Source organism: Odocoileus virginianus, chromosome 8, assembly GCF_023699985.2.
Source record: "Odocoileus virginianus isolate 20LAN1187 ecotype Illinois chromosome 8, Ovbor_1.2, whole genome shotgun sequence".
Classification (NCBI taxonomy): Eukaryota; Metazoa; Chordata; class Mammalia; order Artiodactyla; family Cervidae; genus Odocoileus; species Odocoileus virginianus.
Genome location: NC_069681.1, coordinates 23734132 through 23875287, shown reverse-complemented (window position 1 = coordinate 23875287; position 141156 = coordinate 23734132). Strand labels below are relative to the sequence as shown.

At 45.5% G+C, this 141156-nt stretch overlaps 5 protein-coding genes, 2 long non-coding RNA genes and 1 pseudogene across 16 annotated transcripts; 6 read left to right on the top strand and 2 right to left on the bottom strand.

The window, feature by feature from the left end:
- Positions 1 to 873: 873 nt before the first annotated feature.
- On the top strand, positions 874 to 13148 carry CFAP97D2 (CFAP97 domain containing 2). Of its 2 annotated transcripts, XM_070471340.1 has the most exons (5): positions 874 to 997; positions 2989 to 3069; positions 3997 to 4115; positions 4448 to 4580; positions 7620 to 10231. In XM_070471340.1, exons 1-5 carry the CDS (start codon positions 908 to 910, stop codon positions 7746 to 7748), a joined length of 552 nt encoding a protein of 183 aa, XP_070327441.1. In that variant the 5' UTR covers positions 874 to 907; the 3' UTR covers positions 7749 to 10231. The 2 variants fall into 2 exon arrangements, with proteins under 2 accessions (XP_070327441.1, XP_070327440.1); XM_070471339.1 differs by lacking the exons at positions 3997 to 4115; positions 7620 to 10231 and adding an exon at positions 12648 to 13148.
- Positions 9668 to 10311, top strand: LOC110137653 (large ribosomal subunit protein eL22 pseudogene; annotated as a pseudogene).
- A 12698-nt stretch (positions 13149 to 25846) lies between the features above and the next one.
- On the top strand, positions 25847 to 52785 carry CDC16 (cell division cycle 16). The gene is made up of 18 exons (XM_020894203.2): positions 25847 to 26312; positions 27471 to 27525; positions 27621 to 27718; positions 29014 to 29052; positions 29305 to 29445; positions 31394 to 31553; positions 32496 to 32587; positions 33076 to 33209; positions 33994 to 34073; positions 35041 to 35090; positions 35931 to 36004; positions 37354 to 37479; positions 42571 to 42723; positions 43972 to 44035; positions 46371 to 46432; positions 47356 to 47491; positions 48853 to 48943; positions 52307 to 52785. The coding sequence occupies exons 1-18, from the start codon at positions 26265 to 26267 to the stop codon at positions 52564 to 52566; spliced, it is 1863 nt and encodes a 620-aa protein (XP_020749862.1). The 5' UTR covers positions 25847 to 26264; the 3' UTR covers positions 52567 to 52785.
- Positions 52786 to 59587: 6802 nt separating this feature from the next.
- On the top strand, positions 59588 to 82812 carry UPF3A (UPF3A regulator of nonsense mediated mRNA decay). 7 transcript variants are annotated; one of them, XM_020894204.2, is made up of 10 exons: positions 59761 to 60024; positions 61234 to 61340; positions 63209 to 63315; positions 64506 to 64604; positions 64725 to 64835; positions 68274 to 68329; positions 68419 to 68580; positions 77636 to 77796; positions 78752 to 79046; positions 81817 to 82812. In XM_020894204.2, exons 1-10 carry the CDS (start codon positions 59821 to 59823, stop codon positions 82060 to 82062), a joined length of 1548 nt encoding a protein of 515 aa, XP_020749863.2. In that variant the 5' UTR covers positions 59761 to 59820; the 3' UTR covers positions 82063 to 82812. The 7 variants fall into 7 exon arrangements, with proteins under 7 accessions (XP_070327439.1, XP_070327438.1, XP_020749863.2 ...); XM_070471335.1 differs by lacking the exon at positions 59761 to 60024 and adding an exon at positions 60652 to 60790; XM_020894205.2 differs by lacking the exon at positions 59761 to 60024 and adding an exon at positions 60851 to 60930.
- On the bottom strand, positions 77479 to 87228 carry LOC139036299 (uncharacterized). The gene is made up of 2 exons (XR_011489021.1): positions 86803 to 87228; positions 77479 to 78443 (listed from the first exon to the last, which is right to left on the bottom strand). It is a non-coding gene; the product is annotated as an uncharacterized lncRNA (long non-coding RNA).
- Positions 87229 to 87398: 170 nt separating this feature from the next.
- On the top strand, positions 87399 to 97062 carry CHAMP1 (chromosome alignment maintaining phosphoprotein 1). 3 transcript variants are annotated; one of them, XM_020894207.2, is made up of 3 exons: positions 87399 to 87527; positions 91082 to 91202; positions 93567 to 97062. In XM_020894207.2, exon 3 carries the CDS (start codon positions 93605 to 93607, stop codon positions 96044 to 96046), a length of 2442 nt encoding a protein of 813 aa, XP_020749866.2. In that variant the 5' UTR covers positions 87399 to 87527; positions 91082 to 91202; positions 93567 to 93604; the 3' UTR covers positions 96047 to 97062. The 3 variants fall into 3 exon arrangements, with proteins under 3 accessions (XP_020749866.2, XP_020749868.2, XP_020749867.2); XM_020894209.2 differs by lacking the exon at positions 87399 to 87527 and adding an exon at positions 87658 to 88209; XM_020894208.2 differs by lacking the exon at positions 87399 to 87527 and adding an exon at positions 88220 to 88799.
- A 7897-nt stretch (positions 97063 to 104959) lies between these two features.
- LOC139036224 (uncharacterized) lies at positions 104960 to 119245 on the top strand. Its single transcript, XR_011488928.1, has 2 exons — positions 104960 to 105481; positions 118535 to 119245. It is a non-coding gene; the product is annotated as an uncharacterized lncRNA (long non-coding RNA).
- An 11774-nt stretch (positions 119246 to 131019) lies between these two features.
- On the bottom strand, positions 131020 to 140674 carry LOC139036198 (histone-lysine N-methyltransferase PRDM9-like). Its single transcript, XM_070471116.1, is given in 11 exon segments — positions 131020 to 131497; positions 131500 to 131571; positions 131574 to 131918; positions 131921 to 132012; positions 132014 to 132237; positions 132240 to 132979; positions 135411 to 135604; positions 136674 to 136741; positions 137170 to 137441; positions 137655 to 137739; positions 140639 to 140674. Coding segments are annotated over 11 exon segments (2175 nt in total). The 3' UTR covers positions 131020 to 131450.
- Between the last annotated feature and the right edge of the window lie 482 nt (positions 140675 to 141156).

Here is a 141156-nt window from a genome sequence, read left to right as displayed (position 1 = left end):
CATGTCCGACTTTTTGTGACTCCATGAACCGCAGAACGCCGGGCCTCCCTGTCCATCACCAACTCCCAGAGTCCACCCAAACCCATGTCCATCGAGTCGGTGATATCATCCAACCATCTCATCCTCTGTCGTCCCCTTCTCCTCCTGCCCTCAATCTTTCCCAGCATCAGGGTCTTTTCAAGTGAGTCAGCTCTTTGCATCAGGTGGCCAAAGTATTGGAGTTTCAGCTTCAACATCAGTCCTTCCAATGAACACCCAGGACTGATCTCCTTTAGGTTGGATCTCCTTGTAGTCCAAGGGACTCTCAAGGGTCTTCTCCAACACCACAGTTCAAAAGCATCAATTCTTCAGCACTCAGCTTTCTTCACAGTCCAACTCTCACATCCATACATGACCACTGGAAAAACCATAGCCTTGACTAGACAGACCTTTGTTGGCAAAGTAATGTCTCTACTTTTTAATATGTTGTCTAGGTTGGTCATAACTTTCCTTCCAAGGAGTTAAACGTTTTTTAATTTCATGGCTGCAATCACCATCTGCAGTGATTTTGGAGCCCAGAAAAATAAAGTCAGCCACTGTTTCCACTGTTTCCCCATCTATTTCCCATGAGGTAATGGGACCAGATGCCGTGATCTTAGTTTTCTAAGATCTTGAAGATTTTTGAGAAGAGAATGTCTTCACCTTATTCCTGAACATGGGGTGCTGAGGTGCGCTCCTCCGAGTGGCATCACTGAGAGGATACCCCCTGCAAGGGAGGGACATTCAGTTCCTTCTGCCAAGTGCAGAGGCCACTCTCTGGTCTCTTCTCTTCCTGGAGCTTGGGTGCCATGGAGACTGTCATGTGACCCAGCAAACACAGTTGTCCAGGGCTGCACCGGAGAGGCCTCCACTCTCTGTCCTCTCCGAGATGCTTGGAGTCCCTCGGCTGACCCTTTCCCATGGCAGGGGGTACCTGCAGGGCACGTGGGAGAAAGCCTACCAGGATCACAGGAGAAAGGTAGGGGCAAATGTGCAGAGCAGCACATCGAAGCCACAGATTCCCTGAAAGCCAAAGGCGAATTTTCTTTTTGGAGATGGAATAGGTGAAATGGCATATCCTTAAAAGGCTGGTCATGCCATACAATGAAAATTGCATTAAATAGACTATGGCTTCCAAGTGCCATGTTTTAGGACTATCCTTTCTCAATCATGGCATATTTCCCCTATCGAAACGACAAACTCCAGTGGGGACTAGGAATGGACTTTCGTTTCTGTTAAGAGATACACTATTATTTCCACATATCTGATGCAAATGTGGGTCTCATTTGAGGAGGCGGCCCTGTGGTCCCGAGAGGCCGGGCAGTCTTCTGCCCTCGAGGCCTCTCAGAACCATCCAGGTGCAGGGCGCTGGCTGACCATCAAAGCTGAGAAACAAAGAAGCGGCTGTGTGGGAATCGGGGTGCCATGGGGTGATCTAAAGGAGTGAACCTAAGGTTCCTGCTCCTCCCGGGGTGCCACCCGCCTGGGTGCAAGGTTTGCACACTGCCTCCTCACCTGGCCTTGCACCTGCATCCCTGCGGGAGCCCCTAGGAGCCTCTAGGCTTCGCTCCAGTTCACCTCCCTTCCTGCGACCCCCGGTTCTGGAGCCCCCCCTGCTCTCTGAGAACAAGGACTGCACGCAGCCTCCCCGTCCCCGTCCTCCCCTCCCCAGTCTGGGGGGTGGCCAGTCTGGTTGCTCAAGCATGTTGGAGGGTGGGAAGGACTCACCCCGGTATCCCTGTGGTTCTTCTTCTGTACTCGAGTGGGGTCAGCTCTTTAGAGGAGCTCCTCACTGCTTGGGCTGAGAACCCCTGAGGGTAGGAAGGGACTCGGTGCAGCTTTAGGATGACTGGAACCCCTCCCCCAGCCCACAGCACCCCCAGAGTGAGGCCCCTCCCCATGTCTGGGCAGGGCCTCGTCTCAGAACCTCAACACCCATTCATGCTAAGAAAATTACCTTATTAAAACAGAAATTGCTGCTGATATTTCCTTAACAAAACCCCATAGCACCTCCACCCTCCTCTGACCCCACCCTAACAGACTCACACTGCGGCAAGAGGGCCGGAGTCTGGCTCACTTCTGCCTGTTCCCACAGCCCTGGGTGATGGGGCAGCACAGACTGTCCAGTCTCATCCACCATGTCCTCCTCCACACGCAGTGAAGAGGACCTCTCTCTTGCCTGTCCTTCTGGGGTCCCCTTACTTCAGGGCACAAGTGCTGCTTCCCGAGCCTGTTTTCCAAGACCCCTGGCCGGCTCTTGGCTCTCTGAGAAGACGCCTGCTCCGTCACCACACGGCTCCACGGGTTCGCATCCCAGATGCCTAGAGCTCGGGTCCTCACACTGGAAAGACGCAGTCGTGGAGCTGCCACTTCCAGATGATCAGATCAGAGGTCTCAGCAGCTGGGGATATGTGAGCAAGTGGCTAGAATACGGGGGTTCCTTCTTATTGCAAGTGTGATACTTACGGCCCTCGTGCATTTCGTCCATCACATTTTAAAATACAAATTCTTCCCTTGTTTGTACAATTTCTGATAGGAAACTCTGCATGGATCATTTTGCACTTAATCAATGGCTAAGACGCTAATGCTGAAAATACTGCTGGAAGTTCAGAAACTAGAGTCCGGTGGACTCGGGGATGTAATTCACTGTCTCAAAGCCAGGCAGTGCAGAGTGGAGATGTCAGCGGGCAGCTCCATTTAATATCTCATCCCACACACACTTGATTCTCTGCTTGAAAATGACCATGTCGAGCCATGTCTGAGGGCTGCCTGTTCCCCTCCAGGGGATGCTCAGGTTCCGAATCAAGTCCAGAGCCTCTTTCAGAACTTTCTGCCCAGACCAACTTGGTATCTCCGACGCTGTAACAACCTGCACGTGTTCCCAGGGCCCACAGACCAGAAGCTGCCCAGTGAAAACTCAGGGTAATTGACTGGTGAGGGTGTGTGGGTCACACTGCCTGCTCTGCGCAGGTGCAGGAGGCCCGGCCGGTGGTGGACAGCCGCGCCCCGCCAACCCTCAGTCACCTCTGCCTGAAACTCGGCAAACTCAAGGTAAGTTTCAGTTCTATTCCAGTTACTGTTACAGCCAACACAACACAAAAAATATCAGCTTAAAAACCCAGGAAAATGAAAAAAACAGGCTCATAGGGAAGAAGCAAGTCATGTATCAAAAATAAAATGCCTCTCAGTTCAGTTCAGTCGCTCAGTCGTGTCCAACTCTTTGAGACCCCATGAATCGCATCCCGCCAGCTAAGCCTGTCTCACCCAGAATGGACCTGGGACAGCTGAGCCAGGGATCTTCCTCTGATCTCCCTGCTGACCGGGCAGGGATCCGGAAGTGGGGAGGGGGCAGAGGGGATCCACCGCAGCAATTTATTCAGCACAGATCTAGAGTAATTAATTAGCATTGTTCCTTTAAACCAGACCCTTCCGTGGCCACCTCGAAATTTTTATTTCTTGGAGTTGAAGCCATCTGGTGAGAGTCAGCATCGCACACCTCCCAGAGCAAAATGCTGCGAGCTTTCCAGGCCCCCAGTGTCAGCCTAACCAGGCAAAACAGAGGAGCAAATAGGCAGATCCGTCGGTTCAAAACCCTAAATAAAGTAGGAGGGTTTTCGTTTCCTCTGGCCTCAAACCTTCTTTTCTTCTGAGCAGTATAAAATCTCCCTCTTAAAATATAAAGTGATTTCCTTTGTATTTCACTGACACAGCTCAGAGGTTTTGAGGAATGACCTAATTTCGCAAAGAATCGGTTCTCCCTCCCTGTTACTTCCACTCCAAGTCTGTGAAATTTGGCCCCGCCCTCGGGTATCCCAGTTAGGACACAGGAGCCCGCCTGCTGCCCAGGGAGCGGCCGCAGCAGCGCAGGCAGGTGCGAGGGGGCCCTGAGGCCCAGGGGCAGGGCTGCAGGCCCCCTGGACAGGGCTGTGCGCGGGGCGGCCCTGGCACGGCCCTGGTATGGCCGGTGTGTCTAAGCAGCTGGAGGAGGGCCGGCTGTCCGCCATCGACAGGGATAACCGTCTGCTGCTGGAGAAGGTGTCCTGCATCATGAGGACTGGGGGGTGGACCCTCAGTGGTGTCACCTGTGCACACAGGAGGTAAGGGGGCCCCATCCGTGGGTGGGACCACACTGGGCGAGCCAGGCGCCTCCGCCCCCTGCAGAAAGAGAGCCAGCACCTCCAAAGTCAGGCCAGTTCCCACCCTCAGCGACACCTGGACATGAGCAGCAGCTCTCACGGTTGTAGGCCCCTGTCCACACTGGCCCTCCCAAGCCTGTTCACTTCATTGTGAACAAGAGGGGACACTCCTGCTCAGGAAACCTTCCTGCCCAGAAGGCACCCAGCTCCTTCTCTTGAAATGAGGATAAGAGTTGATGCCACCATAGGCTTCAACTCTCTCCATGTTTCAACATCTATGCTGTTTTTTGGAGTCTAAACAGGGAGAAAAGAGAGCAGGAGCTTTGCAGCCTGAGAGAGAAAAACCCGTTCTGCAGAAGGTCACAAACTCAGCGCAGGATCCGTTCGCCACACACCCTGTGGGAGGCAGACCCACCGCCGGAGGAGGTACCTCGCTTTTCTATTCCTTCCAACCCAGAGCTGTCTGAATTTTCCATTCCTTTCATCAGATTCATCACAGGTATGGACACACAGACTCTTTGCTACTTTAGGGCATTTTACTCTATTGTCAGCAAATGTGCCGAATGGTCGTACCTTAATAATGGAAGACATAGAACAATGACTCAACTGAGGAATTCGCCCAATGTTTCCTCACTTAGAAATTATGTGCATGTCAGTTGCTCACTCATGTCTGACTCTTTGCAACCCTATGGACCGTAGCCTGCCAGGCTCCTCTGTCCATGGAATTCTCCAGGCAAGAATACTGGAATGGGTTGTTGAATACTGGAGTGGGTTGCCTTCTCCAAGGGATCTTCCCGACCCAGGGATTGAACGTGGGTCTCCCACATTGCAGGAAGATTCTTTACCATCTGAGCCACCAAAGAAACCTCCTTGAAAAATTGTAAGGAGATAAAAATGAGCTCAGTTGATCAATTATAGGTTGTAGGAGAAAGATTTGATGAAAAGCCTCCCTCAGTGGGAAGTTTTGTGACAATCCTGAAATAGCGGTCCCATGCTGCACCCAGAGAGGCGAAGGAAACTAATCTGAACATGTTTGCCAGATACTTTGAACCGTAAGCTCTCCCTTTTCATCTCATCCTTGTTGCTGGCAAAACCATAATTCTGAATGAAAAAAATTATTTTAATTTTGTCCTTAATTATCCTGTTTATGAATGTCCCAATGAATCCGATTAAAGGGCTGTAAAACCTCCACTTGCCTCATTTGTATGCATGGCTCTGGTATTTCGGGGACTTGCTTTCCCTTGAAATGCAGCCCATCAAGGGGAACAATGCTAGATGTCAAAGTTTAAGGAAACACTCGGTGCCCAATCCCCTCTTCCCCCGACCCTGCAGCCTGACGCAGACCCCCGAGGGGGCCCGGCTCTGTTGGGTGGTTTACCGAGCCTGCAGGCGTGTGAGCGGACCTGGCTCTGCTAATGCCTCTCTCCTCACTTGGGGGAGTGTTGAGAAGGCCCCACCTTCCTGCCTGCTTGCCTTGGACGCTTCTTGCAGAGTCCGGAGGCACCGGAAGAACACATACATTTCACAAAGATACGTAACTTACAAGTAATTACTAATAAGAGGCACACCTGCTCGGCCTGGTTCCAGAACACCACAACAAAGTGAAGGTCACAGGAAAGGGAGTCAGGAGTGTTCTGGCTTCCCAGCACGTGTGAAAGCTGTGTTTACACTATAATGTCATCTATTAAGTGTGCAGTAGCATCGTATCTTTAAAAAGTACATTCCTTATTAAAAAACAATACTCTACTGCTAGAAAATGCCAGCCATCATCTGAGCCTTCAGTGAGTCATAGTAATGACATAGCAGATCACTTAAAAATGTAATAACAATGAAAAACTTTAAAATATTGTGATAATTACCAAAATGTGACACAAATACACAAGGTGAGCAAATGCTGTGGGAAAAATGATGTCAGTGGACTTACTGGACATAGGGTTGCCCCAAACCTTCCATTTGTATAAAAAGGCAGTGTCTGTGGAGTGCAGTAAAACAAGGTGCTAAAGCATTCAGAAAATCTAGCTTGCAATTTATATTGAAAACATGAACTGTTCGTTACAAATCTTTATTTTTAATTGTAAAACTAATACTTGTTTACTGTAAAAAATAAAGTATAAACCAGTACCGAGTGGGTGCGTAAGGGGGGGGCTCTCGGTCTGAACTGTCCAGAAGTGACCACTGCCAACATCTTGCTTGTGGACTCTGCCTTTGCTCCTCTGTAGAGCTGCCTGTTTAAGCAAAAATGGCACCACATCCTACATAGTTTTCTATCAGTTGCTCATTTCATTCAACAACATATCATGAAGGCAGTTTCATGTCAGTATAAAAAGATCTTCTCCATTCCTTTTTAGCAGTTACAAAGTATTTTTGCACGGATGTGCCCTAATTTATTTAATCAGCCCCCTAACTATAGAAATTTAGGTTGTTTCCAGTTTTTCACTATTCCACGTGAAACTATGATAATCATCCTAGCCCGTGTTATTTCTGCAACGTACATTCCTAGAGGTGAAATCATTCAATCTGAAGGTGCACACTCACTTTTCCGGTGCTAGCAAACTGCCCTTGAGAAGCGCCCAGCAGTGTGCGTGTCTCCCTGTGATAGCTGCACCCTCACACTCTGGCTTCCGGATTTCTTCTGCAGAGTAACTGTCTGCGCCTACCTTTGGTCAACTTCCTACTGCTGTGTCTCCTTTAGTTTTTAACCTGCATTATCAATATTTACTTTTTCTATTATCAGTGTCACAAATATTTTCCCATTATTGTTTATCATTTCACCTAGTTTATTTCTAGGTCATCAAATCTGTGACTCTTTTACCTCATGGCATCTTGTTCTTCTACTGTATGTAGAAAGGGCTCTCTCAAGCTAAGATTGGAAAAATATTCTATGTTATCCTTAATTTTTCATAGTTTTCCTGATTCACTTTAAATCTTTAATTAATATAGACTTTAATCAATGTGGAATTTTTGTTCATAGTGTGAGAAAAATTTCCCCCAAATTTATTGCTTAAAAAATCCCAGCGTGTCATATCAGAAGCTTTTCATGCTTGACACAGACTACTTTCCAGAGGGTTACACAGAGCCTGTGTAGCGGGGTTACAGGCTCACACCCCAGGGCATGAAAGGCTCCCGGGTCCTCCCAGATGGAGAAGGGGTCACCCTGCATGCCTTTCACATGGGTCTTGGGCCTTTTTCATTGGGATGTCATGTATTTACTCCTCTGGTTTACATGACTAATTTTTTTTTTTGGACATCATTTAATTTGTAATGTTTCTGTGTCATTTTATTTCAGATTTGTATCTTCCAAGTGGAACACTATAATTTTGTTTTATCATCTAGTCCAAGTGGCTTTCCCCCCAGTTTTAACCATTTATATTTATTGACTTAAGTATCGTATCGTGTTTGCTCTCATTTCTGGTTTTTTGTTTGTTTATGTTTCCTTACTTTTTCCCCATTTGTCATTTTGTTTAGCAAATGTCAAGAAAATGCTTGGATCCTGTGCTTCAGATTCATTCTTCATTTATTTACTTTGACTCCCTTGAAACCCTCCTTTTACAAAACAGGAAACAGATAAAGGCCACGAGCAATGGGAGATGTTAAAGCCAAACCAAGAAAGGGAAAACAGAAGCCCCTCGCAGCAGGGCTTCCTGCACTTTATTTGAAGTGTCACCAGCTGCGCTGAGTGTTTAAGTGTGGGGCCAAGGAGCTGCCAGGACGGGACAGGAACCAAAGCGGGGAAACGCTCCCAGTTTTGACAAAGACCAGACCCCAGGGAGCCGGCGGGCAGGCGTCCCAGTGCTGGGCTCCCGGCGAGGTCATCGCTGCTCTGTGCTTCCCTTTGTGAAAAGACAACCGTGGAAAGCACGAGGAAGCAACTGCCAGCTCACTGCCTCTGGTCCCAAGTCAGAACTGTGACCTGAGTGTCACAATCCAGACCCAAAGGCAGCTCCCTCCCAGCGGCTCTCAGGCCCAGCGTGGAGTTTCCAGCCTCAGCTTCTGTGCAGGACGAGGGTGGGGACAGACGCAGGACAGAGGGACAGACGGCCTGCTGTAGATCTCCCCTGCCGAGGGTCCCCTTCCCTGCCTCGAACCAGCAGGACTTTTCCTTGACAAGCCCCTGCTCTCTATCCTTGGAAACACAGGGACTTGGTCAGTATCCGGGTGGGAGGAGGGGTTGCAACAAAAACCAGGCCATTTGAAACCTGCAAGTTTACGGAGGAGAGGACTCTGTTACAGGACCAGAGGGCTGGAAGACGGTCCAAAGAAGGCCCAGTGGCTACCCTTGACCAGCTGGCTGAAGACTGATATCCCTACCCAACGTCCGGTCAGCTGAGCCTGGGGCCTTTGCTGGTCAGGCACAGACAGGATATGCTGTAGTTTACGTTTAAAATTCCAGAAAATATGCTCATTGACTTGGCAGAAAAAAACAGCCCTTCCTCTGGAGCCCTGATTCCTTCGCCAGAGCAGCATCTCCTCAATCTTTCTGTAGTTTTTGCTAGTTTAGATATTAACTTGCAAAGTATCTCAAATATTTTGAAGGAAAGGTTTCAACCTTTCGTCTTCCTTACGCTTTCAAATCATCTTCACTTATCCCTAACTCCAAACTGAGAAATTACTGAACTGATTTGATAACTTTTTATTGAGGGAGGATAAGATTTCTAAAAGATCAACCGATAAAACCCACTAGGCACCCTGGATTTGCTGGAGCCTACAGTTCCTAGAAGTGTGTATTATTCTAATCTAGTGCCCCAGCCCCAAATGACCCCCACACGTGAGAAGGAAACAAAAACAGGACAAACACCAGTGATCTTGCAGCCAGTCCAGAGGACCTGGTGGAGACGCAGAGGGCATGAGGCTGACCCCGAGCTCACTCGGCCCCCGTGAGCTTCCATCGCCCCTTTGTGAAGAGAACCCTCTCCAGAACTCATGTCAGGGTCAAATGTTTGCAAAAACGACTACCACCATTTCTGGCATTTACTTGGCAAGCATGAAACCATGAAATATTATTTTATTCCTTCTTTACTGTATGCATTTGCCACACAGGATAAAAACACTAACCAAAAAAAGCGCTAACTTGAAAGGTGTTCATGGCCCCCCCCCCCAACGTTCATAGCAGCACTGTTTACAACAGCCAAAATATGGAAGCAGCCCAAGTGCCCATCAACCGAAGAGTGGATAAAGAAATCACAAGATATATAGTTATGCATATAGACATTATTCAGTCACCAAAGGAATGAAATCTTGTATTTGAGAAAACATGAATGGACCTCTTGGGCATTATGCTGAGAAAAATAAGTCAGTCTGAAAAAAACAAACTCTGTACAATCTCTCTTTTATGTAAAATATAGTAATAATAACAAGCTCATAGATCAGAGAACAGATTGGTGGTTGCCAGAGGTTGGGGTGGGTGGTGGGAGCTACGGGTCAAGAGGGTCCAAAAGCTTAACAAAGTAGGGCAGAGCCTTTGACATTATGCACACCCCAAATTCTGTTTATCTAAAATCCTTAATTAAGAGCACATGGAGAGAGGCTTCTTTGGCAGTTCAAGGGTAAAGAATCTGCCTGCCAGTGCAGGAGACAGAGGTTTGATTCCTGGCCCAGGAAGATCCCACTTGCCCTGAAGCCACAACTACTGAGGCTGTGCTCCGCCAGAGAGGCCACCGCAGTGAGCAGCCCATGTGCCTGAGAGCGGCCCCTGCTCGCTGCAGCTGGAGAAAAAGCCCACACAGCGATGAAGACCCAGTGCAGCCGTAAATATGCAAAAATTTCACCCTTTCTGCCTCTGCTGCCACCAAGGCGCCGGTGAAAAAGCTTGTGACAAAAAAAGAAGCCGGTCCTGCAGTGCGCTCCAGACCAGGCCCATCCTGCAGAAGATGCCAGTCACGGATGCCACCAAAACTGAGCCATTTCTTCAGGAGAGGATCAAGGTGAATGGAAACGGCTGCAATCTGGGCAGCGGTGTCACAACAGTCAGAAAGAAGCCAAAGCAAGATCACTGTAACTTCTGGGGTCCTTTTCCAAAAGATATTTGAAATATCTTACAAAAAGTATCTGAAAAATATAATCTATGTGATTACGCATAGTTGCTAACAGCAAAGAAGCTCATAAACTGCATTACTTCCAGATTAATCAAGATAAAGAAGAGGAGGAAAATGAGAATTAAAACTCAATCTAGAATATTTGTATAAGTTCTTAAATAAAATTTATCAACCCCCAAAAAAATTTTTTAAAAGAACACATGATGGGCAAGTGGTACTTTAAGATATTTCCCCACTTCAAGGACTTTATAATCTTGGGGTGTGTGTGTGTGTGTGCTGGAAATAAATGAATGATGAAACATTATGGGATGCTCTTGTTAATATTATTTCAATTCTTACATGAGAATATTGAACTAGGAACAGGGTGACATTTTTACATAGCTGACTGAATTTAATTATGAAATATTCTTGTATTATCATTCAATGTGTTATATGAGAGCCTACTACTTACCAAGCATTCAGCATCCAACAGGGATTTATTTTTTTAGGCTTATAATTAAAGGTGAAAGAGAACACAATAGGTTCTATTTAAAGGTTTTAGCCATTTAAGACAATGGGAAAAAATTCAGCATGGCTTTTTAAAAATTTATTTTTAATTGAAGGATTTTTACAATAGTGTGTTGGTTTCTCCCATACATCAACATGGATAAGTCATAGGTCTACATACGTCCCCTCCCTCTTGAGCTTCCCTCCCACCTTCCACCCCATCCCCCTCTGCTTATTTTAAGCCACAGGATTCCATCAACGTGTTGACTGAGGTGGCTCTTCTGCCTGCCAATAAGTTTCAGGAATATCTTCTGATCATGCGGGCTATCCCTTGAGGGGTTGTGTGCCTGATTACTCCTTAACTATATCATGCAAATAAAAACTGTAAGAATTCAACTCCTAGTATTTCACATGAGACTTTGCTTTGCACTGTGTAGTCCCCCTGACACACGCAGTGTGCAAGGTCAGGGTAAGCAGACACGCTCCAGGGCAGGACATGACAGAGAGCCTTCATTCTCTCCTCTTCCGGGTCCTAATGCGTCCACAGCAGAGAAAGCAGCCCTGGTCTACCCTTTCCCTGAGAGACCTGGACGACTAGGTCCCATTGCCGCAGTCTCTATCCAAGGGCAGTTCCCAGCACAGACTTTCAGGGAGGGATGAGGGAAATAATAGGAAAAAGAAAACTTCTGGGATGTGGCTGACTTCCTAAAGGCCCAGCATCTTCCAACACCAAAAAGCCAGAAGGTTCAAAGTGCAATCGTGGAAGTACCAATCTAGTATAAAAGTACTTTGACCCATTTTAGAAAGATTTTTAACAATACAATTGACATAGCAAAAGATCATCTGATTATTTAGATATTTCTCCAAAGAATATGGACAAATGGCTAAGAAACCCATGAAAAGATGGTCAATACTATTAGGGGAATGCAAGTCAAAACCACAATGAGAACTCACTCCACACCCACTGGGAGACTAAAATCAAAACACAGAAGACGAGAGTTGAGGCGGGCTGTGGTAATGGGACGCGAACTTGTGCAGCCAACCTGGGAAACGGTCTGGCCTCTAAAGCTAAGTACATACTTACCAAAGCACCTAATAATTCCACTCTGTGGTGCATACCCAAGAGAATTAAGGACACATGTCCACACAAAAAGTTGTACAAGAACGTTCCATCAACTGATGAACAAATGAACAGAATAGGATACGACCGTACTACAGAATATTATGCAGCCACGAAAAGGAACAAGGGACTTCCCCGGTGGCTCAGACAATGAAGAATTTGCCTGCAATGCAGGAGACCTGGGAGTAAAGTTCTATACACACTGCTTTGCAGATAAACATTGAGACATTCTGCTTGGTGAAAGAGGCCCGATACAAATGGCCACATAGTGCATGATTCCATTTCTATGAAATGCCCAGAATAGCCAGTCCGCAGAGACATGAAGTAGGCTAGTGGGTGCCAAGGGCTGGGGAGCAGAACTGGGAGCCATAGCTGCTTGTGGCCTTCTGGGTGGGAATGATGAAAGTTCCCTAAGCTTGGGTTTGGGGACAACTGCACAATGTAGAATATACCAAAACCACTGAAAATACACCTTGAAACGCTGAGTTTTATGTTATACAATTATGTCTCAATAACGCTGCTATTGTTTTAAAGAGGGCCAGGAGGATCCCCTGGAGGAAGGCATGGCAACCGACTCCAATATTCTTTTCTTGCCTGGAGAATCCCCATGGACAGAAGAGCCTGGCTGGCTGCAGTCCATATAGTCACACAGAGTCAGACATGACTGAAGCGACTTAGCATGCACACAAGGCTGTTATTTTTTAAGGTTATATAATTAATTCTAAATAAAGTAGAACTGTCAACGAATTTAAATACTTCATTCCCCACGTGTTCTAGAAAACTGATATTTTACCATCTTTACCTAAGAAAAGTGTTTGTTTCCAACATGTATTTTTGATCCCATGGGAACTGAAGCTGAAGTTCAGCAAGGCCACCGCCTGGACCCAAAAGATGAAGTAGAGGGGAGGACTCAGAACACAGAGGAGGAGAAGATGCGTCAGAAGCAGTGGTGGACAGACGGCAAGGCTGTCACGGCCTCCTGGGGCAGCCCCCTGTCCTCAGGGACGCGGCTTCCCACCCCGGCCAGGCCTCCTCACCTTATCACGCACGGACAGCTACACGCGTGTGAGTCAGCATCCAAACTGCGTGTGTTCACAGGATGTCTGAGCAGATGATGCAGCAAAACTATTTTCTGTGCTTCTAGGGCTGATAGCTGAAAACAAATTATGCAGAGTAATACTGGGAGCTAAAGCCTTTTGAATTGGATTTTTCTCTCTAGTTAGGAACACATACTCTGTTACCATATTTTGTGTTGCTGTGGATTTGTTTATAATTCTCAGATATAGTTGTATAATTTGCCTTAAAAGTCTGTGATTATTACTTTAACAAATATCTAAATAAATCAGATTAAAACTCCTCAATGGGACAAAATTACACCCTGATTCCAAGATACAGAACCTAAGAAGTAAGAGGAATCAGTAGGTCTTGCTTAGGGACCAGAGCATGTGTGTACGTGCCAGGCCCTGAGACAGGCCTGGGGCTCCAGAGGAGAAGATGGACGTGGTCCCACTTCACAGAGCTGGACCCTTGCGCGCATCATGGTGTGCAATGCTTGGCTGTATCTAGCTCACACTGCAGGTTTGAGTTGAATTCTCCGCTGAAATAAAAGAGGAGAACCAGGAGCTCACATCACCCCTTCCTGCACAAACCCTTGAAGATCCATGGTCCGTCTCCTCTCAGGTTTCCATGTCCACGTGGAATCACCCAGGTTCTTCCCTGCTCCCAGCACGCAGGCCCTTCAATGACGGTGTTTAAAATCATAGGCCTGGAGTCAGACAGACCTGGATGTGAGTTTTGACCCTTCAGAGGATTCTCTGAGTGACTGTGAGAAGATTACTCAGCCTCTCTGAACCCCCATTGGCAGAGAGAGCTGGTTCTAGAACCTGGCTCAAGGCTGAATTTGGCCTTCATTATGTTAGGGGGAAACCTCAGAACCACTGTAAGCTGTCCACACACCTTCCCTGTCCAGAAGCCTCAAACTGGGCATAGTACTGTGTCAAGAATCTTGAGCTCGATGCCAAATTGCTAGAAAAAGCCCTCCAGTAGCGATTGAATTGGAGAAGGCAATGGCATCCCACTCCAGTACTCTTGCCTGGAAAACCCCATGGATGGAGGAGCCTGGTAGGCTGCGGTCCATGGGGTCGCTAAGAGTCAGACAGGACTGAGCGACTTCACTTTCACTTTTCACTTTCACGCATTGGAGAAGGAAATGGCAGCCCACTGCAGTGTTTTTACCTGGAGAATCCCAGGGGCGGGGGAGTCTGGTAGGCTGCCGTCTATGGGGTTGCACAGAGTTGGACACGACTGAAGCGACTTAGCAGCAGCAGCGATCGAATGCTTGGTTTATGAGCCCTCATACCTGTGCCTCCTTTATAACTGTGGCTACTTAGGGTCGACTTAGGGCAGGACGTCCTTCCCAACCACAGCCAGTGTTCTTCTTGCCTTTGTCCCCGCCCCAGTGACCACTTACCCCCAGAGGTGAGTTTTAGTAGCTGGTCTCTGCAGCTTCACCCTGAAAAGTCCCAATGCAGTGAACTTACTCAATATGTTTCTGATGTTTGCGGCTCCTTAGTGCTCAACTCCAAAATTCAAAAGAAGCTTGGTTGCACACAGGGGGAAAAAGATTTGTTATACATGATAAAGTTGTCCGAAAATGTCTTATTTCTAGCAAACAAAACAAAAAACAAAAACCTTGTTATCTGGAGCTTTTGAAACAATTACTCAACTACCTGTATTCACTAATGTACTGTGTGCTCAGCTGTGTCCGGCTCTTTGCAACCCCATGGACAGTCGCCCACCAGGCTCCTCTGTCCATGGAACTCCCCAGGCAAGAATACCGAGTGGGTTGCCATGCCCTCCTCCAGGGGATCTTCCCGACCCAGGGATCCACCCAGTGTCTCCTGCATTAACCCGGGAGCAAGTTGGGGAAACCACAAAACAAACTGACCCTCAAAACAATAGCCGAAACCGACAAGGCCTCCGTGATCCTCACGGTCCGGCCTCCCGAGGCCCTTCGCCTGACCTGGCCCGGTCCGGTTCAAGGCGTCCGCAGAACTGGCAGGCCGGCAGCCTCTGCAGGGCCTGGAGGAGCGGCGGAGGCGCTCCCTCTGGTGTTGGCCCCTGGGACCGCAGCCTAGCTCAGAGGCTGCCGTGCGGGTGGGACCACAGAGCCCTCAGCTGCCCGGACAGGAGGCTTCTGTCCCTTCCTGCCATTTGATGAGAAAGGTCAGACGCCCACAACTCCAGCTCGCCTAATTAGCACTCTTTCTCTCAGGTTGTTTGCAATATCTTCATCAAATTGTAAATTGTAGCAAAGTAATCAATTGTTCTCAACAAATATGTACTAAGTCACCCAAAATACTCAGGCCTGATCAAGAAGAATGAGTGAATCCAATCACCCCAGGTGCTTCCCTGGTGGCTCAGGGAAGAATCTGCCTGCAATTCAAGAGACCTGGGTTTGATCCCTGGGTCAGGAAGATCCCCTGGAGAAGGAAATGGCTACTCATGCCAGTATTCTTGCTAGGGAATCCCATGCACACAGGAGTCTGGCTGGCTACAGTCCGTGGGGTCACAAGAGTCGGAAACGACCGAGCAGCTAAACCACCACCATGACCACCTGCTCAGTTCTTCAGCATGGTTCTATGGGCTGTTTTATAACAAGTCTCCAAGTCATGAAATCCAGTTCAGGAACATAACAGATTCCCCCAGAATTTTAACAGAGTCGTGTGTGGAAGCAGCAGAGGTAAGACCTGCGCTTCAAGGATCTGTGTCCGCCAGGGCAGTAACCTGTGGGGCTGTGGCTGGGGGATGAGCCAGGGACACAAGCGCTGGTTTCCAAGAGGGTGTTTGCTGCAGCCCTTGGAACCTGTCTAGTGAACACAGCGGGGCACAGAGAAGGCTCTGGGAGACAGGTCTTATGTTTGCATAAGGTTAGTCCCAAATTTGTAGAACTGTCATTGCAAAATGACAACACAATGTCTGAAAATCACCGTCTTCTTGAGAATCACCTGTATCCTTTCAACTTTAGCCAATTAGAGTCTTTTATTGTTGTTGCTCTGTCACCCAGTCATGTCCAACTCTTTGCGACTCCATGGACAGCAACATGCCTGGCTTCCCTGTCCTTCACCAACTCCCAGAGCTTGCTCAAACTCATGTCCGTTGAGTCAATGATGCCATCCAACCATCTCATCCTCTGTTGTCCCCTTCTCCTCCCACCTTCAATCTTTCCCAGCATCAGGGTCTTTCCCAATGAGTCAGTTCTTTGCATCAGGTGGCCAAGATATCGGAGCTTCAGCTTCAGCATCCGTCCTTCCAATGAATATTCAGGACTGATTTCCTTTAGGATGGATTGGTTGGATCTCCTTGCTGCCCCAGGGGACTCTCAAGAGTCTTCTCCAACACCACAGTTCAAAAGCATCAAAAGCACAGTTCTTCAGCACTCAACTTTCTTTATAGTCCACCTCTCACATCTATACATGATTGCTGGAAAAACCATAGCTTTGACTAGGCAGAACTTTGTTGGCGAAGTAATGTCTCTGCTTTTTAATATGCTGTCTAGGTTGGTCATAGCTTTTCTTCCAAGGAGCAAACATCTTTTCACTTTATGGCTGCAGTCACCATCTGCAGTGATTGTGGAGTCCAAGAAAATAAAGTCTGTCACTGTTTCCATTCTTTCCCCATCTATTTGCCATGAAGTGATGGGACCCGATGCCATGATCTTAGTTTTCTGAATGGTGGGCTTTAAGCCAGCCTTTTCACTCTCCTCTTTCACTTTCATCAAGAGGCTCTTTAGTTCCTCTTTGCTTTCTGCCATAAGGGTGGAGTTATCTGCATATCTGAGGTTATTGATGTTTCTCCTGGCAATCTTGATCCCAACTTGTGCTTCATCCAGCCTGGTATTTTGCATGATGTACTCTTCATAGAAGTTAAATAAATAGGGTGACAATATACAGCCTTGATGTACTCCTCTCCCAAATTGGAACCAGTCCAGCGCTTCTTAAATGACTCTCCTGCCATGGCCTGGTCACAGCAGTCCTCACTCCAGTGAGCAGGATGGCTCTCTCTTTGTTTCTGAGTAATTTAATTTCTTAAGAAACCCCTTGGGATGGTTAATATTCTGGTCAGACTGAAAATCCGTGCCTTGTTTTCCTGACTGTGTTTCATGGACTATTTTAGGAGGGACTCATCAGAGAGACAGTAAAACAGAGACTTGCATGTGTGCAATTTCACAAAACTTAGTAGTGCATAAGAATATCAGTGAGCAGCTGTTCCCTAGTATCTTGCTGACTTCAGACAAGTTCACATGCCAGGAAAGTCCTGGACTAGGGGTTTAGAACCCCTTGGATGAAGTTGTATTTTTGTCTAATGTAATTCATGACTTGATTGATGGTATCAGGGTCCTATTCTCTTTCCATGTGTGGTTCTTCATTGTCCCACTTCGAAGGCAGTGGAAGTGAGTCCTTCAGAAAAAGTAGGCAGTTTGAGGGACCACCCCTCAGATACCTGAGCTGTTGCCTCTGACTGGAGCTTTTATGTCGAAGGTGTGAGGGGCGAGTTGGGGGACAGTCATGCGCACCTAGCTGTGGTAAAGTTGCTGCTGCTGGAAGTGACATGACCACTGGCTGTGGTTTCCCTTCACACCCCTGGTTAGACCCTGAGGACGAGGCCGTGGTCCCAAGGTCTGTGGAGACATGACAGGCAGGGAAAGCAAATCCAAGTCCAGACGAAGCTGCTACCCCAGAAAGAAAAGAGCGCTGCTCTCTCCAAGGTAGGAGCCCAGGGCAGTCAGCCTGGCCTGCAGTAGCTGGCTGGGCCTTGGTACCAAGGACCCTTACAGGCACAGGGCTGGCCACCTGGCTACTGAACAATGGCTCCCTCATCTGAGGTGAGGGAGGCCATGCCACCTGCTCGAGGCCACCATGGCCAAGGAAGGAAGGGGAGGGAGAGGGAGGAGGAGGAGAAGGGGGAGGGGAGAGGAGGGGGATGGTGCTGGCTGACTGGGGAGTTTGCCCCTTGGCCAGGCTGAGACTGGCCTGGAGCTGGTGGGTAAACATAGTTCTGAGGGAGCTGTGTTAAAAGTGTCAGTCGCCCGTGGGAGCTCAGACCCCTGATCTGAGAGGAGGTGCCCTGAGTCAGTCGCCCCGTGGGAGCTCAGACCCCTGATCTGAGAGGGGGTGCCCTGAGTCAGTCGCCCCGTGGGAGCTCAGACCCCTGATCTGAGAGGGGGTGCCCTGAGTCAGTCGCCCCGTGGGAGCTCAGACCCCTGATCTGAGAGGGGGTGCCCTGAGTCAGTCGCCCCGTGGGAGCTCAGACCCCTGATCTGAGAGGGGGTGCCCTGAGTCAGTCGCCCCGTGGGAGCTCAGACCCTGGTCTGAGAGGAGGTGACCCTGAGTCAGCCGCCCCGTGAGAGCTCAGACCCTGGTCTGAGAGGGGGTGCCCTGAGTCAGTCGCCCCGTGGGAGCTCAGACCCCTGATCTGAGAGGGGGTGCCCTGAGTCAGTCGCCCCATGGGAGCTCAGACCCCTGATCTGAGAGGGGGTGACCTGAGTCAGTCGCCCTGTGGCAGCTCAGACCCCTGATCTGAGAGGAGGTGACCCTGCCACAGCCCAGGAGGCGGTGAGGTGCGTGACTGTACACAGGCATGCATGTGTGCTCAGGCATGTGACCCCAGGGACTGCACCCTGCCAGGCTCCTCTGTCCATGGAATTTTCTAGGCAAGACTACTGGAGTGGGTTGCCATTTCCTCCTCCAGGGAAGCTTCCTGACCCAGGGATCAAACCCATGTCTCCTGCATTGGCAGGCGAATTCTTTACCACTGAGCCACCAGAGGAGGGTGCTTTGAAAGTTGAGAAATCTCATTTGGATGTTGGTTATCGCTTCAGGATTCTTGTGACTTTGAAATTAAACTTTCTCAAGGTTTAGATTCATAACGTAGTCAAACACCACTGCGATTATCTTGGTCATGTGCAATGGAGACGGTTCTGGAGCTGCCATCAAGACCAAGAAAGAGTGAACTGGAAAAAAGTGATAGATAGTGCTTTCAAGATTATGTGTTCACTTTATTAAATCCTTTTGCAGTGAAACTTTTAATGCCTGAAGACGTTTGGAGAATCTGGCCTCATGGAATGAAATAAAAGATGTGTAATCTTCAAACTACTGCACAATTGTCCTCATCTCACACACTAGCAAAGTAATGCTCAAAATTCTCCAAGCTAGGTTTCAACACGACATGAAGCAAGAACTTCCAGATGTTCAAGTTGGATTTAGAACAGGCAGAGGAACCAGAGATCAAATTGCTAACATCCGTTGGATCATAGAAAAAGCAAGAGAATCCCAGGAAAACATCTACTTCTGCTTCATTGACTATGCGAAAGCCTTTGATTATGTAAACCACACCAAACTGTGGAAAATTCTTCAAGAGATGGAAATACCAGACCACCTGATCTGCCTCCTGATAAATCTGTATACAGGTCAGAAGCAACAGTTAGAACTGGACGTGGGACAATGCACTGGTTCCATATTGGGAAAGGAGTACATCAAGGCTGTATAGTCACCCTGCTTATTTAACTTATTTACAGACTACATCATGAGAAACGCCAAGCTGGATGAAGCACAAGTTGGGATCAAGATTGCCAGGAGAAACATCAATAACCTCAGATATGCAGATAACTCCACCCTTATGGCAGAAAGCAAAGAGGAACTAAAGAGCCTCTTGATGAAAGTGAAAGAGGAGAGTGAAAAAGCTGGCTTAAAGCCCAACATTCAGAAAACTAAGATCATGGATCAGGTCCCATCACTTCATGGCAAATAGATGGGGAAAGAATGGAAACAGTGACAGACTTTATTTTCTTGGACTCCACAATCACTGCAGATGGTGACTGCAGCCATAAAATGAAAAGACGTTTGCTCCTTGGAAGAAAAGCTATGACCAACCTAGACAGCATATTAAAAAGCAGAGACATTACTTCGCGAACAAAGTTCTGCCTAGTCAAAGCTATGGTTTTTCCAGCAATCATGTATAGATGTGAGAGGTGGACTATAAAGAAAGTTGAGTGCTGAAGAACTGTGCTTTTGATGCTTTTGAACTGTGGTGTTGGAGAAGACTCTTGAGAGTCCCCTGGGGCAGCAAGGAGATCCAACCAATCCATCCTAAAGGAAATCAGTCCTGAATATTCATTGGAAGGACGGATGCTGAAGCTGAAGCTCCGATATCTTGGCCACCTGATGCAAAGAACTGACTCATTGGGAAAGACCCTGATGCTGGGAAAGATTGAAGGTGGTAGGAGAAGGGGACAAAAGAGGATGAGATGGTTGGATGGCATCACCAACTCGATGGACTTGAGTTTGAGCAAGCTGTGGGAGTTGGTGAAGGACAGGGAAGACTGGCATGCTGCAATCCATGGGGTCTCAAAGAGTCAGACACAACTGAGTGACTGATCTGAACTGAATCTTTGAACACATCTAGGAAATGTCAGAATGATTCAGTTACTGAGGTCTTTAATCCAAACTGAATTCACTCTTTTATTTTGTCATTCTAAAAATGTGTTTGAAGGAAGGAAAATTTTAGATTATATTTATGATTTTACTAAATATTCTTCTCAAATGTATGACTTTAACACTAATATATGTTAATTTAGAAATGTCTGACTGTAAACATGAAATAGGGTATGGCAAGTCACCTGACCAGCCCGGGCTCAGCAGAGAAGGTCCGGGCCAGTGCGAGGCTCCAGGAGCCGTCCGGCCCGCCGGTTAGCTACGCCGTGCAGCTGAGCTGGTCAGAGGGAAGCTAGCGCTGTCTTGGTGCAGAGACCCCAAGCGGAGTAGAGCAAACCCTCTGGCCTTGAGATGGGCTCAGAAACGGCTGCTTTTCACCTTGCTGGTTTGTGTCTCTCAGGCCTCTTAGCAAGACTTCCACTACAACTATTGCCTCTAGTAATAAATGGCATTAATAACGTAATCTAATGTGAGGCAATGTATCTTGATATTCATGTTAATATAATTATGCTCCTTTCAGAAGACATTGCAAATGTCCTAATCTGTCCTCCCATGGAGAGTTTAAAGATCTTTCTACCCATTGTTCAGTTAGTTTTCTTTCCTACCCAAATGGTCACATATCATAAGCACTTCTGTATCCCTTGCTTCTTCCCCCTTAATATATCTTGGAGGTTGTTCCATATCACACATAGAACTGCTTGTTCCTGTAAATAGCTGCATGGTATTTCACTATGTGAGAATGCTGTGACTTTTTAAATCCATTTCCAACTTGATGGATTGTTAAACTGTCCCTAACTTTTTGCTTTTACAGACAATATTGTGATGACTCTCCCCAGGCAACAGGTCACTCTGCACACATGCAAAATGCGTCTCTAGAAGATGTTTCCCAGAATTGGAAGCTTTAGGGCTGAGTATGTACATTCTTAGTTTCGGAAGACATGCCAGCTTGTTCCCAATAGAGCATGCATCAACATCACTCACAAAAACAGTGTATGAAGAGGTCTGTTTCCCCTACTTTTGCCAACAAAGTGTCACCAAACCTTTGGATCTTTGCTAATGTATGAAAAGTGATATCCCACTATTTTAGTTTTCTTATTATGAGTGGAGTTTTCTTTCATATGTTTAGAATCCACTTGCATTTCTTATCCTATGAACTGCATTTTCATGTCATTTACCCATTTTTCCCCCATCTTGAGCCATTGGTCCCTTTATAGATGTATGAAAGGAAATTAGCATCTTATGGTAGATTTAAAATTTCTCCCTAGCTTGTCTTTTGACTTCGTGTGCTGTTTGTCTACAATTTTTTTTAGTATGGTAATGGGAATGCATTGCCTTTATTTTAAAAGTTGAACTTCTTTATGGGGAAGAAAGGTTCAGCTTACATCACCTCCATTCCAATGGCTTACATGTCACTTGATTTCTGACTTTGTTAGCACCAACCATTCCCTATTAGTCCCTCTACTCCTTCCTGAGTCTTGCGTCTTTGCGCTTTGCACTTGTATATTTACTCATCTGTCTCCCTCTACTAGAGGGAGCTTTTACACGTGCAGAGATTGCTCTCAAGCAAGCACAGGACTTTCTCATCTTTGCACAGCTAACTGCTGGCACAAGGTTATGCACAGTATCGGAAGTGTATTTGTCAAATAGTTTCTTTTTGCATTCAAATTGTCAAAGATGAGCTTTTAAAGGCAATTTTATTGAAATATCTTTCACATACCATAAAGTTGAAAGTGTAGAGGTTGTGGCTTTCAGTTTATTCACGGAGCTATATAGCAACCACTACAATCCTTTTTTTTTTTTTTTTTTTTTGCTTTGGCTCCATCCCTTCATTCTTTCTGGAGTTATTTCTCCAGTGATCTCCAGTAGCATATTGGGCACCCACTGACCTGGGGAGTTTCTCTTCCAGTAGCCTATCATTTTGCCTTCTCATACTGTTCATCGGGTTCTCAAGGCAAGAATACTGAAGTGGTTTGCCATTTCCTTCTCCAGTGGACCACATTCTGTCAGACCTCTCCACCATGACCCGGCCATCTTGGGTGGTCCCATACGGTGTGGCTTAGTTTCACTGTGTTAGACATGACTGTGGTCCTGTGATCAGATTGGCTAGTTTTCTGTGATTATGGTTTTAGCGTGTCTGCCCTCTGATGCCCTCTTGCAACACCTACCGTCTTACTTGGGTTTCTCTTACCTTGGACGTGGGGCATCTCTTCACAGCTGCTCCAGCAAAGTGCAGCTGCTGCTCCTTACCTTGACGGAGGGGTATCTTCTCACGACAGCCTCTCCTGACCTTGCACGTGGAGTAGCTCCTCTAGGCCCTCCTGCACCTGTGCAGCAGCCGCTCCTTGGAGGAGCAAGGTCCGATGCTATAAAGAGCAATATTGCATAGGAGCCTGGAATGTTAGGTCCATGAATCTAGGCAAATTGGAAGTGGTCAAACAGGAGATGGGAAGGGTCAATGTCGACATTCTAGGAATCAGCGAACTAAAATGGACTGGAATGGGTGAATTTAACTCAGATGACCATTACATCTACTACTGTGGGCAGGAATCCCTTAGAAGAAATGGAGTAGCCATCACAGTCAACAAAAGAGTCCGAAATGCAGTACTTGGATGCAATCTCAAAAATGACAGAATGATCTCTGTTTGTTTCCAAGGCAAACCATTCAATATCACGGTAATCCAAGCCTATGCCCCAACCAATAACGCTGAAGAAGCTGAAGTTGAACGGTTCTATGAAGACCTACAAGACCTTTTAGAACTAACACCCAAAAAAGATGACCTTTTCATTATAGGGGACTGGAATGCAAAAGTAGGAAGTCAAGAAACACCTGGAGTAACAGGCAAATTTGGCCTTGGAGTACGGAATGAAGCAGGGCAAAGGCTAATAGAGTTCTGCCAAGAGAACACACTGGTCATAGCAAACACCCTCTTCCAACAACACAAAAGAAAACTCTACACATGGACATCACCAGATGGCCAACACCGAAATCTGATTGTATTTTTTGCAGCCAAAGATGGAGAAGCTCTATACAGTCAGCAAAAACAAGACTGGGAGCTGACTGTGGCTCAGATTATGAACTCCTTATTGCCAAATTCAGACTTAACTGAAGAGAGTAGGGATAACCACTAGACCATTCAGGTATGACCTAAATCAAATCCCTTATGAATATACAGTGGAAGTGAGAAATAGATTTAAGGGACTAGATCTGATAGACAGAGAGCCTGATAAACTATGGATGGAGGTTCGTGACATTGTCTAGGAGACAGGGATCAAGACCATCCCCATGGAAAAGAAATGCAAAAAGGCAAAATGGTTGTCTGAGGAGGGCTTACAAATAGCTGTGAAAAGAAGAGAAGCAAAAAGCAAAGGAGGAAAGGAAAGATATTCCCATTTGAATGCAGAGTTCCAAAGAATAGCCAGGAGAGATAAGAAAGACTTCCTCAGCAATCAATGCAAAGAAATAGAGGAAAACAACAGAATGGGAAAGACTAGAGATCTCTTCAAGAAAATTAGAGATACCAAGGGAACATTTCATGCAAAAATGGGCTCAATAAAGGACAGAAATAGCATGGACCTAACAGAAGCAGAAGATATTAAGAAGAGGTGGCAAGAATACACAGAAGAACTGTACAAAAAAGATCTTCATGACCCAGATAATCACAATGGTGTGATTACTCATCTAGAGCCAGACATCCTGGAATGTGAAGTCAAGTGGGCCTTAGAAAGCATCACTATGAACAAAGCTAGTGGATATGATGGAATTCCAGTTGAGCTATTTCAAATCCTGAAAGATGATGCTGTGAAAGTGCTGCACTCAATATGCCAGCAAATTTGGAGAACTCAGCAGTGGCCACAGGACTGGAAAAGGTCCGTTTTCATTCCAATCCCTAAGAAAGGCAATCCCAAAGAATGCTCAAACTACCGCACAATTACACTCATCTCACACTCTAGTAAAGTAATGCTCAAAATTCTCCAAGTCAGGCTTCAGCAATACGTGAACTGAGAACTTCCAGATGTTCAAACTGGTTTTAGAAAAGGCAGAGGAACCAGAGATGAAATTGCCAATATCTGCTGGATCATCGAAAAAGCAAGAGAGTTCCAGAAAAACATCTATTTCTGCTTTATTGACTACACCAAAGCCTTCGACTGTGTGGATCACAGCAAACTGTGGAAAATTCTGAAGGAGATGTGAGTACCAGACCACCTGACCTGCCTCTTGAGAAACCTGTATGCAGGTCAGGAAGCAACAGTTAGAACTGGACGTGGACCAACAGACTGGTTCCAAATAGGAAAAGGAGTACGTCAAGGCTGTATATTGTCACCCTGCTTATTTAACTTATATGAAGAGTACATCATGAGAAATGCTGGGCTGGAAGAAGCACAGGCTTGAATCAAGATTGCCAGGAGAAATAGCAATAACCTCAGATATGCAGATGACACCACCCTTATGGCAGGAAGTGAAGAGGAATTAAAAAGCCTCTTGATGAAAGTGAAAAAGGAGAGTGAAAAGGCTCACTTAAAGCTCAACATTCAGAAAACTAAGATCATGGCATCTGGTCCCGTCACCTCACGGGAAATAGATGGGGAGACAGTGGAAATCGTGTCAGACTTTATTTTTTTGGCCTCCAAAATCACTGCAGATGGTGACTGCAGCCATGAAATTAAAAGACGCTTACTCCTTGGAAGGAAAGTTATGACCAACCTAGATAGCACATTAAAAAGCAGAGACATTACTTTGTCAACAAAGGTCCGTCTGGTCAAGGCTATGGTTTTTCCAGTGGTCATGTATGGATGTGAGAGTTGGACTGTGAAGAAAGCTGAGCACCGAAAAAGTGATGCTTTTGAACTGTGGTGTTGGAGAAGACTCTTGAGAGTCCCTTGGACTGCAAGGAGATCCAACCAGTCCATCCTAAAGGCGATCAGTCCTGGGTGTTCATTGGAAGGACTGATGCTGAAGCTGAAACTCCAATACTTTGGCCACCTCATGCAGAGTTGACTCATTGGAAAAGACCCTGATGCTGGGAGGGATCGGCGGCAGGAGGAGAAGGGGACGACAGAGGATGAGATGGCTGGATGGCATCACTGACTCGATGGACATGGGTTTGGGTGTACTCCGGGCGCTGGTGATGGACAGGGAGGCCTGGTGTGCTGCGATTCATGGGGTTGCAAAGAGTCAGACACGACTCAGCAACTGAACTGAACTGAACAATCCATTTTAGATCATTATCATCACTCTGAAAGAAATCCCATACCGTTTAGAGGTCACTTGTCATCTGCCCAACCCCACCCCTCACTCCAGCCCCTGACAACTACTGTCAATTCTCTATCTCTATTGATTGGCCTCTTTTGGATATTTCATTTGAATGATGTTAAAGAAAAAAAATATTCAAATGACATTTCTTAAGGCACCGTAAGATTTTATTCAAACGTGGGAAGCGGTCAACACGGGTACAAGGACCTCTGCGATGGAAATTTGCAGCGAGGGAGCAACGGGTTAACTCAGGACGCAGCACACGTGAGTGGGAAGGCGCAGCCAAGGAGCTCGTGTGGGTCCACCGGAGGAAAAGGACTGGGAGCTGACTCCGGACCTCACGGGGCTCTCTGTGAAAACAGGCCAAGGCGATCAGACGTCACCTGGGAGATTGCAGTGGATAAGGAGGGTAAAGAGTGGGGGGTTCCGGCTAAACGGACATCAGAATTCTTGCAAAAACTGGAAGATACAGAAAACAACGTAGCAGTCCGAAAGAGCCCTGGCCACCGAAAGGGAAAGAGAGCATCTCGGAACCCACGGTGCGACTCCCGTTTCCGGCGCCAGAAGGGACGCGTTTGCACAGGGCTTCCGGGGCGGGGCCAGCCTGGAGCGGAAGTTCCCGTGCTCTGCGCGCGGTCCAGTGGGGTCGGCGCGGGCGCCGGGCGCGGGCACGGCTCTGCCGGGTGGGCAGCGGGACGCGGCCAGTGCGCCGGGCCCGGCCCCGCAGCCATGAACTTGGAGCGACTGCGGAAGCGCGTCCGGCAGTATCTGGACCAGGTGGGGCCGTCCGGGGACGCGGGCGGGGCTCTGGAGACGCGGGTCCTGGCGGCGCGCGGTCCTCCGGCCCTGGGCTTTGGTGCGGGCCGGAGCCCTGGAGGAGGCGTCGAGTGCCGGCCTCTGTTGCAGGCCGGCCGCGGAGCGCTGGGCCTCGGGCGTCTCCGCGCGCCGCGAACCGGGCATGTGTCGGCGCCTGCCAGTCCGGCCCGAGGTGTTCAGCACACGCTTCGTACTGAACGCAAGTCGAGGGGTGGCCTGTGAACTTCGATAGTAAATAGAAAACGTTTAAAGCTTAGTTGTCCTTCTTATTTGGGCAAGTTTAAGTGAATAGTGATAAAGACAAACTTGTAGTGTCAAAATCAGTACTTTAAAAAGTACACGTTAACTACACCTCTTCTCCCTGCCCTTTGATTGAATGAGCATCAGTGTTTAAGGGAAGGTGTATTTCCAGAATCAGCAGTATCACTTTAGTCTACGATGTCACCTAGTTTTTGTAAAATGTATGTGGTCCCAATAAATTGGAAACCAAGAAGGGGAGAGAAAAGCGTGTTCACTGTGAACTGTTAGGTGTTGGATGTGAAATATTGTTGCTGGTTGTTTGCAACATTCAGAACGCTGTATTTTGGTTTGCTGTAAGTCAGATGAGTTAACCAAATGCTTCCGGAGCACTTTTCCTCTGTTTCTGGGGATATGGTGAGGAAGGGGACAGGCCTGTTTTCAGCGTCTTGGCACTAAGGTTGGGCAGATCTGTAACCCTCCCAGAGCATCCCTCTTCCCACATTGATTGGCAGCAGAGTTCCTGGTTTGCATCTAGAAGGCCTGAGGGAAAGACTGAGAACCTTGCTAGTGATCACTTGAATTAACCAGTTCCTTAGATACCTTCTGATGTACTTTTGCAGAGTATAAATTTTTTAAAAATCTGCCTTCTTCAACTTGTATGTCAACAGTCTTCCAATGATATTTTTATTTTTTTGTACCACTGAACTAAAACTCACCTGGGATAGAAGATTAGAGATATGATTGATACATGTTAAAAAAAAATACTGTATTGAGATGTTGGTTTGTTATATAGTATTAAAGCTTTCTAGTAATGCTAGCTATCTGTGTAAAATTATTGAAATAACAGGGCAATTACCACTTTTTCTTTTCATGATGCAGCAACAGTATCAGAGTGCTCTATTTTGGGCAGATAAAGTAGCTTCACTCTCTCATGGTAAGTGACAAATTCTATTTTTTCTCATTTCTCTACCATTAAAAGAACTTTCTACTTTACCTTGCACCTCTGACCCTTTATGTTTTTCCCTTCAGAGGACCCCCAGGACATTTACTGGTTGGCTCAGTGTCTTTACCTGACAGCCCAGTATCACAGGGCAGCTCATGCACTTCGGTCTCGGAAACTGGACAAAGTGAGTGAGTCCAAAGGTGTTAAAAATGTCGTTAGATTAGTATTTTAGGTATATGTTCTTTTTTTACATGAAAATACTTTAAAGAATATTTTAAAGGATTCAGTTTCTCTTATGAAATGTAAAGAGAAATTTCTTGCGTATGTTTCTTTTTGGTCTCAGCATGAGGCATGCGGAAGTTTAGTTCCCTGAATAGGGATGGAACCCATGTCCCTTGCATTGGAATTGCCAGGGAAGTCAAAGAGAAATGTTCTTATTCCTAATCTAGATCACTTTGTTTTTCCCTCCTGCCACTGCCGCCCCCCGCCCCTCCCGCCCTGCTCCCACTACCATCTGGTCACTAAGTTTTGACAATGCTGTTTTCTAAATAGTTCTGAAAGTATGGGCTGTTCCTTTCTGTCTGATATCCACTCTGCACATCAGGCCTGTAATTTGTTTTGTTGTTTTAGCTTCTCTCTTTTTTTCAGTAACATCTTTCCCACACCCTTTCCTCGTCTCCAGTTCATCCTTTAAACTCTCATAGGGTGGTCTTCTAAAACAGATGTGATTACATCGCTCACAGTACCACTCAGCGATTTCCCAGTACCTACAGGATTCCCTTGTGGCTCAGCTGGTAAAGAATATGTCTGCAGTGCAGGAGACCTGGGTTTGATCCCTGGGTTGGGAAGATCCCCTGGAGAAGGGAAAGACTACCCATTCCAGTATTCTGGCCTAGAGGATTCCATGGACCAGTCCATGGGGTTGCAGAGTCGGACATGACTCAGCGACTTTAACTCACAGGATAAAGTCAGATGCATTCATGGACACCCCCTGCCCCCCCACCAGGCGCTTTGTGACTTCTCTCCAGTTGTCACATAGCCACCACACCGTCAGTGCATGGAGTGTGTATCCAGTCATGCTCACCGACTGCAGCTCCTGAGATGTGTGACAGCTACTCAGACTCAGTGCTGGGATGCTGACCAACTCCCGAGTTACCTTCTCCCCCTGGAGGTGTTTCCTTATTCAACTGGCTAGTATTTTTTTATGTGATTCTCTCATAGCTTGTAAAAGAAACGGTGTGCTGTGTTTATGTCTCCCCTGTTACAACCTCCTTGAGGCAGGTCCTTATTCCTTTTTGAATCCTTGGTGCTTGGCAAACAGTAGGTTCATGACGAATATGAGTTAAAAAGACTTCTTCCTCTGTGAGTAAAAGAGGAGTTATGAAAATAACTTTCATCTCTTTTTTGTTATAGTTTTCTTTTTGATTGAAGATGTGTGTTTTCTTGATCACTTTTTTGATAGATTAATTTCTTTTCTAGTTGTATGAAGCATGTCGCTACCTTGCAGCTAGATGCCATGTAAGTATGCTCTCGTTATTTGGTAAAGGTTTAGTGCTGTGAATCTTTGCATCCCTCACATGAGTGTGAGAATTCAGTATACCGATTCTCCATTTACTAAAAGCTGATGTGCATGAAGAAAATTCTACTTTAAATATTTTAAATTTAAGTAATGAGTGGGTACAATATTCATTACCTTTTAAAATCTACAGTGACTGTGTGTATCTAGTATCAGAAGTCATAAGTGATGAAGGCTGTTTTTGTTTTCTACAGTTTGCTGCGAAAGAACATCAGCAGGCTCTTGATATTCTTGACATGGAGGAGCCGATAAACAAACGGCTGTTTGAGAAATGTTTGAAGGATGAAAGTGGCTTGAAAGACCCCTCCAGTGACTGGGAAATGTCACAGTCCTCAGTAAGTAATACAGTAAGAAGCTTCAGTGACATCAGTAAGAATTGCCCACAGGAGAGGGCAAATGTAAATAACCTTCTTTTACTTCAGTATAATTGTCTTAAAATAGTTGGGTTGCCAACTTAGTTCATTTTCTCAGCCCCAAAAGATTTTAAGACATTTCTGAGCCATCAGTTAGAAGTTGTAATTGTGTCCTCAGATGCTTGAATCTCAAATAGGCAGACTTAAGCTCTTTCTTCTCACCATTGACGTTTTAAATTCCTTTCCACTTTTCCCTTCTTAACTGTATTTTGACAGTGTTTTGTAGGTACCCCCAAGAAACCTTGCTTACCTTAGATTGGTTCTTTCCAGGAAGTGGTTTGATGTTACTATTTGTGTTATTTTCTGTATTTCAGTTTATGTACTTCATACCTGCCTGAAATTGCAAATTCCTGCTGGCAGAGATTATATAATGTAGTGTAATAGATAACATTCATAGTCAGAGTGCTAATCTGGACTGTTATTCTTTTCTTAAACAACTTTGAAATGGTAATTCATATAACATGTAGTTCATTCTTCAGAAGTGTATAGTACATTGGTTTTTAGTATATTTACTGAGCTGTATAATCCTTACCATAATTATTTTGAGAACTTTTTCTCTTTTAATTTCAGCAAGAGACCCTATATCACTTAGCTGTTAGCCACCAATTCCTTCATATCCCAGTTACTCTTTGTAACATATCTATGCAGGAACTTGGTTACTCTGCTCTTCACTATATAATGGTAGGAATACTAAACATTCTTAGGTTTTTTCTTTTGAAGAGACACTTTGTTTTTTGTGTGAGGAAATACATTTATGAGCGAGTTGAGGATCATTACTTTTGGACCTCTTATACATTAACTGCTGAGAAATGCATGATTTGTTTTTAATGCAGTATTTATTGAGTTTTTTATTTTAATGACTCACAGATACTGCATAGGTCTAAGATTCTCCCATAACGTTCTCTGCTATTTTTGAATTGTGATTCTATGATGAATCTCCTTCATCTCGTCACCAGTGAGCGGCATCTCTGCACGCATGTGCGCTCAGGCGTGTCCTGCTTGTTTGCTACCCCTCGGACTGCAGCCTGTGAGGCTTCTCTGTCCAGGGAACTTTCCAGGCAAGATTACTGGAGTGGGTTGCTGTTTGCTTCTCCAGGGGATCTTCCCCACCCAGGAATAGAGCCCCTGTCTCCTGCATTGACAGGCAGATTCTTTAAGCCACCTGAGAAGCCTAATGGCATCTCTGGACAACCTGTAAGCTCACTTATTTGTTTTTTGAGGTTCAGAGTCTGAAACATAAATCTTGTTTCTGCATCCTTTTGTTATTGGTAGTGGTGAGGTGGCTGCTGTGTGAGCCGCTTACGATGTGCTGGCTCCGGAGGGTACCACCTCCGACCCTTACAGCGCCTGTGAGTTAGATGAGGAGGGGGACTGGGGTGTGAGCAGCTGGAGCATGGTCCAGGGTCACTTGGGAGCATCACAGCTGGGACTGGAGCTCGCCTGTCTCTGGTTCCCGAAGGCCAGGCTCCCAGCCCTGTGCTGCATTGCTGCCAGTGTTCTGGTACTTGCTAAGGTTCGGTCCCGCGATACACCTGTCAGACTGTCTTCATGTTTACTTAATATGTGTGTGTGCTCTGTATGCTCTCTCTCAGCTGTTGCCCTCTCTGAGTCAGAACAAGTGTGAACAAAGTGGCAGTGATGCATAACCTAGTTATAAAGCTTTGTTGACCTGAGGGAGCCTAGGGAAGATAGATGACAGAAGTTTTACTTTGTTTTTATGATTTCATTAATGTATATTGTGTGTGACACTGAGATGGAGTGAATCCTTTTAGATGTTAAAAAACAGTCTTCCATCTTTGGACAGTATATGATTTTTGATCAAAATTGCTTTGAGTAGTATTGACTTGTATGTGACTTATTTTTCCAACAGATAAAGAGTTCCATTTGTCTTTTACGAGGAAAAATCTATGATGCTCTAGACAACCGAACCCTCGCTACCTACAGCTATAAAGAAGCTTTGAAGCTTGACGTGTATTGCTTTGAAGCATTTGATCTCTTAACATCCCACCATATGTTGACAGCCCAAGAAGGTTTGGAAACCCAGGTGTTTTTATGTTTAGCACAATTAATATTGTTTGTATTTTTTTTTTTCCTGAGATTTATAGACTCCGTAGCAGGCTATGTACAGGTTTTAAAGAAACCCATTCACTTCCTTCGCGTCTTCAAGCATGAAACACGTCGCAGAACACAGTACTGTGAGGTGCTTCTTGCAGTCGGTCTCCGGGCGACCTGAGGTTGTGTAAGAATTCAGGGTCTGATCCTGTGATAACCAGCATGGCTGCACTTTAAACCCCGAGGAGTTTGACAGATAATCAGTGCCAAGGTCCCAACCCCTGACCAGTCAAGTCAGGGTCTGTGGTGGGACCCTGGCATCAGAGGGTGTAAAGCCCCCAGACGGTGCTGAGGTGGCGCACAGCCTGAGAGCCGCTGGCCGAGTGTGTGGCTGTGTGCGAGGCGCCTGCACGCGAGAAGCAGAGAAGCTGGAGATGTGTTACCGGGACTCAGCCACGTCTTGGCCCAAAGCGTCGTTCCCGGCCTGTGGCTTTGTCCCCTGGAGGACGTTTGGCGGTGTCTGGGGAGAGTCTGGCCGTCTCAGCGTGGGGGCGGGTGGGGGCGGGACGGAGGCTGCCTGTGGAATCTAGTGGGCAGAGGGCAGAGGACGGCTGGCACGGCAGATTGTCCCCCCAGAGTCCCTCGTGCCGAGGCTGGGAAAGTGGCCTGGAGGCTCTCAGGACTGGGGGTGACAAGTTGCCAGAAGGTTCGTGCACAGCTGTTGTGCGGTTCTCGTCACCTGGGTCTTAGTTTTCTGTAGTACATTTGATCTTGTTATTTCCTCTTTTGAGTTCTGTACGCTTAGACCAAGAATAAGCATGTAGAAGATACATGCTTAGAATATAGAAGAATAATTTTTGTTGCTGATTTTTTTCACCATAATTACTGAGAACATTCTTTTTTTTGTTAATATTTTTTAGAAAAAGAACTTCTTGAATCACTACCTCTTAGCAAGCTCTGCACTGAAGAACAGGAATTGCTACGTTTTCTGTTTGAGAACAAGTTGAAAAAGGTAAGTTAAAACACCAAGTTAGTATTTGCTTTATATAAGTATAGTATTTCTTTCTTTAAATTTGGCCTCTATTCTTTCATGGGTTAAGAATTTAAACATTAATTTTTATTAGTTTAGCACATTTTCAGGAATACACATAGGTTATTTTAAATAATATGATTCCTAACAAAGCTTTCAAAAATATGTCTTTCTCCCAGGAACAACTCTTACTTTTAAATGATGAAGCTGTCAGATAATGGGACGATGATGTGTGAAAATGAGGGTTTTTCTTACGCTTCCTGTACTTCTGCTTTGTAAAATACTTCCTACCATGGGACTCTGTGATAAGAGTGAGACCAGACTCAGCCTTGTGAAAGGAGTACTGGGAGCGCTCGAAGCTGGAAGTTTCGAGAGCGTCATACCTGTTGTGTGAGACGCTGAAGCGCTCGGGTCGGGTTGAGTGCGCCTTCAGTGCTTCCCACTGAGTCATTTTCGCTCCTCTTTTTCAGTATAATAAGCCTAGTGAAACTGTCATCCCCGAGTCTGTAGATGGCTTGCAGGAGAATCTGGACGTGGTCGTGTCTTTAGCTGAAAGACATTATTATAACTGTGATTTTAAAATGTGCTACAAGCTGACTTCTGTGTAAGTACGTCCACTTACTCTTGTGCAGGAACATAGAGTATATAGTCTGCTTCACATGAGCATGTGTGGGACGTGCTTTCTAAACAATGTCAGCTGACGGGTGAGCCTCTGCAGAGTGCAGAGCGGGTGCTGGCTCAGAAGAGCCGTCTGCAGACAGAGGCGTGCACACATCTGTCGCTTCGTGTGATTAGCTCGGGAGTGTCTTTGTCACTCCTCAGTGATAATTCTCAAGTTTGGGAATCCCATCCCGGCCCATGTTTTATAAAGCCCATTCTTTGTTGAAGTAGAGACGATAAAATCCCTACAGGGATTTTACTTTTTTCTATTTTATCCTACAAGTGAGTCAGGCTCACTTGCCAAGCCTCCTCCCCCACTGTCAGTTCTTCTATGTACATAGTTCACATTTGTCTTTGGGGTTGCTTAAAGTCCTTTGAGTTCACAAAGATTTTAATTGACAAGTAGGATTCATTTAATATTTCATATTGTTTTTGATCCTTCTAAATAATTAGACCACTTAAATTATAGCTGTTAATTTAAAGTAAACGTTTATAGTGATGTTTATATTTATTGCTTCTGAATAAATCTGGATTTTCACTTTCATTTATAACCTAATCATTACCTTAACTAAGAAAGTCTGAGGATAATGGAGTTAAGAAACCAAAAATGTATTATAACTCACAGTATTGTGTGTAATGTGGAAATGACTATCTCAATAAACATAGCTAATTGTAATGAGTGCTGTTACATTGTACCTACATACATGATGTGCTGCTTTAACTTTCAGAGTGATGGAAAAAGATCCTTTCCATGCGAATTGTTTACCTGTACATATAGGAACACTTGTAGAGCTGAATAAAGCAAATGGTAAGAATATTTTAAAACTAAGAATTTTGATAAAAATACTCTGTATCTGGAAATTTTCTCTCTCGAGTCCTGGGTAATTGCAAATGCAGGTGACAACTGGGGGAAGAAGCACTTGTCAGACTGACCAGTGGTCTGTCTTGTCACTGCAGCAGGACATACTTCCTTTATCCCTACTTTCTGCTTCCTTTTTTAAATGTAACTTGTGCTCCAAGATGTCATAACTTTAGAGTGTTGGCTGGCAGTTTGCCTTTTTATGTTTCTTGTAAAATCCATAAGAAAGCTGATAGGGCAAGAGTCAGTAACTTTAGAAATTGTAAGGGGGTAGAGTTTTTGTTAACGTTTTCCATATTTTAGCATTTCAGAAACATTTAGAGTTTGGACTATATTTGCCCTTAAATCTTTTAAGCTGAATAATCAGCTCTGTCAAGAAGGGTAGCCAGGCACTCCAGCTCTGGGCTTGCTGCTCCGAGTACCATCCGTGGACCTGCAGCATCACGTCTCCTGCAAGTTTGCTGGGGGTGCAGGCTCTCTAGCTGCCCTGGTCTTTGTGTCACTCAGGAGGAATTCACCTTGCTGATGTGACAAACTGGAGAGTTTGGTCAGCCACGCTGGTTGTGGGTGGTTGAGATGGTCTGTGATAGGCCCCTGCAGTAAGAGACGTGGGCTTTAAGACAGGCGAGGCCGTTGGGAGTAGCCCAAGCGCGTGAAGCGCTCTGTCTGTGCTGCCTGCCCACTCACTGCCGGGGTGGGGCGGGGAGTCCATGAAGCCACAGCGACTGCTTGTGGAGTTTCTGTGTTGCATCCGATAAATGAATTTGGTGTCTAGGAAGAAAGAAAAGTATAAAATTATTGCTACGAGAACACAGTTTATATGATTATAAAGAGTTGTAACTGGGGGAAACTCCTATCTTAAAATTCACTTGCTATGAATAATTTTATTCTTTTTTTTTCTTTTTCTCTAATGTAGAACTTTTCTATCTTTCTCATAAATTGGTGGATTTATATCCTAGTAATCCTGTAAGTAAATATAAACTTGTTTTCCTTATAGTATTTTTTTCTTACCTAAACTTTAAGAAAATACTTAACTAGTGTTTAGACAGAGGCTAAATTTAAGTTGATACAGATGTTTTATTTTAAGTTGTTGGAGCAGAATCTTCTAATGGTTATGATAATTAGAAGCAGTGTTCACTTTTTCAAATCACAAAAGTATTTTTTTAGTATATAACTTAAAAATCTTTTATTTTTTATGATTATAGGAATAATATATGTTTATCATTTAAAAATACTTAACATACAGAAAAATTGCATACTAAAAGTGAAAGTCATATATCTTTTATAAGCAATGTTAATACGTGCTTGGTATTTCTCCTGTTGCATGTATGACAACTTACTGAATTATGCACTGAGTGAATCATTGGGTCTTCCAAACTGCAATAGATCAGAACAAAACATAGAAATTGAAAATGGAATCAGGAACTATGTGCTTAAAGACAAAAGTCAGGAGTCAGGGTTTAAGTCTGAGAATAATCTGCACCCCATAGTGGAAGCCATTTGTAAAGTGGAAAAATCAGTGCAGGAGAAGTTAGCTGACAAGTGTGGAGTCTGTGGACCCAAGCTGGGGCCCGGAAGACGGGGCGAGCCCGGGGCCTCGTGCATCAGATGCTGCAGGAGCATGGTGGGAGGCGCCTGGAGCAGCAGCTGTCGAGAGTCTGGCCTCTCTTCCCCCCGGACCCTTTGTAGACAGCCTGTGCAGAGAAGGTTCTGTCATGAGCTGTGTGTGATGGGATATCTGATTTGTTGCCGATTCCCAGTGCAAGGTTACGTGCCTTTGGTCATGGTGCATTTTAAACTTTTTAGGTGTCTTGGTTTGCAGTGGGATGCTATTATCTCATGGTTGGTCATAAAAATGAACATGCCAGAAGATATCTCAGGTAGGAACTTATTGTCTTCCTCCCTTTGTTGTAAACCTACAGGAAGTAATTTCTTCGTTATCTGCTTTAATACAGTAATTTGACTCTGCTTCCACTACAGGGGGCACAGGTTCGATGCGTGGTGTGGGAACTAAGATCGCACATGCCACGCCGTGCAGCCTAAATAAATAAATAAAATAAAAAATACTTAAAAAAGAACAACCAGAATGCTTGGCAAAGTGAACAGGTTTATGTAAGGATCTGCTGTGGTATTAGCTTGAGGAGCTCCATGCAGCCCAGTCCAGCTGCCTAGCCAGTGTTATTCAATTACTCAAGTACAGAAAAAGCTCTAGTAATACCTGTGACTTCCTCCATTACGAATGGAATAGAAAACTAATCTATGGTAAAGTTCATAAACTTTGGACCAGCCTTGATTTCTAGCCCCCAAGCTGCCACTTACTAGATATGATTCCTTGGGAGAGTTCGTTTCTCTGATTCTCCCTCTCCTATGAAATGGAGAATGATGCAGCTGTATGCCAGAGTTGTTAAGAAGATGAGATGAGAGGAGAGGATCCTGCACTAGGGGAAAAATTAGGGAGAGCACTCTGACTGTTCGAGTGTTAAGCACTTTAGAAACATGTGCTTGTGTTTTTTTGGGAGCAGGATGATTCGTGTTATAGCAGTTCTCTTGGACTGTGCTGCTTTGATTTACTGTACTTATTCAGTGATGAATTCTACATGAAACAGGGACCATCTGGGTAAAAGAAATCTTAGAAAATAAAATGCTAAGAAAGTGGGAATGTCACCCTTTTTATTTTTCACGTTTTGTGATATGCTGTCTTTATTCCTGATTGTGGGTCACCTAGTTGAAGAGTGTGTAAGACTATGTAGTCCTGTCCATTGAACCAGCATGAGTCTCCCAAGTCATCTGTAGGGTGTCACTTAATCTTTCCAGCCTCGATATACTTATCCTTAAAACATAGATAATCCTGAAAGTTATTAGGATTAGATGGTGCATATGAGGCACAAAGCAGGCCTTCATTAAAAGGTTGCTGCTGCCACTGATTCTCTCTTCCAGTTTGAAATGAAGCTCCTGGGTTAAGTAATATTTGTTAAGTCTATGCAGAAAGCTAATGGGTTCCACTACATACCTAGGAAGTTGTGGACTTCTCCTAAAATTACTTAAAATTTTGCTTGTACTGTTAAGCATTATTTTATTTCAAGTGAATTAACACAGTGTTATATCAGTGTTTAATACATGGACAGCTCATTCATTGACATAATTCTGATGTCCTTGAAATAGTCAAGTTACATAAAATTAACCTAACAACTTCAAACATTACACACGTGAATGAAATTTCATCTTTTAGCAAAGCTACGACACTGGAGAAGACCTACGGGCCAGCGTGGATCGCGTACGGGCATTCGTTCGCAGTTGAGAGTGAACATGACCAAGCCATGGCCGCGTACTTCACGGCAGCGCAGCTGATGAAAGGGTGCGTGGGACAGGCTGATGCAGCAAAGTCGGCTTTCGTTATCACTGTCTCGGCCACTGGGTTGCTAAACCGTAGTGTGTCTCGTTAGTAGCTTATGCTTGTGAAGTAGCTATGGGGGTGAGGGAAGAAAGCTGATGTGACTTTGCCAAGGAGTTTATCCTGACCAGCACAGTGGAACTCACACATCAGCTGAGGGAGCAGAGGAGGGTGGAAGCTGTTTCTCGTGCTTGTACAGGAGTGACAGGGTCCACGAGCAGGGGGATTGCTTGTATCCTGCTTCTGTGGCTTCGTTCATGATTCCGATTCAGGACTGAGCCTGCCAGTGCTGTGAATTCATGTCCGTGTTAAATGTGTTGATACTAACTGATCCCTGACAGCGTGCTGCTTTGCGGAGCGGAGTCCTGCTGTTCTTCCTGTTGACTTTCCAGGTTTGCACTAGTTTCACTTTGCCCTGTTCTCTCATGCAGGCTGCTTCTGCTGACCGCGGCCTTCCCTCTGGTGGGGAGGTGGTGGGAGTGCCAGGGTGCTTGCTGACCTTGGCCAGTTACTCACCTCCTGAGAAATAGGAGCAGCAGCAGCACATAGGCCCATGCTGACTTTGAGGAGTAGTGAAGAAAACTCTAGTTACAGACTGGGATCAGTTTCTGACACACAGAGAGCACTCAGTGAACGTTAGCTACCTTACCTTGTTTGCTTGAATTGCATTTGTTAGGTTTGATTTACCAGCACTCAGTTCTGCATCTATATTATTTAGGGTCCCAGCTTTTTTAAGTGTATTACATTTTCTGTGTATGACTTTGATATCTAATTAGCTGTCCATGAAACTATTACAAAAGACACAGCTCCTTAAGAATCCTAGTTTTTCAGGCTGCCATAACAGAGACCATAGACGGTGATTGAAACTAAAGAAGTCAGTTTTCTCCTGCCTCGGAGGCTGACTGGCCGATTTGGTCCCCGGTGAGGGTTTTCGTCCTGGCCTTGGGGTGGCTGCGTTTTCACTGTCCGCACAGATGTGGGACTCGATCTGCTGTCTCTTGTAGGGCATGAGCCCTGTTGTGTTGGGGCCCACCTTTGCACCCTCCTCTAACCTTTATTATTTCCTCACAGGCCCCCTCTCTGAGTGCAGTCACTGGGGGCCAGCATGGGGCCTAAGCTATGGGTTTGGGGGGAGACCTACATTCAGTCTGACATACTACTGGTACAGTCCTCCAGATTACAGTTGTTCAACCAGTTATTGACCCACCTAAATGGTCCTCGTAGCCAGTCCATCTCGTTCACCAGGACTTCGAGGCGCTTTCCAGTGCTTTGCTGAAGCGTGGCTCAGTGTCCGCACGCACCCCTAATCTGTCAATCTGGTAAACTACAGCGAATAATAACAGCTTACTGTGGGTTGTTTCTTCAGAGCAAATGCTAGAGTCTGCTGGTTTTATTTGCTCTTCTGGGTGCTCACAAACCCAGAATAGTTAACTACTAACAGTTACTTGTTAGTTACTAATCAAGAGTCAAAACCAATAATTAATTGTATGATTAACACTTTTAATGTTTCCCAGTTGAGCACTTTTCTAATTAAATTTTCACATTACCTCATCAGGATAAGCATTATTTTCTTCTCCGTTTTACTTCCTTGTCAGAATAGCTTTGTATTCCCTTAGCTTACTCTGTGTTTGGTTAATTGTTTGAAATTGCATGCATCTGTTAAAATTTTCTTTATGACTTCTTGAACCATTGGTTATTTAAGAGTGTGTTGTTTAATTATCAGGTATTTGTGAATTTCCAACATTTTCTTCAGTTATTTCTAATTTAATTAATAGAAGATCATACTCTGCGATTTCAGTGTTTTAGGCTCCTTGAGGTTCTTCACAACCTAGCACGCCTGTCCTCGGGGACACTCCACACCAGCCCTCCTGTGTCCGAGAACCCCACTCCCGCCAGCACGCTGCTCGGCTGCCTTGAGTCCCGCCGGGCCCCACTCCCGCAGCACACTGCTCGGCTGCCCTGAGTCCCGCCGGGCCCCACTCCCGCCAGCACACTGCTCGGCTGCCCTGAGTCCCGCTGGGCCCCACTCCCGCCAGCACACTGCTCGGCTGCCTTGAGTCCCGCCGGGCCCCACTCCCGCAGCACACTGCTCGGCTGCCTTGAGTCCCGCCGGGCCCCACTCCCGCCAGCACACTGCTCGGCTGCCCTGAGTCCCGCCGGGCCCCACTCCCGCCAGCACACTGCTCGGCTGCCCTGAGTCCCGCCGGGCCACACTGTTGTTCGTGGCTTGTGTTTGTGGTTGCTTTTCCACCTCGTGATTTCATTTATGATTGCAAGTGGGTGTGGGTCTCCCCTCCTCACAAGTAGAGTGTTCCTGTGAAACCTTTATAAAGCTGAAGTTGTGGAAAGTTTCTTTCTCATAAAAGCAGATACCCTCTTCATGTTTCCGTTGGTTAGCCAAAACAGGTGGGTCTTCCATGCGCGTGAAGCTGTGTAAAGTGTATTTTCAGACAGCAGCTGATTTCCTTCTTGAAGTCTCCAACTGTCCTGTTGAATTGTCTTTTCCCCTCCAATTCTGGCAGTTTTTACTACTAGCTTTTGTGGTCTCTGTTGTTAGATTCTTGATGGATTTAGCCTTTTATCTTTGTAAAATATCTTCAGTTGTTTGTAGTAACAGATTTTGTCTTGAATTTGCTTTATCTAATGTTTAGTGTAACCGTTCCTGCTTATTTTGGTTGCTATCTGCATGGTGTATCTCTTTCAATCTTTTCAGTTTCAACTTGAGTCTTTTGAATCTAAAATGTGTCACTTGTGGACAACAAATAGTTGGAATGTGGTTCTATTATTGGTTCTTCCAATTTCTTGCCTTTTGTTGGAGTTTTATCCATTTGTGTATAATATAATTAGTGATAAGGTAGGATTTATGCTTGCCATTTTGCTCTGTTTTTTAATGTTACATCTTTTTTTCTTCTGTTTCTCGTTACTGCTCTTTCTTTGGTTAGATACTTTGTAATTACCACTTTAATTCCCTGTTTTTTTCATATAGTAAATTTTTTGAGGTTTTAGTTATTATCTTGGGGGGTTACAATTAACATCTTAAACAATCAACTTTGGATTAATACTGACTACTGACTAGAGTACTTTCCAACACTAGCAGCCAGTTCTCTGATTCTCCAGACACCTCCGGAGTCCTACAAGTCAGTTCAGTTCTCACACTGGTCCTGGGTCACTTGTCCTGACTGACTGGCTATAAATCAGGGGCTCACACAGCTCCTCCTTGGGTCTGATTATTTGCCCGAATGACTCACAGAATTCTGGAAAGTGTTTTGTTTATAATAAATGATACAACTCAGGAAGAACCAAATGGAAGAAAAAGGCAGTGCAGGGTCTGTGGGTAGGAATGCATGCAGCCTCCAGCTCTCCCAGGACTGTGTTTCCAGAGTTCAGGTTTCAGTTTCCCTACCAGGAAGTCTGTCCGTGGGGCTGAAAGTTCCAGTCCTCTCAGTACCTGGTCTTCCTGGTGACCAGCCTCGCTCTGAGTCCCCATTAATGTAAATTGGGTGTAATCAGGAGGGGCTTGTTGTATATGACATAGGACACACCTCTCACTCAGGAACCCCTCTCACTCAGAAACCTCCAGGCTTTTAGGAGGTCTGTGCCAGCAACCAGGGACAAAACCAAATGTGTTTCTTACTTTATGACACCAATTTAATTTCAGTAGGTCAAGTTCAAGAAGACCTGCAAACAGAAATACATTTATACTGTCTTATCCTTACCTATGTGGTTGTTTTGTCCAAATTGTTTTTCCCTTTGGATTTGAGTTACTGTCTTAAGTGTCTTTTTATTTCAGCCTGAGGACTCCCATTAGTATTTCTGGTTGGGCAGAGCTGCAAACAACAGATCCCTTAGTTATCCACTGTTGTAATGATTTCAGTGTATAATGTTGTCTTTCAAAGCAGCGGTGAGGAGGAGAGCAGGTATATGTTTATGTCCTTTGTTACGCTGACCTTTTTTTTACTATTTCAAGTTCTCTTCGTTTGTTGCTGTGAATTTGAGATACCATCCAGTGTCACTTCCTCACTCCAGGACACATTACTTCCTTACTTCCAAGACTCCTTACTCCGAGTGTCCTTCTTCCGAGCTGCTGTCCGGTGTCACTTGCTTACTCCGGGATTCCATACTTTCTTACTCCAAGCTGCTGTCCGGTGTCACTTGCTTATTCTAAGATGCTGTCAGATGTACTTCCTTACTCTAAGACTCGTTACTCCAAGACAGCTTCTGTGCTGTTAGCAGTGAACATTACATTTCTGTATACATTAGGCGTATCAATCAAGAGAAGAAAGATGAAATGTAATCACTTTTATTGTCACTCTGTTTTTTTTGTGGATTGAATTACTGTCTGGGGTCAGTAATTGCCCATTACTTCCTCTAGGTATGTGTGTAGAGGCTCTTTGTGACGCTTATGTAGGCAGCACGGTCGTAACTCCAGTCATGATCCTGGAGGAGAGCCTGGTCACCTCCAGCTGGGCGGTCAGCGCTCACTGACATTGTCCGACCATCTTCAGGGAGAGGTTATCTTACTGTGATCACTGTGTGACAGCATGGAGTGATGAGAATTCAAGTAAATTAGTTCCTCTGCCTAGTCAGAGTCTATGAGAATGGAATATGACGCATCCCAAGCTGTTTCCCATAAAACTGCTAATAGCCGATGCAGTGGAAGTCCACTCGAGGGCAGGGCTGCTTCCATAGTGGGAGGTGGGACTGACCACAGCCGTGAAGGGTCTGTGTTGCTGAGTCAGTGAGAGGAAGACAGTCTTGGCTGGGGGCATGGATGTGACCACATGGTGCCTGCCCTCTGCTTTACAAGGGTTTTGTTTTTGTCTTCTTACTGTAGAATAATGGAAAATAAGGGTAAATAGTTGCTAATAGATTCTAGAAGTGGCAGCTGATTATTCTAAAAGCTTATTAGGTATTCATTAAATAGAAGTAAATGAAGTGTTAGAAAAAAGCTAAGTGCTCTTTTTGGTATGTTAAAGTAATTTTGCAGACAGGGTTTGAAAATCTGAATTCTAAAGTTTTGAGTGTTGAATATGTGAACTTTTCCAATACTTTTAGGTGTCACTTGCCAATGCTTTATATTGGATTAGAATATGGATTGACCAATAACTCAAAATTGGCTGAAAGATTCTTTGGCCAAGCTCTAAGCATCGCACCAGAAGACCCTTTCGTTATGCACGAGGTTGGAGTGGTTGCATTTCAAAATGGAGAGTAAGTACCGAAAAGCTCGAGTCTGTTTGTTCCTTTCTGTAAACAGAGCAAAATCTTGATAATCAGAGTTTAACCTTAACTGGCCAGTGACTCTTGATAAGATGTCTTATTTTAGAAGGAGGTGGACAGTTAAAGAGAAATAGCAACCATTGCCTTGGAAGTCTTTAAAAAGACTAAACTGGGCTTTGCTGCCCTCCGTGTGGGCTGGCACAAGCTCTCAGGTCCAGGCCTGGACCCTGCGCATGGGCTGGAGGCACTGCAGAGCCCCTTGTCACCTCTTTGTTGACCAGGAATTGGATTCATATGTGTGAGAAAGAGTCTCACAATTTTGAAACAAAAATGTTCCCCTTTCAGTTACCAGTTAATCCAAAAATTAACCCCATTAGAGTGGCCCAGTCTCTGAGTTTCTTGGTCAGTAGCTGAGGCTTGCTGTTGTCTTGGATGTTTACAGAGCAGGCAGTTCAGCGTCGTACTGAAAGAACTGCCTGTAATCCTTTGCACTAAACCATGGGTAAATTTTAAACCTGTAAATTAGTACCAGTGTAGTGTTCTCTGTGGCACTGGTGTGTATTCTAAAAACTGGGTTATCTAGTCTGTATGAGTTTGGAGCCTTTTAAAATAATGTATAGTAATAATTTCATACAGTCAATTTAGTTGTAGTCTATTTGATGCCCCTCCGCTGTCCCCCTCCCCCTCATGCTTTTCTTGGTTATTTCACAGTTTAAAATGATCCCCAAGCAGAATGCTGAAGTGCTGCTTGTATCCTAAGTGCAGGAAGGCTGAGATGTACCTTGAACAGAATGTAGGGTTAGATAAGCTCTGTGCAGGCAGTAGTCACAGTGCTTTTCCTGCGAGTGTTAGTGAGTCAGCAATATACATTGAGTAAGACGGTGCCAAACTGAAGCATGTGTGAAGCAGGTACTTCAAACAGCTGGTGCACCTGTGAGCAGAGGAGCATGGTTTTTCCGCTGGGAGCGGTGCTTTGGTGTTACCTAAAGTGGTGTTCACAGTGTCTTTATAGAACCTGATGACTCAGAATAATGAGAATATGCTGTATTGCCTGAGTATTGAGCTCTTGTGAAGTTAATGCCATAAAAGTAATCATTTGTCTCACTTGAATTTTAAAAAACTAATTACAGAAGTTTACCTTATTTTTATTATTAGGAGGAGATAATTCAAATATTTTTAAAATGTTTATACATGCCAATTTTGAATAAACTGCAACTTTTTCCCTCCCCTCTATTTTAGATGGAAAACAGCAGAAAAATGGTTTCTTGATGCTTTGGAAAAAATTAAAGCAATTGGGAATGAGGTATTCTATATAATATCTGTCAATACACACACACTCATAAGTGTGTTTAGTATTGAATGAAGAAAATAGTATTTATCTTGCCTAGTATATATTAGCCTAATATTTATCGTAGCAAATGTTTGTTAGTATTTGACTTATGGTACATGGTGAAAAATGAGCGTGAGAGGGCAGTTGTTGGCTATTTGCTTCTTTGGAGGCTCTAGTTTTGATCTGTGGGCGTAATCGGAATGCATTTGATGTTTGTTCACTAGGGGGAGAGTATGTGATGATCCTGGAAGTGGGTGGGCTCTGTCGTGTCTGACTTGTCTTTTCTTTCTGATGAATGGGTACCTGTAGCAACAGATCCCGTTTCTGCAGGAACAGGGCCAGGTGTAATTAAAATTGTTCTTCCTTACCTGGTATTTAAGATACGTTTAGATCTGTAACCAGGCTTTGGCTCATGAAAGATGCATGAATTTCTGTTTCCAGCTCTCTCGGATGTGTTGAACACTGATATTACATTAAATGTGGCAACTTTGGGCCCCGTGTACTCCTGTAGGTCAGAGGTTTGCATGTTGTTGCTCCTTGTATCCTGATTCCTTTTATTCACACCCATGTTGTCCTATTCTGTTCGATTATCACTTCCCACTTCATTCTTTTCCGGCCCACAGGAATACTTACCCACAATACACATCTTCCTCAGCTGTCAGTTTCCTTTTACTGAGGAGACAGACGGAGCTCCCCTGGGCTCCCTACCAGGTGGCAGCTTACTTGTCCCTGTAGACACAGCTTTGCTTACTTTGGCCTCTTGTCACATGAACTTAAAAACACTGTATTCTGTGTGTCTGCATGTTTGTATATAAGCGGGTCATCCACAGTTCAGTCTTGGGTGGTCTGGATGATGTATGTGTTTCTGTTAATACAGGGCTGCGCTTGTGACCTTGTCCATTTTCAAAGGGTTGAATATCTTAGGATCTTGCCCCTCAGACTGGAGCAGCGCGTCGGCATCACTTGGGAGCTTGTTAGAAGCGCAGAACTTTGTGTCTGCCGAACCAGAATTTGCAGTGTTGGCAAGACTTCCAGACGATTCTCATGCACAGACAAGTCTGAGATGCACTGTTGCAAAGCACAGTTGAAACTGAAATTATAACTTTGATGATCTGAAGGCACTTTGGGTTCTTGCAGACATTTAAAGTAATGGTTTAAGTGCAAAAGCACAATACTATTAAATTTTCCAAGTACCCATCAAAAAGCTACTTGAGGAGGCAAAGATACTGTGTGACTTTGTTGCAGATGTCAGAGTAGCAGCAGGAAAGCAGTTGCGCCTAAGAATCATAGAGGATTTGTCTCTTTCACATGGGCAGTGCCTCGCAGAGCTGGGCTCGGGGGAGTTAGAGAGTGTGGTCAGGTCTGCTGATTCACCTGGTCCTGACTCACGGCTGCCTGTCAGCTGTGTCCTGAGCTCTGAGCTAGGTGTCGGTAGGCAGCAGGGAACGGGCTCGATACTGACTGCCCTCAGATCACTGCGGATGTAACTCGGCAGTAACGACGCAGTGACAGGAAGGGCTGTGATTGAGGAAATAAAGGGGCCTGCACAGACTTGCGGGTGGGTCAGGATGGCCTTCTGGGTTCAAGGAGATGCACTTTAGTCCTGAAGGGAGGATGCTGGCCAGGCAGAAGTAGGGAGCAGGGCATTTCAGGTATTGCAAAGGGAATGTGCAAAACTTCAGTATGGCTTGGGTTTGAATTCACAGAGAACATCAAGAAACAGGGCAGGAGGGTGAAACGTGGGTCTCCAGGGGCCTTGAAAGGACGTGAGAGTTTGCACCTTGTCTTGAGATGCTGGTGGGACAGGAGCAGCTCTCATATGGGCGGCATGGTCAGACAAGACTTGTCAGTGGTGGGCATGGAGCTCTGTGAGGGTTCTGATAAGCAGGTGCTTCCTGGAGGGGTTGGGGTTGGGGATGGCATGGACGTGTGTGGGGCACTCAGAGGGGTGATGTTACGGAGCTGGGGTGACGGGGGAGAGGATGAGGTTAGCATGTGACCTGTTGGATTTGCAGTGCTTGTGAGATTTCTTGAGTAGAAACATGTACTAGGCAGATGGAGAGTTCTGGGCTGGAGGTATAGAATTTGGACATCTTTAGGCATAGATGGGCTCTTTGGAAAAATTGTGCTAATAAAATAAACCTCAGAAAGTGTCTTCCAGTAGGAAAGATGGAGAAGCCACTAAACCTTGCTCAGTGCTGTGAAAGCACCAGGAGAGAGACCCTTGCACAGATAAGTGAAGTCCTGCAGTGCAGTCGGGTCAGGGTGAAGCCGCTCGTGAATCGTGGTCTGATGTTCTTTGTTTTAGGTGACAGTTGACAAATGGGAACCTTTGTTGAACAACTTGGGCCATGTCTGCAGAAAACTTAAGTAAGTGAAGTGAAGCATTTTTCAGAAATATTCTTTGTGACTTAAATTTTACTTCATCTTTTGTAGCTATTTCCACAATTTTTTTTCTATTTCCATATTTTTGAGATCCTTTTCTTGTATTTGGTTCTTCAGATATAGCAAGCAACAGAAGAAATGTTTTTATTACCTTTGTTAATATAATTTTATTTTAGTAATATATTGAGAATAATAATAACTTCTGAAGAATTAGGACAGTAGGACCTAATTAAAGCCATATCCGTATCCTAACTCACTGTTTTCCTCCAGATACCAGTTTTATGGAGTGATAATTGGTATGATATTAGATGACAATTGAAAAAGAGACTCTGAAAAAGAGACTGTTTGGTTAAATAAGTTTGGTAACCTTGAAGTTACTCAGAATTGAGCAGATTTTTCGGGATGTCTTGCGGTCTTTACTGTGCATGATGAACTGCGGTGTTGTGCTTGCTTCGGCAGCACATGTGCTAAAACTGGATGAACTGCAGTGTTTCCCAGACATTATCGTGCATGAAACCTTTTTCACCAGGGTTTCTGCAGAGCAAGTATGCTAGAAAAGTTGGAGAAATTTCTAGTCACCTGCTCCAGGTGACTCCTGTGGACCTTAAAGCAAAACCATTTAGTCCCTTTAACCACCCCTGGCAGAGTCACCTGACAGAGTCACCTGACAGAGGCCTTGCTGTGTGATGGGGCCAGGCCCAAGGATCAAGGGTGGGCTTCAACTGATAACCCTGTAGGACTGTCTACACTTGGCTGGAAGACACACTCAAGTGGATACATGGCGGATGTGACGGGCCTTGCCGTGTAGACTATCACTCTAATGTAGGAAAGTGTTTCTGTGTGTGCCCATCGGGAAAACCCGCTGTACCCACTGACTGCTTCTCTCTTCCTGTTCTCCCTCCTCACAGGAAGTATGCTGAGGCCTTGGACTACCACCGGCAGGCCCTGGTGTTAATCCCTCAGAACGCATCCACTTACTCTGCCATCGGCTATATTCACAGTCTGATGGGCAACTTTGAAAACGCTGTGGACTATTTCCATACTGTACGTCTTTCATTTGTACCAGAACTTTAAATCTGGTTGAGAGTTACCACTTGTTTGAAACATCTTTCCTTGGCAGTATTTTCTTACTTCAGAAAAGTGCAATTTAAAATTTATGTTTTAATATTCTTCAGGCAACCTTGTGTTTTTACTCTTTTCTTTGCAGAGAAAAGTGTATGAGTGTCATATAGTTCTCACCGCATTAGAGCAGATGTGAGCCTTACCTGAGTATCTGTCAGTGCAGATGAGCTGGATGCAAGTCTGGGGAGCCCTTTGGGAACTCCAGTGTTTCTATTTATGACTTAAAAGTAATTTCCTTAGATCATGTGACTACATGAGCAGAACTGCTGCTCTAAGCTACCATTAATAATGAGAAAGCAAAATGAAAGCAAAAATTACGCTGCCATTTAAACTTTAATGTAGTTCTTTCCTGTCACTTTGGTTTTTCTGTTTACTTAGAAAAAGTGCTCTTTTGGACTTATTAGGACATAGATTTTTGTCGGGGATCACTTTACTATCTACATAAAAAAGAAGATATAAGTGAAATTGTTAGGATATTCAGTTCTTCACGTTCAGAGTTTGGTTCTTGTAAGTCATTTTTGTGCCAAGTGATCAGTGTTCCTGTTTTCCCAGAATTAAGTCCGCGTGCCAATACACACACCCTCTCAGGTTTGTGGTCTAGTCTGTACCACTGATGGGGCCGCCAGGCCCACACTGCTGATACAGGCGTGCTCACCACAGTGAGGCCAGCTGGCAGCAGTCATAAGAAGCCACCTGTTGCAAGACTTCCGAAGTTCAGATGCTAGGATTTGAAAAAACGTGGGTCTTCAAATTGATGAAATAACTGTATTTGTTGAAAGAGATAAAATATGAGAAAATGTAGTATGTCAAAGTTAAATTAGTGAATGATAGATTTGTAACTGATTTGCAAGGGTTGGTTAGAGATTTCAGGGAAGATGAAGTCCTGAAGTATCACCGAGATGACCAGATACTTGCTGAGCAGGCAGGAGTGTGGACTAAGCAAGTTTTCTAGTTTTTGTGACCTTTCAAATGTCTATATTTGAGTGTTACATAATTTATTTCTTTTCTATGTTTTAATTAATACTTTTTAAAAAAAAATCCTGGAGGGCAGCATTTCAGACATAAAAGATAGAATAATGTAATGACCCTCCATGTACCCATCACCCAGTTTCATCAGTCATCAGATGATAGCCACTCATGTTGTCTGCATCCCCACTAACAACCTCCCTTCACCGCTATCCTGAGTTCCTGGAATATTTAGAAATGAGATCCATGGCAATGCTTTAAGCCAATCAGAAAGAAACAGATTTTCTTGTAATAACCAGGCTGAATCTTTTCTGCAGGCCCTTGGTCTTAGGCGAGATGATACATTTTCTGTTACAATGCTGGGTCATTGCATTGAAATGTACATTGGTGATTCTGAAGCTTATATTGGTAAGATTATAATTATTCTTATTGATGTATTCCATATTTTAGATCGTTGTATATCTCTGTTACGTTTCTCAGATTCTTATATAAAGTTCTAAGTTTGTCTGATCATTCTTGCTATAGTAATATCAAGAAACTCCATTTATTTCAATGGAACAGCCATGTGGGGACTAAGGATTCATGGCTTCCCTAGTGGCTCAGACGGTAAAGCGTCTGCCTGCAATGCAGGAGACCTGGGTTTGATTCCTGGGTTGGGAAGATCCCCAACCCAGGAGAAGGAAATGGCAACCCACTCCAGTACTCTTGCCTTTAAAATCCCATGGACGGAGGAGCCTGGTAGGCCACAGTCCATGGTGTTGCAAAGAGTCAGACAGGACTGAGCAACCTCACTTTCACTTTCTTTCACTTTCACTTTCTGCTGCTGTTGAGTCGCTTTAGTTGTGTCCGACTCTGTGCGACCCCATGGACGGCAGCCCACCGGGCTCCTCCTTCCCTGGGATTCTCCAGGCAAGAACACTGGAGTGGGTTGCCATTTCCTTCTCCAGTGCATGAAGGTGAAAAGTGAAAGTGGAGTCGTTCAGTCGTGTCCGACTCTTCGTGACCCCATGGACTGCAGCCTACCAGGCTTCTCTGTCCATGGGGTTCTCCAGGCAAGAGTACTGGAGTGGGGTGCCATTGCCTTCTCTGTTACACTTTCTATGCATCCATTCACTTTAAAGTTGAGTACTTGCTATATGCAAAATACCATTTTAGAATATGTGTGATATACAAGAATCAATCTATTTGCATAGCTGAAAAAATCTTGAGAGATATTTCTAATAAGTAAATGCTTTACTATTTTACAATGCAAAGTATAGGATTTTATCTTGGCACTTCAGTGGACTGTTAAATTGGCTTATGTTCACATTTCAACGCTATGTAATTTTTTACATTTTTATAAAGGATTAGCAAGTCATAAGGTAAGTTGGTATGGAGTTGTTGGAAAAGACCCTGATGCTGGGAAAGATTGAGGGCAAGAGGAGAAGGGGGTGACAGAGGATGAGATGCTTGGATGGCATCACTTACTCATTGGACATGAGTTTGAGGAATCTCAGGGAAATAGTGATGGACAGAGAAGCCTGACGTGCTTCAGTTCATGGGTCACAAAGAGTTGGACATGGCTTAGTGAGTGAGCAATAGCAAGAACTGCAAAGATAAGTTGGTATGGAGTTGTACTCGCTTAGTCAGGAACATTGTAAAGGAAAGAATGTTGCAGTGAGGTTACATCCTGAGATCTTGGGGTAGGCAAAGACTTCTCTAACAGGGTATAAAAGCCTAAGAAGAAAAAATGTTAAATTAAGCTTCAATAAAATTAAAAACTTGAGAGCAAACAGGCACATTATAGACCAAGAGAAGCCCCTTACAGTGTATAAATTCATCAAGGAACTTGTCTAGAATACAAACAATCCTACACATAATCCTGCAGTAAGAAAAAGGGTCATCAAAAACGGGCAAAATACTTGAACGAACAGGCATTTCACCAAAGAGAATATTCAAAGAATTAGAAGCAAATGAAGGTGCTCAGTATCATTACTTATCAGGAAAGTGAATAAAAAGCCCTGATGAGATATCACTATGAACCTGCCAGAATGGCTGAAAGAAACAAACACTGATATTGCCTGGGGTTGGTGATGGTGCATAGCAGCTGGAACTCTCACATGTTGTTATTGCTGGATTATAAATAGGTCAGACTCTTTGGAAAACGGTTTAACAACACATCTGCTGAAGTTAAACAGGCCTGTTGTTGCCAGCGTGCTGCTCTGGCCTTTCTCACAGCCCTGCAGGTCGGTTGGTGATGCGTGTGCTGGGCTTTCACTTGGCAGGGCTGGTGGTCTAAGATGGATCAGGCACAGGGGAACCTCACTGACAGAGCTGGGCTTCTCCGTGGGTCTTTACCCCAGGCTTCTTTATAGCATGGTGGTCTCAGGGCCTGAGGGAGAAGAACTAAAGTTTCAGGGCCCCCTGAAGGCTACAGTTTGCACAAAATCATTCCCATCACATTCTTTTCATCAGAATGAGTCATGGGTTCAGTCCCTGATCCACGAAGGTCCCACATACCTCGGAGCCCCTAAGCCCATGTGCCACAGTGACTGAGCTGGCGCTCTAGCGCTCGGGAGCCTCAGCTACTGAAACCTGCGCTCCCAGAGCCAGCGGTCCACCACAGGAGAGACCGCTGTAATGAGAGGCGCGCCTCCACAACTGGAGAAGCTCCTGTGCAGCAGTGAGGACCCAGTGCAGCCCGGAATAAATGTGTGAATGAAAACTACTTAAAAAAAAAAAAGGTCTGGAGACCCAGTACTAAGACAGACGTTTGCCTGCCTCATAGAGGTCTTACAGAGGTTTCTGAGGTTCATTGCACGTTATTTTATTGAACATACAATGTTATGTTAGATTCGGGTGTACAGCATAATGATTTAATATCTGCAATGTAAAATGACCAGCACAGTAGGTCTAGTTAACATCTGTCACAACACAGAAAAATTTTTTTCTTGAAACGAGAACTTACAAGGTGTACTCTCAGCAACTTTTGAATATGTAAAACGGTATTATTAACTGTCATTGCTATGCTGTACTGTTTTTATCTTTAGCAGACTTGCATGTTATCTGTCAAGACATCTATTACTGAAAGCTATTAGTTTGAAGTCTGTAAAACTTGTCTTGTTCACGTCAGAACAGTTGAGCCTGTGCTAAGTCACTTTAGTCGTGTCCGGCTCTTTGTGACCCTGTGGAGCAACCTTCCAGGCTTCTCTGTCCATGGGGTTTTCAAGGCAAGAATACTGGAGTGGGTTGCCATTTGCTCCTCCAGGGGATCTTCCCAACCCAGGGATCGAGCCAGCGTCTCTTAGTTCCCCTACATTGGCAGGCAGATTCTTTACCACTAGTGCCACCTGGGAAGCCCTGATAGAGCTGGGCCTCTCCGCGGCCCATCCATTATTCTTACAATTTTGATTTGTGGAAAATCAATGTGTTTTTCTGTGCCTGAGACTCGTGACTGTATTCGGGCCAAGCGCCAGCCAGGAGTTCTCCATCTGCAGCTGCTGAGGAGGTTCTGCCCACAGGCTCCCGTTGGTGCTGACTCCCTTTGGGGTAGGAGGCGGCTGCTGAAGCCCTGGAGTTGTGCCTGCCTGTGCTTCTGGGAGGAGCCTTCCCCAGAGTCTCCCTTCATCATAAAGATCCACGGGGCAGAGAGACATGGGAACATTTTCCTTAGCTATGCATGTGCTCTTACAAGGACACGTGACCCAAATGACAGAGCAGTGTTATGTACTGCTAGAAATGACAAATGGGATTTTCTGTTTTGTTCTTATTGTGGTGTGTCTGTTTTTTTAGGAGCAGACGTCAAAGACAAACTAAAATGTTACGATTTCGATGTGCATACAATGAAGACATTAAAAAACATTATTTCACCTCCATGGGATTTCAGGGAATTTGAAGTAGAAAAACAGACTGTGGAAGAAGCAGGGCTTGCACCACTAGAAACCTCAAGGAAAACTCCAGATTCCAGACCTTCCTTGGAAGAAACCTTTGAAATTGAAATGAATGAAAGTGACATGATGTTAGAGACGTCTATGTCGGACCACAGTACATGATTCCAGACTAGTCCCACTTCCCCTTTGTCTTAGAGTAAGTCTGTTTCCTCTCATCCTTGTCTTAAACATTTCCAATTTCTTAACATGCATCCGGACCCCACCTCTGCATTTAGGAGTGGATACCTGCCTTAAGAGTTTGGATTGCACACTTTTGCAGATGTTTTCTGAATTTACAAAATAGTGATGCAAAGTGAAATAAAGAAGGTAAACCATCTCTTACATCTTTTTTTCAACAGGCTTTTATTTGGGGCTAATTTTAAACTTAGCTTCCATATACCCTCACCCACTTCGCATATTGTTAACATCTCATGTGACTGTGGGACTTGCATCATAACTTATAAATCCACCTTGGTTTCCAGTAACCAAACTCCAGGCGTTTTGGATTTCGCCAGTTTTCCTGTGAATGTCCTCTTTCCACGCCTGCATTCAGGGGGCCTAGGCTGTCACGTCTCCTAGGCTCCTTGGCTATGATGATGTCTCAGACCTTGTCTTTGACGATCTGGACAGTTTTGAAGAGGACTTGTCAGATATTTTGTAGAATTTCTCTCAGTTTGGGTTTGTTTCAAATATTTCTCTTGATTGGACTGGAGCTTTGGGTTTGAGGTGTGAGGTACCTTTCTTATCACATGTGTCGTCACGTGTCAGGGGTGCATGTCCTCAGCATGACTTACAGGAGGTGTTGACCTGATCACTGGTGGCATTGGAGTCTGCCAGGTTTCCTCTCTGAGAAGTCATTGTTCTCCCCTTTCCACACTTTAGAAACAAATCGTTAAGTACGGTGTACCCTCCATTGGACACGTTTTAAGTTAAGCTCCATCCCCTGAGGTGGATGGTGATTTCATTTGCTTTTTTCTGTTTATTCATTTTATTGATCCCATTTATTTATCAGCACTGACTCGTGTAAACGTGTTTTCTGTTTTCGGTTATAATTCTATGCTAGTGTTACTTATTTGTGGCTCAGTTGTTTCAGCTTTGGCCGTTGGAACTCTTTCATCTTGGCTCTTATGTCCTTGTCACGTGCCCCAATCCATTTGTTTTTTTCTTTTGGATTTTCCTTTATTTTGGTAAAATATATGTAACATAAACTGTGGACTAGTTAACACTAATGCATCACTCTTGGTAACAACCGTATCACATTAATGCAAGATAGGATCTGGGGTGGGGGGAGCAGTTAATGTATGGAAACTCTGCTTTCTTTACTGTTTTTCTGTAAAGAATGTGCATAGGGACATAGGTAGTCCTTTTATTCAAGTGTATAATTAGTGGCATTTATTTCCAGCTTTTTCGAATCACTATAAACAGAAACTTTGGCCACTAAGCAGTAACTCCCCACTTGTCTCTCCCTCAGCCCCTGGGCTTCCCAGGTGGCACAGTGGTAAAGAATCTGCCTGCCAGTGCAGGAGGTGTAAGAAACTGGGTTCGATCCCTGGTTTAGGAAGATCCCTTGGAGGAGGAAATGGCAACCCACTCCAGTATTCTTGCCTGGACCATTCCGTGGGCAGAGGAGCCTGGGGTAGTAAAGAGTCAGACACCACTGAGAGACTCAGCGCTGAACATCACCTGGTAACCTCTAATCTAATTTCTGTCTCTGGATTTGCCTATTCTGGATAATTTCATGTAAGTGGAATCATAGAATATTTGTCCTTTTGCGTCTTTTTTTAATCTAGCATAATATTTTCAAGGATTATCCCTATTGTAGCTTTTATCAGAACTTTGTTCCTTTTTATGGCTGAACAACATTCCATTATGTGTATATTTACTGCATTCATCTGTTGATGGATACTTGGGTTGTTTTCATCTCTTGCCTGTTGTGAATAATGTTGCTGTGAACATGGCTGTGTGATTGTCTGTCTGGGCCCCTGTTTTCAGTCCTTTGGGTCTGTGCCTAGGAGTGGAATTGCTGGGTCATGTGATGATACTGTGGTTGAGAGACAGCAGACTTCACGGTGCCTATACCATTTTACATTACCACCGCCGCTGCACAAGGGTTCCAGTTTCTCTGCATCCTCACCAGTGCTTTTTACTGTTGCTTTTTCACTCTAGCTCCCATAGTAGGTGGAAGTGCTATTTCATTTTGGTTGATTTGCCTTTCCCTGATGACCAGTGATGTTGATCGGGTACCCTGTGCTTATTGGCCATTTGTATATTTTCTTTGGAGAGATGTCTGTTTAGATACTTTGCTCACTTTAAAATAGGTTAGGGTTAGGGTTGAATTGATGATAAATGTAAGGAATTTCTGGGCTCTGAATTCTATTGCATTGGTCCATACGCATATCCTTATGCTAGTACCACTGTTTTGTTAACTGTTGCTTTGTAGTAAGCTTTGAAATTGGAAAGTTTGAGTCCTACAACTTTGTTCTTTTTCAGGGTTGTTTTGCCTATTATAGTCCCTTGAATTTCCATATTAATTTTATATATATATTTTTTCATTTCTAGAAAAAAAGCCATTGGGAATTTGATGAGGATTTAACTGAGTATTATGTTTAACCCATAATCATAGGATGAGCTTTCATTTATTTGTCTTTAATGTCTTTTAAGAATGTTTTCCCGTTTTTGTTGTCTTTCACCTCCTTGGATAAATTTATTCCTAATTATTTTATTCTTTATAATACTATTGTGAATGGAATTGTTTTCTTAGTTTCCTTTTTGGATTGTATCATTCCTAGTGTATAGAAATAACTTGAGTTTTGTTTGTTGACTTTGTATCCTGAGTTTGTTTCTTAGCTTTAATAATTTGTGTGTGTGTATCCGTTTTTTAGAATTTTCTACCCAATAGGATCGTGTCATCTGCAAATAAGAGTTTTCCTTTCCAATTTGGATTCATTTTCTTTTCCTTGCATAACTGCTCTGGTTAAAATTCCAGTATTTTATTGAATAGAAGTGGCAAAAGTAGGCATTCCTGGTCTTAAGAGAAAAGCTTTTAGTCTTCCATAGTGTTGGAGAGGTTCTCTTCTGTTTCCTAGTTTATTGAGTGTTTTGTTTAATCAGGAAAAGGTGCTGATTTTGTCAGATGCTTTTTTGGAATGAGTTGAGATGTTTAGTTTAATGAGTTCTCGGATTTTGGAGCTGTTTGAGGAAAAGACATGACTATAAATGGCAGTTGCATGCTTTATTGGGGGTAGTTTTTTTGAGCCCTGTTATGACAGGTTGCAAGAATGCATCGCCCCTTCCTGAGACAGCAGCATGGGCCACCACCCAGAAGGGGGGAGCAGGGCCACGGAACTCCTGGGGGAGAGGGAGGTTCCTTCCAGGGAGGTAGAAGCATTCAGGAATCTCTGGGTTCAGAAGTGCAAAGTGCAGGAGGCCTAGGGGTCTTCATGGCCCCAGGTTTGTCTTATTTACAGCTTCCAGATGCTGGGTGTAATTTTGGTGAGCATGCAAAATGGGCGGGTTCTAAATGACTGAAAATATGTGTGTTTGGGCTACATATAAACAGCTGCATGTGAAAATTTTGATTTGGCTCTGGTGGAAAAGTTTCATCGAACCCACGTCTCTTACGTCTCCTGCGCTGACATACGGGTTCTTTACCCCTGGCACCACCTGGGAAGCTCCAAAGCTTTCTAAGAGTCCTCCTTCAGATGTTTTTAGGGGAATGTGTCACAGTGTGGCATTGCCATGGGCACCACCTCGCCCCAGGGGGTAGCTCAGCATAGAGCAACCCCATGTGGTCCTTTGGCTTTGAAGTAAGTCTTTGAAGTAAGACTTGGTACGGACGAGGAATCTGAGCACAGCTAGTGATGCAAGGCCGGAGAAGGCAATGGCAGCCCACTCCATTACTCTTCCTGGAAAATCCCATGGTCATGACTGAAGCGACTTAGCAGCAGCAGCAGCAGTGATGCAAGGCAGCACCCGGGCCCCATTCCCTGTCTCATCTCCGCATACTGCATGCCAGCTGTTGCTTGCTGCTGTTTGGACTCAAATAGTGTGTTCCTGAGTTTTCTGTCTCCATCAGGCATCACATATGCCTAGTTTTATGTTCCCTGTCCCTGCTTCCTGTAGCTGGGCTAGAAAATCAGATGACAGAACTTAGTCACTTTTAAAATAAATAAAAATGAAGGTATTAATACTTTTGCACATTTATTTTGCCCACCAGATGATAACATTGCTTCATTTAGTTTCTTAACTGATCATGTGGTGGTATTTTTTTGGTTTTTTGGAAAACTGAACACCATAATTAAGCCATGACTTGCTTGACAGTTGTTTAAGACAAGAGCTTCAAGACATTCGACTAAACCATTTTCCACATCAGCAGCAGTTTAATATCAGTGTTTAGTCTTCAGAAAGTGTCAAAAAAAAAAAAAAAAAACAGGTAACGTGTAATTGTTCTGCAAAGTACTTTTCTGTTATGATTCAGATCTCTAGTATCTCATAATGATGCCTAGTTTCCTAAAATATCAGCCTTCCTGCCAACTTTAAAGTGACTGTGCTGTCATCTTTGAAGAAAAATAAGAGTGTAATGGTCACCAGTTGCTTTAAGCTACTGTCTCCATCCATTAGATCCGTGTTCTGGAGTAAACTGCAACCCTTCCTGTGACCAGGACCATGTTCATGGGTGGAGTGTTCAGTTAGGGCTAGGTTCTCTGGCATTTGGAGATTACATAATACTGCTTTTGCTTTGGATGTAGTTCTGTGTGTATTTTAAACAAAACATGCTCCGTAATGTGTAGGAAGCTAGATTTTCTTTGAGCTGTACTTTTTTTTCATGTAAAATCATAAGTGATTTTACAAGTGTGTATCATTCACTGTCTTGAAATTTGTATTATAAAATTTCATGTAAGAATAATTTCATTATGCAAACATGAGTTCTAAAATTCTTCCATTTCTCACCATCAGCTCATTCTGTCCCTACCTTCCACCCTCAGGATATAATTAACTATCTGACAACTGCATTTTCCCTGGCTTCCCTCATAGCACAGTTGGTAAAGAATCCGCCTGCAATGCAAGAGACCCCGGTTTGATTCCTGGGTCAGGAAGATCCGATGGAGAAGGGATAGGCTGCCCACTCCAGTACTCTTGGGCTTCCCTTGTGGCTCAACTGGTAAAGAATCTGCCAGCTATGTGGGAGACCTGGGTTTGATCACTGGGTTGGGGAGATCCCCTGGATAAGGGAAAGGCTACCCACTCCAGTATTTTGGCCTGGAGAATTCCAGGCAGCTTTCACTTTCTTTGTCACAATAAAAGCTTTTGATCCGCATAACTAGGCTTTCAATACAGAGTTGATTGGAGGGAGACAAGGAAACTGTTGATCTAGTGTGTGGCAACTTCATCATAGTTTATTCCTATAGGATTCGTTTCAGTTCAGTTCAGTTGCTCAGTCGTGTCCAACTCTTTGCGACCCCATGGACTGTAGCATGCCAGGTTTCCCTGTCCATCACCAACTCCTGGAACTTGCTCAGACTCATGTCCATTGAGTCAATGGTGCCATCCAACCATCTCACTCTCTGTTGTCCCCTTTTCCTCCCACCTTCAATCTTTCCCAGCATCAGCGTCTTTTCCAGTGAGTCAGTTCTTCGCATCAGGTGGCCAAAGTATTGGAGTTTCAGCTTCAGCATCAGTCCTTCCAATGGGTATTCAGGACTGATTTCCTTTAGGATGGACTGGCTGGATCTCCTTGCAGTCCAAGGGACTCTTAAATAAGAGTCTTCTCCAACAGTACAGTTCAAAAGTATCAATTCATCAGCGCTCAGCTTTGTTTATAGCCCAACTCTCACTTCCATACATGTGTACATGTGTGCACATACATGTGTACATACATAGGATCCCTTTAGACTTTATGAAATAATGAAAACGACTCCTTGCCCCCTTTCTGGAGGTTTTGAGAACTTGGTTTTGGACACACACACACACACACACACACACACACACACACACACACCCGGTTTTTTAGCTTATTTAAAATGATGTATTTCTGGGCTTCCCTGGTGCTACAGTGGTTAAGAATGCAGAGGCACCAGTTTGATCCCTGGCCCTGGAAGACCCCCACATGCCACGGGGCAACTAAGCCCGCGCGCCAAACTACTGAGCCTGTGCTCTAGAGCCAGGGAGCTGCACCTGCTGAAGCCCAGAGCTGGCACTCAGCCCGAGAAGCCCGTGCGCGCAGGAAAGCCCAGCCCCAAACCGACACATTCGAGTTTGTTCATAGGCAGCAAGTGGTTCAGGGATAAAAGACTGGATTGCGTTAAAACAGAGTTACTCCCAGTGGCTGCCGGCAACTCCCCTTATCTCTTAATGCCTGTCACTCCATTCTCCTGTGTACTTGCAGTGCTGGGAAGGCGCTACGGATGAAAGATACAGCCAACATGATTATGTCGAAAACATGGAAAAACGTATTTAAAAACTAACCTCTATATGAATTATTCTAACCGAAAGTACTTCTGCCTGCATGTCTGTAAAAGGAAAACATGGTTGCTGTCCCATTGGGCGCTTCAAAAAATGAGTGAAGATTGTATTGGAAACATTAAGGCCATGTTTTGTGAGTGCTGAGCGTCTGAATTACTCTAGTCACTGACACCTGAGCACTAAGGGCAGGGAAACGAAACTTCTTTGCCGCCAATTTTTTCTGTCAACTCTGGGGCATTTAGTCTACTTCGTAGGAGAAAGCCATGTGCTGATTTGTGCTGTCATTTGCTTGCTTTTTCTTAAACTTAACTGCTGTTCTGATGAAACGTTCAGATTTCCTTGGAAAAGAATAAAACGCTGTGAACACTTTATTGGGCTTCCCAGGTGGCACAGTGGTGAAGAATCCACCAGTAAATGCAGGAGACTGCAGGTTGGATCCCTGGGTCGGTAAGATTCCCCTGGAGTAGGAAATGGAAACCCGCTCCGGTATTCTTGCCTGAAAAATTAAATGGAGGAGCCTGGCGGGCTACAGTCCATGGGGTTGCAGAGTCGGATACGACTGAGCACACAAAAACAAAACACTGTCAAGCGCGCGTGTGTAATTTTCTGGAACGTTTCTTCTCCGCGGGAGACAGATTCGGCCCCGCCCCTCCCAGTTCAAAGCTCCTACTGAGGCTAAGCTCGCGCCCCGAATTACTGGCTGACCGCGGCCCGCAGAGAGCAGCTCGGGTTCCTCTCTGGTCCGCGCGCGCCCCTCCCCCGCGCGCGTCTCCGGCCCCGGCGGTGGGAGGGGGACGCAGACGCGCAGCCCCGGGCGGGGGAGGGAACTTGTGGCCTCACAACGGCAGGGGCGGCCCAGTTCTCGCGAGGCTTCCGCTTTGACGGGAAGCGGTGGCAGCGCCGCGTGGGGTACGGATGCGCTCGGAGGACGGAGCCGGGGGCCCCGGTGTGGCCGTTGCTATGCGGGGTCCGAGCGGGAGGGAGAAACCATCATCCTCAGAAAGCCAATTCCGCCGGGAGTCTCCGCGGCGGGAGGCCGAAGCGCCGCTGGCCTCCTCCTCCGGCTGTGGGAGCGGCGCAGGCAAACCTCGCGAGGAAAAGAGGACGGTCTTGAGCAAAGTGAGGGCGGTGCGGGGGCGGTGCGGGCCGGCAAACCTCGCGATAAGAGACTGCCCTGAGCAGCTGAGGGCGGGGCCGCTGGCTCTCCAGCACCGCGGACAGCGGCGTCTGGGCGGTGAGGAAGCGATTGGCCGCCCACTCCAGCGTGCTTGGGCCTCCCGGGTGGCTCAGCGGGTAGAGAACCCGCCCGCAATACGGGAGACCGGGGTTCGATCCCTGGGTCGGGGAAGATCCTCTGGAGACTGGCCACTCCAGTGTTCTGGCCTGGAGAATTGCTTGGACTGTGTAGTCCATGGGGTCACAAAGAGTCGGACGCAACTGAGCGACTTTTACTTCACTTTGACCTTCCCGGGTGTTTCCCGGCGAGGCTGGGACCGCGGGCCAGTAGCTTTCCTCGCTGAGGGGAGCCGGGCCGGCCCAGTGGGGCCGCGGGCGGGCGGGCGGCAGACGCTGCTCCCCGGGCGCTCTGCCGTGGCGCCCCCTGCGGGTCCCGACCGCGTCGTAATGAGCGCGTGGGCCGCACTGCCAGCGGCTGTCTGGCTTTAATGACCATTGCCTGGGGAAGGGCTACTGTCCGCAGCCTTTTCTGACGTCACCGATCCCTGTTAGACTATTGAGCCCTCGTATTTCACTCATTTTAGGATATTTGTTGTTGTTCAGTCGCCCAGTCGTGTCCGACTCTGCCACCGCATGGACTGCAGCACGGCAGGCCTCCCTGTCCGTCACCATCTTCCGGAGTTTGCCCAAGTTCATGCTCATTGCAGCGGTGAGGCTGTCCAGCCATCTCATCCTCTGACGCCCTCTTCTCCTGCCCTCAATCTTTCCCAGCATCAGGGACTTTTCCCAATGAGTCCTCTGTTCGCAGCAGATGACCAAAATACTGGAGCTTCAGCTTCAGTCCTTCCAGTGAATATTCAGGGTTTGATCTCCCTTAAGATTGACTGGTTTGATCTCCTTGCTGTCCAAGGGACTCTCAGGAGTCTTCTCCAGCACCACAGTTGGAAGGCGTCATTCTTTGGTGTTCTGCCTTCTTTACGGTCCACCTTTCACAACCATGATATCCTAAAATACTCCGAGCTGGATATTCTGAGCAGAAACGGGGTGACCGGGATGCGGGTGGTGGTTGTTTAGTCGCTAAGTCGTGTCCCCACTTAGTAGCTGCAGCTTAATGAGGTTCTAATGAATCCAACTAGCGACCTCTCTCCCCAGGTGGTCATACGGCGGCTTCCCCCCAGCCTCACCAAGGAGCAGCTGGAACAGCAGCTGCACCCTCTGCCTGCACACGATTACTTCGAGTTCTTTACTGCTGATGTCAGGTGAGAAGACCTCACCAGCCTTAGGACGCCGAGCGGGAGTTCCCCGGCGGTCCAGGGTTAGGACTCCGAGCTTTCACTGTCCGCACGGTTCAACCCCTGAACGGGGCACTAAGATCCCACAGGCTGTGCCATGGGGCCAAGAAAAGGGGAAAAAAAAAAAAAGAGAGAGAGAGAGAGAGAGAGGCACTGTCGTTGGATGGTAAAGTAATATAGGTAATAGAAGCCATCTCTGTTTAAACTTCTTTCCCACACATATGCAGAAATCAGTGCAGACCATTATTTCTTCAAGTTATTTCTAAGTAGTCGAATTACTAAATTCCCTTAAAATGATTTGAGTATCTCCATAGCATCAACATAGTCTAAAAAGAAAAGCAGTCTAACACCATGTTACTTAATTTTGTTTTGGATATCACTGAACTTTATTTACCCCTTCCCTGGTGGCTCAGAGGTTAAAGCAGCTGCCTGGAATGTGGGAGACCCTGTGGATCGATCCCTGAGTTGGGAAGATCCCCTGGAGAAGGAAATGGCAACCCACTCCAGTACTCTTGCCTGGAGAATCCCAGGGAGGGAGGAGCCTGGTAGGCTACAGTCCATGGGGTTGCAAAGAGTCAGACACGACTGAGCAACTTCACTTTAAACTTTATTTAATACTACCTTTTATACGAAATAAATTGTATTAAAATATAAGAAAGAAAAATGAATAAATAATAGATGTATAACCTAATAAGTTTTTACAAGTGAACACACCCATGTAACTCAGACCCCTGTGTTCCCTTCCAGAACTGACACCCCTACTTTCAACCCACCTCTGCTAAGTTATGTCTCTTTCTGTTCCCTTTTGCAGCTTGGTAGTAAGATGTTTCTGTCAATGCTTTAACAGTTCAATATCTATTTTTTATTAAAAAAGAGCAGACCTCAAGTTAGCTCAACAGGGGACAGATCAGCTAGAATTTAGTGAATTTCACTATGTGATTTCTTAGTGATTTCACATTATCTGTATTATTTTTCTCTTCAGTATCATGAGTTCTCATTTATAGCAGTCATACATACTTTCCTTTTGAATAAATACCTTTCAGTAAAAAAATGTCAGTTCAGTCAGAGAAAAGTATCACAAGTAAATATAGATTTGGGTTTTTGTTTTTTTTTTTTAAAAAAAACAACAACAACATAAACATGATTTTTTCAAATGACTCAAGTTTAGGATACAGTTAAAGGAGGTCAGGCACTGGACTCAGAGTGACTCAGATTGGAATCCCAGCCCTACCGTTTTACCAACTGCTCCTTCTGCAGGTACCTGATATTTCTGAACGTTAGTGTTCTAGTGTTCTCATCCATGAAATGGGATTGAAAGTTCCTACCTATGAAGGACATTGGTAACTGTGAGATAGAGGAGAAAGGTTTAGTTCTATATCCCATGCTGCATGCTATAATAAATACTCTTTTAAGATAACATAAACATGCTCTTTAAATCTGTAAAGGATCTCTTTACAATATAACATTTTTTCTGAATGAATCATGACTGGGTTGTGTTGCAGTCATGATGTATGATTAGGAATGATCTCTGAATAACTTTGCTTTTGATTTCCTATCTCTGAGAACCAGTATTTTAATCCTGGCTCTGTGTAGTAGAGAAACCAACCTAAAATATCTCTGAAATCTTTAAAAAAAATCTCAGTTAATATTTTGTTTGGATTTTTTTGATGAAGAGTACCCAGATTGTTGTAATTAACTGAGAAATGATTCTTTGGCATAAAGGTTTTATCTGAAATAGTTTGTTGTATCCAGAAAAGAAAAAAGAAATTAAAAGAAGTCTTAAGTTGTTTTGGTCTTAAGTTTTTTACTATTTTCATTGTTGTCTCTTCTTTCAGTCTTTATCCTCATCTCTACTCAAGAGCATACATTAACTTTAGAAATCCAGATGACATCCTTCTTTTTAGAGATCGTTTTGATGGATATATCTTCATTGATAGTAAAGGTTGGGTCATTGGCTTTTTAAACTCTTCATTATAATTTCTGGGTACATTAATTAAGTTTTGCTAGATGTTTGTGAGTTTTAATTGAGTCCATAGATGCTAATCTAAGATAACTTCTTAAACTTTGATTATGTTACTGTGATTATGAGCTTATGTTGAAAATTAAAATTATATATAAACCAGAGAATTCTAGCAATTTTGTGTAGACAGCCTACTTAGGTATTATCATTGGACAGTGAAGTTTTTCTCATAATGAGTTTTCTGGATAAGTAAACTTTACTATTTTATGTAAAATTTTTCTGGATAAGTAAAATTCATTCTCTTATGCAAACTAAATTATTTTGTCCTAGTACTATGTACTAGGCATTATGGGCACAGCATGAAAAGTGAATCAGACATTGTCCCTGTCTGTCTGAAGCCCTGCTCTTCTCCTGGGTCTTGACTTTATGCTGCATATTTGAGTATAAAGCAAATATAGAAAAGTGTCTTGCAGATAAATGAGAGTTAAAACATCAGTCATCTGACAAATATAAAAGTGGCTAAAGGGTTTGGTACCAAGGTAGAAGTGTTTCATCTCTTGATTAAGCAGATTCTGTTAGTAAACATTTCTGTTTGTCCCCCACCCCAATATAGCAACAAAATTAGTTTCAAGTTACTTTCATCCTGAATTTTTCTGTATGAAGCAAATCTTACCTGAACATCATGTACATCCTTTGAAACCCTCTATTTAAATGAGTGTCTCTTGTAAACTATGTCACTTCCTCAAATTCATGTAACAGATTAATCATTGAATTAACCTTTAAAATTAAAAAATATAAGCTATGACTAGGAAAGCTATTTAAAGGTATTCCAAAATAAGCTCTTTGGCGGGAGAGTGAAGAGGTTTATTGAGGTATAAGTTACACATGGTTAAAAAGTACCACTTTAAGGTATATAACTTAATGAATTTTGAATATGTAACCACATGTAACCACAACTACAATGTAAGGAATTAGTTTATTTAGTAAATAATTGCTAATTCTTTGTTTAAATCTGGAGCTACGATTACTGTTATTTGAAAGTATAATTAAATTATAGTTTAAATGGTAACATTATCAGTGCTATGCTCAGTGCTCAAGTAAGCTAGATTATTGTTTCAAAATGAATTCAGTAGAATTTCAGAATGGCTTTTGTAATTTGTTTCCTGTTAAAGGGCTAGAGTATCCTGCAGTGGTAGAATTTGCTCCATTCCAGAAGATAGCGAAAAAGAAGCTAAAGAAAAAAGATGCCAAAACCGGAAGCATTGAAGATGGTGAGTCCTTTTTCAAGTAGTGGATTGTGAAGCTTCAAAATTAAGCACATTGGTCAAATATAATTCTTTCCCATACATGGGAAGTAATACATTCCTCTTTTTTTCTGTTTTAATTTACAGACCCAGAGTATAAGAAATTTTTAGAAACTTACTGTGTGGAGGAGGAGAAAACTAGTGCCAGTCCTGAAACTCTTCTGGGAGACATAGAGGCAAAGACACGAGAACTTATTGGTCTGTTTTGCTAATTTTTTTCTCTTTATTGAGATATGTATTTATAGAGTATATTTTTTCTTTTTCATGATATAAAAAATGGACACATGTGACAGGCTTGCCAGAAATATAGAGTGTTTCCCAGTTTTGACAAAAGGAAAAGGATGTCAGCATGGCAAATGGGGAAAGTATTTCTGATTATCTCTCGGTGGAGAGAGAACACCTGAGTTTTCAGTTGCGATCATTCTGCTTCAAAGTTCTGATGCTCTGAATTGGCAGCCAAGAATACATCTGAGTGCTGTGTGCTGGGCTGCGTCAGGGAAGCTTATGTCTCAGAGCTGAAGTCAGTTATCTTTGTAAAGAGCAGCCACAGTAATGAGATGCTTTGTTTAAGTGTGATGTCATCTTGCCATCATTCAAAAACTGTCACAGCCCCTGAGCAAGTGAGGCAGATGCGTGGATAAGCCCAGTCAGAGTGCTGAATCTTGTTTGAATCAGGCCTTCAGCCTTCTACCCACAAGTGATATATTTGGAGAATGGCTGTATCCTAGTAGCAATCTGCCCGAAGATCAAGGGTAGACATGAAACTCCTTTCTCTATCAGGCAACCTGCTTGTCACTCACAAACACATGTGTAGTATCTCCCTTTTCACTTCTGTTGGGTCTGGGGCCTCATTACTGCCTAACACTTCTCTGCCCTCCCCTCCCATGCCTACCTCCTGCTCACCCACTAAGACGTACAAGACAGAACGGCTGCACTGTTATAGTCTATCTTCTTTGTCTTCTCCCTCTACATTAATTGTCCTCTCGTTCTGCTTCCCTGTTCCCCACCCCCCCAACAGAACGGTATTTTTGTCTTTGCAGTCTCAGTACATAGTACATTGCTTGGACAAGTTAGGTATTTGGTAAATGTGTGTTGCATAAATTAGTAAGAAAGGTTAACATTATTGAAACATTCTTCATGAGTCTAATAATGAAGTCTTATGTTTTATAGGAGGTGATTTAATGTGTGACTGGAAGGATCTTTAATCACTATTTAAGGAGGTGTGCTTAATTCATTTTGACTGGGCACTGACTCTGAGCCTGGACCCAGGGCAGCATGAGAGCAGGACACACAGGCTTCTGCCCTCTGCAGCTGCCCTACTAGTGGGGTGACAGGAGCAGACAGAAGCAGAGACGCTCAAGCCCCAGCATCTCCTCTCGTGAGGAGAGTCCGGCCATTAAGGATTAGGAGACTGGGATAGTGAGAGGCCCCTCTGAGACTATATTTGAGCCGAGTCCAGGGGAGAAGAGATGGAAATAGAGGCTGGAGGCTGGCACTCTGGGCCTGCATGGTTGGACACAGCAGGCAAGAGGCAGAGTTGCTGGAGAGGCAGGGCCATCGCATAATGGGCTGGAGACCATCGAGGGTGTGATCTGGTCTGATTTATTTTTCACCATCACTCTGGTTTCTGCACAAGACGGAAATGCTGGGCTCTGCTTGGAGGCTCTGTGGTCCTCGGGAAGGTGACTGGAGGAGCCTAGCAGAGTACAGTTGTGTTCTGGAGGTCGAACTGACAGGACTGGCTGAGGACTGAGCATGGGTGTGAGACAGCAGAAAGGATCACGGCCTCCAGGAGCTCGACTTGGAGCTGCTCCTCCAGGAGTAGGTCAGTGGTTTACGGCAGCTTGACTGAGGTGGAAAAGAAACAGTGTTGAGGGAAAATTGCAGTTTCACTGTAGAACATAGTGATTTTAAGAAGAGCTAAACAAGGAAGCAAATTAGAAATTATTTACAAAACTCAAGTTCCTCCGCCTCCCGTCTCTTTACTGCTTCTTCTTAAACACCCTTGTTTTTCTTCTGGGCAGTTGTTGGATATCCTCCTGCTGGTCACACACACACACACACACACACACACACACACACACAGTCCCACAGAGTCCAGCCGTCGTCTTGCAGAGGAGAGATCTGTCGTCCTCTACGTTCCCAGTGCCTCTCCCACTGCTTGATGCATAGGAGATAGAGTGTAACAATTAAGTGAATGAATAAATGTGACTTCAAATCCACTAGCCCAGACAAGCCTACAGAACTTTGTTTCTATGATTCTTGTTTCTACCTATTTAAATGTAAACTTAATCTGGAAATTCATGGCAAATGTCTTTTTCTTTTCTTAGATTTTGACCTTTGGTGAATTTTAGTGCTCAAGTCTGAACTGTTTGTGTTAAATGCAAATATTAGTTCACTCTGAAGTGGCAGGTCACTGCACACATCAGGGTCTTTAGAGCAGACAGAGCTGGGCTCGGGTCCCAGTTCTGAGACTTAGCAGCAATGGGACCTGCTTCCTCATAGGTGGTTGTGGCCAAGCCTAGTAAGTGGGGACTGTTCTACTGTTGGTTAAATCAGGGGTACATGGTTATGTGTCTTCTCTTTAGTAAATGATACACGTTTATGGTTTGTCAAGCACTTTCTTTGGGGCTTCCCTGATGGCTCAACAATAAAGAATTCACTTGCAAACAGGAGACGCAGATTTGATCCCTGGGTGGGTAAGATTTCCTTGAGGAGGAAAAGGCAACCCACTCCAGCATTCTTGCCTAAAAAACTCCATGGTGGGCTGCACAGTTCATGGGGTGGCAAAGAGTCAGACATGACTGTGCAACAGAGCATGCCAAGCACTTTCTTATACAGGGTGTCACTTACCCATCATATCAGTGCTCTGAGGGAACAAGGCAGGTGTTTATAGTAAAGGAGGGAAGGCAGGTGGAGTCTTCATATCAACCCCCCTTACCCCCCTACCACCCGTTCCCCTGTAGGTCTCAGCCCTGCAGCAGCTGACAAGTCCAGAACCTCCACAGTGCAGAGCAGAGTCCTCACTCATTTCCAGCCCTGCCTCCACCCCATGGATACCAAAATCTGTGGGTGCTTAAGTCCCCTCTATAAAAATTGTGTTATATTTGCATGCAGCTTACACACGTCCTGCTGTATACTTTAAGTCATGTCTGGATTACTTATAATACCTGATACACTGTAAATGCTGTGATAGTTGCCACTGAGTCACAGATTCAAAGTTTTGCTTTTTAGAACTTTCTGTAAATTTTTTCCCAAATATTTTTGATCCACAGTTGGTTGAATCTGCCGATGCAGAACTGGTGGATGTGAGGGCCGTCTGTATATAAATAGAATATTTGGGCAGTTTAATATATTCATTTTGCTATTTTGCTTTTATATCATTTTTGAGTAATATATAAGACTCCTTTAAGAATAAGGAATTAAATGCCTAGTATGTGTAAAACTGTCAGTAGCTCCAAATTACTTGACTTTATAGAGATAGAGTAAGAATTCCCCCAGATAAAATGAATGCTCATGTAAAATTTAAAATTATATATTCTTCCCTTGTTTTAAAGGTTGAATTGAAAGCAAGTACTTAAAATAGGGAAATCTTATTTTACAGTTAAATACTACATTGCAGTTTTTGTATTTTAGCTAGAAGAACCACACCTCTCTTGGAATATATTAAAAACAGAAAATTAGAGAAGCAGGTAGGTCTGGCTTTTTACCCTGTGAGTAGCCTTCTTGTTTCCATCATGTCTGTGCAGATAATTTATACACACACTTTCCACATCTTTAGCGAATTCGAGAAGAAAAACGAGAGGCGCGGAGGAGGAGGGAGCTGGAAAAGAAGCGCCTACGGGAAGAAGAGAAGCGGAGGCGGCGGGAGGAGGAGAAGTGCAGGAGGAAAGCAGCAGAAAAGCAGAAGAAAATGGTGGTGGAGAAGGAAGTAAGGATGAAGGTAACTTCCAGGAGTGTCAGAGGGTGGGGCTCTGCTTAGATTTGCCTTTTAAGAAAGACTTCCTAACTAAAAAACTACACATCTGAAACCGGCTGGCTTTGTGTATACTGGCCTTTCTATATGCAGGCTGACTCATAGAACTGGTTGTGTCATTTCTTTTGCGGTAGCAGCAATGGTTTCTACATCTCTTTCCCCATTTTTTCTTTGACTGACTCATTCATTTAGCAAGGTGATTTAGGTTTTTTCTCTGTGTAAAATTTAATGCCCAGTTGGGGTCAACTGTTACCTTCTTAGTATTCTGCTCAGGTGACTAACTCAGTCTAGATTCCAACCTGTCGTGCATCTTACCTCTTCTGTGAAGTGTTTAAAGTTCCCTTTAAGGAGTCATTAAAATCGCATAATATAAAGGGAAAAAAATGAAAGGTCAGGACCAGGTGGGAACTAGGTGGAAAGGAAAGGAGAGGAAAGAGATCACAGTCGCCATAATCAAGCAACAGGTCAGTTGCTGATATGCTCAGCAATCAGAAACAGAAAAGTTGATCAGAAACGTTTTCATTCTCCACGAGGAGAAAACATGCCGTTTCTTCAAGGAAAGCAAAGCTTTTTCTAGGCCTTTTCTCTCATAGGTGATCGTATGGGGTTCACTAGCATTTAAGGGAATGTCTTAACGGTGCACCTGTAAAACACACAGCCGTGTGTGTCAATCAGGACTGGCTTGGTGATGCTGCAGTGAAAGTAGCCTCAGGATCTCACTGGTTTCATGCAGCTCTTCCTGCTCACGTTAGGTGTCCATTGTGCATTGCTCAGCATAGCCCTCCAGTGACCCAAGCTGATGAGGCTCCATCTTGCATTTGCTTCCACAGTCTTTCTGATGGGGGATGAGGTGTGTAACAGTAGATTGCACACTGGTTCATAAACCTTTTATACCTGCTGCATTTCACTGGCCAATGAAGGGCATATCCCCCTCTAATGTCAGTTTGAAGGGCAGCAGCAGCATCAGGAGGATAGCCTGAAACACCTGATGAACAGCACTCATGCAGAGCAGTTTCTAAAGGCCGCTTCTTGAAATGTGTCCCCTTAAGTGTCAGGATTTGCTGAAAAACTCAGCCTGATGGATGGTATGGGCCAGGTCATGTTGTTCCAGCATGTCTGCTGCAAAGATAAACTCAGCATGCAAGATGAGCGAGAAGCTGGACAAAGTGGTTTCCTTCATCTTGGCTTTGATGACAATTCTTACAGATCTATGTAGCTTTAAAATCTCATAACCTGATAATAACATTGATGAAATTGAGGGGCCCAATCAAGATTATTAAATGAAGATTGTCTATCTTGCTTATGCCAGGACATGGACCTAATAACAGTCAAAGCCAGGGTGTCCCCTGAAAATAACTCAGAGAGTGTCTCCTGTTTGTCCATGTGGTTTAGTGTGAGCACAACTATTCAGAGCAGAAATGTAGCTGATACACTTCCTATAACAAACTTACATAGTCTCAGCAGTATAAATTAACAGCCCTTGAAGGATAATAAAATGAAGCTGCAGTACTATGGGAAGGGCTTTGTCATTGTAGAATGTCAGCTCTGTCATGACCAGAGGGGAGGAAAGTATATCCCCAATGCAGACCTTACACTTGCAGGTATGCAGATATTGTCTAAGCTTTTCCTTTACTTTTCTCAGCAAAATGTAGTAGCACCTAATGCTTGATATTCTCAAAAGCAGTTTTTTCAACAGCTTTGAGAGTTTTTCAGGAAGAATCATTGAAACTTGTAGCCTACAATTTTGACTCTAATTTTAAGTAAGACTTACAGTATTTGAAGTATAACATTTTATTTTTACATGTTTGAATATAGAATTAGAATTCAAAATAAGCCAAAGAAATAAAAACAAATTATGTCAGTAAAAGTAACTATAGGGCTCTTCACATAGAAAAAGAAACCAATGCTGGAGAGGGTGTGGAGAAAAGGGAACCCTCTTACACTGTTGGTGGGAATGCAAATTAGTACAGCCACTATGGAAAACAGTGTGGAGATTCCTTAAAAAGCTGGAAATAGATCTGCCATATGACCCAGCAATACCACTTCTAGGCATACACACTGAGGAAACCAGATCCGAAAGAGACACGTGCACCCCAATGTTCATCGCAGCACTGTTTATAATAGCCAGGACATGGAAGCAACCTAGATGCCCATCACCAGACGAATGGATGAGGAAGCTGTGGTACATATACACCATGGAATATTACTCAGCCATCAAAAAGAATTCATTTGAATCAGTTCTAATGAGATGGGTGAAACTGGAACCCATTATACAGAGCGAAGTAAGCCAGAAAGATAAAGACCATTACAGTATACTAACACATATATATGGAATTTAGAAAGATGGTAACGATAACCTTATATGCAAAAAAAGAAAAAGAGACTCAGATGTATAGAACAGACTTGTGGACTCTGTGGGAGAAGGCGCGGGCGGGATGTTTCAAGAGAACAGCATCGAAACATGTTTATCTAGGGTGAAACAGATCACCAGCCCAGGTTGGATGCATGAGACAAGTGCTCAGGCCTGGTGCACTGGGAAGACCCAGAGGGATGGGGTGGAGAGGGAGGTGGGAGGGGGGACCGGGATGGGGAATACATGTAAATCCATGGCTAATTCATTTCAATATATGACAAAAACCACTGCAATGTTGTAAAGTAATTAGCCTCCAACAAATAAATATAAATGGAAGAAGAAAAAAAAAAAAGAAAAAGAAACCAAAACATGGGTACAGCAGGAGAAAGGCTTAGTCTTATTGAATCTGGTAAAACAGAATCCTGGTGGCAGGTTAGATCCCACTGACACGAGTCATCCACAGCTCTGTCGTCCGAGCGTCTGATCTGATCTGGGCTTCTGATCTGACAGTACGTTTCTGACTCCAAGAGGAGCCTTTTATGAGCATGTGCTCAGTGTGGGGATCTCTGACCTAAGATTCATCTGGGGAAATAAAAATTTAAAAAAAGGAAACCTAAAAAAATAAAATCTGTAAAGAAAGACCAAAAGAATTTGTATTGATAAGCTAAAAGTGAGGAGGCAGAGAGAGGTCCTCATGGCCCTTTTTTACCGTAAAGAAAATACAACTCACGGAGAGCAACCCAGTGGTTTATTTTCCTCAGAAAACTAAGCAGTGAGCTCAAGTTGAAGAAGGCAGTCAGGTTGCCAGAGTCAGAAATGAAATTCCTGAAAACTGTGTACAGTTGTAGGCTATTATCTGAAAACGTTGTGTGATCTTTTCCACGAAGCTCTGTAGGAAAAGGTTTGTGAGATCAGTTTACAAGCATGGATGCAGACTGAACGGGACACACACGTCCTCCCCGCTGTCCTCCCTGCTCCCTCCCCCTCTGTCCTCCCCTCTGTCCTCCCCACTGTCCTCCCCCTCTGTCCTCCCCTCTGTCCTCCCCTCTGTCCTCCCCGCTGTCCTCCCCTCTGTCCTCCCCGCTGTCCTCCGTGCTCCCTCCCCCTCTGTCCTCCCCGCTGTCCTCCCCTCTGTCCTCCCCGCTGTCCTCCGTGCTCCCTCCCCCTCTGTCCTCCCCTCTGTCCTCCCCTCTGTCCTCCGTGCTCCCTCCCCCTCTGTCCTCCCCGCTGTCCTCCCCTCTGTCCTCCCCTCTGTCCTCCCCACTGCTCCCTCCCCCTCTATCCTCCCCTCTGTCCTCCCTGCTCCCTCCCCCTCTGTCCTCCCCTCTGTCCTCCCCTCTGTCCTCCCCGCTGTCCTCCCCTCTGTCCTCCCCGCTGTCCTCCGTGCTCCCTCCCCCTCTGTCCTCCCCTCTGTCCTCCCCGCTGTCCTCCCTGCTCCCTCCCCCTCTGTCCTCCCCGCTGTCCTCCCCTCTGCCTCCCGCTGTCCTCCCTCTGTCCTCCGTGCTCCCTCCCCCACTGTCCTCCCCCTCTGTCCTCCCCACTGTCCTCCCCCTCTGTCCTCCCCGCTGTCCTCCCCTCTGTCCTCCCCACTGTCCTCCCCGCTGTCCTCCCCTCTGTCCTCCCTCTGTCCTCCCTCTGTCCTCCCCCTCTGTCCCTCCCCTCTGTCCTCCCCCCTCTGTCCTCCCCCTGTCCTCCCCTCTGGCCCTCCCCCTGCTCCCCTCCCCCTCTGTCCTTCCGTGCTCCCTCCCCCCCCTGTCCTCCCCTCTGTCTCCCCATGTCCTCCTCTGTCCTTCCCGCTGTCCTACCCGCTGTCCTCCCCACTCGTCTCCGCTGTCTCCTCTTTCCTCCCCTCTGTCCTCCCCATGTCCTCCCCTATGGCCTCACACGCATGTTCATCCCTCTGTCCTCCACGCTGTCGCCTCCCCGCTGTCCTCCCCTCTGTCTCCCTGCTGTCATCCGTGCTCCCTCACCTCTGTCCTCCCCCCTCTGTCCTCCCCTCTGTCTCCCCTCTGTCCATCCCACTCTGTCCTCCCCACTGTCCTCCCTTGTCCTCCCTCTGTCCTCCCTCTGTTCCTCCGTGCTCCCTCCCCCCTCTGTCCTCACCCGCTGTCCTCCCCTCTGTGCATCCCCGCTGTCCTCACCGCTGTCCTCCCCTCTGTCCTCCCTGCTCCCTCCCTGTCCTCCCGCTGTCCTCCCCGTCTGTCCTCCCCCTCTGTCCTCCCCTCTGTCCTCCCCCTGTCCTCCGCTGTCCTCCCCTGCTCCCTTCCCCCTCTGTCCTCCCCTCTGTCCTCCCCTCCTCCCCCTCTGTCCTCCCCCTGTCCTCCCTGTCCTCCCCCTCTGTCCTCCCCTCCCCCTGTCCTCCCCCTCTGTCCTCCCTGCTGTCCTCCCTCTGTCTCCTCCCTGTCCTCCCCTCTGTCCTCCCCGCTGTCCTCCCCTCCTCCCTGTCCTCCCTCTGTCCTCCCCTCTGTCCCTCCCCTCTGTCCTCCCCTCTGTCCTCCCCTCTGTCCTCCCCGCTGTCCTCCCTGCTCGTCCTCCCCTCTTTTCCTCCCCCTGTCCTCCCCTCTGTCCTCCCCCTCTGTCCTCCCCCTGTCCTCCCCCCTGTCCTCCCCTCTGTCCTCCCCTCTGTCCTCCCCTCTGTCCTCCCCCTGTCCTCCCCTCGTCTCCCGTCCTCCCCTCTGTCCTCCCTCTGCTCCCTCCCCCTCTGTCCTCCCCTCTGTCCTCTCCCCGCTGTCCTCCCCTCTGTCCTCCTGCTCCCCTGTCCTCCCCTCTGTCCTCCCCCGGTCCTCCCCTCTGTCCTCCCCTCTGTCCTCCCCTCTGTCCTCCCCTCTGTCCTCCGTCTGCCTCCCTCTGTCCCCTTCCCCCCCTCTGTCCCCCTGTCCTCCCGCTGTCCTCCCCTCTGTCCTCCCCTCTGCCCTCCCCTTCCTCTGTCCTCCCCCTCTGTCCTCCCCTCTGTCCTCCCCTCTGTCCTCCCTCTGTCCGTCTCCCTCCCTCTGTCCTCCCCCTCTGTCCTCCCCATCTGTCCTCCCCTCTGTCTCCCCTCTGTCCTCCCCTCTGTCCCCCTCTGTCTCTGCTCCCCCTCGTCTCCCCTGTCCTCCCCTCTGTCCTCCCCTCTGTCCTCCCTGCTCCCTCCCCCTCTGTCCTCCCCACTGTCCTCCGTGCTCCCTCCCCCTCTGTCCTCCCCTCGGTCCTCCCCACTGTCCTCCCCTCTGTCCTCCCCACTGTCCTCCCCTCTGTCCTCCCTGCTCCCTCCCCCTCTGTCCTCCCCACTGTCCTCCGTGCTCCCTCCCCCTCTGTCCTCCCCTCTGTCCTCCCCGCTGTCCTCCCCTCTGTCCTCCCCACTGTCCTCCCCTCTGTCCTCCCCTCTGTCCTCCCCGCTGTCCTCCCCTCTGTCCTCCCCGCTGTCCTCCGTGCTCCCTCCCCCTCTGTCCTCCCCTCTGTCCTCCCCTCTGTCCTCCCCGCTGTCCTCCCCTCTGTCCTCCCCTCTGTCCTCCCTGCTCCCTCCCCCTCTATCCTCCCCTCTGTCCTCCCTGCTCCCTCCCCCTCTGTCCTCCCCGCTGCCCTCCATGCTCCCTCCGTGCTCCCTCCCTGCTGTCCTCCATGCTCCCTCCGTGCTCCCTCCCTGCTGTCCTCCCTGCTCCCTCTCCGCTGTCCTCCCCGCTGTCCTCCCTGCTCCCTCCCCCTCTGTCCTCCTCTCTGTCCTCCCCTCTGTCCTCCCCCTCTGTCCTCCCCTCTGTCCTCCCCTCTGTCCTCCCCGCTGTCCTCCCTGCTCCCTCCCCCTCTGTCCTCCCCTCTGTCCTCCCCGCTGTCCTCCCCCTCTGTCCTCCCCACTGTCCTCCCCTCTGTCCTCCCCGCTGTCCTCCCCACTGTCCTCCCCTCTGTCCTCCCTGCTGTCCTCCCCTCTGTCCTCCCTGCTCCCTCCCCCTCTGTCCTCCCCTCTGTCCTCCCCCTCTGTCCTCCCCTCTGTCCTCCCCTCTGTCCTCCCCGCTGTCCTGTGCTCCCTCCCCCTCTGTCCTCCCCGCTGTCCTCCCCTCTGTCCTCCCCTCTGTCCTCCCCGCTGTCCTCCCCACTGTCCTCCCCTCTGTCCTCCCTGCTGTCCTCCCCGCTGTCCTCCCTGCTCCCTCCCCCGCTGTCCTCCCCTCTGTCCTCCCCCTCTGTCCTCCCCACTGTCCTCCCCTCTGTCCTCCCTGCTGTCCTCCCCTCTGTCCTCCCTGCTCCCTCCCCCGCTGTCCTCCCCTCTGTCCTCCCCGCTGTCCTCCCTCCCCCGCTGTCCTCCCCGCTGTCCTCCCTGCTCCCTCCCCCGCTGTCCTCCCCTCTGTCCTCCCCTCTGTCCTCCCTGCTCCCTCCCCCTCTGTCCTCCCCTCTGTCCTCCCCACTGTCCTCCCCCTCTGTCCTCCCCTCTGTCCTCCCTGCTCCCTCCCCCTCTGTCCTCCCCGCTGTCCTCCCCATTCCCTCCGTGCTCCCTCCCTGCTGCCCTCCATGCTCCCTCCGTGCTCCCTCCCCCTCTTCCCACAGGGAGCTCCCCCACCCCACCAGACTCAGGCCCTCTCAGGATGGCTCCCCTTGCCGTCTGCTCCCTGGGTACATCCTGTCTGTGCAGGGAGCCCTTCGCCGACCCCTTGAGAAACCATTCCTCCTCCGTCCCCCACACGTTGTACTTTTATTCTGTTTATTATGTGTCTGTAGCATTTTATAACCTCCTGAGATTATCTGGCTCACTCTTCTGTTTTCGTCACTGTGGATATGGTTCTCCCACTCCCGTGATGCCACCACCTTGGCAAGAATATCAAGTGTGAGGTCCTAACTGTGGACCCTCATTTCATACAACTACATTTCTAGCCCCGAGCCTGGGCTGTCTTCCCCAGTTCAGGGCACATAGCTCATCAAATCCTTGCTACCTCTGGAGTGATAGGAATGTCTTGTATGCTAAGAGCTAACAGGTGGCTGGGGCCCTGGATGGCTTCAGGATGGAATCTGGTCATCAGAGAGACCAGGCATGATTACAGGGTTAGAACTTCGAGCGCCATCCCCACCTCCCACGAGGGAAAGGGCTGGAGATCGAGTTCAGTCATCAGTGGCCAGAGGTGCAGTCGGTGATGCCTATGGAATGGTATCTCCATAAAAGTCCTGAAGTGTGGAGTTTGGAGAGTGACCTAGCTAGTGGACATACACATCCTGCTTCTGAGAGAGTGGAGGAAGGAGGCCTCAGACTGGTCCCAGGTACCACGCCCTGAGCTCTCTCCCAGCTGGCTGGGCCTGAGCCATACTCTTCATAACAAACCAGTAATAGTAAGTAAAGTGCTTCCTGAGTTCCATGAGTCATTCTCATTCAAGGACTCCCTGAATTTATAGCCAATCAGTCACGAGCACTGGTGACAACCTGGGACTAACACCTGGCATCTGAAGTGGGGACAGGGTGGGGGGGAGGAGCCAAGATGGCAGAGGAATAGGACGGGGAGACCACTTTCTCCCCTACAAATTCATCGAAAGAACAATTGAACGCAGAGCAAACTTCACAAAACAACTTCTGACCGCTAGCAGAGGACATCAGGTGCCCAGAAAAGCAGCCCATTGTCTTCGAAGGGAGGTAGGACAAAATATAAAAGATAAAAAGTGAAGTGGGGACGGCCCTGTGGGATCTGACCTTGACCCCAGGTAGATGGCGTCAGAAGTGGGTTGGCTCATAGGGCAACAGCCTGTGTTGAGAGTCACGGAGGTGGTGTTGGAAAAACTCTTTGGTTTCAGAAATATTGTTACAACAGTTTGTAGGTGCATAAACTACTTGTTGGATTGATGGAGACATTCACTATTGCGTTTCCCTGTGGTTTGCATATGTTACTTTTTAAACTAAAAAAAAGATAGACTTGTTACCTGAAAGGATTCCCCATAGGCAGGTAACATAGTGTAGGTAACCTCTGATGAGAAGCAACTTCCACAATTGTGTCTGACAGTCTGTGTTTCGTTCTTAAATGATTGCATTTAGTGAAATGTGTCTGTGTATAGTTTTTCTATACCACAACTTAAATAAGTTCACTTTTATAAGTGAGAGCAAAATTCTTACATGTAGACTTACGTTCATGTTCTACAAACTGACTCTTCCTGTGGTACTAAAGTTCAAAGAGTAAGAACAGAAGGAAGGTCCAATTTCATAACAGAATCAGTGTATCAGCGTTACTGCTAAGTCTGTTACAAGAAAGAGAGCAATAGGTATTTTGAAAACTATTCTCAAAGTCATCAACAGTAAAACATCTTTAAAAAGTTTTTTTTTGTTTTATAAAAGTAATACGTGTTCATTTCAGAAAAACTAGAACCTATAGATGAAAGAAAATCGTTTCTGCTAACTGAAAATAATAACACAGTATTGCATGCCTTTTAGACATTTTTCTATTAATATATCTGTGAATCAACATATAAATAGGAATCAGATCATTCTGCTTTGTAACATTCTTTTCTTCATATATATAATATCTTTTTCATAACTACAGAGTACCTCATTGACTGAATGTACCCGTGTATATTTAACCAAAAACCTGTTTATTGGATCTTTAGCTTATGTTTTTTGCTATTCAAACATTTGAGCTCGATATCGGTGTATATTTTAACTTATTTACTAAATACTTTCTTTTTACTATACTCTTAAAGTGGTATTTTAGTAGCATTATAATTTCTCAGCTTCTCAAAAAACCAGAAAAGGGAGAGGAACCGAGCACAGAGAAACCAGAAGAAAGAGCGGAGGAGATCGACCCTGGAGACGAGAGGTGGGAGCCCTGTCCGAGTGGGACCGTCCTGAAGCCCAGGCCCTCGGAGGGCTCGCTGGAGGAGCTCCGGGAGAGGTGAGCTGAGCTCTTGTTTCTCAGGCCATGTTCTGCACCTCAAGTTGTCATCAAGCTGTGGTCGTATATCCTTCTGCAGTGTGAGTAAATGCTTATATTTCATAAATATGCTTGGAATTCAGGAGTTCTGCTGGGGTGTGCTTGTCCACACCTTTGTCTCTGTGGTCAGGGTCATGCTGATGGTGAACCGGTCAGTCTGCAGCCTCGAGGCTGTCTTCAAGCAGGGAGTGTCCTGTCTCCACAGCCTACTCTTCCGCTGCTTCTCTCGGACTCCTGCCTTTGCTTGTGCCGTCTTCTCTCCTCTCACTCTCTCCCTCAGGGGGCTCTGTCAGTCTGTCGCTCTCTTCTCTGCTCTCGCCCCGTCTCTGGAACAGATGGGTGCTTGCAGGTCTTCTGCCATCCTGCGCAGAGCCACAGACAGTATGTGGGGCTCATGGAGAGGAAGACTTTAAGATGAGCTCAGCAGCGACTTATTTACTTAGTATTCATTTGACAGTTTGATGCATGTGTGAATTTTTTAAATTAACTTTAGCTCTGCTTGGAACAGAAACGCAGACTGTAAATACCAGGCCTGCGTCATGATGGATGTCCATCATGGACATCTACTAGGAGAGCCCCTTGACTTCTTCTGGTCTCATTTGCTTTATCTGTAAAAGAAACAGAGGGTTCTATTTATTAGGAATTACAAGAATGTATATATATGTGTGTGTATATGATACCTAGCATAGTGCCTATTGCATATATGTCACTCAGGCATAAGAGTAAATATTGTTATTACTCTTGTTTATTCATCTTTTCAAAGTTTCTTATTGAGCATCTGTCGCATGCGCGTCATGTGCAAACCTGCATAACAGTGATGAGCAGACTGTGTCTTCCCTGCCTGCTTCTAGAAGGGAAGACAGATAGTTGTCGGGCAGTTTATGTAAGGTTACTGATAATTTGTGTTGAATCACAGGTCACAAAATGACAGTGATAAAGAGCAAAGGGATAAGGAGAGAAGATCCCAAGAAAAAGAACTTGAAGCACAGCGATGCCACTCGGATGACAGCAGGAAACACAGAGCCCACTGTGAGCTGGAGAAATGTGCGGGAAGAAGCGGAGAAGAGCTGGCGTGGGGGAAAGGACTGGCCGCAGACCGAGGGAGGAAAGGAAGCCAGGATGGTGGCTGCCCTACGGAAGCGGCTGCCAGGCTGGGAAGGGAGAAGAGTGAAGACCGGCCAGCACCCAGAAAGGAGCGCACGGGAAACAAGGTTCTTTTACTCTTCAGGGACCATCTTGTGTTCATTTCCCCTGCTCACAGTATAAACTGTAATCCTGCAAGCTTACAGCTGCTTTTTCAAACAAAAATGTTTTATTTAACGAAGTGTCTTGAGACGCAGGACCACAGGCTTTGACAGTGTCTCCGGGCTCCCTGTCCTGAAAGGCCGTGTCTGTAGAGCGGTGATTCTTGTCAAGTGAGAGGGCACCAGGGCCTGAGATGAAACCAGCATCTCCTTTACTTAGAGAATTGATTTTTTTTTTTTAACCAAAAAAGGAAAAAAAACACAAAACCCTTTTTATTTAGCATAAAACTGCACATTCACACTATTTGCCTAAAACTAAGTAATGGAAAGATTATCTATTTTCCCCTAAGACAGTAAGGAATATATGTCTTGGTGCTCCCTTTTACAGTTATTAACAGTGTTCTGATTTTTTAATTGAAGTTTAGTTGATTTACAATATTGTGCTAGTTTCAGGTGTACTGAGAACTGGTAATTTTTTTCAGACTATATTCCATGATAGGTTAATACAAGATATTGAATGTAATTCCTGTGCTATACAGTAAATCCTCGTTGCTTATCTATTTTATGTTTAATAGTTTGTATCTGTTAATCCCATACTCCTAATTTGTCCCTCCCTCTTTCCTTCTCTCCGTTGATAATCGTAAGTTTGTTTTCTATGACTGTGGATCTATTTCTGTTTTGTGTATAGATTCATTTTTATTATTTTTAGAGTCTACATGTAAGTGGTAATCATATAGTTACTTTCTCTGACTGACTTCACTTAGTACGATAATCTCTAGGCTCATGCATGTTGCTGCAAACGTTCATTATTTCATTCTTTTTATGACTGAGTGATAGTACACAGTATGTATGTACCACATCTTCTTTACCCACTTATCTGTCAGTGGGCGCTTAAGCTGCTTCCATACCTCGACTACAGTAAGTCTCCCACACACGAGCAAATTCTGCTCAGAGAGTGTGTTCATTAAGTCCAATTTGTTCATAAAGTCCAACAAAGTTAGCCCAGGTACCCAGCTAACACAATTGGCTATGTAGCACTGTATTGTACTAGGTTTATAATACTTTTCACACAGGTGATACGTAAGTTTATTGGGCTATGAGTTGTCTGTGTAGTTTGGGTATTAACCTCTTATTGGTCACATCACAGGCAGATATTTTCCCCCATTCTGTAAGGGGTTTTATTGGTGGTTTCCTTTGCTGTGCAAAAGCGTCTTAAGTTTAATTAGGTCTCATTTATTTTCTTTTGCTTTGGGAGAGTGACCTAAGAAAATATTGCTATGATTTATGTTAGAGGATGTTTTGTCTGTGTCCTCTTCTAGGATTTTTATGATGCCATGTCTTATATTTAGGTCTTTAAACAATTTTGAGTTTATTTTTGTGCATGGTGTGAGGGTATGTTCTCAGTGATTTGTGTGCAGCTGTCTAGCTCCCCCAACGCCCCTTGCTGCTGAGACTGTCTTTTCTCCATTGTGTATTCTTGCCTCCTTTGGCTTAGATTATTTAACTATGGGTGTGCGGGTTTATTTCTGGGCTCTCTACTCTGTTCCACTGATCCATATGTCTGGTTTTGCACCATAATGTTTTGATTACTGTGGTTTTTTAGTATAGTCTGACATCTGAAAGGGTTACACCTTCAGCTTTGTTGTTTTATGTCAGGATTGCTTGGGCAGTTCTGGGCTGTTTGTGGTTCTATATAAATTTAAGCATTATTTATTCTAGTTCTGTGAGAAATATCATGGGTATTTTGATAGGGATTGCATTACTTCTGTAGATTGCTTTGGCTAGTGTGGCTGTTTTAGCAGTATTAATTTTTCTGATCCAAAAGTGTGCAAAAGAGCGTGATAGGCTATACAGGCCTACCAAGCTCTTTCCCACTCTTCTCATTGGCCAGGCTGATATTAAGGAAAAGGACGTTCTGGTAAACCCCATGGTAACAACTGTGGGGACTTCACACACAGCCCAGGAGTGGTGGGTAAAGATGAGTGGTGAGCCGTAGAGAAACAGCAGAAGACATGACCCCCGAGTCACACTGCCCCCCATGTGGCCCTGGAAGGCCATGGCCGCTGTTTGCCCATGTACACACACGACTCCTGTAGGACTGGCTGGCCTCCGCAACAGTCCTGGCCTGCAGAATCACTTTGTCCTTCCCTGGCTTTGCTTTCTCATGCCCTGAAGCAGTTTTATTTCATTTCATGTACTTTATCCAGTCATATTTTTATCCCACCACCTCGAAGAGTTTAGTATGATGACTGGTTAGTATTTTCTATAAAGGGGACAGTTGAGGAATAAGCTACACAGAAATTATAGCTTATGACAAATGTGTGTGCCTGCTCAGTTCATAGCTCAAAGGCCATGTCTTTGTTTCGAATTTTGCATCCACCGTGCATGGTGAGTTTGAGGGGCTGTGATGAGTGTGTTTGAGTTTTCACCTCTCACAATGGAGGGAATGCCATGATTGTACCAATTCCACAGAGTGGTCTAGGTTTGAGCAATAATACTTTCTCAGAAACTAACTTTACTCTCAAGTTATTTTGAATACTAACTTCTTTTTCATGGCCTATTTTAAAATCTCAAAATGCCTAGTTTCTGAGATAGTGCTATGAAAAAGGCTGATTTTTACCTGCTAGACTGATTTTCTTTAGATAATTAGGATTATCAGGGCCTAAAATAGATAGAGCTGTTGCCCCACCCTGTGTTTCTGGCCATTGGAAGAGTAACACGCCTTCTCTCCTGGCAGGACCGGCCAGGCTTGCAGCTCTACCAGCCCAGAGCTCGCATCCGAGCCCGTGACTGTGATGGACGACACCCCGAGGAGGGCCGCGACGGGAGGAGGGGTGAGGTGGAAGACTCAACGGTGGCTTTAGCTGAGAAGAGTGAAGAGGCGGTGTGGGGCGACATGCATGTTGGTGATGTGGGTCGGGGCTCCCCACCTCAACACTCTGTGGATTTGAGAGGGCGTTCCTTCCGGAAGTGTATAAATTAGCCTGGGATAAAACCTGCACACTGAATTTACTCCTAGTGAAGAAATGAGAAACCAGAACTATAAAGGTGGCATAGAAATACAAGAAACCATTCTTAAGTAATCTTTTAAAACTTTGAACAGAGTTACAGATTTTACCATTTCTGTTATAAACTGGTATATATAATTTAACCAGAACCAAAAGAAAACTAGTATTGTGTGAATTCTGAAGCACTTTCAACATGTTGTAGGAATTCCGTGGACTTTGAGTTTTACGCATTCATGAGTAAATGGTCTGTATCTCGTGCCTTTGTTGGTTTTCTATGAACTGTAGTTTCTTGGAAGTGAGCAGCTCTCATTCCTTGTAACTCTTGTAATTCGGTCACTCATGTACCTCCTTTCATAAGAATTCACTAAGGCTGTGGTGCTGTTGTCCCTCTGATAGGAACTCTAACTCTGTATAAAGCCCCAAAGGTCTAATTGTTGCCCTTTTAACACTATGGCCACTGAATTAACAAAAACAGTTCCAGTCTTTTTGATGGGGTGCTCATGGTTTATAACATACATGGCATTATTTTGAAAGAGGGATAACTTAGGTATGGCATTGGGTATTTTTCTTTTTGCAGCCTGAGGCAGTTGTAAAATATCTTAACGTAGCTTTTTGCAACTGTGTATTCTATAATATTTTTTCTTTTGGTGAAATTTTAAATGTTAATATTTTTGGCATTGTGCTTTTTGTACCATTTATTAAATAAAAATTTTAGTTGCTATGAATTTGAACTCCAGTTATGATACTTTCCTTACATAGAATGTTATGTGATAGAAAACTGCTTTTTAAAATGTAGCTGTAATCATCTGAATGTTTTGATTATATCTATTCCTTATAAGATACAAAGTGTTTATCAGGAAACTGAGGTTTGTCATGATAGCCCCGGCCTGCTGGGCAGGCGGTCTGCCGTCACTGCCGTGCCCCAGCTCTTGACTCAGGAGGTGGGGGTGGGGAGGAGGGCTTGCTGTGGATTCAGTGAGGTCCGGGTGACCCAGCAGCTTCAGCTCTGGCTGGAAAGGGCTAGATAGTAAACACTTCAGATTTTACAGGCGATAAGGTCTGTGTAACACCTATTAAACTCTGCCATCATAGTGGAAAAAGCAGCCTTCGAATACATTTACAATAGAAAAATGAATGGGTAGGGCTGGATTCCTATAAAACTTAATGTATAAAAACAGGAACATTCAATATTTGGCCTGTGGACCACAGTCTGTTAGGGTTCATTTTCAAGATCCGTGGTTTAAAGGAATGGTCATTAATACTTTTTAGTTTCAGGAATACTTTGCGTTCTTAAGAATTATTAACAACCACAAAGAACTTTTGTTTATAAGCTATTGATGTTTACTGTAGTCAAAATTAAAGCAAAATGTTTAAGCACAAGAATATATAAACATATGTTCCTTTTAGCTGTCAAAGTAATAACCTCACAATTCTACTCCTGGGTATAAATCTGAAAAAACAGAAAACACTAATTCAAAAAGATACATGCACCCCAGGGCTCACAGCAGCATTATTTACAACTGCCAAGGTATGGAAGCAACCTAAGTGTCCATCAACAGAAGAAAGGACAGAGAAGAAGGGGCATACATGCACAATGGAATACTGCTCAGCCATAAAAAAGAAGGAAATTTTTCCATTAGCAGCAACATGGATGGACTTTAAGGGCATTATGTCAAGTGAAATAACTCAGTCAAAGATAAATACTATATGATAGCACTTACATGTAGGCTCTAAAACAGAAAACTAGTGAATAAAACAACAACAAAAAATGACTCACAGATACGGAGAACAGTTTACCAGTGGGGAGAGCAGAGGAAGGAGGGGCAAGATAGGGGTAGTGGGTCAAGAGGTGCAGACTATGGTGTGCAAAACATTTAAGCCACAAGGATAGATTGTACAACACAAGGATATAACCAGCATTTGACAATAACTATGAATGGAATATAGCCTTTAAAAGTTATGAATCACTATGTTGCACAGCTGTAGCTTATGTAATATTGTTGTGATGATAATGTAACTGATGTAATACTGTACATCAACTATACTTCCATGAACAATAAGGAAAGGCGGCTGAATGGAGTGACACATTTGCTCATCAGGAGGTCACCACGTGCCTCTGTACGGAAGGCACTCCAGGCGTCAGCCAGGCAGGTGAGGAGAGCAGACCAGCCCGACTTCAGAGGCCTTAGTGCTCTTCCTTTCCCACAAAAGGAATGGAGACCCTTGAGAGCTCACAGGCCTCCTCAAATCCTCTACATCACAAATGGCAGAATCAGTCCCCCTAAATCAGGAAATCTTAACCCAAAACCTGTTGGGTGCTCTTGTGACATTGTTGTCCTCCTGGCCATCGGTAGCTTCCATAAATTGGGATCATGATATTATGAAAAAGCATACTGTACACTTCTGTGGAATGGTCTATATAAGCTTTCATCAGATCCTCAAAGGAATAACTTTTCAGAAGATAAAATTTTTATATATTAGGCTGTCAGTAATCTGGCTTAAGACTTAAGTATTTAAAAAACTAAGATCATGACATCTGGCCCCATTACTGCATAGCAAATAGAAGAGGAAAAGGTGAAAGTAGTGAGAGATTTCCTCTTCTTGGGCTCCAGAATCACTGCAGACAGTGACTGCAGCCATGTAATCAGAAGACAATTGCTTCTTGGCAGGAAAGCGATGACAAACCTAGACAGTGTGCTGAAAAGCAGAGACATTACTCTGCCAACAGTTGATGGCTTTGAACTGTGGTGCTGGAGCAGACTCCTCAAAGTTGCAGCAAGGAGATCAAACCAGTCAATCTTAAGGGAGATCAACCCTGAATATTCACTGGAAGGACTGATGCTGAAGCTCCAGTATTTTGGTCATCTGATATAAACAGACGATTCACTGGAAAAGTCCCTAATGCTCGGAAAGACTGAGGGCAGAAGGAGAAGAGGGCGTCAGAGGATGAGATGGCTGGACGGCATCACTGCTGCAATGAGCATGAACTTGGGCAAACTCCGGAAGATGGTGACGGACAGGGAGGCCTGCCGTGCTGCAGTCCATGGGGTCACAAAGAGTCGGACATGACTGGGTGACTGAACAACAGTAATCCAGCGTTAAATTTTCTTCACAATCTTCTTGCCATAAACATAAAATGGAGCAATTCAATATTATTGGCAGAAACTATCACCTAAAGTGACCAAGGAGACCCAAGCTATGCACTCTGAGCCTTTCCCATTGCTGGAAAGGCCATGGGCTCCTGGTGGCAGTGCTAGAGCAGCTCATCCTAGACTCCCCTCCCTGCAGACAAGGGACAAGTCTTGCTACTAAAGGAGTCTGAGTCACTGTGTCTATTTCTTTCGGTTTGAATGCATGAGAAATGTTGTTGCTCTGCTGTGATGATTTTCAGAGAGTGGCCCCCCAGGCCTCAGCAGCTCCTGGGAATTTATTAGAAATGCATCCTCAAGCCCTGCCTCAGGACTGCTGGTACTCCCAGCTTCCAGCTGACTCTGAACTGTTTGAGATGCTCACAGTAAGTTCTTTTTCTGCTTAAGTCCGGTAGAATTGGTTTCTGTTGCTTAAAACCAAGAATTTCAAAGGAAAACTGATTAATAGGGGAGTAAGGGAATTTGGAGAAAGGAAATTTGGGGAGATAAGTTACATTGCCCTGAGTAAAAATTCCACTAATATTCAGGGATGAAAATCTAGCAGCTTATGCCCTATGGTAGAAAATGACTAATTACCTGTGGTCACCTAAAACAAACTGTTCATCGGGGCCAGGTTTGAGGAAGCTGCGTTGGCACTGCCACAGAACAGTGTGAAAGGGAAAAGGAATTCAGGATTGTAGGCAGAGCAGCAATTTCTTATAGCATTGAAAGTTTTCAAACAGCACACATGGTGTCTAAAGTGTTCCCACTTTATAGACATGAGAATTGGGACTTGCTATGCAGGTACTAAAATAATTTATATCTTACAATCACAGGGTTGAAATAGCCACAAAATGCCTGTGTGGAAGTTGGGTCAATAATCTGGAAAGAATTAGACTATGTATCAGAACTGAGGTACTTAGCCCCAGACCCACAGACACCCACTTGAGCGCCACCCCGCCATGCCATTCCCCCCACCAAGGAAGCTGGTTTTCTTCTGCTCCCCCTCCCCGACACCATCTCAGATCTGAAGTAGCCAGTAACAAAGTCAATGTCTAGAGGAGGCCGCTTCCAACCAAAGGAACAGGCACTGTACTAACTGACGCCTACAAACGTAAGGGGGAGCACATGCAGGCATGGGTTCCCAGTGTCAGGTTCTAAACTAGAAAGAGAGAGTGCTGGGTTGGGCTGAGTTTATGGAGAGTGTGGTGATTTAAACATCAGTTCTAGTTGTTTACTCAACTGGTCATCCTAAATTCAGTGGTGGCCAAGTGAAGTTCGAGTTTGGCACAGGGAATCTAGCGAGGTACTCTTCAAGCCCAGACAGGTGCCTCTATCTGGGAGGAATCCACAGAGCTCAGGTAAAAGATAACTGAAAAAAATTATGAAATTTTGTGTGTAAGTGAAAGTCGTTCAGTCCTGTCCGACTCTTTGTGACCCCATGGACTTAAGTCCATGGAATTCTCCAGGCCAGAAAACTGGCCCCTTCTCCAGGGGATCTTCCCGACCCAGGGATCCGAACCCAGGCCTACCGCACTGCAGGCGTACTCTTTACCAGCTGAGACACTACGGAACGCAGATACTCACTGGACCACCAGGAAAGTCCGAAAAGTTTTCTTTTAAAGCTATTAAGTCCGGTCAAATGTATGGATCATTTTGCTACAAAAACAAAGACCTGAAAATTTCCTAGAACGAACCCGTTACTATTTAGAGTACTTCCAGAAATTAAAAGAACAGAGAATATTTAGAATTTGGCGTGAAAGTGAGGATAAAATGAAAAATAATAGACTAGAGATGCCTGCATGAGGTAATGGATGCCGTCTGTTCTCACACGGAACCCAGCGGCCAGCCGCTTTCAGGAGCTGTCAACGGAAGAGAACTCGGCCAAAGGCAGAGAGAAGCCCAGGACTCAGCAGCCGGGCGCTCGACCCCGCGGGAAGCACAAAGGCTTAGGGCCAGTGCGCGGACGGCGGAGACCGGCCGCAGCCCCGCCAGCTCCCGGAGCTTCGGGGCGCGGCCAGGGGCGGGAGGCGCGTCATTTCCGGGAGCGGGAGGGCTGCCGGGGGCCCGCCGCGCTCCGCAAGGGGCGCCTGAGACCAGCGATCCGATTGGTCTGCGCGGGGGGCGCGGCGCCAAAGTCGCGTGAGCGCGCGCCCTCCCCTCCTGGGGGCGCGCGCACGTTCGCGCGTCCGAAGCCCGCGCCTGCGCCTCGCCGCCATTCGAGAGGCCGCCGAGCCGCAGGCCTTGGCGGAGCCGCCGGGACCGCGAGCTTCCCCCTCCTTTCTGGCCCGGACGCCGGCCGCGGCCCGCTGGTGAGGAGCGCGGCGGGCGGGGAGGGCCGTCCCCGGACCGCTGCCCCGAGGAGGCTTGGGCCTGCCGCCGACGAGGGCCCCGGGCGCGGCCGCGGGCCGGGTGGGGCCGCGGGGCTTGGGGCGGGAGCCGTGCGTCATCCCGCCCGAGGTCGGAAACGTTTTGTTTCCAAACCGCGCTGGGGCGACGGAACCCGGGCCCAGGAGCTCCTGGTTCTGGAGGCGGTTTTCTCTGCCCCTGGGCTGTGTGGGCTTTGTCATTACTGCCTCTTCGAAGTCAGGGGGCAACCCGCGGAGTAGGGTGGTGTGTATCTGATAACTAAGCAACAAAAAGCCGTTTAAAAGTGGGCAAAGGACTTCAGTGGGTATTTCTCCTGAGGAGGTGTGCAGATGGCCCCAGAGCGCATCGAAGGATGACTCTTAGCTATCAGCGTTGTGAAAATGGAAGCCAGCATGCGATACCGCTTCACACTCGCTAGTATTGGTTAAAAAAAAAAAAAAAATCCGAAGTGTTGATGAGGACCTGGAGAAATTGGAACAGTCCTGCTTTGCTGTCTGGGAAGTGAAATGATTGCGGCTATCAGCTATGGAAAATGGTTTAGAAATTACCATTTGAAGTTACCAGTATGATCCAGAAGTTCCGCTCCTAGGTGTAAATTCCAAAGTATTGAAAACAGAGACCCAGGTACTTGTACACCAGTGTCCATAGCAGCCTTATTCAGAGTAGCCAAAAAGAGGGCTTCTCTGGTGGCTCAGTGAGGGAAAAAAACCTGTCTGCAATACGGGAGACCTGGGTTCGATCCCTGGGTTGGGAAGATCCCCTGGTGGAGGGCATGGCAACCCACTCCAGTATTCCTGCCTGGGGAATCCCTATGGACAGAGGACCCTGGCGGGCTGCAGTCCATGGGGTGGCGAGGAGTCGGACACGACTGAGTGACTAAGTACAGCACAGTCTTTGTTCATCCAGAGTAGCTAAAGGAGCTAACAATCTACGTGACTGTCAACAGATGAGTGGGAAAAAAGTGGTGGTATGTACAGTGGACTGCTGCATATCCTTGAGAAAATGAAATTACGATGCATGCTTCAGTATATACATGCTAAGTAAAAAAAGCCAGGCACAAAACCCCCAACATTTTATGATTCCTCTCAAAGAGGGAATTGTTGAATGGGTATAGAATTTGTTTGTGATGATGAAGATTTTGGAAATGGATAATGGAAACGGCCATACAACATTGTGTATGTACTTAACGCCACTAGATCATGCATTTAAAAAGGGTAAGTTTGAATTGTATATTCATTTTTAAAGTGGTAAGAAGAATGGTAAAGTTCATGCTATATTTTATCACAGTTTTAAAAAATATATACAAGAAAGCTAAACTACAGAGACCGGTTGTGAGGAACACGGAGTTGTTACTGCAGTGAAAGTAGTTTGTGTGGGTCTGCGAGAGATACGTGACAGGGTGTGTTTGTGAAAACCCGTTTGAACTGTACAACACATGGAGTGATGCCTGTTGCAGACTGTGGGCTTTAGTTAACAATAACATATTTGTTTATCGGTTGTAACAAATTTACCAGCTTAATATAGAGTGTTAATAATAGAAATGATGTGCAGAGGAGGAAAGAAGGTATATGAGAACACAGAACTTTGTGTTCAATTTTTTTTAAAACCTAAAACTTCTATGAAGTTTAATATTTTTTTAAAAAATAAGCAAAGGTGAAGAGCAGTGCTACTGTGTATATACGTTGTTATTTAGTCACTAAGTCATGTCAGACTCTGGGACCCCATGGACTGTAGCCTGCCAGGTTCCTCTGTCCATGGAATTTCCCAGGCAAAAATACTGAAGTGGGTTGCTGTTTCCTTCTCCAGGGGTTCTTCTGAAAGTTTGCTTATTCCTGTAGCATAAAAATCTATGCTTCAGGATTCAACAAATTCTTGGCAAGCATTTTCACCTCCTGCGGGTTGTGCAAGCATTTTCCCTGATGAGATACTTGAAGAAGTGGTAGTTGGTTGGCGAGAGGTCAGGTGAATATGATGGATGAGGCAAAACTTCCTAGCCCAGTTCATTCAACTTCTGAAGCATTGGTTGTGTGACGTGTGGTTGGATGTTGTTTTGGAGGAGAATCGGACCCTTTCTGTTGACCGGTGCCAGCTGCAGGTGTTGCAGTTCAGTGTGCATCTCATGAATTTGCTGAGCATGCATCTCAGATGTAACGATTTCGCCGGGATTCAGAAAGCTGTAGTGGATCATATGGGCAGCAAACCACCGAATGATGACCATGAGCTTTTTTTGGTGCAAGTTTGGCTTTGGGAAGTGCTTTGGAGCTTCTTCTCAGTTCAGGCACTGAGCTGGTCATTGTTGGCTGTTGTATAAAATACACTTTTTGTTTCACATCATAATCTGATGGAGAAATGAATTATTGTTGCATAGAATAAGAGAAGACAACACTTCAAAACGATGAATTTTTTTAGATTTGTGGTCAGCTGATGAGCTGGCCACTTATCAAGCCTTTTCACCTTTCCCCTTTGCTTCAGATTTGAACAACTGTAGAGTGGTTGATGTTGAGTTTTTTTGGCAACTTCTAGCGTAGTTGTGAGAGGATCAGTTTCGATGATCGTCTCAGTTGATCATTGTCAACTTTGGTGGCTGGTCGCTGCACTCCTCATCTTCAAGGCTCTTGTCTCCTTTGCAAAACTTCTTGAACCACCACTGCAGTCTAGTTTCGTTAGCAGATTCTGGACCAAATGCATTGTTGATGCTGCAAATTGTCTCTGGTGCACTTTATGACCCATTTTGAACTCAAATTAAAAAACCACTTGAATTTGCATTTTGTCTAACATCATTTCCCTAGTCTAAAATAAGCAGCAAGTAATGTCATTAGCAAAAAAAGCCATAAAGTGAGAAATGCATGTTAAAATGATGTATATCGTGACTACATTTATTTAAGAATGTATTCCAATATCAAACAGCAAAGTTTAACAATGCAAAACCACAGTTTTTCATCACCGCAATACTTTAATGGCTGCATTCAAAATCCGCAGTGATTTTGATGCCCAAGAAAATAAAATCTGTCATAGCTTCCACTTTTTCTCCTTCTGTTTACCATGAAGTGATGGGACTGGCTGTCATGATCTTAATTTTTTGAATGTTGTCAAGCCAGTTTTTTCACTCTTCTCTTTCACCCACATCAAGAAACTCTTTAGTTCCTCTTCGTTTTCTGCCATTAGAATGGTATCATCTGTATATCTGAGGTTGTTGATATTTCTCTGGCAATCTTGATTCTAGCTTGTGATTCATCCAGTCCAGCATTTTACGTGATGTGCTCTGTGTATATAATTCCATAGTGGATCACTAAATTGAAACTCAACGAGGGTGGTGTCATGGATATTATCTACCGTAATCTTTGGTGTCATTTTATTAATGTCTAGGCTTTGGATTGGACCCCTGTTGCTGTTGGAAGGGGCAGAATAGTGAGAGAAATTATCAGAATTCTATTATAGAGGGCACAGATTTTCACAGTGAAGTAATTTTGATTACCCTTCCTTTTGCTTTTTTCAGGTTCAACTTCTCATCTTTGTCCTTCATGTACTATACATTGTTTTTTGTGGTCTAGTCAAAAAGCCATGTACACTTGCCTGCCCTTTGAAGACCGCTTTAAAGAATTCGTCTAAGACAACTGGTAAGTCTACTAATGAAAAAACGTGTTGGTCTGTATTTCTTCCCTGTTCTAAAAGTACTTGTTCTGAATTGATACAGTGATATTCTAGCAACATTGCTTTGCATATATTTTTGTGTGCTTTTAACATTTCTCATTTTCCAACATTTAAGAGAATATTTTATATGAGTGCATTTTTTAAAAGTGCTTGGAGTTCTTAAGGGAAAACATTAAAAGCATCCATACCCATATTGATAGTGGTATATGAACATGTATTAATTATGTCAGTTATAAAATCTGTTTTAGCAGTTGTTGGATCCATGCTAAGAAGGGCATACCAGATATAACTGGTGGAGAATAGAGTCCAGAATAGAATCACAAAACTTAGTAATTGCTAAATGGAATGCTGCATGTCAAGAAAAGAACATTATATGTCATTGATTACATGTGTAATCAATGTTGAGATGAGAACTATACATTTGGGGTCAAAAACAGGTTGGATACCAGAAAATTAAAGATACAAATATGTAAGAAGAGAATAAAGTTATCATAGGAAAAATAATGAGTTATTAAAAAAATATTTGAGTGAGAAGGCATAATTTAAAACACAGTCATAAGATGAACAGTTTTAAGTTTTTAATTTTTGTGTAAACCAGTTGCATTGGGTTGGCCAAAAAGTTCTTCTGGATTTTCCCATGATATGTTACGGAAAACCTGAATGAACTTTTTGGTCAACCCAATATAAATAGTTTAGGAAAAAAATAAAAAGTCAAATAAAGTCAAGAGACAAATGGTAAATTGAGAAGATAGTTTCCGTAAAATGGCTGATTTTATACACAAAGACTATTGACAAATAATTAAGAAAAATGCATGAAGTCCATCATAGAAAAAAGATATACATGTGGCTGATAAAAAGGGAAGATACTTAGTCTTTCTCATTAGAGAATGTTAAAACAATAGTGAGATGTCAGTTTTCACCTAAGGAGTAGCAAGGATTTGAAGTTTAATGATCCTCTGATGATGAGGGAGTTGGGAATTATTGAATTACTCCTCACATAGACACAGTTGGTATATAAGGTATGTAATAGTGCTGCAGGTTTTTGAGAGTTTGGTAAAACATCAGTTTCAGTTGCAAAGAGCCTTCGAAACATTTCTAGGAATTTCCCCTACAAAAATATCCTCATGTTCAAAGATCTGTATAAGGAATTTCATTGCTTTGCCTGTGTGTAAAGATACCCTAGGAAATGCCTTCTAATTAGCAGAACTCCTGAAATCTGTATGTGCCCTCACTGTACAAACAGAAACTTGGTCCAGTTGCGTTCAGAATCACCAAAACATGTTCCTCTCACTTCCCTGGAGTCTGGCCCTGTTGTTTCTCCTGAGCCACAGACTTCTCTTCCTTAAATGGAAGCTTATTGCAGAAAAATATGTTTAATACTTCATTTGTATAGAATGTATTTATGCCCTTTTGTAAACATAGAACTTCTCTTTAGTGACTACCCCTGGGAAGTGATAACTGTGTGAATGTCTTGTCAGCATGATGTGAGTTTCTCTTAACTTTTACTGCCTCAGAAGATTAGCTTACAAGTTTAAAAGTCCTGTTTTCTGGCAAACAAGTTGCCTCCAGGGCGTCCTCCATCTGAATCGCTGTTTTTGGCAAGCCCCTCACGCCTTGTAAGGTCTCTGCTGAGAGCCTTCCCTGTGCTGTCCTCCACATGCGTATCTTCTCAGCTGATGCAAGCACCACATTATAAGACTCGCCTGAAACCCAAACACCTAGGAGAGCCATAGGGCACAGGATAATTAACTCATTAAATGAATGGGTAAAAATACATTAGGATGGATAAAGCGTTACAAGATATGTTGACTTTTTTTTTTAAAGTTGTCTTTTCGTAGTTGGATTTAGTTTAATAAGCACTTTGTAAAGTGAGTCTAAAGTTTCTTGCTCTGCCTGAATAGCCTAGCTTTTAACTTTGACGTTTACTTAGCCTTTGTGTGCTAACAGCTTGTTGATTCGGGGTTTTAGAGTTAAAGTGTAAGGCACATGCAGTAGATAATTCTGGAATCAACTTGGGTTCCTGATAGTCTTATAACCTGGGTAATTGACTTTGAACATGAGGTTTGTCATCTGTAGAGGAAAATAATATTGGAGTCATATTGTTAGGATTAAATGAGATGATATGTGTAAAAATAGCAGAGTTCCTGGAACTTGGTTAAAAATTAGTTTTATTTTTCCCTTCTCTTCACAGTCTTTATAGAGATATTATATAATAAATGCACATGCCATTCTAGACTTAAAGTTTTTCAAGGATACAATGGACTAGAAATAGCATTTCATTCAAGATTATGATCCCTGAAAATCATTCATTTATTTCTCCTTTGTTGCAGCTCTGTTTTTAAAGAATAAAATCGTGTATGTTAGAAAAATGGAAGTATTCCAGGAACTTCGTAAGACATCGGCACGTTTGGAGTGTGACCACTGCAGTTTCAGAGGCACAGATTATGAAAATGTACAAATCCACATGGGTACCATCCATCCAGAATTTTGTGATGAAATGGATGCCGGTGGGTTAGGTAAAATGATATTTTACCAGAAAAGTGCAAAACTGTTTCACTGCCATAAATGCTTTTTTACCAGCAAGATGTACTCTAATGTATACTATCACATCACATCCAAACATTCGGCCACAGAGAAGTGGAATGAGAAACCAAAAAATCAGTTCAACAAAGAAGCAGAACCTGTGAAAAGCCCCCCTCTTCCTGAACACCAGAAAACGGCCTCCAGTTCAGCAGAGCTGAAACCTGTCCCTGCCCTTTCTATAGAAACACAGAAACTTGGCCCAGTTACGTCTCCAGAATCACCAGAACCTGCTCCTCTTCCTTCCTTGGACTCTCAGAAGCCTGCCCCCGTTGTTTCTCCTGAGCCTCAGACACCTTCTCTTCCTTCTCCTGAGCCTCCAAAACCGGCCCCTGTTTCTTCTGAACTTCCAAAACCAGCCCCTCTTGTTTCTGAATCTCAGAAACTAGTCCCTGTTCCTTCTCCAGAACCACAGAAACTTGCTCCTGTGTCTCCTGAGCCAGTAAAGGCCACTCTGACTAATCCCAAAGCCCAGAAACACTCCCATTTCCCAGAAACATTGGTGCCGCCTTCAGCCCCATCCCCCGAGTCACCAGTACTAGCTGCCTCCCCAGAACCTTGGGGACCGTCCCCAACTGCATCTCCGGAGTCTCGGAAGCCAGCCCGGACTGTCTCCCCTGAGCCAAGGAAGCTGTCCCCATCAGCATCTCCTGAACCTTGGAAGCCGTTCTCTGCTGTCTCCCCAGAGCCTCGGAGGCCAGCCCCAGCTGTGTCACCAGGCTCTTGGAAGCCAGGGCCACCTGGATCCCCCAGGTCTTGGAAATCCAGTCCATCAGCAGCATCAGGGCCTTGGAAGCCAGCTAAACCTGCTCCATCTGTGTCTCCTGGACCTTGGAAACCAATTCCTTCTGTATCACCTGGACCTTGGAAACCGGCTCCATCTGTGTCCCCCGCCTCCTGGAAGTCTTCATCAGTCTCGTCTGGTTCCTGGAAATCTCCTCCTGCGTCTCCTGAGTCCTGGAAGTCTGGCCCACCAGAGCTGCGAAAGACCGCTCCCACCTTATCACCTGAACACTGGAAGACAGTTCCTCCAGTGTCTCCTGACCTTCGCAAACCAGGCCCAACACTGTCCCCAGAGATCCGGAGTCCAGCGGGATCTCCAGAACTCAGAAAGCCCTCAGGGTCTCCAGAGCTTTGGAAGTTTTCTCCCGATCAGCGGAAAACATCTCCTGCTTCAGTTGATTTTCCTGAGTCCCAGAAAAGTTCCCGTGGTGGTTCCCCTGATCTCTGGAAGTCTTCCTTCTTCATTGAACCTCAGAAACCTGTCTTCCCTGAGATCCGGAAACCAGGTCCTTCTGGGCCATCTGAGTCCCCAAAAGCAGCCTCTGATATCTGGAAGCCTGTTCTCTCTATCGATACTGAGCCCAGAAAGCCTGCCCTGTTTTCCGAGCCTGCCAAAGCCGCCCCTCCTGCTTCTCCTGAACCACGAAAACGTGCTCTTTTTCCAGAGCCCCGGAAGCATGCCCTTTTCCCTGAACTTCCAAAATCTGCCATCTTCTCGGAGTCTCAGAAGGCAGTTGAGCTTGGTGATGAACTCCAGGCAGATGCCATAGATGATCAAAAGTGCGATGTCTTAGTTCAGGAAGAACTAATGGCTACACCTAAGAAACTCTTAGAAGACACTTTATTTCCTTCCTCAAAGAAGCTCAAGAAAGACAACCAAGAGAACTCTGATGCTGAGCTTAGTAGCAGTGAGTATATAAAAACAGATTTGGATGCGATAGATAGTAAGGGCCAAGAATCAAGCAGTGATCAAGAGCAGGTTGATGTGGAATCTATTGATTTTAGTAAAGAGAACAAAATGGACATTACTAGTCCAGAGCAGTCCAAAAATGTATTGCAGTTTACCGAAGAAAAAGAGGCTTTTATCTCCGAAGAAGAGATTGCAAAATACATGAAGCGTGGAAAAGGAAAGTATTATTGCAAAATTTGTTGCTGTCGTGCTATGAAAAAAGGTGCTGTTTTGCATCATTTGGTTAACAAGCATAATGTCCATAGTCCTTACAAATGTACAATTTGTGGAAAAGCTTTTCTTCTGGAATCTCTCCTTAAAAATCATGTAGCTGCTCATGGGCAAAGTTTGCTTAAATGTCCACGTTGTAATTTTGAATCAAATTTTCCAAGAGGCTTTAAGAAACATTTAACTCATTGTCAAAGCCGGCATAATGAGGAAGCAAATAAAAAGCTGATGGAAGCTCTGGAACCTCCACTGGAGGAGCAGCAAATCTGATTTTTAAACATGGTGTGGATATGTGCTCTACAGAATTTATTGAACCCATTTGTTGAAAGTGTCAGTTAGAAAGCCTAGTTGGGTCAGTAGGTATTGATGTTTATGGCGTACTGTGTTTGTCTCAGTAGTGTGACAAAAAATAAGTATTTGTTATTTTTATTTTCCTTGGTCTCTTGTTTATGTGGCTGTTGTAGAAGTCAATAAATGCATATTGTATATTCCACATGGGTAAAATTTCTCTAATTTCTTTAGTATATTTGAGTAATGCGAAGAGGTAGGTGTTCTATATAATAAGACTAAGTCATACCCAGTTTGAAACATCTAGTTAACATCTTTTTTGTGCAACTAATTTCGGACAACGGAAATTATTCGTTAGAATGTTTAAGAATTAGGCATGAAAATTCTGAGAAGTTTTCTCTTTAAGTGTGTTTTCAGATCATAAAAATTATTTTAAAGTTTCTATTTGGTCATAAAATATTAGTTTAGTAATCTTGAACCACTTTTAGGTGTTTATTAGCTTTTATGTCATGGAAATTTGGAGTCTCAGGGTTGCCGATTTTCTGCTAAAAGGGGAAATTGAGTCAGTTTAAAATACAGTTTGCAGTCTTCTGTAGGAAGCTGAGAAACAAGCGCGTGATTTTAGGCCTTGCCCTTAGTTGATTCCTTTGGCGTCTTCCATTCTGTCCCCCAGCCCCAGGATCTGGCCCGTCCCTCCCCCGTGAGCTCATACCAGCAGGTGATCCTTACTTGCCAAATGTGTTAAGAGTTGCATCTCCTCCTGGGCCTTACGCACCATCTTTTGGGGCTTCAGACCAGGGTCATGAGCAGAACCGAAAGTCTTCCAGATTCACCACAAAAAGTTTTATAAATAAACATTGTTTAAGAATACGTCAGTTCTGTGTTTTTCACAGTTGTGACTGTAAGTACTTGGTGCCTGTTTATGGATTGTTTTATTCTAAAATATTTTGTCAAATGTGTATCAACCAAATTAAAAACAAAGGCTTTCATGTTAGCAATATCTTCCTGTGTGTTTTCTTTTGTGTAATTTTCGTATTATGATACCAAATTCCATTATTTCCAATTTCCACTTGTTTTCACACTGATTTTCGTATCTGGAGCAGTGTTTTCTAAGCTCTGTTTTCTCAGAGTGGTCAGGTAGGTGCAGGGACTGTACAGTCGTCCCTTGGTGTCCACAGGGTGTTAGTTCCAGGACACCCTGCAGATAACCAAGATCTAGGGATGCTCAAGGCTCTTAAAAGCATGTATTGTTTGTATATAACCTGCGCACATCCTCCCATACTTTAAATCATCTCTAGGTAACTTGCAGTGCCTAACACAATGTAAGTGCGTTGTAAATAAGTTACCAGCAAGTGGCAAATTCAAGTTTTGCTTTATGGGACTTTGTGGAAATTTTTTCTAATATTTTTGATCCATGATTGGTTGAATCCATGAAAGTGGAAACCAAGGATGCATGAGGCCTAGCTTCATGAGGCTTTGCACGAAAATTCTCATCAATCCACGTTAGCCTATTAAAGGTCACTTAATCCTGGTGGTGGTCAATCCTGACTGCTTCATTTAAACAATAGGAAGCATTTAGTGTCATAAGGATTCTGATTTGTAGCCAGGAATGAGATACTGGCTTTTATCAAGCTGTTCCCAGGCACTTGAAGGGAGTGCTTGTTTGATGGAATTCGAATGCATACACTGATTGGGAATGCGATGCTTAGGTAATGCTGGAAGGTCTCGTAAACTCCAGACCTGTCACTTCAGAGAGCATTGGCCTGGCAGGGAAGGCACTGCTTGATGGGATTGTTGGTTTACACTGGGCAGCTTAACAGCAAGCTTGGGAGTTGTGAAGTTGACTCCTAGACGTGATGCCAACAGGTAGGAGGGGCAAGGTGTCATAGATACAGCTGTCTTATATGCTGACTTGGTTAAAATTACGAGTAGAAAAACAAGGGACCTCCAGTGCCCAGAAACTGTTTTGAAGCCTGCAATCAAAACAGCCATGTCTGAGCATGTAACAGCATGCAACAGGTTCTTCGGAGTCAAAATTTTTTTGGTGCAGGCTTCTCAGAGAGTCCACCGTATGTCTGCTCAAGGGGAAGCTAGCTAGATCCTATAACTTGGCATCTCATGTGGGTTTTTAATAATATTATCATAAGATAGATTTGGTGCTAGGTTACGTAGTTGTATTGCATGTGTAGCTTTGGCATTAAGGCCTTCATTTTAGTTGAGTAAACCACCATGTTCTTGGCTCACCTCAGTTGTAGCTTCCCCGTTTTTTCTCCTTTTACCTCAAAAGGGTAAACTGTGTCCTTAGTTTAGAACCTATTTACTTTATTTTTTAATTTGTTTATGTATTTTTGGCTGTGTAAGAATTTCCACAGTTGTGATCCACACAGTCAAAGGCTTTAGTAGGCAATGAAGCAGAATTGGTGGTTTTTCTGGAATTCTCTTGCTTAGCACTGGTTTTACAGTTGTTTTGGGAAACGGCCACAAGGCGGCAGCATTTATTCATGCCCATCTCTGGTTTCCAGGACAAGCAGAGCCTCAGGGAAAACCCTATTTATCCAGGTTTCTCCGGCTGAGCCCTGCCCTGGAGCCCTCTTGGTCAGGCACTGAACTGATTGTGACTTTACCCTTCTGGTCTTAAAGAAATGAGATTTCTTTGAGGAACAAATACAGATTGCCATTAGACACATGAAAAATGCTCAGCATCCCTATCAGTTCAGTTCAGTCGCATGGATCTTAGGAAATTCTGGAGGAATATATCAAAAAGGACAGGGGTTTCCCAGGTCAGATTAGAGATGTAAAGAGCCTGTCTGCTAATGCTGGAGATGTAAGTTCAATCTGTGGGTGGGGAAGATGCACTGGAGGAGGGCATGGCAACCCACTGCAGTATTCTTCCCTGAAATACGATGGACAGAGGAGCCTGGCAGGCTACAGTCCACAGGGTCCACAGAATCAAACACAACTGAAGCAACTTATTATGCATGCATACGTATCAGAAGAACATGCTTTGTCTTAAATTGCGTTAAGAAACTTACATGCATCTCTTAAGAATAATGAAAATACATCAGAAATAAGAAAAGGCTTAATTAACCTTAAAAACATTTGAACAGCAAAGGAAACCTTAAAAGAGACCCTAGAAGAAAAAGATAACCCTCAGAATAGGAAAAATATTGGCAGACGAAGACACCCACAAGGAATTTGTCTCCAAACACATAAACAGCACGTGCAGCTCCATATCAGAAATACAAACAGCTTCCCTCCATCCAATAAATAAATAAATAATAAAAGGCCAGAGTACAAAATGAGATTTCTTTGAGGAACAAATACAGATTGCCATTAGACACGTGAAAAACGCCCAGCATCCCTATCAGTTTAGTCACTCAGTCGTGTCCGACTCTGTGTGACCCCATGGACTGCAGCACACCAGGCTTCCCTGTCCATCACCAACTCCTGGAGCTTGCTCAAACTCAAGTCTATTGAGTTAGTGATGCCATCCAACCATCTCATTCTCTGTTGTCCCCTTCTCCCCCCCCCCCCCCCCCCCACCTTCAATCTTTTCCAGCATCAGGGGCTTTTCCAATGAGTCAGTTCTTTGCATGAGGTGGCCAAAGTATTGGAGTTTCAGCTTCAGCATCAGTCGTTGCAATGAATATTCAGGACTGATTTCCTTTAGGATGGACTGGTCTGATGTCCTTGCAGTCCAAGGGACTCTCAAGAGTCTTCAACATCACAGTTTAAAAGCATCAATTCTTCGGTGCTTTATGGTTCAACTGTCACATCCATACATGACTACTGGAAAACCACAGCTTTGACTAGACAGACCTTTGTTGGCAAAATAATGTCTCTGCTTTTTAATATGCTGTCTAGTTTGGTCATAGCTTTTCTTCCAAGGAGCAAGTGTCTTTTCATATCATGGTTGTAGTCACCATCTGCAGTGATTTTGGATCCCAAGAAAATAAAATCTCTCCCTTTTCCCATTGTTTGCCCATCTATTTGCCATGAAGTGATGGGACTGGATGCCATGAGCTTAATTTTCTGAATGTTGCATTTTAAGCTGGCTTTTTCACTCTCCTCTTTCACTTTCATTAAGAGGTTCTTCAGTTCCTCTTCATTTTCTGCCATAAGGGTGGTGTCATCTGCATATCTGAGGTTATCAATATTTCTCCCGGCAATCTTGATTCCAGCTTGTGCTTCATCCAGTCCAGCATCTTGCATGATGTACTCTGCATATAAGTTAAATGAGCAGGGTGACAATATACAGCCTTGATGTACTCCTTTTCCTATTTGAAACCAGTCTGTTCCAGGTCTAGTTCTAACTGTTGCTTCTTGAGCTGCATACAGATTTCTCAGGAGGTGGGTAAGGTAGTCTGGTATTCCCATTTCTTTAAGAATTTTCCACAGTTTGTTTTGATCCACACAGTCAAAGGCTTTATCGTAATCAGTGAAGGAGAAGTAGATGTTTTTCTTGAATTCTAAATCCAGCTTGAATATCTGGGAGTTCTTGGTTCACATACTGTTGAAGCCTGGTTTGGAGAATTTTGATCATTACTTTGCTAGTGTGTGAAATGAGTGCAATTGTGTGGTAGTTTGAACATTCTTTGGGATTGAAATGAAAATTGACTTTTCCAGTCCTGTGGCCACTGCTGAGTTGTCCAAATTTGCTGGCATATTGAATGCAACACTTTTACAGCATCGTTAGAAAACGCCGCGGGAAGAAAGAGACACCTCTAAGGACTGTTGATGAAGGCCTTTATTGGGCGATCGCTCTCGGGCAGAACTCCCGGGGGCGGGTGAGTGGAGGGACAAAGGGAGTCTGCAACCTGCGGGAAGGGGGGTGGCACCTATATACCCTGGCGGATACGGAAGCGGCGGGACCTTTTCGAATATGCTTGGAGTCAGGCTCTAGGGTGCTGACTGGCCTTTTGTCCCGAGTCGGTTTTTCTTGATTGGCCGGAGTCTTGGCACCTTCGCGTCCATCAGTCTGCCTGGCAACAGGCTGCTGATTGGTGGATGTCTGTCCCTGGTACTTATCTGGGACCTTTTGGCGGGGGCAGTCAGCGTGACCTTTCAATCATCTTTCAGGATTTAAAATAGCTCAGGTGGAATTCCATAACCTCCGCTAGCTTTGTTCATTGTGATGCTTGCTAAGGTCCACCTGACTTCGCACTCCAGTATGTCTGACTCTAGGTGAGTGATCGCACCATTGTGGTTATCTGTGTCATGAAGATCTATTTTGTACAGTTCTTCTGTGTATTCTTGCCACCTCTTCTTAATATATTCTGCTTCTGTTAGGTCCACAACATTTCTGTCCTTTATTGAGCCCAACTTTGCATGAAATGTTCCCTTGGTATTTCTAATTTTCTTGAAGAGATCTGTAGTCCTTCCCATTCTATTGTTTTCCTCTATTTCTTTGCACTGATCAGTGAGGAAGAATTTTTTGTCTGTTCTTGCTATTCTTTTGAACTCTGCTTTCAGATGGAGATATTCTTCCTTTTCTTCTTTGCCTTTAGCTTCTTTTCTCAGTAAGGCCTCTTCAGAAAACCATTTTGCCTTTTTACATTTCTTCTTCTTGGGGATTGTCGTGATCACCACCTCCTGTACAATGGTACAAACCTGTCCATTGTTCTTCAGGTGCTCTTTCTATCAGATCTAATCTGATTAGGGTCCCATTTCATTTCTATGCATTTGTATAGTCCATTGTCTATCATCTGTTGTCAAAAAAACCATTGTTTCATTAATTGAATGTTGCCAGCCTTTGTGAAACTGTTTTAGTTGAGAAGTATGCATGCATTTGTGAGTGTTTCATCCAATTTGATTTAAATGCAAATGCTTATGCTAGTATCACAATGTTTTATATGCTGCTGCTTTGCACTGGGATAAAACATAGGGAAACGTAAGCCTTCAAGTGTGTTGCTCCTTTTTTAGTGGTTAGGGTTAAGGGTTAAGGGTTAGGGTGTCGGGTTAGGGTTAGGGTGTCGGGTTAGGGTTAGGGTGTCGGGTTAGGGTTAGGGTGTCGGGTTAGGGTGTCGGGTTAGGGTGTCAGTTTAAAGTTAGGGTCCGGGTCAGGGTCAGGGTAGGATTAGGGTTAGGGTATCAGGTTAAGATTAGGGTTAGGGTGTTGGGTTAGTGTGTCGGGTTAGTGCTTTAGGGTTAGGTTTAGGGTGGTTGGGGTTAGGGTTAGAGTTAGTGTTTGGGTGTTTAGGGTTAGGATTCAGGTTTAGGGTCAGGGTTTGTGTTAGGGTTGGGATTATTTTTAGGGTAGGGGTTAGAGTTAGTGGTTAGGGTTAGGTTTAAGGATAGGTTTCGTGTTTAAATTATACCTGGATGTTTAGTGGTTTTCCCTACTTTCTTCTATTTAAACCTGGATTTGGCAATACGAAGGTCATGGTGTGAGCCAACGTCAACTCCCGGCCTTGTTTTTGCTGACTGTATAGAGCTTCTACATCTTTGTTGCAAAGAATATAATCAATCTGATTTTGGTATTGACCATCTGGTGATGTCCATGTTTAGAGTCTTCCCTTGTGTTTTTGGAAGAAGGTATTTACCAACAATCATTTGACAAAAGTCATCAATCATCTGTGATAACTCTCAATATACAAGGAATAGTAAAAAACTTTCTTAGCCTGATAAAGAGCTTATGAAAAAGCTATTTAATGATAAAATATTGAGTGCTTTTCCCCGAGGAGCTGGAAAAAAAAAAAGCAAGATGTCCAGTCTTACCGTTTCTATTGAATCTTGTATTGGAGCTATAAACTGATTGCTGTAAGGCAATGATAATACTTAAAAGGCCTAAAGTTCAAAAGTAAACAAAACTTAACAAAATTGTTAAGGCATCAGTTCAATCCACATTGATCTATAGATTTAGGGCAGTCCCAAACACAATCCCAGCAGACACTTCTGTAAAAATGGATTCTAATATTTATATGTAAGCACAAATGACCTACAATATCCAAAGCAACTTTGGAAAAGAGCAAGATTGGAGGATGTACATTAGCTGACCTCCAGACTTACTAGGAAGCTACAGTGATAAATGTGGTACTGGTCTACAGCTGATAAACAGATTAAAGAAGAGAGAACCCAGAAATAAATCACATGTTGATGGTAAGTCAAGTTTTGACAAAGGTGCTCCTGAAATCCAAAAGGGATCTAAAGGGATATGAATGTCTTCAATATCTGAGAGAGATATCCAATATCCAAAAGGTATAGGTATGTCTTCAGTAAATGATCCAGAAAAAGTGGATAGCCATATGGAAATAATTAACTTCAAACATTATCTAGTACCATACACAAAACTTAACTCAAGCTATATCATAAACTAAAATATGTTAACTAAATCTATAAAACTTTAAAAATAATAAGCATGATGTAATACCCTTGTAATGTGGATTTAGCAAAAGTTTTATAGACAAAACTAAGAAAGCAAGAACCATAGAAGAAAAAACATATATCAAACTTTGTGTAAAGTGAAACTTCGGCCATCAAAAGATATTTAAAAAATTAATAGGTAACCCAAAGACAGGGAAGAAACTTTTACAAACATGTATCTGATAAAAGACTGCTATATACAATATAGCTTTAAAAACTCTTATAACTCAACAATTAACAGACTAAATCTATTAAATATGAGCAAAATATTTCAACAGATATTTGATAAAAGGAGAGATACTAATGACCAATAAGCACATGAAAAACTGCTCATGTTGGCAAAGTAATGTCTCTGCTATTTAATATGCTGTCAGGGTTGGTCATAACTTTCCTTCCAAGGAGTAAGCATCTTTTAATTTCATTGCTGCAATCACCATCTGCAGTGATTTTGGAGCCTGGAAAAATAAAATCAGCCACTGTTTCCACTGTTTGCCCATCTATCTGCCATGAAGTGATGGGACCGGATGCCATGATCTTAGTTTTCTGAATGTTGAGCTTTAAGCCAACTTTTTCACTCTCCTCTTTCACTTTCATCAAGAGGCCCTTTAGTTCCTCTTCACTTTCTGCCATAAGGATGGTGTCATCTGTATATCTGAGGTTATTGGTATTTCTCCCGGCAATCTTGATTTAAGCCTGTGCTTCCTCCAGCCCAGCGTTTCTCATGATGTACTCTGCATATAAGTTAAATAAGCAGGGTGACAATATACAGCCTTGACATACTCCTTTTCCTATTTGGAACCAGTCTGTTGGTCCATGTCCAGTTCTAACTGTTGCTTCCTGACCTGCAGGTTTCTCAAGAGACAGGTCAGGTGGTCTGGTATTCCCATCTCTTTCAGAATTTTCCACAGTTCGTTGTGATCCACACAGTCAAAGACATTGACATAGTCAATAAGCAGAAATAGATGTTTTTCTGCAACTCTCTTGCTTTTTCGATGATCCAATGGATGTTGGCAATTTAATCTCTGGTTCCTCTGCCTTTTCTAAAACCAGCTTGAACATCTGGAAGTTCACGGTTCACGTATTGCTGAAGCCTGGCTCAGAGAATTTTGAGCATTACTTTACTAGTGTGTGAGATGAGTGCAATTGTGCGGTAGTTTGATAATCATATAATCATACAATTATAATGAGGGTCAAATTGGAAAATGTGAAATTGCTGCTTATGATAAAATGCCCTTACTGATTTTAGTGACTCTTCTCTCACTTAAAAAGCCAAGCAGCTTACCCACAGAAAGCTTTTCCATTAGTCATCCAGATATTACTCCAACTTTTGACTTCATTTCTTATAGCAAGACACAGCTTTGAAGAATGACTGTCCTTTGTTGTGTTTAGTCTCAGTCATGTCTGACTCTTTGTGACCCGAAAGACTGTAGCCTGTCAGGCTCATCTGTCCATAGCATTTCCCATACAAGAGTGGGTTGTCATTTCCTTTTCCAGGGGATCTTCCTGATACAGGGATTGAACCTGTGTCTCCTGCATTGGCAGGTGGATTCTTTACTGCTAAACAACCAGGGAAATATGACTGTGTCCTTCCTTGTACATATGGGAAATTCATCAGTCAAGTGGCAAGTGAGTGTGTGTGTGTGTGTGTGTGTGTGTGTGTGTACATATACATACTATCTATGCTTGTTAAATAGGGAAGTAAAAGAATAATTGGGCTTTCTGAAAGAATTAAAACAGTTGATTTTTATGAATGACACTGACACCTAACAAAAATGATTGAAAATATGAATAAAACTAGCAAATATAAAGATGTATATACAACACATCTTTTTACTTACTTTAAAACAAATTGTTTCCAGGGTACTGCTGCTGCTGCTGCTGCTAAGTTGCTTCAGTCGTGTCCGACTCTTCGAGACCCCATGGACTGCAGCCTACCACGCTCCTCCATCCATGGGATTTTCAGACAAGAGTACTGGAGTGGGATGCCATTGCCTTCTCCATTCCAGAGTTCTAGACATCCCTAAACAGCGCCTGTACTCTGAACTCCATATTCAGGTATGTCATCAAGCAAACAAGAACATGAAACAAACCTTATAAGATCATTGGATCAGTTAATGACTATATATTAAAGAGTAAAGACTATCAATATATGCAGAGACAATGAAATGAAATAAAGACATCAGGTCCAGATTCATAGAGACCTAGGTTCAAATCAAAGCTCTTGTACTAAGTTATATTATGTGATGAGAAAAGTTACTTAAAATTCTCAAGAGCTCAGATTCTATTCTGCAATTGTGTATAATAACAATACCTATTGATAAGGTTCTTGGAAGAATCAGATAAGGCAATATTGATATTGATAAAGCCATTAATGCAGTTAGATGCACTGGAGAAAATTGCCATCAGTGAGAACAAGCTCCCAGAGCCTTTGACACAGAGCAGAAATGACAATCCTTTTACTCCTAATTTCTGCTTTACCATGATCTAGGCTTACAAATATCTTTACTCATCCTTTTACATATTCACAAATATAAAATAGTTTTATTGGTTACCACAATGAAGATATGGTATCATTTAAATTTGCAACACTTTTAAGTTTTTAATAATCCCTGAATACAATTTTATAGTCTTCAGACCCTCATGTGTGCATGTGTGGGTACTAAGTTGCTTCAGTTGTGTCCGACTCTTTGTGACCTTATGGACTGTAGCCTGCCAGGCCCCTCTGTCCATGGGATTCTCCAGGCAAGAATATTGGAATGGATTGCCGTGCCCTTCTCCAGGGGATCTTCCCGACCCAGGGATCAAACCTGCATCTCTTCTGTCTCCTGGATTGGCAGGCAGGTTCTTATCCATTAGCATCACCTAGGAAGCCCAGATCCTCAGGTGTCCACTTCTTTTTCAGGTAGTGTCATTGTACAAAGAAAATCAAATAATACAAATAGTGGAGAGAAAGAGCAAGGCTCTGTATTAATCTAACAAGTAATTCTTAGGCTCTGTACTTCCCTAATCTGGGAAGTGTTTGTCCTTTATTGAACCAGAACCTGGTGGTCCGGAGTTGACGATGAGAGAGTGAAAGGAAAGAGGCTAATATTCCCTGGGTTATGCAGCCGGCTTTTGTGCTCCAGGGAATCAGCCAGAAATAGATAGAGAGAGAGACACAGAGAGAGAGAGAAAGAAAGAAAGAAGAAAGAAAGGAAGACACGGGGACCCAAGCTCTGATGGAGCAAAGGTGTTTTAATCAACATGCTGTGGGCATATATACTGTCTTACAAGGTAGTTATTCTCAGCAAAGATAAAGATTAAAATTCCAGACTTACAAAACATAAGGCGATTCATATTACAGAGAGAGTTGTAAACAATCACTTTTTACCCTATGGTTCATAAGAAGGAAGAGGGTACTTATCACCATATTGAAAAACTAACGAAGGAGATGCCTGGATTCCTCAGTCCTGGGAAAGGCTTGCCCCTCCTCTTAATTCCTGAATATTCAGGAATTAATAAGGAACAGAGGATTCCTGACAGATCCAAAACAGCACACAGGAAGCCTCCTGTTAAATGCTTCCTGACAGGGAAGTTTCTAAGAAATACTATTTTAGAATCAAATGCTCATTAAATATGAACAAATCAAACTGCTCTTTTTTTTTTTTTAGATAAAAGGAATTTCCAAAATTTCTGTTAATACTTAGGTAATGGAGAGGACAGTGTCCTCAGAGTTTATGATCACAAGGTTTATGATCAGAAATTATTTAAAAGGTAATTAAATGTGCTGTGTTGTCCTGGATTGACCCCTAGAACAGAAAAGTGATAGAAGTGGAGAAGTTAGTGAAACATGATTAAAATCTTGTGCTTCTTTAAGAGTAATATAATCAATGTTCATTCCACAGTCTTGACAAATATACTACTAGTAATGTTAGATGATAATTATTAGGGGAAAATAATTGAGGAGTAGACAGAAACTCTGTATTATCTTGGCAACTTTTCTATTAATCTAAAATTATTCCAAAATGAAAAGTTAATTAAAATAATAATAATAATTGTTCAGTTTCCAATATAAAAAATCTAGAAGCTACAGATTTATAGTCATGTGTCACTGAAGAAACCACGAAGCTTCTGAGTCCTCTCCAATAAAATAGAGTACCATTTGTTCAAGCTGTTGACCTGTGAGAGTCAAATAAGACAGTTACTATGAACTGCTTTGTAATGTCTAATTCAACAGGAAGATGTGGAATCTTGATATAAGCTTTATTTTTTTAAATAGTGTTTACACATACAAAGTGCACTGAAGAATCTATCATAAGAATAAAATAGGTTTCTAAGTCAGGTTTTTAAAAAATGATGTCTTCTAAATTGCAATGAAACAGCTTCATTCATATTATCTAATTGGGAAATGTTTTAGCAAATATTTTTAGAGTCATAAAAATGACTATATTTTTTATACAAGTAACCCCAACCCTAAAAATTATTCTAAGAGTGAAATAAAGTGATGTTAAGTTTTATGGAAGATGATATTTCATTTATTAAAAAATCAGAAATATCTAAAATGTTGAATGAGATGTTTATGCAACTCAGTCTACTATAAATAATAACAAAATATGCTATGAATAAAACACTAATTAATAACATAAGGACATACTTGGTGAAGAATTTTTACAGCATGTTAAATGAAAAATTGTAGCAACCCTATTCATTAATAATGTATGAAAATAGTAGAGACTTTTTATTTTCAACATGCATTTTGAAATAATAACAAGAAAAATTAACATTAAAAATAAATTTTAAAACCCACAACATCATATTATTTATCACCTAAATATTTGTTCAGGAAAAGATGATGTTTGAGGATAATTTTATTACTTATCCAGTGTAATTAACTTGTACTGGTGGAACCAACATGCTAACATAACATAGAATCTTGCACTGTAAGTATTTTCCTGCTGTAAAGAATCCACAGATAGCCAAATCATAGGCCTGGCCCTCCCTATCAGTTTTCCTGTTGTAGCCACGCATTCCGGGAAACAAACTCACTCAGAAGGACACTGCAGATAGTGCAGTGCAGTTTATTTCACTGGCAGGCCCAAGGCAGATTCTCCTCTTAGCCAAGGACCCTGACCAGTTTTTCTGAAAACCTTATATACCCTAAGTGTATGTACCTCCCCAAATTCCCTGAAACTAGTCTGAACAAAGGAAAAGAAAGATACAATCAAAGTTAACCTGTGATTCATATGCCTTAAGCCTAGGTAGTTTAGAGTGGACAGTTATCAATAGGCCTGTGGTCATACCCCAATAAGCATAATAGAATGCATGATTCTATTTGGTTACACAGATAATCAGGGTCGTCTTTTAGGCGACAAAGAGTCTAGGTACGAGCCCTGGGGCTCTTCCCTCCAGGGGGCCTGGTTTCCCAGTTGGTGTGTCGTTTGCATAGATACTGGTCATCCTGGGGCTCTTCCCTCCAGGGGGCCTGGTTTCCCAGTTGGTGTGTCGTTTGCATAGATACTGGTCATCCTGGGGCTCTTCCCTCCAGGGGGCCTGGTTTCCCAGTTGGTGTGTCGTTTGCATAGATACTGGTCATCCTGGGGCTCTTCCCTCCAGGGGGCCTGGTTTCCCAGTTGGTGTGTCGTTTGCATAGATACTGGTCATCCTGGGGCTCTTCCCTCCAGGGGGCCTGGTTTCCCAGTTGGTGTGTCGTTTACATAGATACTGGGCATATAGCTCAAAGTCCACAGTCTGGCCCAAGATGGAGTCCTGCTTTCCAGATGGAGCCTGTTCTGTCTGTTTCCTCCTTCGTTCCCCCCTCTTGATGCTCTTAACTCATAGTATGAGCATTATTCATAGGGATAAATTGCACCCTGACTCTCCAACCTCCAATTTGGGAGAACGACATCAAACTTTGGGTTACAAAGTTCATAACACATTGTAAAATAAAGGGTCCACAAAGCAGAACTATCAAGGCAACTATAACAATGGTAAATATAGTTTTCCACCAATCACCCTTCACCCAAGATAGGACTTAAGTTCAAAAAGGAAGATTATATCAGACATAACTTTTACCTGACCTTTCATGTCATCTAGGGTGACTGATATGTAGCCAGATAATTCAGGAATATATACACAACATTCAACTTTAATTATAGCACAGGTCCCTCTTTGTACTGAAACTATGGTTAGTCTCAAGATGATACCAGCAAGTCCTTGTAGCAGCAGTTGATTGTAGAGCTCCATCTCTTTTTCTTCTTTAAGATGATCTTGGTTTCACGGGGATCAGTGGGGTCCTTTTGTGTAGTCCCCTTGGCATCCTCCAGGTCTGTGTGGTATGCTCTCTTCACCCTCATGTGGTAGATCCAGGGGGTGATACCTGCAGCTTTAACTGCAGTTGGGCTGGTTAGAACAACAGTATATGGACCCTTCCAACGTGGGGCCAAGGAGTCGTGTTTCCAGTCCTTAACCACACCTGATCCCCGGGCACAGATTCCTGAATCTGTTCCCCAAGGGGGAATGGCACCCTTTCTTGCACAAACTTAGTTCCCTGATTTATGACCTTACCCAGTTGTTCCATCTGTTGTGAAATCTCATCTCCCCTTACCTGAGGCAAATTTGTTGACACCTGTTTTATTATGGGAGGGGGCCTCCCAGACACTATTTTGTATGGAGAAGAGCCATGGGACCGTGGGGTCATCCTGGGTCTGAGCAGAGCCGTCGGAAACAAGTCCCCCCCACAGTCAGTCTCTAAGATCCACTTGGAGAGTCTCTTTAAGTGTCCAGTTGGTTCCTTCCACCATCCCAGAACTCTGGGGCCTATATGCTGTATGTAATTTCCACTTGATGTTTAAAGTTTTGCTTACTTGTTATACTAAATCAGCTACGAAAGCCGGGCCATTGTCCGATCCAATGCTGGTAGGAAATCCAAATCTGGGAACTATCTCCCTAACCAGGCACCAGGCTACTTTAGATGCTCTTTCAGTCTGGATAGAAAAAGCTTCTACCCATCCCGAGAATGTACATACTATGACCAGCAGGTAGTGGTAGTGTCGGTGAGGTTTCATTTCAGTGAAGTCCACTTCCAGGGGTTCAAAGGGCAGTGTGCCTTTTAGCTGAATCCCTGGAGGTTTCTGTCTGTGCCGAGAGGCAGCATTGACCTGTGAGCAGGCAGTGCAGTTCTGAGATTTTGTCCTGCATAGGGAAGAGAAGTGGGGAACCAAGAAATAGTTTCAAATTAGTTCTTCCAGTTTATCATGGCCTAGATGGGTCGCTTGGTGTGTTTGGCTTACCAGAGTGGGTGCCAGCTCTTCCGGTACTAATAATTTGCCACTTGGCAGTTCCCACCATCACTTTTCAGTCTTGATGGCCCCTTCTGCTTTGGCTAGTTGGTTTTGGGCTTCAGTGCATTTTGGAGAGTCTAGCGTTAGCTCAGGCAGCTCCACCAATTTGAGAGCTTTAATAGAAGCTTCACTTGTCACCCCCAAGCCCTCGGCTGCTTGTTTAGTGGTCTCATCTGCCAGTCTGTTCCATGAGCCTGGGGGGGTATCCTCTTTTTGATGTCCTCAGCAGTGTATGACTGCGATCCTTTCTGGTTCCCAGGCAGCATCTAATAGGGTCTAAATTTCTTCCTTATTTTTAGTGTCTTTCCCACTAGCTGTCAAAGGCCTCTCTCCTACACAGAGCCCCGCATACATGCAGTGTGGCACAAGCCCACCTGGGGTCTGCGTCAGTGTTTGTCTTCTTACCTTCTGACCTCCGGAGGGCCCGGGTTAGAGCATGCAGTTCAGCCTGTTGCGCGGACCAGTGTGATGGCAGAGAGCTAGCCCCAGTGATGGTTTCTTCCGTGACTCTGCACATCCCGATAGTCGTTGTCCTCGTTGCACCAGGCTGGTGCCATTGGGGTACAGGACCCAACCTGGGTCCGGGATTGGCTGGTCTCTCAAGTCAGGTCTGCTGGCATATTTCCTGGCAATCATGTGAGGGCCCACCTTCTCCCACAAGAAAGAGAGTGGCCAGATTCAGGGCTTGACAAGGCTCAGTAGTAACACGGGCGTTCTCACATAACAGTCCCTGGTATTGAGTAATCTGGGATGTTGACAGCCATTTATGGGGGTCCCCTCGCAGGAGGGTTTTGACCACATGCGGGACTTTTACAAACAAATCTTTGCCCAAAGTCAGCTTGGTTGCCTCCCGGATCAGTAAGGCAACTGCAGCAACTGCCCGTAAGCATCCCGGCCACCCAGGGGCAATGTTGTCCAGCCATTTCTAGAGAAGCCACGGGTCTGTCCCGCATCCCCATAGTCTGGGACAACACTCCCATAGCCGCCTTGTCCTTTTCAGTCACGTAAAGAGTAAACAGCTTAGCAAGGTCTGGCAGGTCCAAGGAGGGCCTGACGTAATTGTGCCAGGTTTGAGTTCTGTTACCGGTGAGACTTGTTTTGCAAGCCTGGGGGCATGGAGTGGGTTGTCTTCCGCCCAGACCTCAGGGAATTGTTGAGTTAACTCTCTTTCTTGACTGTTTAGCCCATCTGGTTTCCTTTCCCGGAGATCGTCCAACCTCCATTCATCTTGAGGGGTTACCGAGAGGAAGAGTAAATGGGTGGTTGAGCCCACTCGAACAGTGGGTCTTTTGTGGGGGAAAGGTCATTTGTGCCCCCAATTTAGACAGCAAGTCTCTTCCCAACAAAGATACTGGGCATTCAGGGATGTATAAAAATTCATGAGTCGCTTGGTGACCTCCATTTGACATTTTCGGGGTAGGCTTAAGACACAAAGGCTGCATTTATCACCATCTGAGACCCAGCAGCCTCTGGATCTATTGGTGTATAAAGTCTACAGGCCTCTCACAGTCTTTCGTAGAACTCAGAGGGTGATTTGCTTTCCCTTTGAATCACTTCAGGGGGTTTTGCCATACTCATAGGTTTTGCCCCCACCCCCCCCCGACCTTGAGGCCTTGTAAAATAGCCGCCCCATGTCTCTCCAGGCGGCCCCTCCCTTGCTCTGTGTCACAGCCCCAGTTGGGCCCCTCACCAGGGGCGGCTGATTCTGCCACCGCTATGGGTTTGCAGGACTCTCAGGTGCCGTTTCTCTGAACCATTTCTGGCCTCATTTAGGATCCTGTATCTGTCCTCAGGGCTGAGAAGGGAGACTAGCGGTTGGATTATGTCACCTCATGTAGGGCGGTGGGTTCGAACAATAGTCTCTGTTGGCCTAATCATGGCTATGGCTCCCCCGAGTATGGTGGAGTGTGTCTCTGCCAGTTTAATACACCCATAGAGGAAAATGGCTGGCAATAATAGGCTGCGGGGGGCTGATGGTAGTGCCCAGATGAGTCCTGACCCGGAGGCTGCTGTAGCTCTCTGTGGGGCATCTGTAGTGGGGTTCTTTCCCCCTGTTCCTTGGAGGCGCGCAGCCTCTAATTCCTGTGTTTTCTTCCCCCTCCCCATCAGTACTCACCAGGAGAGGTGGATTCAGTAGAGGAGGTCCAGCTGAGGTGGAATTCTGGGGGCGTTGACCAGAGGTCTCCATCGCTGGGATCGGAGCTGCCGAGGTGGCGGCTCTACAGTCTCCAGGAGAACTGGCTGAGGAGCAGAGGCTGCTGCAGGAACTTCACCCGGCCTGGGATCGGGCGTTAGGCGGCCTCGGGTCCTGGTGGAGCACCGGGCGGCGGGCCCGTCATCATCCAGTATGGGGGAGGGGTCAGGCCATCCCCGTCCAAATCGTGTAGAATTTCCTTTTTTATCATCAGTCAATTTTTGTGCCATTAATATTTTTCCTTTTCTCTTCTGGATACAGAACCTTGTCCAAGTAGGAGGGTCTTGAGTTAACCCTGCTGCTGCTGCTAAGTCGCTTTAGTCATGTCCGACTCTGTGCGACCCCATAGATGGCAGCCCACCAGGCTCCCCTGTCCTTGGGATTCTCCAGGCAAGAACACTGGAGTGGGTTGCCATTTCCTTCTCCAATGCATGAAAGTGAAAAGTGAAAGTGAAGTTGCTCAGTCGTGTCTGCCTCTTAGCAACCCCATGGACTGCAGCCTACCAGGCTCCTCTGTCCATGGGATTTTCCAGGCAAAAGTACTGGAGTGGGGTGCCATTGCCTTCTCCTGAGCTGACTCTAGCCATGAGTCAATATATGGATACTGATCTGGGTGTCCTGGCTCTCCTGTGACTACTGTATAGACTGCTTCCACTATTTTTAAGTTCATGGTGTTCTCTGGTGGCCATCCTACTCCCATAGGGGGCCATTCAACCTCACAGAGTACGTGGAGGTGGTTTAGGGGTCATCTTCACCCCATAGTCTCCTCCAAATCCCTTCTTTAAATTTGAAATCATGCACTCCAATATAGTTGCCTTAGATTCACTTCCTCCCATTTTGCTTACCTTCTCAGACCTTCTTCTACTTTTCCTTTTCTTTCTGTCTGTGAAGTTCCCAGTACCCTATGTACTTCTGATATTTCCACTCAATGAAACACTTAAATTGCCATTCTACCTCCTTGCCTTACCTGCCAGATCCCAGAGGCAGAGGGGAATAGGCGTGTCTTCACCAGCTGGTCAGCATGGCTGAACCAGAACACCACGTGGTCCAAGACTGTTTCTCCCTTAACTTTTAAAGTCCGTTCTGCCTTGGTGGGCTTGATGAGGCTCGGATGAAGACACAGATGGTTAAATATTCCACGTCCCAGGCAGTCTCTGGAAAAGCCAATTTGTACTCACTTATGTATTCTCCTCCTTCTAAGCCTGACAATTCCAAGGGGGTCAAGAATTTCACAGCAGATGGGACAACTCCCAGGGGAGGGCAGAGTACGAGCACACAAAGACCAAGTTTCTTCTCCTAAAAACCCCTGGCAATTGCTTGGTAACAGTTTTCCCCAAGAGGGCGTGGACACACCTCCTAATGATCTTCACAGATTTCCTTCCTAAGCCCTAACACGCTCGTCGACCTGTGTACCAAGCAATCACTGCCACCTGACTATTCCAGGCTCCTGTGGGTCCGAGCCCCTTCCAGTCCCTCCCAGGGGGGTGATCAGGCCCCCTCTTCCACCCTGCTGGGTGGATTCCTCCTCATCCGAGCACTCAGTTCCCTTGCTGCCGAACACTACCTGCTAATGTGAAAGGTCCGGGCGTTGAGAAGCAGAATCCTTCCAGAAGGGCGAGGCGCCTTTTTCCATCTAGAAGATTCAAGCTGCAAGGACTCGGAGTAGTCCCAAATGGGACTTGTCTCCCCAAAGTGAGTTTCCTGACCAATGCGCTAAATGTTATAGCCACGCGTCCTGGGAAACAAACTCACTCAGAAGGACAATGCAGATGGTGCAGTGCAGTTTATTACACTGGCGGGCCCAAGGCAGAGTCTCCCCTTAGCCAAGGACCCTGACCAGCTTTTTGTGGAAACTTCATATACCCTAAGTGTATGTGGTCAAAGCCACCTCTCCAAATTCTCTGAACTAGTCTGAACAAAGGAAAAGAAAGATACAATTTGTATCTTTCACATCCTTGATTCATATGCCTTAAGCCTAGGTAGTTAACAGTGGGCAATTATCAATAGGCCTGTGGGTCATACCCCAATAAGCATAATAGAATTTGTGATTCTATTCGGTTACACAGATAATCAGGGTGTTCTTTTAGGCAATGGGGAGTCTAGGTACAGACACTGGGGCTCTTCCATGGGGGGGAGGGTGTCTGGTTTTCCAGTTGGTATGTCGTTTCCATAGATACTGGGCATATAGCTCAATGAAGCCTGTTCTGTCTGTTTCCTCCTTCAATGTGAGAGATTCAGATTTGATCCCTGAGTTGGGAAGATGCCCTGGAGAAGGAAATGGCAACCCACTCCAGTATTCTTTCCTGGAAAATTCCACGGACAGCGGAGACTAGCAGGCTACAGTCCATGGGGTCGCAAAAAGTCCGACACGACTGAGCGACTGAGCACAGTGATGAGTGAGGGGTGCCCTTCCAGGTGCTGAGCCATGCATAGCTGGACACCTCATGTTCTTATTCGGGCTCTCTTCCCATGTAAGTCATTACGGAGTGTTGAGGAGGGTTCCTTGTGCTATGCAGTGGGTCCCTGTGGATGGTTTCATAAAATTAGTGTGTGTATGTTAATCTGAACCAGCTCATTTCTCCCTGCCCTCTGCTTTTCCTCCTTGGGAACCATAAGCTTGTTCTTGGGAACCATGTCAGTGAGGTCATTTCTCTTTGGTAAAGAAGTTCATGTGTCTCCATTTTTAGAATCCACTTAGAAGTGATGCCATATGATTCTTGTCTTGCTCTGTTTCCCCTATTTCACTTAGAATGATCACCTCTACTTTCCTCCCTGTGGCTGGAAATGTCATTATTCAATCCCCTTTAATGGCTGAATAATACTGTATTATGTCTAGGTACCCCATCTTCTTTATCTGTTCATCTGTGTTCTGCTTTTAGATTGCTGCCATGTCCTGTTTATAGTCCTAGTGCAGCTGTGATCATAGGGCTGCGTCTTTTCAAATTTTGGTTTTCTCTGTATCTACACCCAGGTGTGGGATTGCTGGATCCTATGGTACTTTTATGTTTAGTTTTTAAGAAGAAACCTCATACTCTCTGCCTAATGGACGGGCTGACTCACATTCCCACCACGAGCGCCGGGGAGTTCGCTTCTCTCCGCATCCTCTGCAACCTGTTGTTGGAGGTTCTCTGAGACGGCCGTTCTGACTGGGGTGAGGTGATAGCTCCCTGGACTTTTGATTGGCCTTCCTCTAACCATCAGTGGTGTTGAGCACCTTTTCAAGTGCTTAATGGCCATCTGTATGCCTTCTTCATGAAGTGTCCATTGAGATCTTTGGCCCATTTCTTATTGGGTATTTTTGTTTTTTGATATTGAGCTGCTTGAGCTGTCTGTATGTTTTGGAGATGAATTCTTTGTGGGGATCTTTGTTTGAAACATTTTTCCTATTCTGAGTGTTGTCTTTTTCTTTTATTTAGGGTTTCCTTAGCTGTGAAAATTCTGCTAAGGTTAATTACGTCCCTTTGGCCTATTTTTATTTATTGTTAAGCCATCTGGTCCTGGGCTTTTGTTTCCTGGAAGATTTCTGATTACAGTTTAGATTTCCTTGCTTGTGATGGGTCTATTAAGATCTTCTATTTCTTTCTGGTTCAGTTTTGGAAAGTTATACTTTTCTAAGAATCTGTCCATTTCTTCCAAGTTATTGTTATTGTTACTCTTAAGATATAGATCCAAAAAGAACTTGCTGTGATTTACAGCAAGGCATTTTCGCCTATATTTTCCTCAAGGGTTTTAGAGTGTCCTCACATTGAGATATGTAAATTATTTAGTTTATTTTTGTGTATGGTGTTAGGGAGTGAGAAGTGGACTATTTCCTGCTGTATCAGCAAACAAGGATGTCATAGTCACCAGCAATCGCAGCCCTCCAGTGAGCCAGTGAACCCTCAGGGAACTCAGGAAGGAGAAGCATGTCTGCTCTCTAGCAGCCATCAGACTGCAGACACTCTAAGGTGAGCCCCGAGGAAAGGAAGCTCAGGATGTGAAAACAGGATGCTGGCCCCAGACAGGTGAGGTGCACCTGAAAGGAATGATTTCAGGGAGCCCGGACTCCTGCATCTTCCCGTACACAGAAAAGCACTAAATCCCTTCACTCAGGATATCTGCTTTTCTTTAACAATAGTCTTTTGATATTCAGACTACCTGCCCTTCCTTACAGAGTTCTGTGTAACCTGGCTCCTCCCTTCACCTGGGAGCAGTTCTCTCAGGATTACTTGAGATGGTGTCTCCTGTGCTTGAAGTCCTAAAATTTCCCACCGAATAAAACAAAAGTCTCAACTTTTAGGTTGTGCATCTTTTTTAAGTTGACAGGAATATTGTAATTTTGTTCCCAGTTTCATTGTTTAAGGAACCTTCACACTGTCTTCATGTGTTTCCCAGGTGGCGTTAGTGGTAAAGAACCCATCTGCCAACACAGGAAACATAAGACACGTGGGTTCAATCCCTCACTTGGGAAGATCCCCTGGAGGGGGGCATGGCAACCCACTCCAGTATTCCTGCCTGGAGAATCCCATGGACAGAGGAGCCTGGCAGGTTACAGTCCATGTGGTCGAAAAGAGTTGGACATGACTGAAGTGACTTAGCATGCACGCTGTCTCCATTGACGTTCCAGCATTTATGGAGGAGGGTTCTCATTTCTCCACACCCGCTCCAGCCTTGGTTCTTTGTAGAGCATTTGGCAATGGCCATTCTGACTTGTGAGGTGATACCTCATTGTAGTTTTGATTTGGATTTCTCCTCTGTCCATGGGATTCTCCAGGCAGGAATACTGGAGTGGGTTGCCATTTCCTTCTCCAGGGGATCTTCCCGACCCAGAAATCGAACCTGGTCTCCTGCATCACAGCAGATGCTTTACCCTCTGAGCCACCAGGGAAGCCCAAATATTTAGCAAGATTGATATCATTTCCTGTGATTTTTTAAAAAAAAGAGTATAGTGAAACCTCTTGCAATTGACTCTTGAACGTCTGCCCTGTGTTTTGATAAACAGTCCTAGAACATTCCTTGAAGGCGGTTGTTGCTTACTCACAACCCCATGGGCCCTCTGAATATTAAGTGTCCCTCAGCACAGCTTTTGACGTTGTTGTTATGGAAAACAGCCACAAGGCGGCAGAATTTTTCATGCCCCTTTCCTCTCTTTCTGTGCAATTTCGTTTTGATCTTATATTGGAATAGAGTTGATGGCCAATGTTGTGACTGTATAAGGGGTACAGGAGCTTAATTCAGCCATGCACAAACACATATCTATTCTTTCCATGTTTTTCTTCCCATATACAGAAGATCTTAAAAAGTAGTGAGAAGCAAGAGTCAGAGACTAAAAAATGCAGCAAGAGGTGGAGGAGGTGTTTGAAACAAGTGGAAAACCCAAGAAATGTAATTCTGTAGAAGCAGGGCTCTACAAATTTAAAGCACATGAACTGTATTCTGGAATTCTTTACAGTGGGTGCATTTTCCCTAAGAAACTGCCAGAGAAGCCACCCACCGTGCCTATTGGCTTTGATTTTTGAAATGGAGAAAAGAATCAAACAGTGAGAAGCAAAGAGGGTATTGGAGTATAAACACTTTAAATTTATGCAAAACCTTGCCCTTATTGTATCTTGTTAGGTGTTGTGGGTGTTCCCAATAAGAAAGAAATTCCACTCACTGTTCCCAGGACTCCTGCCTTTGTTTGGAAGAAGAGAACCCAAACCCACCCAAGAAGATGAGGTTAGGGAGCAGCCAGTAGTGATAAGAGCCCAACAATCACCCATGACAGAGGACCTTGGAAGCCTAAGATCCTGGTGAGAACTGTGGAAATGCGCCATTTCTGTTTCAATACAAAAAAGTTACTTACAGAAGGAGAAGAAAGGAAAACAGCTGCAGAAAGGGGAGGTGGCCAAGTTCTAGGCACTTCCTTCGCCTCATTTTACCACCATTAACCTGCAGGAGAAGAACATGAAGAACACGGCTCAGGCTGAGCCCTCTCCGTGGAGCCTGCCAGAAGAGGCGCCTGAAGGCGTACACTTGGGTTCTCTCTGCGCCCGGTGACAAAGAAAGCTCCTCCCGGTGAGATGGGCAGAGCAGCTCCGATTCCCGGATGGCGTCTGCAGCCGAGTCTGGCGGCAGGAGATGGCTGGAGAACCCGGGTGGTACCCACACAGACAGGGGCCGCTCACTCACAGAAGTTTGTATGACTTCCATCCTCCTCCTCTGTTTTATATAAGTCAGAATATATAGTTGATTTGGTTTGTAATTTATTCACTTGAAGTGTAATTTTTACTGCCTTTATCCTTCACTTTTTATATTTAAAAATAAAGATACTTGATTTAGTTTATAGTTTATGTCTGATTCTTTCCTCTTCTCTGTGCAAAATGAATTTGGAGTTAAGGAGCCCTTTGCTGTTAGGGGGAAGCCCCGTTAACCACCAGAGGAGGCAGAGACTTGTCTCTGTGTCCCTCACCAAGGCTGTCTGCCGGCTTCGGGCTGAGCTGCTGTTCAGGCACTTTCTGCCCTTGCTGGTGCTGACAATGAGGGAACGCTGGGCAGGACATGTTTTAAGTCCCCCCGTGACCTGGGCTGGAATCAATATGTTTGTCTTACTAAAAATTAACAAAGGCAGTTCCATACTCCTCTCCACAGTGATCCTCAGCATGTACATCTCATCAGCCCTTGAGTGTTCTCTTTCCTCCGCGTCTTCTCCACCGTTTTCCTTTGTAGACTGAGGGTGGCCTTTCAAACAGCTGCAGTGTTCCTTCTCTGTGGTTTTGATTTGCACGTATTTAACAATTTCTGATGTGCAGCATGTTTTCATGGGCTTTGATTTTAACTAGTATATGTGGAATTGACTGGAAATTTTCATCTTCACAGTCTACCCAGTTTTTGTTTTCAGTTAGTTACCCATGGACATTTTTAAAGTGCCGGTATCATTTAGAGCCCATCAGTCCTTGTGAATATGAAGTGTTTTTAAGTGTTGCAGTGAAATAAGAAATAGTTTTTTCTCTTTTGCCTTTTGAGTCCTTCTCTACTTTAACTGTTCCTGATCTACAGCCAGCATTGATAGTTAAGTCTCCTTCTTTTCAGAAGACTAACCTGTTATGTAAGCTATATCCTGCACCTGTGTGTGTGTGTGTGTGTGTGTGTGTGTGTTAGTCACTCAGTTGTGTCTGACTCTTTGTGATCCCATGGACTGTGGCTCACCAGACTCTTCTGCCCATGAAATTCTCCAGGCAAGAATACTGGAGTGGGTTTCCATGCTCTTCTCCAGGGATATCCCACACCCATCACCCTCTAACTCTGCATGAACCATATTTCACATCTATTATCTTTTAATTTTATGCTAGTCACATCCTGATGCTTAACTTTATGGTACTCTCTCTGCAAACCTCCCTTATAGTTTTTCTCCTTTTGCATAATGGAAAGAGAGCCTCAATGCAATGTACAAGACAATGGCCCCAACTCCTGTGACTGCCTGCTGGACCCAAGTTACTGGGCTCCCTGATGCCAGCCTATTGACTATTTTGAAGCAATGCAAAAAGAAAGAATATAGGATCCTTATATGTTTGCTCTTTATCTCCAACCTCTGACTATGAGCCCCAACTGTGTGATCCCCTCAATTTCCTATCAGGGGAGACACAGTTCTTGAGGCACAAGTCTACTGTGTTCTCTCCTCTTCCATCTTGGGGATTAAAGCCATCTGTCTATTTCCTCCAAAAAACGTTTATTTCCACAAAGGTATAAGGTTCCTATATTCTTGTTCCTTTTTGCATTGTTTCAAAACAGTCAATAGGTTAATCTTCTGAAAAGAAGGAAAGTTATCAACTCAGACTGTAGATCAGGAACAGCTAAAGTAGAGAAGGAATCAAAAGGCCAAAGAGGAAAAAACTTTTTTCTTATTTCACTGCAGCATAGGCAATAGCTTTCAAGTTTCTGTAGTGGGAGATGGCCACAAGGAGACAGGATTTCTTCATGCCCTACTCCTGTTACTACAGTAACCAGAGCCTTAGGGTGACTCCTCGTCCCTGGATTCTTCTGGCACATGCCAGCAGCCTGTGGCTCATTAACCCTTGTTTTTCTTTTTTAAAGTTAGTGTTTACTTTTCTTGGAGGATAGCTGACCTACAGTGTTGTGTTTGTTGGTGGAGAGATTCTTCATCAGTTATCCCCATACACATCCTGATTCATCTTTGTTTTTTTCACAAACACATTATTATAGAGTGTATAGTATACCACCCTTTCTAAAGTAGGTCCATGCCGATTCTATATTCTATATGTATTTGTGAGGATAAATGAATCCCAACCTCCTAATTTATCACTTCCACCCACCACTCTCCTTCTGTAACCACGTTTGTTTCCTGACTGTGTGTGTATTTCACTTTTATAAAATAGTTCATTGGTATCAGTTTCTCCTTCTGAAGTACTTCACTTACTATGATTGTTCTAGTTCTAGATTATCCCTGCAAATGGCATTATTTTTTCATGGCTGAATCATATTTCATTCTATGCATATATGATTTCTTTATTCATTCATCTGTCCATGTATATTTTCATTACTTCCATGTCTCAGCTGTTGTAAATGCTGCTGCAGTGCATGCTTGTGTGCAGTGTTGTTCAGTCGCTACTTCTATCCTGCAAAACCCAGACAGTCCCCATGAGACACTCAGTCCCCTTTCTCCTCCCTCAGCCCCTGGCACCCACTATCTTGCTTTCTGTGTCTATGGAGCCGATTGCTCTAGGGGCTTTGTATGAGTGGACTCAAACATCATTTGTTCTTCCATGTTTGCCTTATGTCACTGAGCATAATGTCTTCAGGGTCCATCCACTCTGTAGCCTGTGTCAGAACTGCCTTCCTTTCAGGCTGGACAACTTTCATTGTGTGGATGGACCACATTCTGCTTGTCCATTCTTCTGTCGAGGGACACATGGAATATGTTCATTCATCTCTCACCTCTTGTAGTATTTGTGGAATAACTTCAGAAAGTCCCATGATCTAAAAGTTATTCACCATTAACTACTTTATAAACTTTTTTATTTTGGAAACCATCAAGCTCAGAAGAAGGGAAGAATGCATGTGAGCTTCACTTGTATTTAGGAACGAGCACTTTAGGGTAGTCATTTTATTCCCCATGTGTGTGTTATGCCTGTGTGTGAGCCTGTTGGCGGACATGTGCTGTTTGTGTGCACGGTGTAGGTGCACAGCACACATGTGGTGGCCTGGGAGTGTGTGTGTGAATGTGTGTGTGCTATGTGTGTGTGTGCGCCTATTGGCAGACACGTGCTATTTGTGTGCATGGTGTAGAGTGCACAGTGCATACGTGTGTGGCATGGGAGTGTGTGTGTGTGTTTGTGTGTGCGCTATGCATGTGTGTGCACGGTGTAGATGCACAGTGCATATGTGTGTGGCCTGGGAGTGTGTGTGTGTGTGCTATGCGTGTGTGCACCTGTTGGCAGACATGTGCTGTTTGTGTGCATGGTGTAGGTACACAGTGCATATGTGTGTGGTGTGTGTGTGTGTGTGTGTGTGCTGTGTGTGTGGTATATGTGTGTGTTCTTTGTGTGTGTGTGCTATGTGTGTGTGTGCTATGTGTGTGTGTGCTATGCGTGTGTGTGCTATGCGTGTGTGTGTGCTATGCGTGTGTGTGTGCTATGCGTGTGTGTGCTGTGTGTGCTATGCGTGTGTGTGTGCTTTGTGTGTGTGCATGCTGTGTGTGTGCTATGCATGTGTGTTCTTTGTGTGTGTGTGTGCTATGTGTGTGCGTGCTATGCATGTGTGTGTGTGCTATGCGTGTGTGTGCTTTGTGTGTGTGTGCTATGCATGTGTGTGCTATGCGTGTGTGTGTTCTATGCATGTGTGTGCTTTGTGTGTGTGTGTGCACAGTGTAGATACACAGCATATATGTGTGCGGTGCAGGAGTGTGTGTGTGTGTGTGCTATGCATGTGTGCGCCTGTTGGTGGACATGTGCTGTTTGTGTGCATGGTGTAGGTGCACAGCACATATGTGTGCGGTGTGGGAGTGTGTGTGTGTGTGTGTGGTAATGGGTCATGGGGTGGGGGCTTGGGGCCCGAGGTGGGCAGGTGGGTGCAGGTGGGAGTTCCCCGCAGGCGCTCTGGTCTGACGGCGTCTGTGCCTCTGCCTGCATTCTCTGCTTGGATGCAGCACAGTGCCCTGTGGGCATCAACCCCAGCATGAAGTCACTTGACCAGGAGCCTAGGAAGTGTCAGGCCCACCCACCTACCCCCGCCCCTGCAGGGAAGCAGTACCTGAGTGCACTCCATCCGTAACTGACCAGCAGGATGGATGGACCCACTCTCCCTGTGGATGCTGCAGGACTGTCCTGCCTGGGTGACCCAGGCAGCACCTCCTGCTGGGAGCCCAGAATGCTGCAGCGGGGCCACTTCCAGTCTGTCCTCACAGGACATTGGACTGCGCTCCACCAGGTTCCTGGCTCTCCCCGGGCCCTGACCACCACGTTGTCACAGAACCTGGTCACAGTTTTGTTTTGCCTGTTGACGTGTTTAGTGACAAAGCTTTTGTTCCTTTTCCTGATGTGAGTGAGCCAGTGATGATTTCTTCTTCAAGAAACGTACGTCCCAGTTCTCACACGCAGGTGAACCCCTGTCCAACAATGAGCGACCTGGGGCGTATGGCCTGTGCCTCCTTTGAACCTGGCCAAGTTCTCTCTACATGGTGGATTCAGACCTCTGCAAGTCCTGTCTACACTGATTATGTTTAGATGAGATGTGTTCTACAGTGAGGACATTCACACCTGGCTGGGTTCTCTGTGCAGTAGGACGTGGAGACCTGGGTGCAGACCCGGCCTGGCCTCTGTCCTGGAAAACTCCGTGCCTGTGTCTGAATGTCAGTGCTCAGAGGTCTGGGGTCTGGAGCTGAGGTGGGTTTCTCTGGGTAACCGTGGGGTTCCATTGCCCTCCTGGGGGTCAGTACTGAGGCAGGGCTCTTAGTCTTTCCCTCTGACATGTTCACCTCCCCGGGGCTCATTGAGACACAGATAGGCTACCTGGTTGTTGTTGTTCAGTCTCTAAGTCTTGTCCACCTATTTGTGACCACATGGACTGCAGCGCGCCAAGCTTCCCTGTCCTCCACTATCTCCTGGTGTTTGCTCAAACTCACGGCCATTGAGTCGGTGATGCAATCCAACCATCTCATCCTCTGTCATCCCCTTCTCCTCCTGCCTTCAATCTTTCCCAGCATCAGGGTCTTTTTCAATGAGTCAGCTTTTCCCGTCAGGTGGCCAAAGTATTGGAGCTTCAGCTTCAGCGTCAGTCCGTCCAATGAATATTCACGGTTGATTTCCTTTCGGATTGATTGGTTTGATCTCCTTGCAGTCCAAGGGACTCTCAAGAGTCTTTGCCAACACCACAGTTCGAAAGCATCAGTTCTTCAGTGCTCAGCCTTTTTTATGGTCCAGCTCTTACATCCGTACATGCCTACAGGACAAACCACAGCTTTGACCATATGGACCTGGCTTGTTTACACATTAGGGGCCCGCCGACCACAGCCATGGTGCCCTGACCAAGGGAATGTGTGACCCCAGGTAGGGAGGTCTGGGGACTGAGTCTCACTCCATCTGCATGGGCCAGAATCATGTGCAGAGGGAGACCGTACACTCGAAGTTAAGAAAAAGGGAAGGACACATGTGAGCTTCACTTGACTTGTGTTTAGGAATCAATGCTTTACAGTATCATTTTATACAGGCCTCTGCCTATTTCCTCTTTACCCCTGAGCAGTTCCCCATCCCTGGGGCTCCTGGAGACTCCTCAGGTGAGCTACCTGGTAATTATTCCAATTCACCAGCAAGAGCATGGGGAGAAGGGAGCAGGTTTATCTGGGCAATTGATTGCAGGGCACATGGACCAGCAAAAAGCCAATGAGCAGCAGGTGAGGTTGCAACTGTGATCTCCTTCCAGTAGACGTCCACACTCAGCAGAGACCAGACCTGCCCCTCCTCTTCCAGCCCAGCATCTGGTGAGTTTTCACAGAATCTCAGTGGGATAACAGAAGACCCAGACTGCCAGCACCATGGCAGTGTGTTCAACATTATTATGATGGCTGTAAAAACAGTTAATATCACACAGAACCAAAGGGAATGTGGGAGAGCAGGAGGGGGAACCTGGGTCCCCAGTGAGACCCTCTCAGCAAAGGTGGGCCTGGGTTGGGCTTGGAGGGTGTGACCAAGAGTTTGCTGGACAGGACGCCACATTTAGAGGGCCTCCTGCAGTGTAGGTTTCAGGGCTACATAGCAACTAAGTGCAGAGCATGGTGGCTGAGCTGATGGCTGTGGATCCTGCAGGCTGAATGCTGAACCCTGAATGTTGGAAGATTGTCTGGAGTCACAGGACGTGCTTGCTCTCTCTGCTGAGATGATCTCAATGGGGACCCAGGTTCCCCCTCCTATTCTCTAGAAGCTATCAAACTGAAGCCACTCCTCATGGTGAACCCTGAGGAAACTCAGGAAAGAAAAGAATACCTGCTTTCCAGCAGCCATCAGACTGCAGCCACTCCCCACTGTGATCCCTGAGGAAACTCAGGAAGAAGAAGACAGGATGCTGGTCCCAGGTGGTAAGGTGTGTATCAAAGGGGATGATTTCAGTGAGATGGCTGGTGCATCTTCCCACACATAGAAAAGTGCTAGATTCCTTAACTTTAGATGCTGCCCCCTGGTTTTGAAGTCCTAAAAGACTTTGTACTGAATAAAACAAGTCTCAACACCTGTATTATAATATTATTATGTCTATACATATGAAGTAGAGACTTTCCAAAGAATAACAAAAGACAAATCTGAACATTCAGCACACTGGCACCAGTGGTGGGCACTCCCCAAAAGATGCAACTAGTGGAGCAATTAGAACACTCATCACCCCTTTTCCCATAAGATTGTGGAATGGATGCTGACACTGGGGAATTGTTACAGGGAAGAAGAAAATCTGACTCCATGTTGAAAGTTTTACTTTAACCTTTGCTTCCTGTTGGTCTGTTTGCTACAGGGATACTGTCCATACATAATGGCCTGCCTCAGGAAACCCCGCCCCTCTGCCTCTGTCCAGGACCTGACCACCTGTGGATAGCTACAGGAGGGAGAAAGTAACACATCTCCTCCCGAGACTGGCCATTCCAGGAGATATTTGCCAGATTAATGGCCTTTTTACTTTATTTCCTCACCTCCCAGCTCTGTGTTCTATAAAAGACACTGGCATCCAGACCCTGACAAGATGGTTTCTTTGAGATGTTAGTCTGCTATCTTCTCAGTCTGCCAGCTTTCCAAGTAAAGTCATATTCCTTGCCTCAGCACCTCGCCTCTGATTTATTGGCCTGTTGTGAGGCATGCAGAGTGAGCTTGGACTTGGTAACAATCCCACATGCCTTGCAGTCAAAAAATCAAAACATAAAATGGAAGCAATATTGTAACAAATTCAATAAAGACTCTGAAAATGGACCATATAAAAAGATCTGAAACCAAAAACCAAAAGGAACTCAGTGGTTGTCTGAAATATTTAGAAAGGAGTTAGTACCCCTCTTGCCCATACCCCCTGAAGCCACACTGGACAGTTAGGCCCTGTCCATTCAGGACACCCTCTCCAGACCCCAGGTGGAGGTGCTCTGCCCCCAGCGGCCACCTGGGTCTCAGGAGTAGAAGAGACACAGCCTGGGGGGTCTCTTCTCTGGTCCAGGGGAGCGTCACACCAGCCACCCTGTCTCCCTGCCCATAATAAATAAGGAGGGTTGTCGGCACCTGGGCGAGTGATGTTGTGGGCACCTGGACTGCCTCGTCCTTGTGAGATTTGGTGTGAAGACAACACAGAAGGGGAACCAGCCAAGAGGGATCCAGGCAGCAGTGAACCCCTCTTCACAGGGACCCTGTGAGACCCAAGACTCACTCTGCCCACCCTGCTCCCACTTTTGGGAACTGGCCTTTGTCATTCTCTGGGCAGGAGGTGGGAAGGACAACCCGGTCTCTCTTCCACCTCCTGAGACCCAGGTGGGCACTGGGGGCAGCAGCACCTCCACCTGGGGTCCAGAGAGGGTGTCCTGAATGCACAGGGCCTAACCGTTCAGTGAGGCCTGCCCTCGTCCACAGTGCACTGACCTGCTGCAGGGTCTCGGGTTCCCTGGCATCCAGCTCCCCCATCGCCAACCCCAGCTTGGTGCCTTGGGAGCCCCTCACTGGCAGGCACCCAGCAGGTGAAAGCTGCATGCCCAGCGAGAAGGAGGAGAAGCCGGTGGGGCTGGGATCCAGCATGCAGTGTCCAAGGCCCCTCTGCTCCCCAGGAACACCCAGCCCCACCTGCCGTGGGCTTTCTCCTCTTCGGTATGTGTCTTTGTGGCTGATGTTGCCAAACACCTTCCTCTGGAAGAGAAGGCTCCATGACCATGGAAGGGGTGGAGGTGAGGAAGTGCTGTAGCCCTAAACCCAGAGAGCTTCAGAACTAACTTCCCTGAGCCCTGAACGTACTGCCTGTTACATCTGTACCAAGATCTGCCAAGATCCAGGCAGATTCTCTGTGGAAACACTTTCCATGTCCAATAAGAGAACCAAACTAGGCCAAGATCTGGGCAGATTCTCTGTGGAAACACTTTTCTGTCCAACAAGAGAGGACTTGTTAACCCACAGCCGAACCCCGAGACGTGGGATGTGCTCTAACTGTGGAGACTGCAGGGAAGGTGTTTGAGAGGCTTCTTCCCAGGCAGCTCCCCTGAGGCCCCTGGAGTTACTGGACCCAGAGGCGGAGCACTCGCGCTTCTCTCCTCACTGCAGGCCAGACGGTGCCCCCAACCACACAGCCCTGCTCCTCCGCCTCCCTGAGTTCAACAGAAACCCCCAGTCATGAGGCCAAAGCGCAGTCTTCTTGGTGAGCAGAGCAGAGGCCGGTGGGAAGAGGGGTGGAGGCTGAAAGCTTTTGTAGAAGAAAAACATGCACATGTGTTCCCGTGTGTGGTGGCCAGATGCTGCAGTAATTGGTGTTCCCCACACATTTATGGGTGGGTTTTAGTTTCTGTATTTTCTAAATTTCTTTTTTTTAAACAGCTGCATATTATGAGAAAATTTTGCAATCAACCATGAGCACTTGCAAAATAAGATCTTTTTTTTTTTCTTTTCCTAAAATGTTGCAGTTTTCTATGGTGACAGATGAACCGCCTCCTACTTTTAAGTATTCATTTAATTGGCTGCGCTGGGTCTTAGCTGTGGCATGCAGGGCCTTCAGTTGCAGCATGTGGGATCTAGTGCCCTGACCAGGGATTGAACGTGGCCCCCTGTGTTGGGAGCTCAGAGTCCTAGCCTCTGGATCAGCAGAGAATGCTGCAATCTCCTACTTAAAAAAAGGTTATTTATTTATTTTTGGCTGTGCTGGGTCTTCGCTGCTGTGCGGGCTTTTCTCTGGTTGTAGGGCGTGGGGGCTGCTCTCTCGTTTCTGTGCTGAACTTCTCCCTGTGGTGGCTGCTCTGGTTGGGAAGCAGAGACTCGAGGCTCTTGGGCTGCAGTAGTTGTGAACGGACTTAGTTGCTCCACGGCACGTGGGGTCTTCCCAGATCAGGGATTGAACCCGTGTCTCCTGAATTGGCAGGTGGATTCTTAACCACAGGACCACCAAGGGAGTCATTCCCCTCCCCGCTTCCTGACAACATTCCACTTCAAAAAAAGACTAAAAATAATCTGTTTAGTAAGTTTTCAGGAGTCTGAGCTCTGAGGTCAGCGTCTGTGGTGTCATTCTCCCAAAGGCATCTTGGCTTCAAATACTGGCTGGGCTCATGAGTCCAGTAAGCAGGGCAGGTCTGGTGGCTGAAGACAGGCTTGGCCTCTGGAGCTCTGCCCTCACCGACTCACCCAGGGTCCCCGAGCCCTGGCAGCCAAGCAGAGCCGCGCGCAGGCGGGGCTGGTACAGCCGTGGGGCCGCCGTGGTCAGGGTGGAGCGTGTGGCGGAGGGAGCTGGCTGTCCATCCCACGACTGCTGGCGTCCTGTGTGCCCGTGCAGGGCAGTCACGGTGTCAGGTGAGGCCTGGCCGCTGTCTGGGGACAGGGTGGGCCCTCAGACAGCTCGCATCCCCACTCCCCATCTCCCAGCTCCGCTTCAGATCATGGCTTGTGGCTGCTGGCAGCTCCCAGGGCTGGGAGGCTGTGTGAAGCTCCAACCCCCTTGCTCAAGGTCAGCTGAGACCCCCAGCTCTGGGGTCACACACCATCTGTGCCACCATCCAGGTCATCCCACTTCTGTGAGGGAGGGCCTGTGCGGGGCTGTGGGTGATGGGGGATTTGGGGGTGTTGTGGGCTGGCCCCAGGAGCCAGCTTTTTGAGGAGAGAGGAGCGGAGGGGAGGGGAGGGAGAAGCTTTGACCTGCTCAGGGTTCCAGGGGATTCCAGGCCCAGCTATGGTGGGAGGTGCAGGTGAGAAGCCCCTGCAGGTTTCTGGGTCCCCACCGTTTTTCAGCTGAATCCCCTCTGCCTGCACCACCCCTAACTCTCCCTCCCATGGCCCCGGCCTGAAGCCACAGAAGATGGGGAGTTTACGTGGCTTCCCTTCCTGTAGGGAAACCAAGCCACAGACAAACACGTTCCTTTAAGAAAGCATGACAGAAACAGGAAAATAATAGTGGGTGGTTATTACTGACACGGTTCATGTAGAGACGCTTCACAAGCCTGGCCCAGGGAGGGAACTGAGGGCCGTTGCCCCGAGTCCTGGAGTTTGCACCCTCCACCCCCCGCCCCGTGGCCCACTCTCCCCTTGTTGTCTTCTGGTGGCCGGGCGGACTTCAGCCTCCTGAACCCCTTCTGGAAGGATCAGGCCAGGGCAGAGGTCATTCACAGAGGGGAGGGTGTGGTCGACCTTAAGAACGCTATTGCCCCCACTCTGTGTCGGAGCTCAGTTCCGGGTCTGAGCAAGCGTGGCTTCCTGGTGCTGTCCCCACCCTCACTCACCCAGGGTGGGGGGCTTTGTGCCCACCTTGTCCCCTCGTGCAGCCTGGCCACCCCAGGACCCGTGCTGTGTGAGCATCTGCTCTGCTCACAGCGCACCCCGGGGCCCATCAGACTTCACTCATGAAAGGGAAGTGTAAGGATGAACTATTCCATGGTTAAGAATTTCAAGGTCGCGACAGCGTTGCCCAGAGCGCACGGGCACAGGTGTGAGGCCCATGCATAGAGAAGCCGCGGTGTGGGCTTCAAGGACCCTCCGTGTGGGGGTGGGATGGGGGCCGGACAGGGATTTCCTGCAAACGCGGCTCCAGGGTCTGTTCTCGGCAGGGGGGACGACTGTGGGCACTGCCTGTCTGTGGACGGGCTCTGGGGCTGCCCAGCTCAGCAGGAACAGCAGGGGTGCGAAGGGAGGTCGCCCTCCCTTAGCACCCCTGACCTCACACCCCCTCATCAGGGCAGCCCAGTGCCTAAACGGCCCCTTCCTCGTCTAGCTCTGAAGACCTGGAAGGTGTGGGGGCTGAAGGACATGCAGAAAACAAATTCTGTAAAGCAATTATCTTTCTATTAAAAAATAAAAAAAGATTAAATAAAAAAAACACAAAGGACAGCAAAGGTGGGGCTTGCGTTCTCAGCCAGCCTCTGCCAGATTCCTCCTGTGCTTACGCATCAGACCAAAATGCTGGTGCTCCCACCCCGTATCACAGATGAGAATAGAGACACAGAGAGGTTGAGCATCTTGCCCCAGCTCACACAGCTGCTGGGGTCAGGGCTGAGAACTGGACCCCTGTGGTCGAATCTGGAGTCCAGATGCTGTGATGACCCTGAGGGAGCGGCAGAGACCAGACGGCCCATGCTGAGCCAGGCGCACGCGCACACACACACGTGCACGTGGCCTTCACCTTTGCGGCTACAGAAGTCAGAGGGAACCAGAGGGCCCCCAGGAGAGGCCAAAGGAGAGCCGAGGTCTATAAGGAGGAGAGGCCACACTTCCCAGGAGGCCGGGGAATCCCTTTCCCTGGTGAGTCTGTCTCAAACCCTACATTCCTCTCCCTGGACCCAGGAACTGACTGTCCAGTGACCTAACTGAGTTGGCTCCAGAATTATGCCTTCCCAGGGGTTCAGCTACGACTGGACTCCACTGCTGTCAGTGATAAGGGGGGAATGAGTACATAGTCTGGGCTTCAGATTTGTTTGGAGACAAAATTTATTAGAAGAGGAGTACTAACAAACCACGAAGGCAATTGGCATGAACATCTCCAGAACACCTAAGAAACCCTCTGCTGTGTATCTACCTCCTCTCATGTCACGAAAGTGGAAGGTCTATTTAACAAGTAATTCTGTGCTTATCACACTCTTTCTTTAAAATATTTATTATATATTTATTTATTCGGCTGTGCTGTGTCTTAGTTGCAGCATGTGGGAGCTAGTTCCCCAATCAGGTATTGAACGTGGGTCTCTGCATTGGAGTCTTGACCCCTGGACCACCTGGGAAGTCTCTCCTCATACTCCTGGGGACAGTAACGGGTCACAGGCCTCCTCTGAGGCCCCCTTAGAGCTGAGGCATGGGGTGGCTGCAGTAATCCTCCTGTGGCTAAGGTGTGGTTTGTTGGTCATGACTCACTCACACTCCCTGCAAACATAGGGCTTCTCCCCTGTGTGTGTCTCTGGTGTCTGATGAGGACAGACTTCTGACTGAAGCTTCGCCCACACTCCCTGCAAACATAGGGCTTCTCCCCTAGTGTGTCCTCTGGTGGGTGATGAGGATGGACTTGTGACTGAAGCTTCGCCCACACTCCCTGCAAACATAGGGCTTCTCCCCTGTGTGTGTCCTCTGGTGTCTGATGAGGGCTGACTTCTGACAGAAGCTTCGCCCACACTCCCCGCAAACATAGGGCTTCTCCCCTGTGTGTGTCCTCTGGTGTGAGATGAGATGGCTCTTCTGACTGAAGCTTCGCCCACACTCCCCACAAACATAGGGCTTCTCCCCTGTGTGTGTCCTCTGGTGTCTGATGAGGACTGACTTATCGCTGAAGCTTCGCCCACACTCCCCACAAACATAGGGCTTCTCCCCTGTGTGTGTCCTCTGTGTGTGATGAGGACTGACTTATTGCTGAAGCTTCGCCCACACTCCCCGCAAACATAGGGCTTCTCCCCTGTGTGTGTCCTCTGGTGTCTGATGAACTGACTTCTGACTGAAGCTTCGCCCACACTCCCCACAAACATAGGGCTTCTCCCCTGTGTGTGTCCTCTGGTGTGAGATGAGATGGGACTTCTGACTGAAGCTTCGCCCACACTCCCCGCAAACATAGGGCTTCTCCCCTGTGTGTGTCCTCTGGTGTCTGATGAGGACTGACTTATCACTGAAGCTTCGCCCACACTCCCCACAAACATAGGGCTTCTCTCCCCTGTGTGTATCCTCTCGTGTGTGATGAGGACTGACTTATTGCTGAAGCTTCGCCCACACTCCCTGCAAACATAGGGCTTCTCCCCTGTGTGTGTCCTCTGGTGTCTGATGAGGACTGACTTCTGACTGAAGCTTCGCCCACACTCCCCGCAAACATAGGGCTTCTCCCCTGTGTGTGTCCTCTGGTGTGTGATGAGATTGAAGTTCTTACTGAAGCTTCGCCCACACTCCCCGCAAACATAGGGCTTCTCCCCTGTGTGTGTCCTCTCGTGTGTGATGAGACTTGACCTGTCCTTGGAGCCTTGCCCACACTCTCCGTACGTGACTCTCATAATCCCTGAGACCCCTGCCCCCGTGAGCAATGTGCCTGTGTCCTCCGGATTCAGTTTCTGGCTTGTGCTGGGCTCGTCTTTCATTCTCTCATGCACCCCAGAACCCCCCATTTGTCCTCCGGGTGAATAGGAAGAGGCCCTTGAAATCCTCTTCAGCCTTATGCTTTTCAGCAAAGGTTTGGGCCTGTCCTTGGCCTCCTGACCCTCAGGTTTGTCGCTCGGGCTGTGTGGATCTGAATATCGCTGATTTTGATTGCCTGGGCAGGGATCCTCTGGTTGGAGGGGGTCTCTTTCAGATGGTCTCAGGAGGGTCTGAGAGGGGTGACTGCGTTGGATGTGTTGGCTGAGGAATTTCTGACTGGAGAAAGCCAGAGAGCAGGAGGCACATGGGTGGATCTTGGGCTTCGGTTCTGCTGAAAGAGGAAGCTTTTGGTCAGGTAGCTGGTTTGCCATGGTCAGGCCCTCCCCACTAATCATCTAAGTGTTGACAGTGCACGATTTGTCTCCCATCAAGTGTCTTTACAGTCCACTTTTCCACTCCACTCTTATTCTCTACATCTACAGAAATCCAGGAAGCTGGTGTCAAGGGCCTTTTCTACATATCACCCAGATAGGGACCTTCCAGCAGCATCAGAGGCAGCGTCTCTCCTGATAGAGATGGATCTGCAGGGACTTTCCCTGCGTGTAAGTGTCTGAAAAGTCACGTCACAGTGGCCACAGGTGTTTTACCCTACTGAGAGATAAGACTTGATGACTTAGGTGGAATCTCCTGAGAGGCTCCCTGTGAGGGGAAAGGGTCTATTAAGTTAGGGGCGCTTGGGCTGGAGCTCTCTGCATATGGGAGGGAGCACAGGGGGTGGTTAGAGCAGGTGTGGGTAAATCTGACTTTGTGGCTCCTTGTTCAAAGAGCAGCCTTTGTGCCGATCTCTGCAGGAAGTGGGTTTGAGACTGGATGAGACCGAGTGGCCCAGGTCCCACTGACTACAGGTCTCTGGCTCCTGCTGTCCCAACAGGTTCAAAATTGCTCCTCTCTCAGTTTCCCATAAATCATAAAATAAAGGCATATCCTTTCTCAAGCCTCACCAGTACTCATACCTCATTTATTTAATTCAGGCTTAGTCCATTTAACATACAATAGGAAGCCCTATTTAAAAATACATCTCCAGTAAGACTCTTCACATCCTCACTCCCAAGCATCTTTAGCCAGCCCACTGTCCCCTCATGTCTGGCAATGAACTGACCTCTGAGGGGACTCCCCACTGCTGTCTCTTCCCAAAAGTGAACCAAAGCATCGTGTGAGCACAGAGAACATGCCGCTTGCAGCTGAAAGCCTCGCGGTTGTTCTGTGTCACCCAGGAGGACCCCTGGGGCCTGCACGTGGACACAGGCCCTGAGGCTTCCGTGTCCCGTCCAGCCTCCTTCCCCTCCCTCTGTGCTTCCTCCCCCGACCCCTGGCATGGCCTCTCTTCCCGGCCCTGGGGCTGCGGCACTGGCTGCTCCCCTGCCTGGAATCCTTTCCCGCAGGTGTTATCTCTGCAGAGACCCTGCCGCACCGTCCTGCACCACACCCCACCCTCTGCTCACGCTGACCCGAGGCACGTTCCCTGCGCTGGTTTTCCTCAGAGCACCAGCCCCTGCCTGGTATGAAGCCCCTGCTGCCCCAGGGCAGTGGTTCTGTCTGTTTGGGTGCGTGGAGCCCCGTCTGGCACAGAGTGTGAACTCACATGACAACAAACTGGAACAGTAACTGAATGCACATCACTGTACATGTGTGCACCCCAATGTTCATCGCAGTACTGTTTATAAAAGCCAGGACATGGAAGCAACCTAGATGCCCATCAGCAGACGAATGGATAAGGAAGCTGTGGTACATATACACCATGGAATATTACTCAGCCATTAAAAAGAATGCATTTGAATCAGTTCTAATGAGATGGATGAAACTGGAGCCCATTATACAGAGTGAAGTAAGCCAGAAAGATAAAGACCATTACAGTATACTAACACATATATATGGAATTTAGAAAGATGGTAACGATAACCCTATATGCAAAACAGAGAAAGAGACACAGATGTACAGAACAGACTTTTGGACCCTGTGGGAGAAGGCGAGGGTGGGATGTTTCAAGAGAACAGCATTGAAACATGTATATTATCTAGGGTGTAACAGATCACCAGCCCAGGTTGGATGCATGAGACAAGTGCTCGGGCCGGGTGCACTGGGAAGACCCAGAGGGATCGGGTGGAGAGGGAGGTGGGAGGGGGGATCGGGATGGGGAATACATGTAAATCCATGGCTAATTCATGTCAATGTATGACAAAAACCACTACAATATTGTAATTAGCCTCCAACTAATAAAAATAAATGAAATAAATAAAAAATAAAAAATTAAAAAATACTGATGACTAAGGAATTCCATTTACTTTCTTTAAATTGGCAGATGTCATTCATAAATTTCCTAGTGTGACTCTTAAAATATCTTTGTCCTATAAATATTTTAAAATAAAATGTCTTTATTTTAGTTAAAAAAAATTAATGGGAGGAATTAAGGAAGAAAGAGGTAAAGGGCAGAGAGCTGGTAAGTGTTAGAAAACTTGCATTTTGCTCCTAAGCCTTTCAGCAGAAGGTGATGTTACATATTATTTTGCATGAAATATTAAAAATTAGAACTAGCATTTTTAATATAAAAATTTTTCCTAACAATCATATGAAAAGAATCAAATTCTGAGGCATTTTAATTGCAACTCAACTGACTTTGGACTGGATTGTACTCTGCTTCGAAATCGGACCATGGAGGCTCCCAGGATGGGGTGGGGTGCTGGAAGAGGGGTGACACTCACCTCTCCCGGCCGCAAGCTTGCTCTTCCCCCTGCTGTCCCGCTTGATGCCAAGGTCCTGGCCATACTCGTCCCCGTACCAGACCAGCAGCTCACAGCCCGGCCTGACCACCTGGCAGGTTCGGTAGAAGATCTGCCCGTGATACTGGAAGGCCACCAGGTTCTGCTCCTCGTCGTCCCGGGCACAGTTCACATACCTGGGGTCGAGGCCGGGAAAGGGAAAGAAACCTCAGGTGATGAGTGCCCTCCACTCTCCGACCACGCCCAGATCCTTGCCTTCCGCCTCTGAGGCCGCCCCTCATGTGGACCTTCTGTTCACACCTTCGGCCAGGCCATGTGAATTCCCATGCCTTTCTCTCCTTACCTAATTAGCCATTTTCCAGAGCCCAGATCCAGACTCGTCTCCACCTGGACTGTCCGTGAGGCTGGTGACCTCCAGCTCCTCTAAACTCTGAATTAAGTTCTCTTTCATCCACAGGACTTGGTGCTCCTTGGCTAGCACACAGCCCTCAGCACTCACCCAGCCTGCCTTCTCTCCCAAGGCTTTCTCCCCTCTCCCCACGTGTATCCAGGGTCCTATTCGCTTGCCCACCCCCTCCCACGGAAACTTGGAGAGAGCTCTGAGATAGCTTGAGACACGGAACAGTAATAGTTTGTTCACTGTCTGCCTGCCCTGATGAAAGGAGAGGCCCTCAGAGAATGGCCCTGCTCAGGGCCATCCTGCCCCCCATTCCTTCTGAGGCCTCAGGGCCCACTTCTCACTGGAACCAAGCCTGAGGAGGTTGTTGCCCACATAGAGTCAAGGTCTCCTGTGTTAGGTTATCCTGGCACTGTGTAGTTACTCAAAGATAGAAAAAATAAGGTTACTGTTCCTAAAATCAATTGGCTAATGTCTGTTTGCAGTATGTTCTCCAAAAGGACATGGGTTGTGTGATCTGCTTCAGTAACGAAGTTCACTGTCTGAACTGAAACATAAAGTGCTTGGTAAGTGTCCATTAAGTCAGTTAAAGTGTCCCTGGTGAATCTAGACTCCTCAAGTTGATTTCAAGTCCACCAGTTTTGTTCAGCATATAGACTTGTATCTTGACGGCACATGCCATATTTTTATTTCCTTCTTTCTAGTGTCTTTTGAAATGAAAGAGCATGATATGGAGGGAAAAGAGGAAAGAAGATGTGAAAGCTGTTGAGGGAGCCGGGTTGAGAAGGAAAGGGGCGTGGGATTGAGGGAGTATCAATGTCTACACACTGCAGACTCACTGCACTCACCTCATCCAGTTGGCCCAAGACGTGTCCTTTCCATCCACATACTCGTAGCAGTTTCTCCCTTTGGTGATCTGAGTGTCAGAAAAAGAGTTACAAGATTTCCTCTTTTTTTTTTTTTTTTTTATCGGTAGGAAGCAATAGAGGAGCTATTTCCCTCTGCAGTCATTGGTGCTTTTCAGCCTGCATGGATTCAACTGCCAGTCGGACCACATGGTAAGCTCCTTACTCATCATTCAAGTCTGAGTCTCTTGGTTACTTGAAGGCAAGGGCTCCACAAGGGAGGAGTCACTTCTGTGTGTCTGTACACTGTGGTCCCACCTCTCCTCTGACCTTTAGATGGAAGTCCTGTGTTCACGCCCAGGGCACACAGTACACAGCACTGACTGTATCATTGCCGACCATGTTATCACCATCTGCGTCCTCGCATGTAGACATGAAGTACCCCCCACCACATACAAGCGATTAGAGGCCAGAGGACAGGGAAACGGGTGCTTCTCACCAGCCAGGCATATCCACTGTTGGCGGCCTCTTCATCGTCTGTGATCTGGCCCTCATAGGGGCCAAAGTGCAGGCCCCGCGGCAGATCGGACGCCTCGTTCCACACTCCAAGCCCAGCGTCAGGGATGCCCGACAGCCTGATGCTTAACCCAGGGGGCAGGGTGAGCGCTGAGCGGTTGGCGTGCCCCTTTGGCACGGCACAGTCCTTTACAAAGGTTGGGGGCCCGTGGGCAGCACAGCTGTCGATGAAGAAGTTCTGACACTCTTCACAATCTGGAGGTGAGAACAGGGATGAGAGGAGGTATAGTGATGTTGCTGGTCGTAACGACCTTCAGAAAGAACTGGGGCATTCATGGCATTTGGCCTCGATCCTGCACCCCAAGTCATAGAGGAAGGGGATGATCGGGGGACCAAATGGTGAGGTGAGGTTAGTGGACCAAGGCCTCGTAGCCCCTTCTCCGTGAGTGGGCCAGCGGGGTCACTCACAGAGGTAGTCGTCATCCTGGGGCTCGCTGACCTCTTGGTACACGTGGCCCTTTCTTTCTCGGAGACTGTACCTCTTCACTCCAGTCTACCTTTTCTCTGAGTTCTAAGATGGAGAACAGAAGCTAAGCAAGGCTGGTGGGGTCTGGAGAGTTAGTCCCTGTTTTATCAGAAAGTGTGAGATCTCCTACCTGTCCATCTATACACTTTGTTAAAACTTTCTTACATGTATTTTTCAAACTTTTACTTTTGTAATTTTATGTTTTCATGTTACATTATTTATTTCTTGGCCACACTGCATGGCTTGTGGGATCTTAGTTCCCTGACCAGGAATGGAACCCACACCTCCTGCAGTGGAAGCGTGGAGTCTTAACCACTTAACCCCCAGGAAGTCCCTTCTCTATACTTTGTTTCTTCTCCCTTTAACTACTGGTTCAGGAGACTGAGGCTCCACACTGACCACAGATGCCCAGTTCAGTGATAGCATCCTGCACTTCCCATTAGTAGGTTTAACTTCCAAACCTTCTTACTTAGGAAATAGTTCACTGACACATCTACTCAGAAAATATATGTTCAGGGCACATGACACGTAAGGCATTGAGCAGAGGTCTGGGCATAAACACTAATAAAGCATGGTTCCCAGTATCACAGCTGGATTTATTGAACTACTTGTAGGTGTCAGACTTTTGCATTTAATGTAAGGCTTTCAAGCACTGTATGAGTTATGTATCCTTATCTTCACTTTACAGATAGCAATCAGGACCTCAGAAAATGTATAAGATTTTCCCAAGGCCCCAGTGCTAACTTCATGTCTCAGATCAGTCCAGCTTAAACCCCGCCTACCCAAAGTCCATGCCACACACCTAGGCCATACTTATTAGTTTTTCTACAGGGATTAGAGGAACTAATTAGAGGAACTCCCCAAATTTTCTCTTACCGACTTTTTGTCTGGGGTGCTGTCCAGGGGTCCTTGCTTTTCTGGGAGGGGGCACTGGTTTCTGAGCCTGCTTGGAGCCACTTGTCTTCAGCAATTTTGCTGCTCCCGGCAATTCCTTCAAACTAGATTCCTTACTTAATGGTGCCCTGGACATTCCCTTCCATGTGAGTAAAAGACAACATGCATTTCTTTAGTTCTTTAGGACTTTATGAAGTGTTTTCACATGCATGACTTTAGTTAATACTTTGACAATTCTTGGAAATACCTGGTGGAGGGTGGGGTCTGAACACTGGAGTGTAAAACAAGGACCTAAGTGGGTAGTGAATCAAAACTAGAATTCATATCTTAAGGTTCTTTCCCTTCAACTTTCTGCATAAAAGTGAGAGCAAGGCAGGGAGAATAGCTGGAGGTCAGGGAAAGAAGAGGGTAAGGGCTCATAGAGAAATCCAGGGGGTTTTCTATTAATTAGTGGAGCTTTGATGGACGAGGAAGTATGGAAAATTACAGAGGGGACAAAACACATCTGGAAAATAAGGTGACAAAGCAGTGAGATTGAGAAGAGAAAAGATGATCGGCAGAAACACATTTAGACAATAAAGAAAATGAGCTGAAAGTTGCAGGTTGCCATGTCCTCTTAGAGACAATGTTTGGAATTAAAGTAGCTGGTCTCATCAGTTCTGCTTGAACAAGGCTGTATGACTAGCTGGTTCTCCTCAGTTTCCTGATCCATAAATTGGTATACAGGCTAATTCTTAATGTTATAGTGGACATGAAATTTAATAACATTTCAACAAATTGTTGTGTGAGCTATTTAATACAGTATGAATGTGAGCGTACATCCCTGCCATCAATTTATCCCTTCAACTGCATCTATATTTGAAGTCTAGCTCACAGATACTATCTTCAGCATTCTTTGACCTTCCTACTCCTAGATGAATGTTTAAATGTGGAGTCACTCATTCACAAAACATTCAGGGGGCCCTCAGGGGCTTTGAGCTGGGCCTGGACTTCTGAGAATTAACAGGTACGGGCTAGGCTCTTAAAGCTCACAACACAGGGGTAGGCTAAACAAATGATTCCAAACAGGAGAGTTGCCTAATCAGAGCTCAGGAGAAGGACTTGTTACTCCCTCCTACAAGAATGAGCATTTGAAATGATGCCCAGATGATGAGTTTCTACTCAAAAGCAGGTAATCTATGTGAAGTCCTTCAGTTATTTTCTTATTTGTTGCTTTTCAGTCATAAACCTGAGGCTTGTCAGGGTTGCGAGTTGCTTCCTCTTATTGGAGTGGGAGGCTCTGAGGTAGGGATCCTGTCTCCTTCTTCATCCTGGACTGTCCACTTTACACACTGCCCAGCATGTCCTTAAGCTTCTTCATCTTGGACCGTCCACTCTACACACTGCCCAGCATGTCTTTAAGCTTCTTCATCTTGGACCATCTGCTCTACAAACTGCCCAACATGTCCTTAAGCTTCTTCATCTTGGACCGTGCACTCTACAAACTGCCCAGCTTGTCCTTAAGCTTCCCTTAGTCAGATGTCTTAGCATATCCCTCCCTAGCACAGCACAAAAGAACTGAGGTTGAAAACATCTCTCAGATGAATGATACGAAGATGTAAACTTCATAGAACTATGGAAGTTTTAATCAGTTTGTAAGGGGTTTAGAGAACGTGCGTTGGATTAGATTGCACTACCAGTGATACTGTGATCTCAGGCATATAATCAAATTTTTTTTACCTCATTTTTTGATCTATAATGGTGATAGCTATATACCTACTTATAGGTACTGTAGGATTGTTTTAAGGTTTAAGTAAGTTTATTCACATAAAATGCTTAAAGTCTGAAATATTGTGAAAATAATGTAACAATAGAACAGGCTACTATGGTTGTTGTTCTTACTAACTATAAAGATGGTGGTGATATCAGACAGTGTGCTAAAGATTCAGGACAGGAAGGCAGCAGTCTCCAGGATCTCTGTGTTTTCTCCTATTCTCACCTGTGACTGGATCCATGAGGAGGATTTTTGCAACAGGATTTGGGAAATACTCACCTTCTGGTGTTTACTGTGCTCCACTCTGAAGGCCATCCAAGAAGGTTTACCTAAAAAATGATGAGAATCAGTGTTTTGGTTGGTAAATGTTTCCAAACTCTGGGGCATTCTAATTAAGGACACATAATTCTGAGCCAGAGAGTGACAAGGACAAGGATTACCAAAGGAGGAATGGAAAATGATTTCTGTATCATCAACTCCTATGCTTCCACTGGGAGCATTACATAATTTTCTTAAAATTAAAAAAAAAATATGAAACTTCATCTGTGCCTCATCTGATGTCCATAAGTGAGTGAGTGAGTGAAAGTAAAGTCGCTCAGTTGTGTCCAACTCTTTGCAACCCCGTGGACTGTAGCCCACCAGGCTCCTCTGTCCATGGGATTCTCCAGGCAAGAATACTGTCCAAAAAGTATCTAATAAATTTACTAGCCTTTCATGACAAAAGTACTAAACAAAGTAGAAATAGAAGAAAGTGACCACAATATAATAAAGGTCATATGTGAAAAGTCTACCTCTAA

Bases quoted from the DNA above. Each gene is read 5' to 3' on its own strand.
- CFAP97D2 (XM_070471339.1), top strand. From the start codon at position 908: ATGCTTGGAGTCCCTCGGCTGACCCTTTCCCATGGCAGGGGGTACCTG. The intron at 3,070-4,447 runs GTAAGTTTCAGT...TGTTTTTTGGAG, and splicing joins TGAAACTCGGCAAACTCAAG to TCTAAACAGGGAGAAAAGAG. The intron at 4,581-12,647 runs GTACCTCGCTTT...TGGGAACTGAAG, and splicing joins CAGACCCACCGCCGGAGGAG to CTGAAGTTCAGCAAGGCCAC.
- CDC16 (XM_020894203.2), top strand. From the start codon at position 26,265: ATGAACTTGGAGCGACTGCGGAAGCGCGTCCGGCAGTATCTGGACCAG. The intron at 27,526-27,620 runs GTAAGTGACAAA...TTTTCCCTTCAG, and splicing joins AGTAGCTTCACTCTCTCATG to AGGACCCCCAGGACATTTAC. The intron at 29,053-29,304 runs GTAAGTATGCTC...TGTTTTCTACAG, and splicing joins ACCTTGCAGCTAGATGCCAT to TTTGCTGCGAAAGAACATCA.
- UPF3A (XM_020894204.2), top strand. From the start codon at position 59,821: ATGCGCTCGGAGGACGGAGCCGGGGGCCCCGGTGTGGCCGTTGCTATG. The intron at 64,605-64,724 runs GTGAGTCCTTTT...TTTAATTTACAG, and splicing joins AACCGGAAGCATTGAAGATG to ACCCAGAGTATAAGAAATTT. The intron at 68,581-77,635 runs GTAACTTCCAGG...ATAATTTCTCAG, and splicing joins AGAAGGAAGTAAGGATGAAG to CTTCTCAAAAAACCAGAAAA.
- CHAMP1 (XM_020894208.2), top strand. The intron at 91,203-93,566 runs GTAAGTCTACTA...CCTTTGTTGCAG, and splicing joins GAATTCGTCTAAGACAACTG to CTCTGTTTTTAAAGAATAAA.